Consider the following 117,321-nt stretch of genomic DNA (forward strand, 5'->3'; position numbering starts at 1 on the left):
TAATCAAACATTGGCCAGCACCTGAAACTACTCTGTAGTGCTTCCCTTCTCTCGCTTTTGAAGTTCCATCAACAACCCACACATGAGAAAGAGACAATTTTGTTTCCTTTTTGTTAGCTTCTTCCACAGACAATTCTGGCAAAATCAAAAGGTGATAAAATCTTACCCATTGTAGCATCACACACATGTCTTGCACCTTCTTCAATCACCACTGAAGATACATGGTATTCATTTCAATGTTCTGCACGATACAGTATGTCATATTGATCATGGTCACCTCTCCTTTTATGTTGGTGTTCAATATATAAAAAATAATGTCGTCTTCTGTATGTTGTAGAACAGTCCAATGTTCAGCACAAAATATGCATAAGAACACATAACCATATACTTGTAAAACGCATAAGAAAACATAAACAAGTATGTAAAACCAAACTTATAAACAAGATATGTCACAAATTAAGGTCATAGAAATCTCTCAGGAAAGGTCAAAAATCAAGATCCTGATTTAATCCAAATGGATGCATTGTGTTCATCTCACAGATGGTCTGCTGTTCGGCACAAAGTAACATTTGATCAAGGTCACCTTCCCTTATACATTGTTTGATGGTTTTGAGTGCAAAGAAATGTATGTTGTCTACTGTGTGTTGTTCAACCAAGGGTGCTGATTTGACTTGTCTGGAAACAAGTTCTATAACATGAGTGCGTACCATCCCCTTGGTCTTTCTAACGCATAGTAAATTGCATGGGCATGTGATGATATAGATAACATAGCTGGTGTTGCAATCACTTGTGAAATGCAAATTGTAATTCTTGAAAAACTGATTTGGAAAAAAAAAAAAAAAAAAGAGAATGACATCATACTGAGCATTTGCTAAAAGGAGCATGTCCTGAATTGTGAATATTATCAGTTCTAGTTGGCAGGGTGGATGGAACCAATATATCTTTAAGATTTCTCCCTATTTTGTATGCAACGGTGATTTTCTTATTTTTAAAACAGTTGTGACTTTCTAAGATATCAACAGATCCAACACCACATCTGTGGAACCCAACCAACATAGGAACCAACCAATCTAGTTCCTTTCAAATTATTGCGCGTTTGATTTCTTAATCTTTTCGGTCACTGCACCCTCCCTCTGGAATTCCATACCCAATTACATAAGAGAGGAAACAAATTTAAACCAGTTTAAATCTAAATTAAAAACCTTCTTCTTTAAAGACGCCTTCGAGTAGCACCTATTCTTTTAAAGATGCTGTTTAATAGCAACTGCCCTTCTAGGACAATTTGAGTTCCTTTCTTTTAGCCCAGTGGTTCCCAAACCTGTCCTGGGGAACCCCCAGCCAGTCAGGTTTTCAAGATATCCCTAATGAATATGCATGAGAGAGATTTGCATATAATGGAAGTGACAGGTATGCAAATCTCTCTCATGCATATTCATTAGGGATATCTTGAAAACCTGACTGGCTGGGGGTCCCCCAGGACAGGTTTGGGAACCACTGTTTTAGCCTTTCCCCTACCTCTTGCTCTTTCCTTGAGTGTTTCTTTCCTATAAGATTGTAGTTCGACCCCTTCTTTCCTTTTGTTCAAGTCTGTCTGTTTAGTTAATTGTTCCCCCAAATATGTTTGTTAACTTGACTGTTTTTATTGACTAATGTACATCGCCTAGAAGCCTGATTAGGCGGTATAAAAAATGTTTAAACTTGAATTTAAGTTCTTAATTTAAATTAAGAAAGCGAACACTTAATAATTTGAAAGGAACTAGATTGGTTGGTTCCTTTGTTGGTTGGGTTCCACTGACGTGGTGTTAATCTGTTGATATTATTTTGAGTGGAACTTGTGACTCCATTTTTGGGGGCTTTGATACTTTCTAAGATATGCCAGTGTTTTCTAATGATCCTCTGGATATCATGAGCCAAAAGTGAGTGCACAGACAAGATCTGGTTGATCTTTGTTATTTTGTCCTGTGGCTAACAAATCTTCACAATGTTGAAATTTTGATTTATGGTATCCCTTCTGGATACTAGATGATGGATATCCCCTGTGCTTGAACTTGGCTGCTATAGTTGAAGCCTGTTTTTCAAAATCAGCTGGTTCAGAACAAAGATGGGGTAGTGGCACCGAATATTGCCTGTCTGGTCAGTGCCAGGGCAGTCGAGGACAGAACTTGGGCAGAGCCAGCACTTAACCAGCTAGTGGCAATTTTCAGTCTACTAGCTGGTTAAGTGGATAAATTTAGGACAGCAAAAAGGCTGTCCTAACTTTATCTGCCGAGATGATCAGGCACCAGTCTGAATATCAGACGTATGTGATGCCAACAGCCCCCCACCCCCATACATGCTAACTTCATACATGAACTAAGCTTGCATGGGGGCCATCAGTGTTAGTATCTGGAAGCGTGCCACCAACTACCCCAGAAACAGTTTGGGGGGGCTCCTCAGGTGACAGGGCATCAGGAGCCCTGCCAGCTACACTAAGTATGCTGCCACTGGCTGGGCTTGAACCGAAACTAGGTAGGCTCCTGCCTACCCATGGCTACACCACTGCAGCTGTGACTGTCAGAAGCTTAAAAACTGCTGACAGCTGCAGGCTCTTGGCTATTACATCCGGTTTATCTTTCTCTGTTCGCATATCTAATTGTAAACCACCATTCCAAATGCGATATAACAAGTTTAATAAACTAAATGAAATGTGTATATTTGCTTTATTCTGTTTACATTGCACATGTATCTGTGTGTGTGTGGGGAAGGGGGATATATGTCCTGTTTGGAACACGATAAGCATTCTATAACTGCAAATAAATATGTGTATAATGTTTTGCATTTTTGTCCCTCCAGACACTACAAAACTGTGTAATTACTGATTTTGCTGCCATCTCTCTGCTGGACTGAATTACTCTACAGCAGTGTCTGAAAGAAGATCCCCGCTACTTTCTTTAGCTTTGAAGCACATTTCTGCATCGTCTTTGTGCTGATGGACGTACTTCTCATACTATGTGGGGTTAACACATCTGAGCATATTTTTTTTCATATCTGTGTATTGGTTATCTATAAAATTTCATGTGAAGTACAAATGGCTATTGATGGTTTATTTGAGCATCAAGCAACAGTCATCAAAATATTTGCAAGATTGTTTAATGCCCTATGTACCATCAAGAGCATTGCACTCTGCAGCTCTTTCAGGCTTGTTCTCGCCCAGAAACATTTGCGCCCGGAAGCAGTGAGGAAGAGTACATCTTTATGTGCAGGGCCAACAGAATGGAACAAAACTTCCAGTGTCTCTTCAGCAGCAGAAAGACTTGTGTCAATTAAAAAAACAACTTTTGAAGTGTCATCGATTTTGTCAAATGTTCTAATGTTTTTGATGTTTGAGCTGTTACTACTTTAGCATTTCTATAGTGCTACTGGACATACACAGCGCTGTACATCAAAACATAGAAAAGACATTCCCTGCTCAAAAGAGCTTACATTCTAGACAAGAAGGTGCTGTGTTGAACTTGTATTGTTTCAATTATGTATGTTTTACTGTACTCCGTTTTGAATAAAAGCAGAATATAAATAATAAACTATATTCACATTGAAGATTTCAACATAAGTAAGATCAGAGGGCAACCGCCACTTGTGCCAGATCCTTACCATTCACCTAAGGCCCTAAACCATTTCATAAGATGGAGCTTGCTATGAAACCAGGGCTCTTTACGAAGTGAAGATGGACAATTTGATCCAGAGCAGTATGTAAAGTAACATTCCATTTATCAGCCCATTCATCCAGAGCGAGGGAAGAAATGTCAGTGGGGGAAAAAGTTGAAAAGTGGTGTGCATTCAGAGTGATTTAAGTTGGTGCAGAAATCTTGACTAGAAATGATGTGCTGGTCTGGTTAAAAATGAGAGCAAACAAAACAGAACTGCAGATCTGTACAAGACGTAGGCAAAATTTATTGTGACAAAATAATTATATGCAAACCCTTTTACCAATCAAGGGACCCGACACGGTCCGTGTTTCGGACAAACCTTCATCAGGGGTCCTATTAGGTACAAATATAATATAAAATTTATTATTAAAATAACAATTATACACAAAAATAAATAATGAAAATAATAATTACTGCAGTTTAGGTTGGAACCTTTTTTCTTTTTGTTTTGCTGGTTAAAAATGAAGAAGACAGGGATAACCCAAATGAAATGAGGAAATGATCAGACCAGGAAATTGGTATGGATGTGAAATTATCAAGGAAAAAAAAAAAGATAAGGGGCAGCAAAAACTAGATCCAAAGTAGGTCTAGCAACATGCATTGGGGTGTGCACAAATTCACCCATTTAGCTATGCGGCCCCTTCACTGAATATTGGAGGGTCCGTCAGCACTAGAAAATTTAGCCTGATGTTCAGCACTGGTGCCCACATGGGCCAATTTAGCTGGCCATGGCCACTGGCTGAATATTAGCCCCTGATGCTTTGTGTGTTGTCGACAATGACTACAAGATCCTTTTCCTGGGTGATGTCCTAATATGAGAGCTTATATATTGGGATAAAGTGTTCTAAACTACCCCTGAAATACCTTCTATATAATATTGCTTCAGACCCTCTGAAATGCCACCAAGTGTTCAATTAAATTTTCATGACACTTGGCTTTATGCATCCGAATCTTCATAAGGTCATTCTATAAATAAATTATCAACTTTTTTTTTTTTTTAAAAGACTATTTTCTTGATTTTATACTTTTTTAACAGCTTTTGAAAAGATATATTGTACTTATCTTAAGTGGTAAGAAACAAGGGATATGTTTGCCAACATGTTTCACCCCTGGGGGGTTAACTCAGGGCTCCATTCCCTTGATGATATTCAGACTTCACGACGCGACCACCCGATGTGTTTGATGTGTACTGTGGTTGGAACCTTCTATTAGCATTGAATAGCTAAGCCTATCATTAGAATCTAATATGAGAGCTGGCATTGCATTACTTCGACCAGGACTATTTTTTCCCTATATGTGTTACTTTGCATTTGTACAGATTGAGAGGGGGGTGTTATTAACATGAGTTACCAGTAAGACAAGTTATTTTAACACTAACTCATGCTATTTTAGCACAAATTTTATTTAACATAATGAAATTTAATTTATAGTAACCCAGGTTATCAGAGAAATAGTCCATCTTAACAGTAGCCTATTTTGATAACTTCCCCCTAAATTTCACCTGTCATTGAAACACCTAGTCCCCAATTCTCATCATGTCCTCCTGCAATTCCTCACAACTGAGTAATGCTTTAACAACTTTGAATAATTTTGTGCATTGCTTGGATCCTTTGTGTCAAAAGATTACACTAGGGAAGGTATTCCATGCACATTCACTGATCAAATTTATTGGAGTACATAAGATACTAAGGATCATATTGAGACTTCGGGAGATTGCCAGCGATACCGAAAATTCAATGCCAGCACTGTATCCGATCACTGGCATTGAATTTCTAGTCTTTTTTTGACCATCTGGGACATACTGTAGCTGGTTATGCCAATATTCAGTAGCTAGCCAGTCAATAGTTGTCTTTGGCCCCTGAACTTAGCCAGCAAGTCTCTAAATATTGGCAGTGACCGGCTATGTCACATGGCATAGTCGGTCACTAGCCAATCCAGAAACCGGGATATTCAGCATGTGATAGCTGGCTATCCCCTACTGAATATCAGCAGATAGCTGGCTATGCTAGTTAGATGGCTGGGAGCCATTCCCAGCCATCTAAATAGTACTGAATATCAAGCCCACTGATTTTAGTCCCCTTCAAGAATGAAAATTATCTGCAACTAAACTTGGAAAGCAAAGAAATAAACAAACAAAGGTGATTCATTGGTGCTCGATCTCCTTTATTAGATAATATAAAACTGACTCGACACGATCGTGTTGCGGCCTAAAAAGGCCTGCCTCAGGAGTCTATAATATAAAAAGTAAAATTTTCTAAAATGATAATATAGTAGAAAAACACAGCATAAAACCAAAATAAAAACAAATATGACACATACCCCCTCTTCTATTTAACTGTGCTAGCAGTTTTTAGCACAGAGAGCCATGCTGAATGGCCTGCACTGCTCCCAACGCTCATAGGAACTCTATGAGCGTTGGGAGCAGCGCAGGCCATTCAGCGCGACTGCTAGCGCAATTTAATAGAAGAGGCCCATAATGAACATATCATGAATAACATATAAATAGGAACCTAAATTAAAATCAGGTTCCTATTTATTTTATTCATGATATGTTCATTATGTGTCATTTGTTTTATTTTGTTTTTATGCTGTTTTTCTACTATGTATTATTTTAGAAAATTTATATTATAGACTCCTGAGGCAGGCCTTTTTAGGCCGCAACACGATTGTGTCGAGTCAGTGTTATATTATCTAATAAAGGAGATCAAGCACCCACCAGTCAGCTTCTTTGTTTGTTTCTTTGCCTTCCACTATTCGAGAAGGAGGGATCTCCTGTTTTCTCTGAGCTGCAACTAAACTTAGCATCTTTCTCTCAGGAGCTAGTTTCCCAGCCCCAAACATTACCCCTACCCCACATTGTAATATTGCTGTTATCCGGATAACTCCAGTAGTCATTGGCATACCCTAAATAGTGGCTAGTGCTGAATATTCCATAATATGTTCAAACACCAAGCCAGTGTTTTAAAAAAAACACTAACCACAGCTTTTAAAAATTTGCCTGGTAGTTTCCAAGCTTATACTCTCTGGAACCAGTGCAAGAGAAACTTTCTTCTTGTGATGGACTCAGAGATGCTCACTCTCCCCCCCCCTCCCCCCCACTTCTATTCTAAGTCCTTCTGCTCACCTTTCTCCCCTTCTGTTCTCTTGCCCTCTGTCCTGTTTAAAAATTGCTCTTTCTAATGGTTGCAAAAAAGAAAAGGATTGGAGAATGTACAGTTGTGAGATATGGCTTCAAACATAGCTAAAAATCTGCATAATTTTTTTTTCATCAATTTTGATGAAGCTTTATCTCATTAACAAAAAGCACCATGGGCTTAAAATTTTATGGGGCATCCACTGGCTGTAGTCTCTTCCACTTCCTGAATCCTTAACCCTGGGATACTTCTAGTTTAGGAGGCATGACTAGTTAAATATGAACTTGTGCATTTCACAAAACTTTTTTTTACTACCTTTGTGGCTGCCTAGTGATCCAACAAAGCATCCATCACTGTTCTGAGCAGTATGTTTGGATTCAGCCTATATAGTTGTCCTAGTAATGTAGCTTTCACCCCAGTTAACCAGCTGTTCTTTCCATAACCTGAACCCAAAGCTGACATCTTTTTAGCATCTTCCACAGATACAAAAAAGTGCCCCTAATAAAGGGACCCCCCAACTCTGGACCTAATTGAGATCATGCCTCAAATCTTTGGATATTTTCATTATAGGTCCCCTGAAAAAATTTAATCAATTTCTGAGATGATCGAATGGGGACCCTCTTTGAAATTGGACTGGTTGACATGGAATTACCCATCAGTAGGGTGGTCCATAAGACTAAGGTTAAAAAAAAGTTTCAGCCTTATCAGAACATGCCTCCACAAGTCTGAATATGTTCTACCTCATGTAGATAAGGTTAAAATTTTAAGTAGTTTGAGACAAATAAGGTATTTTCTGGAATGGCTGTGGGATTGAGGTGTGTCATGGGTGGAAGCCATGGGGTAGAGTGGGCTGGGAACATGTAATAAAATCTCCTTTCTCAAAAATTGGGCCCCTTGCCAGCTCTATACTGTTGCTGTGCTATGTTCACTACTACTGCCATTAATAATATCACTGCTACTCTGTGTAATGTAATGTAATTTATTTCTTATATACCGCTATATCCGTTAGGTTCTAAGCGGTTTACAGAAAATATACATTAAGATTAGAAATAAGAAAGGTACTTGAAAAATTCCCTTACTGTCCCGAAGGCTCACAATCTAACTAAAGTACCTGGAGGGTAATAGAGAAGTGAAAAGTAGAGTTATGCAGTTACACCCGAGACATCTCCAGGGTTATATTTATGCATGGTCAATCAGAATTTAATGTAATCCAATGAAATTACTTAAGCCAGCACCTCAATTATAAATGCTAGCTAAATAAACGATTCTCCCCATCCATATAAATAACTATATATTTACTTATGCCATTTACTAACTTACATCTTTTCCCCTCACCTATCTGGGCTGAGCTCTTCTCCCAACACCCTCCCCCCCATCTGTTTGATTGGATTATATATTGTTAACCGCCTTGATCCTAGTTGGCAAATTGAGCGGTGTATAAAAGATTTTTAATAAACATTAAACTTTTCATTCAAACAAACATCATACAGCAACAAGTAAATATAACAGTACAACAATACAAAATAACAAACAGCTCTTATTTGCGTCTCCCGCCCTGCAAAACAGAAAGATCCGGCCTGACGTCCGTAACCCTTGGCGACGCGACGCACACCTACGTACTCTACGACCGCCTCTGCCATCAGCAACCGTCCCCACCTCCAACTCCCCCCCTTTTACGTCCTTTCCTTTCACGTGCCAACGGGGCGCCAATGGCAAGACAATAAGAATCGGTCGCGTGTCAAGTTTTGCCATGGCAACCGATTCCTTTTAATTCCTCCGTTTATTGCCCAGGGTCCCCTTCAGCGCCGCGGGTCCTGCGATTATGGTAGGTAACGGGCGCCGTGTTGGCAGGGATCGGGGCCCAAATTGGTGTAGAAGGTTTGGGAGCTCTTCACGTAATCTTGCTTCTCTCTCCCTCTCTTTCGTCCCTGCCGCAGGCCGAGCTGGGGCTCAACGAGCACCATCAGACCGAGGTGGTCAGCTACATGCGTTTCGCCCGCTCTAAGCGCGCCCTGCGCCTGAAGACGGTGAACTCCTGCTTCCAGGAGCTGAAGGAGAGCAGGTGAGGTTGGGGCTGAGCCTTGGCCGTAGGAGCAGCAACGGAAGGACGTCTTACAAGTCTCGGGGTTGCTTGGGCGCAGGGGATAATTTTTAATCCCGTCTCCAGATAGGATGGGTTTATCAGTTGTACATTTAACTCACACCTTTTCAATAGTACTTCAAAGCAAATGATATTCAGATGCTCTGGCAGTTGATAGTTTCCTATTAGATTTGTACATCAGTGGGATTAAATACAGTTGACATCCTCAATACTATCAGTAGCACTGTTTTCTAGCTTTGAGGGTAATTTTATAAATTACTGCACATATCAAAGGGCAAGTGTACTTTATCTAGTTTTAGCAAAGGTGTGTTTTGGGATGGAGGCTGTGGGGACATTGGGCAGAGTTGTAAATATTAGTATTGCCCGATTCAGGGGAAAAATTTTTGATTGGATTTTTCCTGCCCAATTGGGTATTTTTTCAAATGTCCTGGTGAGTTTAATTATGTAAACTTATACAAATAATGCCCTCTTATTGTTCTTTAAAACTATTTTATGAAAGTATTTTTTTAAAATTGTAAACATACACAACATATAAGAACATAATTAAACAATTAAAAATTTTACTTATTATCCAGTAAAGTGCTCTATATTTCCTATAAAAGGCATTCACCAAAGGCATAGGTGTGCTAATTCTAGAAATCAAATTTTCACCATGGAAACAAAATCATTCACTAATGAAGAGCTGATTCGTTTTACACAGCTGACAGTTTCAACTGAGAACAACTACAGGAAAAACACTTAGCATTGACAATTTAAATCTCCCTGATGACGAATATGTCGAAACTCAGCTTGAGATGGAGGCAACGATTAGTTATGGAAGAATCGTATGCATGAAGTGAATATGAACTTGATGGTCTCCAGAAGACACCTTTAAAAGGACAATGTACAATATCACTGAGTCACTTTATTCATACCAGGTCTTGGCTTCGCTGAAGAGGAGCCTGATCCATGAACAATAGTAACAAGAGTTTTTAATGAGGTGCATGATTAGAGCTCAGCTCTTTATTAGTGAGCTTCCTTTATGACACAAGCCTGGCGGAGGGTGAGCCTTTACTACTATTACTATTTATTATTTCTATAGCGCTGAAAGGCGTACACAGCGCTGTACATTTTAACATACAATAGACAGTCCCGGCTCAGAAGAGCTTACAATCTAATTTAGATGGGGCATTTTAGGGTAGGGGAGGTTATAGTGGATATAGGTATCTGACAGCAGCAGGGTTGGGGAGATTATAATGGGTATAGGTATCTGACAGCAGTGAGAGGTTGTTTAAGAGTTGAAAGCAGTTTCAAAAAAGTGGGCCTTTAGCTTGGATTTGAACACTGTCAGAGACGGAGCACAACGTATTGATTCAGGCAACCTGTTCCAGGCATAAGGCGCCACAAGAAAGAAGGGTCGGAGTCTGGAGTTGGCAGTGGAAGAGAAGGATACAAATAAGAGGGGCTTGACCTATGAGCAGAGATCACAGGGAGGGAGCATAGGGGGAACCCCAGTTCCTATTATCTGTAATGGATTATGTAGCTAATGCTCTCTATGACATCATCAGAGTCATGACCAAAGTTTTGGCTTATTTGATCTCGGCTCACACAATTTCTCTGGATCAGGCAATGGGTGGGAGATTCCACTTCTAAGGCTACCCTTAGCAGACTTCTTTCAAGGGGCAAATGTTTTTCAAAAAGGGGCTGAATGATCTCATGACTAGTGTGGCAGATTGACAGCAGACCACAAACCTCTAGAGACTGAGTGGTCTAATTTTCGTGGCTCCAGGCGTTTTGGGCAAGTCTCCAGAGAGCCTCCTCTCAGAGGTTCTGCCAGGGATCCAGACAGAGATTCTTAGGTCCCAGGTAAAAGCAAGCCTCCAGTTCTCGTTCCAATACAACCTCCAAGCAAGTACAATGACGTCAGGTCTGGAGCAGTTCCCCTGAAGATAGGAGGACAGCTCTCGAACTATGTGGAGGCCTGGGCGCAGATTTCATCAGATCATTGGATACTGGTGATCTTTCAGAGCAGTTCCAAGCTCAAATTTGCCCAGTCTTTGACGGACTGGTTTGTTGGCTTCCTGGCAGAGCAATCAGAGAAAGCAAGCAAGGTCACAGCTACAGTTCAGAGGTTATATATATTCAGCCCATAGAGTCTGTACCGCATGAAGATTCAGGCTCGGGTAGACTCCATATACTTTGTCATATCAAAGAAGGCTCAGACGATTAGAGACCCATTCTGAATCTTATGCACGTCAATGCAGCACTGAAAGTTTTGCGTTTTCACATGGAGACAGTAAAATTCTCTTCCTGTGAGTTGCATTGATTCCATGTAGAAAATTGTGGGATGCAAGAAGCTGAATTGTATTATATTGTATAGCAGTGGTAGCTCCAGGGGAATTTCTGGATTTGACAGAGGCCTATTTGCACATTCCCATATTTCCAGACCACAGAAAATTCCTGAGGTTTCATGACCCGGTAAACCATTACCAGTTCTTGGGCCTTCCCTTTGGTCTAGCGACAGCATCTTACATGTTTACTAAGGTGATGTATGTACTTGTATTAAATTAAAAATCATTGCGTGACCTCTAAATGTTCCTGGACCCATGTCTAGGAAGTGACTTCAGAGGAAAAGCCGACGCTGGCATGACAGCAGGTTTGGGATTGCTACTTGCACCAGAAATGTTACAGAGATACGAGGGAAGTGGAACATACTCGGCAGGAGGGGACGAGGAAGGAGCATGTGGAAGGGGTGCCACAGCCCTTCACTACGCCACTGAGTGCTAGGCTCCATGGCAGCCAAGATAGACATGGTTCCCTGGGCAAAGGCTCACATGTGTCCCCTAATCTGCACAATTCCCTCACGGTAAATCTTGGCTGCCAAATTTCAGAGCATTTTTCAAGCTTCACTAGGTCCTTCCTCATGTTATTCACATCATCAGGGATGTCTACTCTTATTTCATATTTTGGTATCATCCACAAAAAGGCAGATCTTACCTGACAGCCCTTCATCAATATTGTTTACAAAAATGTTAAAAAGAACAGGCTCAAGAATCAAACCTTGCGGCACACCACTTAGAGTGATCTCCATTGACCACTATCCTCTGTCGCCTTCCACCCAACCAGTTCCTAAGTCACTTTGATGCCCATACCTAGGGCACTCAGTTTATTTATTAGATGCTTGAGTGGAACACGTGTCAAAGGCTTTGGTAAAATTTACTGGGTCTTTTACTAAGGCGCGCTAGCTGATTTAGCGCGCATTAAATGCTAACGTACCCATTATATTCTATGGATGCGTTAGCATTTAGCCCACGCTAAATTGGTTAGTGCGCCTTAGTAAAAGACCCCCTTAAATACACCACATCTAGCATACTCCCTCTATTCAATTCTCTGATCACCCAGTCAAAGAAATTGGTCATATTTATTTTAAGGAGTAACAGCTTCTGAGGAAAGTTTCAATTTTAGTTTTAGGAAGATAATGTGCCTTTTTTAAAGAAGGAACAACTTTTGACTAAAGTTTCAATATTTCTTTGACATTATGAAACACGTCCACTGGATTCATGCTAACCAATTTAGGAACATTGCATTTGAGATTTCTCAATCTATTATAATTTTTAAACTGATCAAGCTTCCTAGGGATCAATGCATTGTTCTTTATTAATGAGGAGACTAAAGATTTCAAAGATGCAATTTACATACAAACTTCAAATACTTGATCTGAAGTTTCTGGCTTAACGTTTGAAACTGTCTTAGAAAGGCCATCCATTTCTTCTCACTAGTGCAGATACTTCAGACATCGACTTAGAAATTGTGCTTTCCAGATTTCTTCCAGGGTGACTATCATGGGAGCTATCTAGCTCATAGACTGTCATCATCATAAGCATTTGTTACTTCTGACCGGTGCTCCCCTGAGGGCTGAACACCGGTAGCCACTTTGGACTCTAGAGAAACCTTAACTTTGGCCAAGGATTTAGCCAGACACAGCGGTGTTGCAGAATTGGGGGAAGACACAGATATCTCATTTCTCAAGTCTGTTGTCCTTCCTTCGCTCTCGCAGCGAGCAGACCTCCAACTTCCACAGGTAGCATCGTGTTCTATGCTCTGTTCAACTGGGGAGAACGTTTGTTCTGCCAGGGGAGCAGCATTTACCAACCCCTTATGCATAGTTTGGACATTTGATAAGGTAGTAAAGAAACGTTGGACTCTGAGCAAGGCTTTCACCACTATTCACGCCGCCATCTTGATTCACATGCTTTTGACCACTCTTGTTGTATAACATATCTGTTACATTCCTTCCGGATTTTGTACGCTAGGTGTTCAATCCCAACCCACAGTCCGGGTGTTGAACACTTAGCATATGGAATCCTCCAGGGGCTAACAGAAAGAAGATTATCGAAGGTATAAACCTAATCTTCTATTTCAGTAAGTCTTCTCTTAAATTCAAAACTTTACTAAAATTTGGTTATTCTAGATGTCTGTTTGGTGGTTCTTACTCCGTCTCCTTTATCCTCCACTCCTCTTGCTGCTTTCTGTTTACCCCCTTTTTTCTGTCTATATGACATACTTTTCTATCTCAGTTGTATTTTTCTCTCTCATTATTTTTTATTGGGTAGTAAACCATCATGCAATTGGCAGTGCATCAGATTCTCATAAATAAAATACTGAATTTGTTTGTAATATTTTACTTTGCATCTTGTGCATGGAAGATTTTTGTTAAGATTTAGTTTGGCTAACATGAATTATATGTGAACAGGAAAGACATGTGCATTAATCATTTTACTTCAAGATGGCTTTCACTAGAGCGAGATTTAGGAGAGAAGTTATCAAGCTGAGTTAGGGCACTAACCTGTGTTGTTTGTCCCTTAAAGCAAATTAAAGGTCTCTAATACGGAGTGTGATAACCTGTCAGGGTTAAATGTCACAGAAGCCAGTAATTGCAGGAGCAGCCGAGCATTGCTGCTGATCAACCACTAGACACCAGGGATTTTACATTAGGTAGGCCGGGTGGAGGGGAGTCTTGGAGAGAGGGTATCACTGGGGGGAGAGGCACTTTCAGTGGAAAAAGAACTGTCACATGTAAAATAAATAAATTTATGTAGTGCTGATTATGTTTAGTAGCACTACAGAAATGAAAAATGTGGTAGTAACAGAGTAAGGATTTCACATGAAGAATTTGGTTTTCTCTTGCTAAGTACAGTAGGTAGAGCATTTGGTTATCCTGCTAATATAGGTCATGTCTGCCCTTTATTCCATTGTTCAGGCTGGTAGATGAGACCTTTACTATGGATGAGGTGTCGGAGATGCTGGATGGTCTGCAGGTGGTGGTTCACAGTGAGGTGGAGTCTGAGCTCATTAACACTGCACACACTAATGTGCTGCTTCTTCGTCAGCTTTTTTCTCAAGCCGAGAAGTGGTATTTGAAGCTCCAGACAGACATTTCTGAGCTGGAAAACCGGTAATGTATTTAGAGGCTCATATTCTAACCTAAAGGGGGGCTATGGTTGAATGATGATGTCCATCTCTAAAGCTGCAAATACAGTATAAGTAACTAGTGATGTGAGCCAGGCCAGGTGTGTTTTCTGTCATGAATTGACTAATGAAGTAGACAGTTGGAAAATGCTACAAATGGTTTAAGCAGGATCAACACTGTAGTGAAACCCTCTCCAGGAACCTCCTTGAGTCCTGACTCCTGCCACCTACCACCTCCCCAACGCTGAAATTTAAAATCTTCGGGCAGCCAGTGGCGCAACAAAGCTGCCCCGGAAGCGTTCTTTCTGCCACATCCTGCCTACGCAGGAAGAGGAAGTGCTGCAGAAAGAACACTTCCAGGGCAAGTTGACGGTGGGAGGCTGGCTTCGTTGCACCATAGGCCGCCAAAAGATTTTAAATTTCAGTGGAGGGGAGGTGGTAGGTGGGGGAGTCAGGAACTGAAGACAGGTTGTACCGTAGGATCCAGCTGAGAGGGGACGACTGGGATTGGGAATGAGGGAAGGACATGCTGCACGGGCTGCGGGAGAGGGGGGTTGGGAAAGCAAGAAGGACAGATGCTGCGGGGGTTGGGAAGAACAGAGGCTGCACTAGTTGGAGATTAGGAAGGGAGGGAAAGAGATGTTGCCAGTGGGTGAGGGAGGAGAAAAAGAAAATTCTTGGACATAGGTGTGTGGAGTGGGAGGGAGAGAGAGATGATATATATGGGGAAGAGGGAGAATTGTTGGACTTGACAGTGGCAGAGAGGAGGGAGGGAGAAATGTTACACAGGGAGGGAGGAGAAATGACTCAAAGAAGGGAGAGATGTCAGATTCCGGAGAAGGGTAATGGAAGGAGGGAAGAGAGCGATGTTAGACCACTGGAATGGGAAGGAGAGAGAGAGAGAGATGCCAGACCATGGAATGGAAGGGAAGGAGGAGGGAGAAAGATGCCAAACTGCAGGAAGGAGAGATGCTAGACCAAGTACCAAAGCAGGATAGTATTTCATTTCAGATACAATAGAAAAATACTTCTGATGTATTTTAACTAATATTTTAAATACTTTTATTTAAAATACTTCCCAACATTGGTAAGGAGTCCTTAATGTACAAGATAAACTGTATTGCAAATGCTTCTAAATCAGTTCAGTGACTGTGCCCTCCAGCATGTAACAGTCTGCTTTTTATCTTTTGTTTTTGAAGAGCATTATTAGAACAAGTTGCAGAATTTGAAAAAGCAGAATTTACATCATCTAACATGAAGGTAGGTTTGTGTTCTTGAAGAATATTGCTTCCCTGAAAAGAGAAGGGTTTGGGCATGAGAGAAGGGCTTCAGACGCATCATAACACCCTGGGCATTTTGGAAAGAAGGCAAAATTTTGATGTGCAGAGGTCATGCATGTTTTATGAGAGAATCGGGTTTTTCTTTGCAGTGTCTCTGAGTACTTTGGGATTAAGGAGGGAAAAAAAAGTTGGTCAGTAGAAATGAGGGACTGCCTACAGTCCTACACAGCTGCTGCTTCCATGATTCTGACATATATATGTATAGGGATATTTTTCAGACGGCCTGTGCAGCTGTAGACTTTTGTTGTGAATTTGATAATACATTGCTGGCGGATCTAAAATTTTGTGAAAATTTCCATTTATAAATGAATGAATATTTTTAACTTAATGCCACAGAAGGAATTTCTATTAAAACCTTATGGGATGCTTTCAAGGCAACCATGAGAGGACAAATTATTTCATTTTCAGTATATACTAAAAATGTCCAAAAGGAGGTTTTTTGATAATGGCCTGCCTCTACATTCAGTTGTTTAAATGCCCAGACCACCACTATGTCTAAATTTAAACCTTATAATCAACCTAAAAAAGCCTAAGCCCCAAACATCCAAAACAAGAGCTTTTAGGCGAAGGAGGAGCCAGTCCTTCGCCTAAAAGCTGGATTCTGTAACCGGTGTCTGTCAAAAACAACACTGGTTACAGAATCCCCTCCCCCCCCCCCCCCCCCCCCCCCCCCCCCGATTACGATCGGGCCAGGAGGGAGCCCAAGCCCTCCTGGCCTCTCGCCTCCCATCCCCTACAAGATCGGGCAGGAGGGAGCCCAACTCCTCCTGCCCAAGCGGACCCCCTACCCCAATACGGGCAGGAGGGATCCCAGGCCCTCCTGCCCTCGATACAAACCCCCCGCCAACCCCCCCACCCTCCTTCACCGTACCTCAAAACGTTGGCTGGACGGACGGGTGCCAAGCCCGTCTGTCCAGCAGGCCAGCCGACTCCGTAATAGGGCCGGATTGGCCCAGGTGGCTGAAACCCCACCCACAGGTGGGGCCTGAGGCGCCTGGGCCAACCAGAATAGGCCTGGGAGCCTTAGGCTCCTGTGGGCGGGGCCTTAAGCACTTGGGCCGGGTTGGGTCCATGTGCTTAAGGCCCCGCTCACAGGAGGAGCCTAAAGCTCCCGGGCCTATTCTGGTTGGCCCAGGCACTGCAGGCCCCACCTGTGGGTGGAGTTTCAGCCGCCTGGGCCAATTCAGCCCCACTACGGAGCCGGCTGGCCTGCCAGATGGGCGGGCTTGGCACCCGTCCGTCCGGCCAACATTTTGAGGTACAGGGAGAGGGTGGGGGAGGGGCGGTCGTTGGGTAATGGCAGGTATAAGTACTCTGGACGATGTTATTTCTAATGGTAAACTGCTTGAGTTTTCACAGCTGCAACATAAATTTGGATTCAATAAATCACAAAGTTATAGATGGTTGCAACTGAAGCAGGCCATTCAGGCGGGGTTCCCTGAATGGAAAAATCTCACTAATCAATATAGTTTGGAGTTCTTATGCTTTCAGGTGGACTTTCTGGGACACCAGGCCGCACAGTGGTATAAAGTGATATCTGAATTTGTGAATAAAAACCCAAAAACTGGTCTTAGGGATATTTGGAGCATTGAGATAAAGCATCAAATTACTGCATCTCAATGGCCAAGAATTTGGACTTGGAGGATGAGCTGTACAATGTCGGCATCTATGAGACAAACTTGGTTTTTTCTGTTACACCAAGCTTTCTGGACACCTGTTCATTTACAAAAATTAGATAGCTCTAAGTCTAATAGGTGTTGGCATTGTCATCTCGAAGTAGGGACTTTAGATCATTTATTGTTCTTTTGTCCATTCATTTTAGCTTTTTGGAAATCGATTTGGGGCCAAATAAATTGTTTGTTGGAAAATCCTGTGGCTTTAACCTATGATACTATATTTGGAATGTCAATGAGGAAGAAAAGTCAAATTTCTGCTAAGAATAATAAGCTATTACTTATTATGGCAGGAGTCACCATTCAGCAGATTACATTTAATTGGAAAAACTGGAATAGATTGAATTACGTTTTTTGGTGGAATTCGCTATATATAAGATGGAAATAACGTTAGCCTTGCAGAAAGGAAATTTTAATAACTTTCAGGAGATTTGGAGACCATTAATAGAATATTGTAATGAGTAAATTATCATTTTTCCCTAATAGGTATATTTATAAGTGTGTGGGGGGGAGGGTTTTCTGATCTGATATTAAAATATATAGATTAATAGGAAATAGTATATAATATAGTGACCAGTGCCCAGGTCAAAAAATGCTTCTGTTCCCTCTGGAAACTTCGCACCATCAAACACCACTTCGACCACCTCTCCTTCCGCTTACTGGTCCAATCACTAATCCTAAGCATATTGGACTACTGCAATATCGTATACCTGGGAGCCTATAAAAACACCATCAAACGTCTTAGAATAGTACAAAATGCTGCTGTCTGCCTCATCTTCGGCCTCAAAAAATATGACCACGTCAGCCCCTACTACACCAAACTCCACTGGCTGCCGGTGGAGGCAAGAATCATCTTTAAATTCGCCTGCCTCTGCTTCAAAACCTTAGCAGGCTCCTCACCAATTTACCTATCTGATTACCTTGAAATTGCAGGCCCCTCCCGCACTCGAAATACCTACCTGTTTTCTTTTCCCTCCCCGAAGGGCTGCCTCTACAAAAATTCCTCAACCGATCCCTAGCATTCCAAGCGGGCAAATGGAACAAATGCCTCTCCACTCTCATCTCCAATTCCCCCCCTATCAAACTTTCTGGAAGCTAACCAAAACCTACCTTTTTGACAAATTCCTCTGAATGTTCCGATTTCCTCCCTCCTCCACCTCTGACCTCGACCCTCCCCCAGACCCTTTACTGCCGTAGGTTACACTTCTATTTGTAAACTGCTGTATGTAACTCATAGCAAACATAAACACTCCGAGTATATTACCTCCGAGTATATTACCTACTTGAAAAAACTAACTTCTCTGTCAATGTACCGTCTAAAATGTAAATGTAACTTGATTGTAAAATTGCATTGTCTAAAATGCTAATGTAACATTAACAAAATTGTATCTTCGCTGTAATTGTACAGTCTCTTCTTCTGTTAACCGCATAGAACTTCCACGGTAATGCGGTATACAAGAATAAAGTTATTATTATTATTATTATTATATAACTACATATCAATTAATAGGGTTGGGAGGGAGGGTTTAAATATTATAATTTAAGTTAAAAATGATAGATAATCAAGTGTTATTGAATAAATTCAAATGTTATTTTCTGGTACACAAGTTATATGATGAAAAAATGAATAAAGAAAAAAAAAACCAACAAAGATAACCACAGAGGGGAATATTGAGGGCTTACAGTAGACATGTTCTCCTGCCAGTATTTTTGCTTTGTGCTTTTATTATTTTTAAATGCCAACAGTGGAAAGATATAGGATATAACATTTTAAAACAAAGAGGTCTGGGCTGACATGTCATGCAAATATGACCACTGTTAAAGAACTGGATTGCTCACTGGTGGCTGTTGATTTGAGTGTGTTATGTTATGACACAAGTGCTTCTGGAGCCCTGAGAAAGTACAAGCTATTGGTGGAAACCCAGTCTGTTTTGGCAAGTAGTTGGGCAGTTCTGTCTAGTAACTTCTGAGTTCATACATTGGCCCTTTTTTTTTTCTTTGCTGTCCAGGAAGATGTAATATTTTTTTTTTTTTTTTTTTTTTTGGGGGGGGGGGTGTTGGCGGCATCCAACAGTGGCAATGCAGCCTTAAGTCCTAGGGCAAGGAGCAGTAGGTTGGCTGATAACCTTTAAATTTTTTTCTTGAGTTGGTTTGCCAGCATTATCAGTCAGCAAAGCTCTATGCTATATCTTGTTTAACTTTTAGATGGGGAATGATTTACATAGGAACATAAGAATTGCTGCTGCTAGGTCAGACCAGTGGTCCATCGTGCCCAGCAGTCCGCTTCTGCGGCAGCCCTTAGGTCAAAGACCAGTTCCTTGAGTCTAGCCTTACCTGTGTACGTTCTGGTTCAGCAGGAACTTGTCTAACTTCGTCTTGAATCCCTGGAGGGTGTTTTCCCCTATAACAGCCTCCGGAAGAGTATTCCAGTTTTCCACTATTCTCTGGGTAAAGAAGAACTTCCTTACATTTGTACGGAATCTATCCCCTTTTAACTTTAGAGAGTGCCCTCTCGTTCTCCCTACCTTGGAGAGGGTGAACAACCTGCGTTTATCTACCAAGTCTATTCCCTTCATTATCTTGAATGTTTTTATCATGTCCCCTCTCAGTCTCCTCTTTTCAAAGGAGAAGAGGCCCAGTTTCTCTAATCTCTCACTGTACAACAACTCCTCCAGCCCCTTAACCATTTTAGTCGCTCTTCTCTGGACCCTTTCAAGTAGTACTGTGTCCTTCCTCAAGTACGGCGACCAGTGCTGGACGCAGTATTCCAAGTGGGGGCTTACCATGGCCCAGTACAGCAGCATGATAACCTTCTCCGATCTGTTGGTGATCCCCTTCTTAATCATTCCTAGCATCCTTTTCGCCGCCGCCGCCGCCACACATTGCACAGACGGCTTCGTCGACTTATCGACCAGTACTCCAAAGTCTTTTTCCTGGGGGGTCTCTCTGAGTACTACACCGGACATTTTGTATTCATGTATAAGATTATTGTTACCGACATGCATCACCTTACACTTATCCACATTAAACCTCATTTGCCATGTCGCAGCCCATTTCTCAAGCGTGTTTGTCATGTTGCAGGTCTTTGCAATCCTTCTACGTCTTCACTACTCTGAATAACTTCGTATCATCTTCATGAATAACTTCGTATCATCTTCAAATTTAATCACCTAGCTCGTCGTACCAATTTCCAGGTCGTTTTTGAAGAGCACGGGTCCAAGCACTGAACTCCACTGGCGACACTTTTCCAGTCCGAGTATTGTCCATTTACCCCCCACTCTCTGCTTCCTATTCGCCAACCAGTTTTTAATCCACGTGAGTATTTTACCCTTGATTCCATGGCTCGCAATTTTTCAAAGTAACATAGTAGATGACGGCAGATAAAGACCCGAATGGTCCATCCAGTCTGCCCAACCTGATTCAATTTAAATTTTTTTTTTTTTCTTCTTAGCTATTTCTGGGCGAGAATCCAAAGCTTTTCCCGGTACTGTGCTTGGGTTCCAACTGCCGAAATCTCTGTTAAGACTTACTCCAGCCCATCTACACCCTCCCAGCCATTGAAGCCCTCCCCTGCCCATCCTCCTCCAAACGGCCATGCACAGACACAGACCGTACAAGTCTGCCCAGTAACTGGCCTAGTTCAATCTTTAATATTATTTTCTGATTCTAAATCTTCTGTGTTCATCCCACGCTTCTTTGAACTCAGTCACAGTTTTACTCTCCACCACCTCTCTCGGGAGCGCATTCCAGGCATCCACCACCCTCTCCGTAAAGTAGAATTTCCTAACATTGCCCCTGAATCTACCACCCCTCAACCTCAAATTATGTCCTCTGGTTTTACCATTTTCCTTTCTCTGGAAAAGATTTTGTTCTACGTTAATACCCTTTAAGTATTTGAACGTCTGAATCATATCTCCCCTGTCTCTCCTTTCCTCTAGGGTATACATATTCAGGGCTTCCAGTCTCTCCTCATACGTCTTCTGGCGCAAGCCTCCTATCATTTTCGTCGCCCTCCTCTGGACCGCCTCAAGTCTTCTTACGTCTTTCGCCAGATACGGTCTCCAAAACTGAACACAATACTCCAAGTGGGGCCTCACCAATGACCTGTACAGGGGCATCAACACCTTCTTCCTTCTACTGACTACGCCTCTCTTTATACAGCCCAGAATCCTTCTGGCAGCAGCCACTGCCTTGTCACACTGTTTTTTCGCCTTTAGATCTTCGGACACTATCACCCCAAGGTCCCTCTCCCCGTCCGTGCATATCAGCTTCTCTCCTCCCAGCATATACGGTTCCTTCCTATTATTAATCCCCAAATGCATTACTCTGCATTTCTTTGCATTGAATTTTAGTTGCCAGGCATTAGACCATTCCTCTAACTTTTGCAGATCCTTTTTCATATTTTCCACTCCCTCTACGGTGTCTACTCTGTTACAAATCTTGGTATCATCTGCAAAAAGGCACACTTTTCCTTCTAACCCTTCAGCAATGTCACTTACATACATATTGAACAGGATTGGCCCCAGCACCGAACCCTGAGGGACTCCACTAGTCACCTTTCCTTCCTTCGAGCGACTTCCATTAACCACCACCCTCTGGCGTCTGTCCGACAGCCAGTTTCTGACCCAGTTCACCACTTTGGGTCCTAACTTCAGCCCTTCAAGTTTGTTCAACAGCCTCCTATGAGGAACTGTATCAAAGGCTTTGCTGAAATCCAAGTAAATTACATCTAGCATATGTCCTCGATCCAGCTCTCTGGTCACCCAATCAAAAAATTCAATCAGGTTCGTTTGGCACGATTTACCTTTTGTAAAGCCATATTGCCTCGGATCCTGTAACCCATTAGATTCAAGAAAATATACTATACTATCATTCATGCGGGACCTTGTCGAATGCCTTCTGAAAATCCAGATATACAATGTCGACCAGGTCACCCTTGTCTACCTGCCTGTTGACTCCCTCGAAGTATAACAAGTTCATCAAGCAAGATCTTTCTTTGCTGAAGTCGTGCTGGCTGGTCCTCATCAAATCGTGTCCGTCAAGGTGGACAATGATACGGTCCTTTATCAGCGCCTCTACCATCTTTCCCGTTACCGAGGTCAGACTCGCCAGTCTGTAGTTTCCCAGATCTCCCTTTGAACCTTTCTTCAAGATCGGCATAACATTCGCCACTTTCCAGTCTTCTGGAATCCTTCCCAATTTGATCGACAGATTGGTTATTAGTTGAAGCAGTTCAGCTATAACCCCTTTCAGTTCCTTGATTACCCTCGGATGGATGCCATCCGGTCCAAGGGATTTATCATATTAAGCCTATCAGTCTGCCTGTGTACCTCGTCTAGACTGACTGTCAACCCAGTCAGTTTCCCGTTTTCGTTTCCTGCGTATAGCCTGTCAGCTTCCAGAATATTGTGTATATCCTCTTCAGTAAATACAGACGCAAAAAATGTGTTCAGTTTGTCGGCGATGGCTTTGTCCTCCTTTAGTACTCCCTTTATTCCCTGATCATCCAACGGCTCCACCGCTTCTTTCGTGGGTCGTTTCTCCTTAATATATCGAAAGAACGGCTTGAAGATTTTTGCCTCCTTGGCTGTTTTTTCCTCATAGTCTGTTTTGGCCCCTCTTACTGCCTTATGGCACCTGCTTTGATGATGATTGTGCTTTTTCCACATTTCATTCTTTTTTGACCTTTTCCATTCCATAATGTTCTTTTAAAGCCATAAATAGAACCAGCTGTACAGTGTGCCTAAACATCAACACAAGGTTGCAATGAGACATGGTTAATGAATGCCTTGAGCTTCTGCTTCTTGCTGGCATATGCATGTAGATATTTTAGGAATCCAGCTGTCTGCATAGATGGTTTGAAAATGAGCCTTTTATCCCTGGCATTTCTTTTGAGATGTGTCATAATTTTACTGCTTTGTCCATGCTTCACTGTCATAGACCGACAACGCATCCCTAAATTAGCTGCTTAAGTACTTGATGTGCTGGTTGACTTTTCAGGAATTCTACAGTGAACATGTATAATAACATCTTATTTCTATAGCATCTCTCCAAACAGGCACAGCTGAATAAGTTATGTCCTTCCAGCAGGTGGAGACTGAGGACAAACTGACTTATACCCCCTCCCCTTTTTTTTCTATACTTCCCTCATCTCCACTCCTTTCCTAACCCCTCGTTTAGAATCTACCTCAAGATGTGAAATATTTGCTTTGTTCATAATTGTTTTAGATCCTTAATAGGTGTTATTTTTTATGTTTTGATATGTATAAGCTTAATTTAATGGTACTACATTTTTATTTTTGTTTTATATAAACGATCTCATTCTTTAATTTTGTTTATTATATATATGGTTTTTATGTTTCGGATTATTTTATTTTGAACACCCCTGAGGCAGGCCTTACGGCCGAAACATATACGTGTCGGATCTTGAGTGAATAAAAAGATTGAGCACCACAGGTCACCTCTTTTGTTTTTCTTTGAACTTAGAGATGCTTTATGAAGACCAAGTGAATTATTTTCATCATTTGATGACTAAAGATTAAACGTGGGTCTATCGCAGAGATCCTGAGTCCAAAATGGAGAAAATGCAGTGGAAGCACAAGTCATTTCAAACCCCAAAAAAGTTCAAGACAGAAAAATCTGTGGGCAAAGGCATGGCAACTGTCTTTTGAGATGATGGACTTTTGCTTCTGGAATTCATGCCACTCAAGACAACCATAACTGGGAAGAGTTACTCCAATACAATGATTGTTTTGCAAAAGCAATCGAGGAGAAAAGATGAGGAAAACTCAAGCAGGCATGCTGCTTCTTCACGACAATGCGCCAGTGCACATGTCATGACAGTTGCAGAATATGGGTTTCAGCAGCAGAACCATCCACCCTACAGTCCTAACCTGGTTCCCTCAGATTATTTCCTATACCGAGTTTTGAAGAAATCGCTCCATGGACAGTGGTGTTCAAGTGATGGAAGACATCAGGAGGCTGTGACGTCCTGGTTTGAAGGTCAAACAGAAGAATTATTTTCAAAGGGGTTAAAGTTATTGCAGGAAAAGTGGATGTTGTGTATGAAGCTATTGGGAAACTATATTGAAAAATAAAAATTTTTAGAAGACACTTTTCTTTCCTACTGAGGTAGATAAATCATTGACTACTACTACTAATTATTTCTATAGCGCTACCAGACGCACGCAGCGCTGTACAGAGTCACAGAGAAGAAGAAAACAGTCCCTGCTTGAAAGAGCTTACAATCTAAACAGCCAAGACATTCAAACAGGATGTCATGGGAACAGTTAATCATCTGGCTGGATTGGAGGACAGAGGAGTAGGGTTAAGGATTGAAGGCTATATGAAAAAGGTGAGTTTTCAGTCTGCTTTTAAACATGGGAAGGGGATTGATGGACAAACTTGGGTAATTTATTCCAGGCATAGGGGGCAGCTAGATGAAAGGAACAAAGTCTGAAATTGGCAGTGAAGGAGAAGGGTACAGCTAAGAGCAGCTTATCTGAGGAATGGTGTTCTCTGGGAGGTGTATAAGGAGAGATAAGCGAAGAGAGAGATTGAGGGGCAGCAGAATGAACACACTTGTAGGTTAGCAATAAGATCTTAAACTGTATGCGATGGCAGATAGGGAACCAGTGAAGTGACTTAAGGAGAGGGGTGACATGAGCTTGGCGAGGTTGGTAGAAGATGAGTCGTGCAGCAGAGTTTTGCACAGATTGCAAGGAGACCAGTTAGAAGTAGATTGCAGTAATCTAAGCATGAGGTTACGAGAGTGTGGACAAGGGTCCGGGTAGTATGCTCAAAGAGGAAGGGGCAAATTTTGGTGATATTGAAGAAATAGAAGTGACAGGTCTTAGCAGTTTGGATGTGCATAGAAAATGAGAGGTCTGAGTCGAAAACCACTCCAAAGTTGCGAGCAGAGGGAACTGGAACAATGACAGTATTATTTACCAAGATGGAGAAAGGAGGAGGAGGAAAGAGGAGCAGCTCAGTCTTGGACATATTTAGTTTCAGATGACAGCAGGACATCCAGGCAGCAATGTCATCCAAACAAGCAGAGACTTTTTCTTGGACTTTAGGTGAAATTTTGACAGATTCACGGAATCCAAACATATGAATGCCCCTCATGTGTACGATTTGTTACGCTCTTCAGCAAAATCTTTGGTGCTTAGTGTAGCAGCTCAGTACTCCCTGTGGCTTAGAGGTTGGTCAGCTGATGCTACGTCCAAAGCTAAGTTGTTTTCCTTTTAAGGACTCTTACTGTTGGTGAGGAATTGAATAAGTTGGTTAAGAGTCTGAGGGAGACCAAAGTTTCCAGACTCTGAAGGACAAGCCCAAAGTCTCTTTCCAGAGCTTTATCAATGAGAGGTCAGTTCTGGGAAGTTTGCCATTATGAGCTAGGTAGGTTGGCACATGTTTCCAGGAACCGTTATTTTCAACAAACTCAATTCTTTCGTGGAGGCCGAGGAAGAGGTTGAGATTCTGGTCTTGCCTTTGCAGGAGCCTTTTGGACTCCCCAGCAAAGATTTTTGGGTTTACTCACTGCTGCAGATCAGAGCAAGATTAACCAATCAATGTGTTCTTGAGGTCATCTGAGAGGGCTATGTCTTGGAGTTTGCCCAATCTCTGCAGGATGTGTTCCTAGAGTCTCCCTGTTGGGCTCCATGGAAGGTCCATGCAATCCATCAGATCTTGCAGAGATTGGCTGATCTCAAGGCTGTAGTTCCTGTCCCTCCCACCCCAGTGAGCTATGCTCCAGTCCTTATTCCATTTACTTTGTGGTTCTTAAAAACGAGGATTCTTAATGCCTTATTCTAGATCTCAAAAGGAGTGACTGTCCCTTCGTGTAATGACTTTTTGGATGGAAACTCTCCAGTCAGTGATCGTTGCAGTACATTCAGGGGAGTTTTTCCACATCATTAGATCTAATGGAGGCTTATCTGCATATTCTGATCTGACCATCAGAGATTCATTTGCTTTGCAGTTTTATGGCAGCATTATTGGTTCTATGTGCTCCCTTTGGTCTCTCCACAGCTCCCCATACATTTTCCAAAGTTATTGTGGAGATTGCAGCAGCTTTGCACCAGGACTCTCTCCTGATGCAAGGCCACTGCACCCTTACTTAGATGATTGGTTGATTTGAGTGAAATCTCTTCAGAAGAGTTCAGCGGCCACGGATTAAGTAGTGCAGCTATTGCAGTCTTTAGGCTGAGTAGTCAGCCTGGCCAAGAGTCAATTCATGCCTTCTCAAATTCTGTTTGACACAGGTCAGGGCCATGTTTCTTGATGCAGGCTAGAATTCAGAAGCTTCATGGTCAGGTGAGGTTGTTGCTCAGGTCTCTTGGGTTCATGGAGGTGACCTTGGAGGTAGTTCAATAGGTCAGAGCTCACATGCATCTGTTGCGGTATGCTCTGTTGGATAGGTGGTCCCCTCATTGAGACACCTCGTATTTTGTCATTCCTCTACGGGACCCACCCTGAAGGAGTCTGTGCTGGTGTTTGGAATCTCACCATCGCTCGTAGGGAATGGTTATGGATCTGTTGCAATGGAATAATGGATGCCAGAATTTCCAGTTGAGAGGCACTTGGCTTAAGGTCATTGGTCCCCAGAGGAAGCTTAGTGGTCTATAAATCAATTGGAGACCCGAGTGAGTCGGTTGGTATTAGTGGCTTTTCTCAAACTGTTGCGTGGCAAAGCTGTTCAAGTTCATTTGCAAAGGTTAGGACTGTAAACCAAGCATGGATGTTATTTAAAAATACCATTGTGGATCCCAGACCAAATGTATTCCAAGTATCAACAAAGATGGAAAGAAGAGGAAATGAGAGCCAGCATGGTTAAAAGGTGAAGTGAAAGAGGCTATTAGAGCCAAAAAAAATCCTTTATAAAATGGAAAAAGGATCCAAATGAAGAAAATAAGAAGAGACAAGCACTGGCAAGTTAGATGCAAAGCACTGATAAAGACAGCTAAGAAATAATATGAAGAGAAACTTGCAAAAGAGGCAAAAACTCATAACAATTTTTATCCCAGGACAAGCAGGCATGATATTCTCACATGTGGGTGACGTCATTTACGGAGCCCCGATGTGGACAGCATTTCAAGCAAACTTGATTGAAGATTCAAGCTTGCTGTGCTGCACCACGCATGTGTGCCTCCTGCTCCACTAGAGGGCGCATCCCCTCCTCGTGGTCTCCAGTTCGTTTTTTTCCGCAGTGCTAAGAAGACACGTTTTTTCTTAGCTCTGCCCCAAGTGCCTTCTTTGCACCGCGATTTATTGTTTTTATAGTTTTAAAAGTCGATGTGCGTTTAGTTATTTTCTTTTCTAATTTTTCCTGCTCATCGCGTTTAATGCGCTTCATTCGCGACCCGGGGGCTCCCGGGTCGTCGCGGCCGCGTCGCCTGATTTTCTATGTCCCGGCCTGTTACCGGCTTTAAAAAGTGCACTAGGTGCGAGCGTCTACTATCAATCACAGACCCGCATCGCTGGTGCATCCCTTGCCTGGGGGCCGATCATCCGACAGAAACTTGCCCCCGGTGCGCAACCTTCCAACACCGGGCACGCCGACGACGACGGGCCCGCATGACGGACCTGTTTGCTGCTGACCAACCCTCGACCTCGGCCTCGAGGTCGGCTTCGGCCCCGGCCTTGACCTCGGCCTCTGGTCCCTCGGCCCCGCCTCGGGACTCGACTTCGAAGACCCCGAGTTCTCAAAAGTCTTCGGCTCCGGGTAAGTCCCCTCTTCCTTCCACAGGTTCCATACCTTCAAAGAAGCCAACCTCGGGGACAATGGCCGGGCAAGGGGGAAGTTCCTTACCCACGGCCCCGGCGAAGCCCTGGAAGACCTCTGGACGTGCCTCCACCACTCGGGAATGCTCTAAATCGAGATCGCCCTCGGTGGAGTGCACCGCGGCCTCGGACATGCCATCAATGCTGTCCGTGCCGGTGTTCCAGGAGATGCTCCGGGCAATGATCACTACGGAGCTATCTGCTGCCATGGCTCACTTTCACCTGGCCCCGACCTCGACCTCGCGTGCGCCGGACCAGCTTGAGCCGCGCATCGAGACCCCTCGGAGAAAAGTGCGCCGTTTTCGCCGCCTCTCTTCGTCCTCGGATTCCTCCCCGAGGCACTCGAGACGTTCGTCCCCGGCGGAGCTGCGCGGGGCGAAACGTAGATCGAAGCCCCTCGACTCCTCGGGCCATCGACTCTCCAAAAAGGCCCGCAGTTCCCCTCCGACCCGAGGCCGCTCACCCTTGACTCGATCGGGGGGACCGCTATGGATTACCGAGCTGTCTCTCACTAACCCCAAGCTGCTACTGACTCCCCCTTGGTCCGGGGCTCCGGTCTGGGGCTCCAGGCTTTCGCCTAGGGAGTTCGGGGAGAGGTCTCCGACACGACATCGGTCGGTGCCCCTTACCCCGGCGGCGTCCCCGAGGGGCTCCTCGAGGCAACGCAGGTCCTCGACCCCGGAGCACTTCCACAGCGCGTTCCTGGTGTCGGATCGAGGATCCGAGCGAGAACCTCGCTATTCGAGGGAGGCCTCCCCTTCCTTCTCAGCGAAATGGCGGTCACGTTCACCGTCCCCGCAAGGGGCCACGGGATCACACTGGCCTTCCTTTACGAGGTTCGTCCAGGACATGGGACGTGCCCTTGACTTGGACTTACAATCCGACTCAAGGTACTCCAAGGAATACCTGGCGGAGCTGGATATGCCTTCTCCGCCACGAGAATCCCTCCGGCTGCCGCTGAACCCGGTACTCCGGCAGACCCTCATCAGGAACCTCGAGACTCCTTACATGGTGACAGCTGTCCCATCTAAATTGGAGTCTAAGTACCGTACGGTGCCTTGCCCGGGGTTCGAGCAACCACAATTGTCCCACCAATCTTTACTGGTGGAGTCTTCTTTGAAGAAAGCTCACCCCTCTAGGGTATCCGCGGCGGTCCCTCCAGGACGCGAGGGCAGGACACTGGACAAATTTGGCTGCCGTTTGTATCAGAACTCTATGATGGCCTCTAGAGTCCTGAACTATACATTCACCTTCTCCTTCTATCTGAAACATCTCATTGGGCTGCTGGGCGCCTTCTCGGTGGATTTACCTGCCCCCCACCAGGCAGCGTTTGGCCTCCTCCTCGAGGATTTTTCAAACCTCCGACTGCACCTGTTCCACGCCGCTTACGACGGCTTCGAACTTTCATCCAGGGTCGCTGCCTTCGCTGTGGCCATGCGCCGTCTGGCATGGCTACGGCTAGTCGATATGGACCCTAACCTCCAGGACCGGTTAGCCAACCTTCCTTGCGTCGGTAAAGAACTGTTTGACAACACTATCGAGGCAGCTACGAAGCGGCTATCGGAACATGAACGTTCCTGTGCATCCCTCGTCCGGCAGAAGCCTAAACCGCTGGCCTCTCGACCTTTTCGGAGATTGCCTCGCCGGTACCCCCAGAAGTCCACTCCGGCCTTTTCCAGACCGCCACCTCAGCGCCCCCAGACTCATTCTAGGGCTTTACCAAAATCGCAGCCTACTGCGCCTGCGAAGCCGTCTCCGTCCTTTTGACGGGATGAGCGGACGGGGGCTGGCCCCCTCCGCGCCTCAGCCTGGCCTCCTTCCCATCGGGGGCCACCTACGAGCCTATTACCCTCGCTGGAAAGCCATAACGTCGGACTCATGGGTCTTTGGCGTGATTTCATCAGGGTACTCACTCAACTTTCGAGAGGTTCCTCCAGACAGCCCACCAAGTGCGTGTCCCCCCAATCGAGCGCAGTTGTCCCTCCTCCTCTCCGAGGCGCAGGATCTCCTTCGCCTGCGGGCGGTGGAACCGGTCCCATTAAAACAGAGGGGCCAAGGGTTCTACTCCCGTTACTTCCTGGTACCGAAGAAGACGGGAGATCTGCGCCCGATTCTGGACTTAAGGCGCTGAACAAGTTCCTAGTGCGGGAAAAATTTTGGATGCTTTCCCTTCCGATTCTTTACCCCTTGATCAACGAGGGCGATTGGCTCTGCTCCCTCGATCTGAAGGAGGCCTACACCCATGTTCCGGTGCACCCTGCGTGTCGCAGGTTCCTGCGCTTTCAGGTGGGGGACCTTCATCTGCAATATCGGGTCCTCCCCTTCGGCCTGTCCTCGTCCCCCCGGGTCTTCACGAAGTGCCTCGTAGTGGTCGCGGCGGCCTTGCGCTCCCAGGGTCTGCAAGTATTCCCCTACCTGGATGATTGGCTGATCAAAGCCCCGACCAGGGAGGGGGTTATCTCAGCGACCCAAAAGACTATTACTTCTCTTCAGAGTCTGGGGTTCGAGGTAAACTTTCCAAAATCCCAGCTGTGCCCCTCCCAGTCCTTACAATTCATCGGGGCCGTGCTGGACACGGTCCATCTCCGGTCCTTCCTACCTCCTCAGCGTCCGGAGGCGCTGGTAAATCTGAGCCAACGGATCTCGAAGATGACCTCTGTCTCGGCGCAACAAATGATGACGCTCCTGGGCCATATGGCCTCTACCGTCCATGTCACTCCATTTGCCCGTCTTCATCTGCGGTTACCACAGTGGACTTTGGCCTCACAGTGGCGTCAGGATCCGGGATCCGATCTCCCGTCCGGTGACAGTGACTCCTTCTTTGAAAAGATCGCTCCGCTGATGGGCCGACTCTTCGAATCTTTCCAAAGGTTTGCTCTTTCTCACCCCCCCGCACCACAAGGTCCTAACCACGGACTTGTCGGAATATGCTTGGGGGGCTCATCTGGACGGTCTCCGCACTCAAGGACTGTGGTCAACAGAGGATCGTCGCTGCCACATCAACGTGCTGGAACTTCGGGCCATTTGCCTCGCCGCGGTGGCTTTCCAACACCTGCTCCACGACCAGGTGGTTCTCGTCCGCACAGACAACCAGGTGGCGATGTACTACGTAAACAAGCAAGGAGGGACGGGGTCATGGTCCCTCTGTCAGGAGGCTCTGAGTCTCTGGGAATGGGCAGTCTCCCAAAACATCTTCCTTCGCGCGGTTTACATTCAGGGAGAGCAGAACGGTCTGGCGGACAGGCTCAGCCGCCTCCTCCAGCCACACGAGTGGTCCCTGCATTCTTAGGTCTTGCAACAGGTGTTCGACAGGTGGGGGACTCCTCAGATAGATCTGTTCGCCTCCCCCGACAATCAAAAGCTGCCTCTCTTCTGTTCCAGAATATACTCCCCGGAACATCTCGAGGCCGATGCCTTCCTCCTCGATTAGGAGGGCAAGTTCCTCTACGCGTTCCCGCCTTTTCCTCTGATTCTGAGGACGCTGGTTCATTTGAAATCGGTGAGGGCCACTCTGATCTTTATTGCTCCTCGGTGGCCCCGCCAGCCCTGGTTTTCCCTACTACTTCAACTCAGTGTCAAGGAACCTCTACTTCTGCCTGTGTTTCCCTCTCTGCTATCTCAGAGTCGGGGTTCACTGTTACATCCCAATCTGCAGTCTCTTCATCTAACTGCTTGGGTTCTTTCCCCCTAACTTCTCTCCCTATATCTCAGTCGGTCAGGGAGGTGTTAGAGGCCTCTCGGAAAGTATCGACTAGACTCTGCTATTCCCAAAAGTGGACCAGATTCTCGTCCTGGTGCTCCTCTCACCACCAGGACCCGGTGTCGGTCCCTGTGTCTATGGTGCTGGAGTATTTGCTTCACTTATCTCACTCTGGCCTAAAGACCAATTCCATTCGAGTGCATCTTAGCGCGATTGCTGCATTTCCCTTGGTTTCTCGTTTCATGAAGGGTCTGTTGAATGTTCATCCTCCCCTCAAACCCCCTCCCGTGGTTTGGGATCTTAATGTAGTCCTGGCTCAACTGATGAAACATCCATGGGCTCAAACGGGGGTTTCATCTTAAGTTCCTCACTTGGAAAGTGATCTTCCTACTCGCACTCACGTCTGCTCGAAGAGTTAGCGAGCTGCAGGCTTTGGTGGCGGACCCACCTTTCACCGTATTCCATCATGACAAGGTGGTTCTCCGCACTCACCCTAAGTTTTTGCCTAAAGTGGTGTCTGATTTTCATCTCAACCAGTCCATTGTTCTGCCTGTGTTCTTTCCCAAGCCCCACTCTCACCCTGGAGAGGTGGCGCTCCACACTCTTGACTGCAAGAGGGCGTTGGCCTTCTACCTTCAACGCACTCAGTCTTATCGGAAGGTTCCCCAACTGTTTTTGTCCTTTGACCCTAACAGGTTGGGGCGCCCAGTTTCCAAGCGCACCCTGTCCAACTGGTTGGCTGCTTGTATTTCTTTTTGCTACGCTCAGGCTGGTCTCGCGCTGCATGGTCGAGTTACGGGGCATAAAGTCTGAGCGATGGCAGCTTCGATAGCTTTCCTCAGATCCACGCCTATTGAGGATATCTGCAAGGCTGCCACGTGGTCTTTGGTTCATACTTTCACCTCCCACTACTGCCTGGATACACTGTCTAGGAGCGATAGCCAGTTTGGCCAATCGGTGTTACGTAATCTGTTTTCTTAAATTGCCAACTTCCCTCCACCCCTTTTATTAGCTTGGAGGTCACCCACATGTGAGAATATCATGCCTGCTTGTCCTGGGATAAAGCACAGTTACTTACCGTAACAGGTGTTATCCAGGGACAGCAGGCATATATTCTCACAACCCGCCCACCTCCCCGGGGTTGGCTTCTTTGCTGGATATGTGAACTGGAGACCACGAGGAGGGGATGCGCCCTCTAGTGGAGCAGGAGGCACACATGCGTGGTGCAGCACAGCAAGCTTGAATCTTCAATCAAGTTTGCTTGAAATGCTGTCCGCATCGGGGCTCCGTAGATGACGTCACCCACATGTGAGAATATATGCCTGCTGTCCCTGGATAACACCTATTACGGTAAGTAACTGTGCTTTTTAGGTACATCAGCAGTAGAAAACCTGTGAGGGAATCTGTGGAACTCTTGGCTAATCAAGAAGCAAAAGGGGCGCTCAGGCCATAGCGGAGAGACTGAATGAATTTTTTGCTTTGGTCTTTACAGAAGAAGATGTAAGAGATCTACTTGAACTGGAAATAGTTTTCAAGGGTGGTGATGTGGAGGAACTGAAAAATCTCAGTGAATCTGGAAGCCAAATCGACAAATTAAAAAGTGATAAATGACCTGGACCGGTTGGTATACATCCCAGGGAATTAAAAGAACTCAAACATGAAATTGATGACCTTCTGTTAGTGATCTGTAAACTTAAAAGGGCTCCAGGGGAGATCCAGGAAATTACAGACTGATAAGCCTCATTTCAGGGCCGGGCAAAATGGTAGAAACAATTTAAAAAAAATAAAATTGTGGAACATGTAGACAATAAAAACGATAAAAATAAAAAACTGTGGATGATGATGTAGTGAGTTTTGAGACGGAGAATGAATCTTCTAATGTCATGCTTGTGGACTCATCATTCTCATCTGCTGATGGGTCTGCACCACCTCAAAAGTTCAGCAGAGATCAGATTGCAAATGAAGTGAATGTCAAACACCGGCACATTGAAGTTCATTGTTTTTAGTTCACTTCGTTTTCTGAGAACACAACATGCAACTAGACCCTTGAGGAAAGCATGTTCGCTGAAACACGGACCATTTAGGGTCCAATAGGACTACACATGTGGACTATTATAATTGTATTTATTTGTGTTCTTTGGAAGAAGGAATAAATCATCGTTGTAGAACATCATCATCCACAGTTTTTTTTGTTTGTTTGTTTGTTTTTATCGTTTGGATTGTTTTCATTGTGGAATATTGGGTCTTCCGTTTTCTGTTTATTGCTTCTCAGAACATGTAGACAAACATGATTTAATGAGAAGGAGTCAGCATTGGTTCAGCCGAGGGAGATCTTCCTCACCAATTTGCTTGGCTTCTTTGAAGGTGTAAATAAACATGTGGATAATGGTGATGTAGTGTATTTGGATTTTGAGAAAGCTTTTGATAAAGTTCCTCATGAAAGGCTTCTGAGAAAATTAAAGAGTCATGGGATAGGTGGCAAAGTTCAGTTGTTGATTAGGAATTGATTATCGGATAGAAAACAGAGGGTAGGGTTAAATGGTCATTTTTTTCTCAGTTGAGGAGAGTAAACAGTGGAGTGCCGCAGGGTTCTGGGACCGGTGTTATTTAACTTATTTATAAATGATCTGGAAATTGGAACGACGAGTGAGGTAATTAAATTTGCAGATGACACTAAACTGTTCAAAGTTTTAAAACGCATACAGATTGTGAAAAATTGCAGGCGGACCTTAGGAAATTGGAAAATTGGGCGTCCAAGTGGCAGATGAAATTTAATGTGGACAAATGCGCATGGGGAAGAATAACCTGAATCACAGTTACCGGATGCTAGGGCCCACCTTGGGGGTTTGAAGCCAAGAGAAGGATCTGGGTGTCATTGTAGACAATACAATGAAACCTTCCACCCAATGTCTGGTGGCGGACAAAAAAAGCAAACCATATGCTAGGAATTATTAAAAAAGAGATGGTTAACAAGACTAAAAATGTTATAATGCCCCTATATCGTTCCATGGTTCGACCTCACCTGGAGTATTGCATTCAATTTTGGTCTCCTTATCTCAAGAAAGATATAGTGGTGCTAGAAAAGGTTCAAATAAGAGCGACCAAGATGATAAAGGGGATGGAACTCCTCTCATATGAGGAAAGACTAAAAAGGTTAGGGCTCTTCAGCTTAGAAAGAGACGGCTGAGGGGAAATATGATTGAAGTCTACAAAATCCTGACTGGAGCAAGTGGATCAATTTTTCACTCCATCAAAAAGTACGACGACTAGGGGACACTCAATGAAGTTACAGGGAAATACTTTTAAAACCAATAGGAGGAAATTTTTTTTCACTCAGAGATTAGTTAAGCTCTGGAACGCATTACCAGAGGTTATGGTAAAAGCAGAAAGCGTAGCTAGTTTTAAGAAAGGTTTGGACAATTTCCTGGAGGAAAAGTCCATAGTCTGTTATTGAGAGACGTGGGGGAAGTCACTGCTTGCCCTGGATAATAGTATGGAATATTGCTACTGAGTTTTGGCCAGGTACTAGGGACCTGGCTTGGCCACCATGAGAATGGGCTACAGGACTTGATGGACCATTGGTATGACCCAGTAAAGCTTTTCTTATGTGGCAGCGGTATCATATGTTAATCATCAAGAAAGCACCAAGAGTTATCTCTAGGCCCAGGAAGCAATGTTACTGCTGTACTGGGCTGAAATTCATCTTCTCAGTCTATTCACAGCTCATATAATAGGCATGGAAAATATTCAGGCTGATTTTCTCAGCTTGGGGAACACCGCCTTATGGCTGGTAATCCTCTGGTGGTGGATTCCAGTCTTGGACCTGATGGTCGTTGGGACTCCAAGGCAGAGAGACTGGATGCTCTAGCTCAGTCTTGGCCTTCCAGAGCTCTGCTGTGCATCCTTCCGCCAAGGCTGTTGATAGCTTAGAGTTCTTTTCAGGATCAGTAGTTCTCATCACTTCAGATTCGGCTGCAGATGGCGCCTCCTCTCAGTTTTCCTATCTTGGCAGATCTGCTATCTTGGGGTCTGGTTCAGATGTACAACATAGCTTTGTTTTGTTTTACAGCTTGGCTGTTGAGAGGCTACTCTGGCAAAAGAGAGGCTACTCTGGCTGAGTGATTCTGACTGTTTTGGGCTCCCCGAAGCATTCTACTTCCATGGCGTATGTACATGTTTGGCGTATTTTTGAGGACTGGTATGGCTTTTGTCTCATTGCACCGTGTTGGACTTCTTTGCCACAGGTTTTAGAATTTTTGCAGGATGGTTTGGAAAAAGGTTTAGCTTTATCATCTTTGTGTATGTAGGTAGCAGCCTTATCTGTTTTCTGAGGGTTTGTTCAGAGTAAACAGTTATCTTCTCGCCCAGATGTTTTACTTGAAATCTGTTTTTATTGGCAAAGAGAATAACAACCAACAACCACATGTGCCAAATAAGAATTGGAACTTTTCCAACAGTATACAAAAAGAGGGTCACCCCCCTCCCCTAAGAGGACTGGACTTTGTCCTCCTGGGTTACAAAGAGATCTAACCCGCCTCCCCCCACCCCCAAAGGCCCCAGAGCAAAAGGAAACCAAAGTCAGACAGGTGGGGTAGGATACAGTTGCAGTCTGTTCAAAATTCGACTACGACTCCTCAGAGACTAACTGTCCAAATAAGGAGACCAAGTACGAACAAAGTCTCTGCTCCAGCGACGAGAGGAGTAAGCCAGCCTGGCTTCCCAACCCATAAGTTCGTGTAATTTATTCCTCCAATACCAGAAGAAGGGAGGCACATCAGCCAGCCAGTGGTTCAAAATACACTTTTCCCTCAAAAATGTAACATTTACTCAAAAACAATTTTTCAGCAGAGGTATAAACAGAAAATGCAGAGAAGTGAGCAAACAGCATGTAAAACACAGAAAGAGGGACAGGAGCCTGAAGGAGGCCAAGTCCCCCCCCCCCCAAACCCTGAATGCTCTCGCAACTCCAAAGGCCATGAAAGTAAGAATTCACTTCAGTGAGGCAAGTGAGACGGTGTTGACTATCCACACAGCCCATATAGTAGGCCCATCTCTGGGAGGTATAGGCCCTCAACAGGGTTCTGTAATGGCACTCGCGAAGCTCCGCATTATATACTAAAGCCAGGACTCGTCGGAGAGCTCGGAGCAACAAGTTCGCCCCAAGCTCCCTCCCCAAATCCCTCTGCCAAGCTTCTAATTCAAAAGAGAAGTCTCAAGGAGGCCCCAAGGCACCAAGCAGCTGATGAAAAAAGGAGACCGAGACCTGAGGTTCTGGATCCTACCCCCCAACCTCCAAGAAGGCTCGAAACCAAAGCCCGAAGGCAGAGAATCCCTAGGGAGAGATCTCACATAGTGCAGCAACTGACAATGAGTGTAAGCAAGGCCAAGGGAAGAAAGATCACAGTGCTGCAAGTCAATGCAGGACCTGAGCTCCCCGTCATCCTGCAACACCTGAAAAAGAAACTCAAAGCCCCTAGCCCGCCATTTACCGAAAACCGAACGAACCAACCCTGGAGGGAAGGAAAGATTACCGGTCAGAGGCAGCAACACACCGACATGGGAGTACTGACGCCACAGTGGGAGTATCCGCCGCCACACCTCCCAAAGAGGTCTAAACAAGATACTAAGTCTACTAGGAACAGGCACCTCCGCCAACCGAGCGTGAAGAAAAGACAAGGTGAGCAGGATAAAAATAATCGTGTTCAAGGGAGACGTCAGTATACAGAGTAGTACCCAAGACCCAATCCCGAATATGCCGCAGAAGACAAGCCTGTTTATAAAGAACAATATTCGGCACCCCTAAGCCTCCCTGGTCCCACGAGCCCACCATCAACTGCCACCGCATTTTAGGCTTCCTGCCCCCCCCCCCCAACAAAACCACGAGAGCAAAGGGTTGAAAGTCCAGACATCCTTGTGCAAGAGACACAGAGGAGAAGCGTCTGCAGAACGTACAACCATTTAGGGAACAGCACCATCCGAAAAAGATGCACTCTCCCCCATCAAGGAGAGCGGCAAATCGCACCAAGCAGCCAGGTCCGAGCCCATAGAAGACAATAGACGTTCAACCAGGAAGGCTCCCAAACATCCATAGAGAGCTGGATCCCCAAGTAGTGAAAGGAGGACTCAGCCCATTTCAACGGAAAAGCCCCTCCCCAAGACTCTCGGAGCCATGCCGAAGAGGCCAATGCCTCAGATTTAGTCAGATTCAGCGCAAAACCTGAAAAATCCCCAAATTCCCACCGCCCAAATGTTTCTTGCAAATAGTTTGTCTCATTTGTCCTCAGTCCATTCTTTGGCCCCCTCTTGAAATCTCAACCTTGTCTGCAACTTTTGAGATCTTAAAGCACTATATGTTAAAAGATCTTAAGTTGAAGAGTCTTTCTTGTGGCTATCACGTCTGCTCAGCACATTTCAGAATTGCAGGTGATCTTGTGTGTTGCGTGCCATTTTTGGCCTTTATGAAGGAGCAGATGGTTTTGAGGCTGGTCCCGTCCTTTTTGGCTAAGATGCCGTCTTTTCATCTGAATAAATCCATTTCACTGCCAGTGTTGGGAGACTTCAAAGGTCCAGAGGAGCAGAAGTTGGATTTTGGCTAGTGTTTCATGCTTATGTGCATAGGACTCCAGAGTTTTCATTGTTTCAATCGACACTTGGTTTTGCTAGGAGGTCAACATAAGGGAGAGGCAGCTTCCAAGACTACCGTTGCTTGATAGATTAAGAAAGCAGTACTGTCTTCTTATTTGTTAAGAAAGAAAGCAGTGCCTGCTATTTTCAAGGAGCATTCTACCAGGTATAGGCAGCATCCTGAGTAGAGTTCTCATTGATTCCTCCACTGGAAATGTGTAGGGTAGCGGTCTGGTCATCCTTGCAAGCCTTTGCACATCACTATCAATTCAATTTTCAGGCCACAGTGGATTCAGAGTTCAGAGCACGAGTTCTGCTGGTGGGGTTCCATGCCCTTGATGGTTACTACTTTTGTATTTCCCACTAGTCTGTACCTGCCTGGAGGGATGGTATAGAAGGAAAAATTATTTCTTACCTGATGATGATTTCCTTTCTTTTAATCCCTCCAGACAGGCATAGGATTCAGCCTGTTTTATATGCAAAGATTTTTCAATTCGGGTGTGTTGTTCATGGCTGAGGCTATGGAGTTTGGTGGTTGTGTTTTGGGTTTTTCTTTGTTCAATACTTACAAAAAAAAAATCATCCAGAGATGTTTAGGGAAAAAAAAGCTTTTGGTTCGATTCAGGGCAGCAGCATTTGGTTTTCTGGGTTAGCTGGGGAGCCTTCAGCACTGAGAGGGATGCTTAAGCTCTCCATTGAGTTGGCCTCCTGCTTGGCTATTCAAGGACTGAATCTAATGGGGGGGGTCTGCACAGTCTAGTTATAGGTATTTTACAAGTCAGTTTGTTCTCAAGTCTCCACCTGCTGGCAGAGAGACATAACCCATTTGTCTATGCTTATCTGGAGGGACTGAAAGAAAGGAAATTATCATAAGAACATAAGAATAGCCTTACTGGGTCAGACCAATGGTCCATCAAGCCCAGTAGTCCATTCTCACAGTGGCCAATCCAGGTCACTAGTACCTGGCAAAAACCCAAATAGTAGCAACATTCCATGCTACCAATCCAGGGCAAACAGTGGTTTCCCCCATGTCTTTCTCAGTAACAGACTATGGACTTTTCCTCCAGGAAATTGTCCAAACTTTTCTTAAAACCAGCAACTCTATCCACTCTTACCATAACCTCTGGCAATGCATTCCAGAGCTTAACTATTCTCTGAGTGAAAAAATATTTCCTCCTTTTGGTTTTAACTGTAACTTATAGTGTCCCCTAGTCTTTGTAATTTTTGACAGAGTGAAAAATTGATCTATTTGTATCCGTTCTACTCCACTCAGTGAAGGAAAGGCATACAATTTTTATCTGATGCATATTCATTGTTGGTATCCTGTAAATCAGACTGGGTCATGGTTCTCTAGGAGCAAGTATGAGAACTTTGATAAGGCAAAAAAGTTGATAAAATGTTGTACATTGTCCACTCTCCCTCTCTCCCAATGCCGTGCAGGCCTCCTCATGTACCTTTGAAATCCCTCCTGTCCCGGCCAACTGTGATGACTTAACTCCCTCCCACCTCCCCCCGCATACCTTTGAAATCCCTAGTGGTCAAGCAGTGGGCCAGAGCAAGAGTGATCTTCCCGTGCTCCTGCCCCATGCTGAGCTGCCAGCTGAATGGCTGCCGTGAATTCTCGCGAGTCCTGTGAGAACTTACGGCAGCCATTCAGCTAACAGTTCAGTTTGGGGTAGGAGCTCGGGAAGACCACTCTCGGGCAGCTTTGGCCCACTGCTCGTCCACCAGGGATTTAAAAGGTACGCAGGGGGAGGCGGAAGGAAGTTAAGTCATCACAGTTGGCTGGGACAGGAGGCAGGAGGGATCCCTCCTGTTCCAGCCCACCGCTGGATCATCAGGTCTGGCGGAGGCCTGCAACATGTCTGGGTTAGGAGGATGAAAGGGTGCTGACCCGAATATAAGCCAAGCCAACCCCCCCCCTCCCAAAATCTCAACTTATATTCTAGTATATACGGTAAAACATTTTTCCTTTTCATTAAATTTCAAATAACCTCATGGTTATTGATTTAAACCCATGTTGATTTCTGTACAAGTGTTTATTTTGTGTTATAAACTTAAAATGGTTAATAAATAATATTGGGGTTGGTGTAGAAAGTGCTAACAAGGCTCCCAAGCTACAGGGGTCCCCCCAAGCCAGTCTTATACAGCCTACTGGTGAGCTATGGGTCCACTCTCAAGCTCCTGCCCTGGTCTCCAGCATGCTTAACACCAGCCCTAAGTATGTATTTTGAAGCCTGAATTTCTGCCATGTATGGAAATAATTAATTCTTCATTTTCTTCTTAATTTCAAAAAAATGTTGTTTGTTGCAAATACTGGCTCAGGGAAATCCAGAGACCCATAAGCCCAGACTTGCCCCATTAAATGAAGGTGGATCATTGGAGCTGCTCAATAAGGTAAGATTTGGGGGGGGGGGTTATTTTTTGACTGAGGGAATGACTCAGTTCACATACTGACTTTTTTCTTAGCAGAATGATGACTACAGAGTACTGTTTGGTCTGGTTGGGGTAATCCTTAAATCATAAACAGTAGGCCAGGGGTGTCAAACAGGCCTGTGGGCCAAATTTGGCCCGCAGGGTAATTAGATATGGCCCTCGAGTAAATGCCCTCTGTTCCTTCCCTCCCTCCATCCCTTTGTCCACCGTCTCTCTCTCTTGGCTTTCCGGTCTCACCTTCAAAACAGCCTGCAAAGGATCACCGGTGCTGTAGCGATCCTAGCAGGCTGCCTCCTCAGCATATTCCCTCTGCTGTGGTCCAATAAGTCAAAGGAGAGGCGGGAATGTGCTACAGAGGCCGACAGTAGCCTGCAAGGATCGCTACAGCACCGGCGATCCTCTGCTTTGAAGGTGAGGCCTGGAAGGCTGCTTTGAAGGTGAGACTGGGAAGCTGGAGGACCCTAGAAAGAAGGGGGAAAACAAGCAGGCCTTTTGGGGGGAGGGGTGGCGAGCCCTGGTGTAAAGAAGGGGGAAAACATGCAGGCTTTCAAGGGGGGGAGGGGGCATCGGCGGACCCTGGTGTAGAAGTACACAGAGGGAGGGAAGGCGGGAATGAGGGGTCAAAGAGACATGCATTTGCCAGACTGAGGGTGGGGGTGAGGGGAAGAAATAATGGTCTAAAAACAGAGGAGAGGAAGAGAGATGGTGGACAATGGGATAGAGGGAGGGAAGGAAAGAACAGAAAGGGAGAGAAGTTGGACACAAGGGATGGTGTGGAGGGTGGGATAGAGATATTGAATAGGAGGGTAGTTGGGAAGAGAAAGGGAAAGGTGGTGTTGAAGGAGGGAGGGATGCTGGATGAAAGGGTAGTTGAGAAAAGGATAGATGGTGGATCTGGGGATGGTGGGGTCCATCGCTTCAGCTGCGGGGAAGGTGATGAAAAAAAGGAAAGATGCCAGACCTCTGGGAGAGGAAAGGGAAATGGAAGGGGAGGACAGAGATGGAAGATGGATGGTTAGTACGGAGAAAGAAGAAAACGACAAATGGACAGGAGACCCTGGAAGCGAGTTTTCAGAAGACAAACAGAAAGCAGAGCCCGGTGCCAACATGATTTGAATAATGACCAGACAACAAAAGATAGAAAAAAAAAAATTATTTTCCATTTTGTGATTACAATATGTCAGATTTGAAATGTGTATCCTGCCAGAGCTGGTGTTAGACAGCAAGCGTGAACTAGGTCCTAAAAGAGAGAGGAAAAGTCTTTTTTATTTATTTTGTTTACATTACAGAATCGGCGTGGGGTTGGAGAAGTTGTAACCCTATACTTCTACTAAGACTAAGGGGTCCTTTTATTAATGTGCACATTTAGGGCTCCTTTTACTAAGGGGCGCTAGCGGTTTTAACGCGCGCTTAGCGCGTGCTACAATACCGCACACACTAAACACTAGCGCCTCCATAAAGCTTGCGTTAGTATTTTTCGGTTAGCGCTTGGTTAGCGTGCGCTAAAAACGCTAGCACACCTTAGTAAAAGGAGCCCTTAGTGTGTGCTAATCTTTAGCACGTGCTAAATCGGTTAGCGTACCTTAATAAAAGGATCCCTAAGTACCTTAATAAAAAATTCAGCCCACAGCTTAGCCTGTTTTAGATTTTGGCCCCTTATGTGATTTAGTTTGACACCCCTGCAGTAGGCCATTCATTTCAAAATGTAGGTAACAAGGTCCCCAGTGTCTCTCCAGCACTTAACTTTCAGTCATTCAGCTAGAGATAATTGCACCAGAATTCACTGACTCACAGCATACTATGACATACCAACTAGGATCGAGCTGTAGTAAGCAGTTTATGGGGGGGTTTGCACAGTAATGTCCTAGACGTGCACATCTAGAAAATGAATCTACCTCTTTGCTTAGGCACGAAATAAATATATATATATATTTTTTTAACTTAGCAACCTATATTGTGGTTTGCTAAAATATGAATTATATAATGCATCTTGCCTTTTTTTGTTCTTGGCCTTCTAAAGATGAGAATCCTGAACCAGCTAAGTGGTATGAGTTAACAGTATCAAGGACAGCACTTGTGTACCTGAAACCAGTATGAAATTACTGTAGGAGTGGTAGGAGTGAGATATCCTTAATTCATTATTATCACTTTCTCATCAGTAATCTTATTCACTTCTCAGGAAATTGCAAGGCTTCTTGAAGAAAATGAGAAGTTGAGGGCCAGACTTCGCACTATAGAATCGCAGGTAACGTCAGGCCTCAAATCAATAGGATGATGGATAATCCAGTAGCCTTGACTTATGATACTATTTTATTTGGTACAACAATGAGAGCAAAAAGTCAAATTTCGTCACATAATAATAAAACTTTTATTCATATTAACTGGATTAGCAATTCAACAAATAACATGTAACTGGAAAAATTATGACGGATTAAGTTATAACTTTTGGTGGAATTCGGTATGCCATATATATAAAATGGAGTGCACAATAGCAACACAAAAAGGTTACTTTGGTAAATTTCTGAAGATTTGGAGACCATTAGCAGATTTTTGTAATGATTAATAACATTTTCCCATAATAAGAGATTTGTTAAGTGGGGATCTGGGTGGGTATTATTGTATTTACCTCATAATATGTATGAATTAATTAATGCATTTTGAAGTATTAGGTTAGATTTTCTGAAATAGGAAGGGAGGGCTTGGGGGGGTTATTTTATTTATATTTGTCATACATATTAAATGATTTACATATTATCTAAAACATTATAAGAATATGATATATTGTACTTAAAGTATTCATGAAGGAAAATCAAGTGTGTGTTTATAAGATTATATGCATTTTTCTGATACACTTGTTGTAATATGAAAAAATGAATAAAGAAATTTAAAATTTTAAAATTTTAAATTTAAAAAAAAAAGTGTAACTTGCGTTTGAGTTAGTGTTATGGGAATGGTACCACATGTGTTGTAAGAGGGTAACCTCATGCAAGTTTAGATTGTAGGTGCTGGGAGAGCAACATGCCCTGACTCACACAAAGGGATGGACTTATACCGTGTGCACAATATGCATAGCTAGTGTTCCCAGCAGCTTTTCAAAATGTAGTAATTTACACAATAAAGTTACAAAAACGGAGGGAAACTGGAGCAATAAGCTTTTTACTGTTTACAAAGAAAAAGTGTCTGGGCAGCACAAGTAGAGATGCGACTGCTGTTAAACGGCATCTGAACGCAATGTACTTTCTGATGAAAGGTCAGCACATTATGTGGATACTTGTCAAGAGGCATTTCCCATCAGGAGGTATAATGTAGTTTTTGCAGTAGAAAGGCCACTTACTGTTTGTTGTACCAGTTAGATATACTAAATTTATAAAAATATGGGGGCCATTGACAAAATATTGCAATGAATAAATAGCAAGATTTCTCTTCTTCTTTTCTTCTTTTCAATATCTTCTTTGTGACACACATGAAGGGGAGGGTAGTGAAAATAATATTTATATAATATGATATAATATGATATATAATATGTAATGTATGATTGAAAAGTACTAGAAGGGTGGGGGGAGGGAGAGGGGATAAAAATATATTTAAAATATGATGTATTAGATATAAAAGTGATATTGTGTATTCATCAATTGTATTTAAATATTTTGTACACTTTATGTAAAATTTGAAAACGAATAAAAATTATAAATCTGAAGATATAATCAGGATCTGTGGCTGGAAGGAGGTTTGTTTTGGGGTTTTTTTTAATAAAAGTAATCGGAATGAAAAAATACCAACTTGTTTACATCTGTAGTAACAATGCCACTGGTTGATAATGGCTAGTTTTTTAAATATGATCAGGCATGTATAAACGATTAGGTTTGATTTCAAGGCAGGTGTGCCACCTCCTATTCTGTTTCTGGCAAGCAGAAAAGATTGCAGACTGTGATTAAGAGAAGCCTCTTATTCTGTCAGTGAATTCCTGCAGTTGTCATTTTTGTGTTTTCCCTTTCTTTGCAAAGCATATAGAGCAGGGCTATCTCTCCTCATGTTGTCTTGACAAGCCTCAGAACAGATAGCATAAGATGCAGACTTGGAGATTAGGAAGAAAAGCAACTGAGATGAGGGTGGGGTTAGAGAATAACCCGGGGACAAATTTTTCCCCGTCCCCACGGAAACTCATTTTCCTGTCCCATCCCCCACTTGTTCTTTTCCTGTCCCTGCCCCATTCCTGCAAGCTCCATCCTCATCTGCACAAGCCTCAAACACCTTAAAATCATAACTGCACAAGCCTCGAACACTTAAGGCAGAGCTTACAGGAATGGGACAGGGACAGTGACAGAACTCACGGAGACAGGGAAATTGAGTTCCTGCGGGGACGGGGATAAATTTGTCACTATGTCATTCTCTAGGTGGAGTGTGGATGAGCCAACTACAAACTTCAGCCAGGATAAAAAAATGATGTGATAAGTAAACAAACCAAAGAGATATTTTTTTAAACCCTGTACATAGATACCTTAATAAATATCTATCAAATTGATCAATTTAGGGTTAAATATAAAATCAATTAATAGACAGATATTTCGATGAAACACCACTTTGTATTTTTGCCACAGAGATATCAGCAGAAGCAAAGTGATAAATACTTAACTTGAAACCAAAGATGACATTTAGCAAGTACTAGGACCCCAAGTCCTGTATCCCATTTTGCTAAATGGATCCATTTAATGTGAATGTTAGTACTGTTGCATATACAGTGTAGCCTGCAGTGTGGAGACTCTCTCTATTGTTTGATTTCCTCTCAATAAAGATCCCATTTGGATAAGATAAGGGGTTTATGACGGATAATATATTGATAGTTGTTATTTATTGGTATATGGGTGGGAGGGGTGGGTTTCTTATATAATTATTTATTTGGAATAATACAAATAAGAATGTCAAGTGATGAATTAAAGTATTTCTGAATGAATGTTGTACACTTGTTGTAATTTTTGAAAATGAATAAAGATTTAAAAAAAAAAAAAATCCCATTTGGAAACATCTTGCTTTTTCCCACTTATTTATCTTCTATTTTGTATTTTCATGAGAACTTTGTGCTGCTCGTCTTGGTGGCTTTAATGTTTGACATTTTTTATTTTCTTATTTATAGGCTACAAGTGCACTGGATGAAAAATCAAAACTGGAGAAAGCTCTGAAAGATGTACAAAAGATTCAGGGAGATCAGAAGGTAAGCATTCTTCTCTGCAGGCTTCGTTCCATTTTTTTTAAAATCCATGGGTCAACTATTACAGGGTGGTGCTTGTTCTCACTTCTTTCTGCATGTACTGTAAAATGGGATGGGACTTGTATACCGCCTTTTTGGGCTGGATTCTGTAACTTTTGCCATTGTGGGCTGCCACCAATCACATGTCATGCAACGGTACCGGGTACAGAATTGCCCTTCTGGCAAAGGTAGACACTGGAAATGTAGGCCAGAATTTTCTAGACCTATATTTCTAATGCCTACCTCTGTTGTGAATCGTGCCTCTCTAGGTGCTTTAGACTGCCTAACTCCACTTCCGGCATTAGCCACGCCCACAGTGACATTAGGTGTCTTAAAGCACCTATGGAGACGCGATTCCAGCACTAATTTTTGTAGGTGCCGGTTGGCGCCTTGAAACTCAGTTAAAGTAATTTAAAATGGCATGTTTTACTAAATTTGGGTGCCTACCGGTGCTTAAAAAATCAGCGCTGGTTAGAGAATCTATGCCTTTGTGGCTACACATTCAAAGAAGTTTACATATACAGGTACTTATTTTGTATGTGGGGCAGTGGAGGATTAAGTGACTAGAATACTACTACTTTTTTTTTTTTAAATCTTTATTCATTTTTCATCTTATAACAAGTGCACAATATTACGTCATAATAAATTTATACAAGTGGACATGCAATACTTTTAGATCAGACACTGGTGGAGCACATGGGCACAACATTGAGAGTCCAACCATGTAAGAATTTTTCCACAACAAATAGGTTTAATTCAGATATGTCTAGGTTGGCTAGATGGCATATATACAGACATCTCTTCAAAGCTGTCTGACTAGTTAATTAAAAATCCATGTATAAGGGGCGTGGCTTGGAGACGCATCTAGATGGTCGGGTGAGAGTCGAGGTCCGTGGTGACGGGCTTATTTGAAGTCAAATAAGCTACAAATAATTTTTTTTTTTTAGTTAAAAAGTGTGGCTCTGAGTACAACATGGCATCGAGAAAGCAAATGAAAGTTGATTCTGCTGGTACGGGGACAAGAAGTGTAAAGGGATCCAAACCTGAGCCGGCAACCCACCTCAAAGATTCCGTTACCGAAGGATGATAAAGACAACAGTAATATTTTAAATGAGCTTCGCAGATTAAAGAGATTGTTTCAGATAATGCACAAAAGCTGCAGGAAGTTAAGGAAGAAGTTGCTAACCTTACAAAGCGATTACAGCTTGCTGATATAAAAATAGATCAACTGGAAAAATATAGTGACAGAGTGACAGAGATAGAACTGCTTCAGTACAAGTTGGATAGGAAGAAAATTAAAACGTTAACGAGAGACCTGGAGGATTGTGCCAACAGGGAGAGGAGGAGTAACCTAAGAATAATTGGTTTACCGGAAGGGGTGGAGAAGAATGACCCAATATCCTTCTTAGAAAATTTATTGCGATTTTGGGGATCAAGATGATGTCGGGAGCAGACACCTGAGCGGACAGCGCTGAATATCGGCTGAGTTCAGCGCGTGGTGTGATTCTCTCCCGTTTAATATGGGGAAGAGGAAAGGGACTACTCGCCCTAACCCTCCGGCGGCTGGAACCCCCCAGCGAATGACACAGCCGACTATATTCAGCATGCTAGCCCTTTCTGGCGAAGATCACAGACCTACCTCGGAGGTTCTTTCAGGTTCAACTGTGAACCTCAGCGCAGTACCGAGCCAGGCATCACTGAGCCCGGAGCAGAGACTGGTTCTTCTCAACCCAGAAGCATTACAGTGCAAGGAGCAGCTGGTGTCCGGTTACCCCAAGAGGGAAGTGAGGACTCCAGCATGAGAGGGACGCCTTCACCAGACTCATTGGAGGAAGGAGTAGCTCATTTCCATCTGTATTCTCCTAGCGCAGTTAAAGAAGACCTAGGAACTGCTTCAGGTGAGAATACCATCAATTTTGGGGAGTTGAAAAAGCCAGAGAAGGTGGATTTAGAAGCGCTCTGGCAAGCCATATCGGTTATGGACTCCAACCTAAAATTGACTCTTTCAGCTATTAAAACCGATTATGGGACTGTCCATTCTAAGGTAGAGCCACAGGGGGTATTACTATCTAATTTGAAGGAAAAAGTAGAGACGCAAGAAGTTAAGATTAATGAAATGAAAGCGGTTGAAGTAGAAATGGTTAAAGAAAGATCATATATCTCACGAAAAATTGAAAATTTTGAAAACCAATTGAGAGAGAACAATTTAAGACTTTTAAATTTTCCTAAATGTCCTATCATCTCACCAGTGGAGATGGTTAGGAAATACTTTCAAGAGACTTTGGCCATACCGTTGGAAAATTTGCCCCCTATTGTGAGAGCTCCTAGGAATCCTCAACGTGAATCTACTCCAGCTGAATTGCCTGTAGATAGACAGGCGGATATGAACTTATCTTCATTTTTGGAAACTTCTTTAGAAGTAGTTACTGATAGAACTACCATGCTTGTGACTCTTGCTTTGGAAAGTGACAGGGAATTTGTTCTTCGTCTATATTTCCGTCATATGAATGACCAGTTTTTAGGCTCAAATGTTAGAATTTTTCCAGATTTATCTCAAAAAACCCAGAGACGTAGGAAAGAACTCTTGGCCTTGAGGCCTTGCTCTGGGGGCAACATTTCTTGTTAAGTATCCTGCAAAATGTTTTGTTACTTATCAGAATAAAAAATTTTTGTTCTTTGAGCCTAAAATAATTACAGAATTTATAGAGTCGAGAGAAAGGTTGGTAACCGTACCTGATGTTATATGATTTGCCAGCGGCTGTAGGAAGGTGTGTCTTTAGCCGTTTCTTTTGTAATAGGTTAATAATTTCCTCAGTTTAATTTCTATTCTTGATCTCTTATATTGTGGACTAAATAAGAGTTATATTTTCTTTTCTCTATATTTAGTATTTATAAAACTATATTTCTTGATCTCTAACAAGTTATGTATAAGCTTGTAAAATTGAAAATGCAATAAAAATAAAAAATATATTTTTTTTTTATAATTCTTTATTCATTTTTTCATCTTTCAACAAGTGTACAATACATATACAGTGGTGCCTCACACAACGAACTTAATTGGTTCCAGGAGCAAGTTTGTTATGTGAAACGTTCGTTATGTGAAACGCGTTTTCCCATAGGAATACATGTAAAAAAAAATAATTCGTTCTGCAGCATAAAATATGCTAAGATGACATAAAAAAGATAAATTTTTTGTTATTATTTTTATTTAGATACATCTAAAAACATACATCTCCCTGTCCTTTTACTTCCACTATCTTCCTATCCCATCTCTATTCTCTTTTGTCCCTCTCCCCATGATCAATCATCTCACCACCTCTCTCTGCCCTCACCCTCAGGGTTCAAGATTGCTTCCACTCTTTTTCCTGTTGTTCTCTCTGCCTGTCACCCTATGATTTAGCATCCCTTCTGCCCTTGTCCAATATTTCCCCTTCTCTCCCTCCCTCTCATCCCCTGCTCCAACATGTGCTTTCAGCGGCCTTCTCCCCCCTTAAGCGTCTTTTCTTCTCCACTCCACCTTTCCTCCCTCCCTGCCTCCACCTTTGTGGCGCTTTTGCACCCGACCGACAACAGAACAGGCCCGGTCGGACAAATCTCCCTGTCCTGTAGCCGCGAATCTAAATTACCTTCTTACAGCAGCTGGATTATTGAAGCTGCTGTAAGAGGTAATTTAGATTCGCGGCTACAGGGCAGGGAGGTTTGTCGGCCGGGCCTGTTGTCGGTCGATCGGGGGACCTGACCAGCTGTGCACATTCTTCGAGGCGGACCGCCCCCTCCCCCCTCTTTCGTTCGCCATTGCCTTCTTCCTACTCGTAGACACTTCTCAATTCTTATAAAGCAAAAAAGTATTTGGCTATTAGTACTTAGCTTTTATCCGGGGCCCAGGGCAACTGATGACTGTATATGATGATAAATACAATCAACACTCGGCTATGATTAAACGCTCAACGGAGCGTCTCCGTTTCGCTCTAACTGTAGGTTCCTCGAGAGATGAAGTCTTCCTGATGTCAGCGCTGACGTCGGAGGAAGGGAGGGCTTTGCTTAAGCCCTCCCTCCGACGTCAGCGCTGACATCGGGAAGATTTCCGTTCGGCTGTGTGCTGCGACAGGGCAGGTAAGGAGAAGGAACCCCGGAAGGATGCAGCTCGGGCGACTTCGTTGTGTGAAACGAAGTCCGTTGTACGAATCACGACATAAAGTTCGTTGTGCGCAGCGTTCGCTGTGCGAGGCGTCCGTTATGCGAGGCACCACTGTATCAACAATTAACAAATCATTTGAAAATCTTATCAGCAATGTCTTTATATAAATAATAATCCCTCCTCCCCCCTTCCCTCCCACCCTGATATTAATTTTCCAAATAACTCTACAATACTCTCCCACCCCCCTTCTACTATAAAATGGTGTATCATTCACAGAAAAACATGGTATTTAATCTTGACAATACAATGCTAATGGCTCCCAAATTTTAATAAAGTTTCTATAATTTCCTTTTTGTACCACTATTAATCTTTCCATTTTATACAGATGACATAATGAGTTCCACCAAAAATTAAAACTAAGCCTTTCCAGTTATTAGTAATATGTTGAATGGCAACTCCTGTCATAATCAATAAAAGTTTGTTACATGATGATATCTGACTCTTTTTCCTCATAGACATGCCAAATATCACAGTATCATAAGATAACGCTACATGATTTTCCAATAAACAATTTATTTGAACCCAGATTGATTTCCAAAAGGCCAAAATATAGGGACAATAAAACAAAAGATGATCCAAAGTCCCTACCTCAAGGCAGGGTTCCCTGAATAGAAAAATCTCAATAATCAATATAGCTTGGAATTCTTATGTTTTCAGGTAGATTTCATGGGACACCAGGCCACACAGTGGTATAAATTAATATCTGGATTTGTGAATTAAAAACCAAGAACTGGTCTTCAGGACATTTGGAGCATTGAGATCAAGCATCAGATTACTGCATCTCTCTTTTTTTTTTTTTTTTTTTTTTTACTGCATCTCAATGGCCACGAATTTGGTCTTGGAGGATGAGATGTACAGTGTCTGCATCTATGAGACAAACTTGGTTTTTTCTTTTACATAGAGCTTTTAGGACCCTTGTTCGTTTACAAAAATTAGATAGCTCTAAGTCTAATAGATGCTGGCACTGTAATCTGGAAGCAGGGACTCTGGATCACTTAATATTCTATTGGCCCTGCATCATGGTATTTTGGAAATCAATTTGGTCTCAAATTAACTGTTTATTAGAGAACCATGTAGCGCTATCATATGATACAATTCTATTCGGGACATCAATGAGAATAAAAAGTCAAATTTCATCAAGCAATAACAAACTTTTATTGATAATGACAGGAATCACCATTCAATATATCACCAATAATTGGAAAAATTATACCTTCTGGTGGAATTCATTGTGCCATATATACAAAATGGAAAGAACAATTGCCATACAAAAAGGGAATTATAATAATTTTAAAAAGATTTGGGGACCATTGATAACTTATTGTAATGATTAGACGCCTTTTTACATTGAAAGTAAATTTATAATTAGGGGAAGGGAGGTGGTATATAGTTATATTAAAGGTTTAATCAATATTTATGAATGTAATATTTTTATGATATTTTTGATTACAATATCTGTGGGAAGGGTGGGTGGTGGAGGGAATAAATTTATGTATTTTAGATGATCGCTAGGAAGAAATTCAAATGATGTGTATAAGTTCAATTGATGTAATATTGTGTACTTGGTATATGATGAAAAAATGAATAAAGAATTGGTAAAAAAAAAAATATATATATATATATATATTTATTTATATTTTACAGTTCTTGTGCTTTTAGGTGGACTTCCTGGGACACCAGGCCGCTCAGTGGTTTAAATTGATAGCTAGATTTATAAAGAAGAAACCAAAAACTGGTCTTAGGGACATTTGGAGCATTGAGATTAAACATCAAATTACTTCGTCTCAATGGCCACGAATTTGGAATTGGAAGATGAGGTGTACAGTGTCTGCATCTGAGACAAATTTGTTTTTTTCTGTTACATAATTTCTGTTAGATAATTCTGGACCCCAATTCGTTTACAAAAGTGGATAGCTCTAAGTTTAATACGTGTTGGCATTGTCATCTCGAAGCAGGGACTTTAGATCATTTATTATTCTATTGTCCATTTATTTTGGATTTTTGGAAATCAATATGGGGCCAAATAAATTGTTTATTAGAAAATCCGTTGGCATTGTCGTATGATACTGTATTATTTGGAATGTCTATGAGGGCTAAGAGCCAAATATCATCTAAGAATAACAGGCTTCTACTTATGACAGGGGTTGCCTGCCATATAACAAATTATGAGTAATTGGAAGAATTGGAATAGATTGAACTATAGTTTCTGGTGGAATTCTTTGTCGTATATATATAAAATGGAAAAGGTTATAGCTACACAGCAGGGGTATTTAAGGAAATTTCAAGATGTTTGGGAGCTGTTAACAAATTATTGTAATGAATAGTTTTCCATTTTTCCCTTAATAGTACATGCCCAAGATTGGGGGGAGGGGTAGAGTTTGGTCTTTCTATGATTGTAAGAAATGTTAGGAAATAATTTATTATATGGTATATGTGTTTTATATTTGCTATGGAAGGGATGGGAGGGAGATAAACGTTTTAAAATGGATTATTGCAGAATATTAAGTGTTTCTAAGTTAAAATGTTTTTATTTGCTGAGACACTTATTGTAAGTTTTAAAAATGAATAAAGATTTTATTAAAAAAAAAATATCCATGTATAAAAATAACTGGCAGTGTTCCTAATCTTCCTACAAGGTGTGGAAAAGAGAAGAGAGAAAGCTGGAAAACAAAAGCTTATATATTTGAATAATGCTTAAAAAAAAAAAAAAAAACCCAACCCATAAAGAGTTGGGGGAAAAAGAGTTGTTTGAAATTATTTGCTTAACTTTACATATTTTCCTTTGAATATCTTTAGTGTAACATAGTTATTTAGATTTATATCCCATCCTCCCCAAAGAGCTCAGAACAAATTACAGCTTACAATTCTTCTAAGGAAGACAGTAAATAGAGTACACCAAGCCATACTGAGAGACTCAGCAGGAAAACCACTCCGACTGCCCTTTTTTTTTTTTTCAAGGATGGGGGCAAAAAGGGGGAAGTTTAAGGTTTTGGTTTGTTTTTCAGACATTACATAATTTACTCAATAAAGTTGATTTTATGTATTATTAAATTGGGAGGGAGGGGTGGGGGATTATTCAATAAGAATTATATAAATTTAGGTTTCTTGCATAATATTTTAACTCTATATAATACTAATTTTTCTAAAGAAATGTTAACTTTGATGCTAATATGTGAGTTAATCAAGTGTGTATATTCAAGTTTCTAATGAGTTTATTTGATACACTTGTTGTAACATAAGAAAACGAATAAAGATTTATAAAACAGGCATTACATAATTATCTTTGTTAATGAAGAAAAGTGGGCTTCAGGGAAAACATGTTGGAAGCTGATTTTTCAGGGTCCTGCCCACAGTACTTACTACTTTTGATACTTATGCATCTGGATTGATCTGAAGGAATTATATCTTAACTGTTAGCTTCCTATCCTTGAGTTCCTTTAGACCAGTCAAGAGCCCTATCCTTATTTTAGATGTACTTCAATGTTGAGTATTAATGTAATGGAGAGCAAGCAAAACAAAAAACTGCAGACTTTGTACACGATGCAGGCAGACTTTATTTATAACAAGTAAAACATTAGATTAAAAACCTTTTACCAGGCAAGGGACCCAACACGGTCCGTGTTTCGTATAATCTTCATCAGGGGTCCTAATAAGTACAAGTACAATATTAAAACCAAGATATTTAAAAAGATAATTTTAAAGAATAATAATAATAATAATAATCATCAAATAAATATCGAGATGATTCAAATTTTACAATACAGGGGTAGAGGTGTGGAAAGTAAAAAATAAAACACAAAAATAAAAATAAATAAAAAATAATTAATAAATAAATAGAAGGAACTTGAAGGGAAAAAATGAAAAAAGAGAAGAATAGAAAGAAAAGAAGCCTTTATTTATATATTTTTTTAAAAAAATTTTTTAATCCATTTTTAATTAATTGTATCTAATAAGTGTTTCAATATGACCATAAAAAGTCCAAAAGTTATATATATAAACCATAAGAACTAAAAAATTAATTAATTAAAAAATGTGAATTAGTAATAGGTAAAAAAGAATTACATCAATCAAAAGAATAGAATCAATCAAAAGAATAGCCTTGGACAAATAGCTATCAAGAGACATAGAAAAAAACATATAGGTTTGAGAAATGTAATTCTAAAAAAATATATATATATATCTTAGCTAAGAAAATAGAGAGGTAAAGAGAAATGAGAGAAAAAAATTTTTGTGAAAAGTGAGTAGTTTAATATCACAAGTATTCTAGATACAGCAACAGTGATCATAGGAATTAAAAGTTAAAAAGCAAGGTAGACAATAAAAACAGAATAAAATAAAATACAACCTTACAATGATGTATAAAATTTCAAGTCACGTTCTAATTAAATATTGGAGAGCAACATATATATACATAACAGTCCTAATATCATATTTTTTAAAACAACAGAGAGAGTAAAACTGAACTACAATGAATGTTAAGACCAGTAAATGTAAAATTGCCAACAGGAGGAACAAATCAAATTTTAAACCAGTGTATATTTACTCATTACTATTCCTAGTATATGCAAAAGCATCAAAAGTATATTGCATTATATATATATATATTTTGATTTTCTAAGCTGCAGAGAATGTAAAACTGGACTACAATATGACTTATATTAATTATTGAAGCTAATGAGTATGAATTTTATACCATAGAAGGCAGACTGGATTATAAAGTGATATAAATGTATTCATTACTATAACTTTAGTCTTTCTTTCTTAATTAGAATTATACCAGAGGTATATCACAATAACAGACTGGCCAGCCATAAAAACAACCATAATAGCATTATATATCATTACTGCTTACTGTTTCCAATTTTAGAAATGTTAAAAAAAGGCATCTTAAAGCGTTTTTCATTGCCTTGATTACAGCCAAAACTAGATACTTTGCAAGAGAGCATATTGACTAACTGGGAAAGGAAAATGAGTTCCAATAATGTGAAAGCAAGTCTCACATAATAAAAAGCATGAAACATGTAAAAGGCAGAATAAAAGTAAAAATGAAAGATATCACATTTAAAAGCTTACCAATAAATAACGTGCTGAGGAAATCTGAAATGCTGGTGACACGCTGAAAGTGCTGCCGAAGTAAAAAGTGCTGTAAAGACACACTGAGATTTAACCAGACTAGTGCCGTAAAGCAAGGTTGTAAAAATGTCGAAAAAGTTAAAAAAATGTGTGCAGATGGATCGTGAGAGAAATAAACTGTTTGGACCTAAGAGAACATAGGAGAAGGGGCAGAATATCATTATAACTCTGATAAATTATTTCTATGTGGACTTTGATATGTTTATTGTCAATACAAAGCAGAAACAACATGCCAGATTTAACCAATCCTGTTAGTCGTGGGCGTGTCTATCTGCTAGTATGTAGAACATAGACAATGAAAAAAATGATAAATCCTGATATGTCAAATTATCAAAAGTCCAGATAAATAGAAAATAAAAAGAAAATAAAAATTATGTAATGTGTATGTTGTAAACTAGCATTTTAATTTAAATATTAGGAAAAAGAAGAGAAAAAGAGGAAGAAACTTGAAAAGAAAAAAACTTTAAGGAGAGGAATCCAGGGATATATAAACAGCTTAATAAAACAATATAAATATAAAATGACAATTCAAGTATATATATATATATGAAAAAATTATATATATAAAAATATATGTAGCATAATCAGAGTATAACATATAATACAAAGTGAATATGATTAAAAACAGTTAAAAACATATGACAATGATGTTATACAGAGGAAAATTAAAAAATATATAACCTAGTTATGAATACATTTCAAACGTAAAATAATTGATAAGAAAAACATAATCAATAAAAAGATATAAAATTTAGAAAAAGTTAAAAAAGTTAAAGAAAAGGGCGATAATCTATTTCTGCATTAAGACCTGCAGGTGCAATTGTATTGAGTTCAAAGATTATCCTTTGTTCTGTACGTAACAGGACATTATCAATGTCACCTCCTCTCCAGTTCTTTTTATAGGTTTTAAATACCAAGAAACGTAACTCTTCAATGGTGTGCGAAAAGTCTTTCCAGTGTTGCACCAAAGGTGCTGTTGAAATTTCTCTTAAAATACAACTACGATGTTCTATGATCCTTGTTTTAATCTTCCTCTTAGTCTTGCCCACATATAATAGATTGCAGGGACATTTGATGATATAAATAACACACTCAGTGTTACAATTACTGCTGAAATTAAGCTTGTATGTTGTTCCAGTCCGGGGATGTTTAAAGGTGGTAGCTTGCATGGAATGTTTGCAGACTGAGCATTTCTTGCAAGATTGATGTCCAGTATGAACGTGCTGAATTGTGTTCTTTACAGGAAGTGCGGAAGGTACAAGTCGGTCTCTTAAATTGGTGTTACGTGACACTGCAATCAAAGGCTTCTTGTCGTGAAAACATGGATGTAGCTCCAAAATGTGCCAATGAGATTTTATGATTTGTTGAACCTTCCCAGAGAGATGCGAATGTTTCAAAACACAAGTGAAATCTGGTACTTTTCGTGTCTTGTTTCCTGTTTGGAGTAAATGATCTCGATGTTGACAAAGTGATCGTTGGTAGCAATGAGCAATCTCTGTAGGAGGATATCCTCTTTGTGAAAACCTTTGAGCCATAACGGGAGCTTGTTGTTCAAATTCAGTTTGTGTTGTGCATAATCTTTTTAATCTCAAAAACTGACTGTATGGAAGGTTTTTCTTAAGTGCATGCTGATGAAAACTTGTATAGTGTAAATAATTGTTCTTATCTGTTGGTTTCTTATAAATGGTTGTATGAAATCCATAACGGGTTTTTAAGATCATAATATCCAAAAAGGGGATATGATCTTCATGAAATTCCATTTTGAACTTCAAATTATGATCACACGTGTTAATCCATTCCAAGAAAATTTTAAGTTTAGGGACGCTTCCTTTCCATAGGATAAAAATATCGTCTATATATCTCTTATAGAGTCTTACTTCATTTTGGTATTCATGATTGGTAAGAAATTTATCTTCAAAATTTGCTACATATAGGTTGGCTATGTCAGGAGCCATGGAAGCTCCCATGGCTGTCCCTTTGATTTGCAAAAAGAAACGGCCTAGGAAACTAAAGTAATTCTGTGTCAGTGCTATAGTTGCAGCTGTGAGAATAAATCTATTGGGTATACGTTCAGAAGTAGTTCTATTCTTCAATGTTTTTTCAATAATATTTATGGCTTCCAATTGGGGAATGTTGGTATAGAGTGACTCAATATCAAGGGTTACCAAAATAATGTCTTCTAGATCTCCATCAAATTTATCTAAAATGTTAATCATATGTGCTGAGTCTCGGATGTATGAAGGTATGAGGGGTACATATGGTCGGAGAAAAAAATCAACAAAGTCTGAAAGAGGTTCCAGAACCGAACCAATTGCTGAAATTATAGGCCTTCCTGGTGGATCTTCCTGGTCGGACTTCCGACGCAGGTGGGGATCATGAGAGGAGCCACCACCGTGTCTTTCAACTAAAAAATACAATGCGGCAAGGAGCAGCAGGGAGCAGGCCAGACCAGACCGAAGATCAGAATTGAACTGCCAGTTGGCCGGCTCCCTTGCCAGAGTTATTTTTTCTGTTTAAAGGTGCCACCGCGGCTCCTGTCACCAGCCACACATGGCTAAACACTAACACGCGACTCACCATCCCCCCCCCCACGACCCTAGCCAGCACAACTGAAACCCCCGTTGACCCTCCCACCGCTACAAGGCTGACAAACCCGGCAGGCACACTAAACGCTGCTTCGGGTCTTCTACAGGCCTAATTTCCTCTGCCGCGTCCCTGATGACGTCATCAGGGACGCGGCAGAGGAAATTAGGCCAGTAGAAGACCCGAAGCAGCGTTTAGTGTGCCTGGGACGCTGCTGCTCCTGCCGGGTTTGTCAGCCCTGTAGCGGTGGGAGGGTCAACGGAGGTTTCAGTTGTGCCGGGTAGGGTCGGGCGGGGGGGGGGGATGGTGAGTCGCGTGTTAGTGTTTAGCCAGGTGTGGCTGGTGACAGACGGGGGGGGTGGCTGGTGACAGGCGGGGGGGGGGAGTCAGGCAGGCATCGGGAGGGATTTTCAGTGGAAGGGGAATGGGAGGCAGGCAGGCTGGCATCGGAAGGGGGGTGGGGGATTCAATGGAAGGCAGACAGCCAGGATGGCATCGGGGGGGGGGTTCCATGGAAACATGCTACTCAGGGGGATGGGAGGCAGGCAGGCAGACTGGCATGAGGGAGGGGGTTTCACTGGAAGGGGGATGGGAGGCAGGCAGGCTGGCATTGGAGGGGGGGTGGGGGGTTCAATGGAAGGCAGGCACGCAGGATGGCATCGGGGGAGGGGGCTTCCATGGAAATATGCTGCTCAGGGGGATGGGAGGCAGGCAGGCTGGCATGGGAGGTTTCAATGGAAGGGGGATGGGAGGCAACGGAGGGGGTGGGGGGTTTTCAATGGAAGGCAGGCTGGCATCGGAGGGGGGAAGGAAGGAGGCATTGGGGGCACTAAGGACATAGAAAGGGGCATTATGGACATAGGAAAGGGCACTAAGGACATAGGAAGGAGGCACAGGGAGATTCACAGACAGAAAAAATGACAGACAGGCAGCATGCAAGGAGAGAGAGACAAAGAAAAAAAATACCCAGACAGACAGACAGACATGAAGGGAAGGGGGGGCCAACAAAGAAGAGGACTCGAGCCGCAAGGAAGAAGCTGGGCCTGCCTGCCTGTGGGGAACGCTATAAGGGAAGGGGGGGCCATGGAGCAGGCTAGACCACGGGAAGGGAAGGGAGAGGAGCCGAACGGAGCAGCCAGATCGCAGCAGGCCACAACGCGGGGGAGGGGACGAACGGAGCAGGCCAGATCTCGGTAAGAGAAGGGAAGGGGTGGGGGGAATGCTGCAACTGCTGCACAGGGACGTGGAGGGGAAGCCAAATACCGCTGCTGCTGCAGCTGTACAGGGAAGTCCGGGGGGGAGGGAGAGAAATGCTGTTGCTGTTGCTGCTCCACAGGGAAGTGGGGTGGAAATGCTGCTGCACAGGGAAATGGAGGCAAAGAATAACAGATAGACAGCAGGAGGGAGGGAGACAGACAGAAAGGAAGAAAGACACAGGGGCAGGGAGAGGGACAGAAAGACAGACAGAAAAAGGGAGCCAAGGAGAGAGAGAGAGAGAGAGAGACAGCGGGAGAGAGAGAGAGAGACAGAAAGAAAGAAAGACAGACAGACATATATTCTAGCACCCGTTAATGTAACGGGCTTAAAGACTAGTACAGAATATTTGCAGATGATGATCAGTTTTTTGGGAGAGTTTACTGCTGACACTGATGTTTTCTCTGCGACTCTCTAGTTGCAGTCTATTTTCGATTCTGTTTTGAATCGGCTGTGGGCATATACTGTCTTTTTTTGAATGTTAACAAAACTGAACTGTTGATTGTGTCCGTTAGTGAACAATTGGCTGCTCCTACTACTGTGACTGTTTTGGGGAAGCATGTTCAAATTTTGCAAAGGGTACATAACTTAGGTGTAATTTTAGATTCTAACCTGTCCTTTGTGGCTCAGGTACAGGTGGTGATGGCCTGCATCTCTTTGTGGTTGGTAAGTAAGCTGCATCCATTAGTATGTCAGGGTTTTCAGGCTGTGTTGCAGTCTTTGATTCTAAGCAGTTTGGACTTTTGCAATATTATTTGCTTGTGAGATCAGGACAATATCCCACTAATTCTATAATGAAACGTTCTTGATAAGCTTTCCAAATACAACCCCCTTCCCTAATTATCTTCTCTCATCTCTGAAATAAGTCTTTCTACTGAAGATCTTCAACATGTGTAATATTGTACTTTATTTTTATAGTATGTGACCTTTTTTTTTTTTTGCATGATATCTAATTCTGATTTTCTTTTCTTTTTGTTTTCAAATGATGGCTGGTATGTATGTAATTTTATTTTATTTCGAACATGGCTATAAGGTTGAAATGAGTGAGTGAATGATAATAAAAAGACAGTGTGTACAACATGGCCTTAAAGATTTTTCCACAGGCCATGATAATCTCTTCCAATTTCAATTCCCAGATTTCTCTTATGTTTTTGCTTTTCATCCATTAATTTTTTTTGTCTGTGCTGTTTCCCTTGATTCTCAGTATGTATATCCTTTTCCTCAGTACTTCCTACACTTATGTTCATAGGGAGCATTTAAGTTTTTTCCCCTATCTCACCTGAAAATCATATTCCATGTAAACTCCTGCCTCAATAGCTCTGTCCTTTTGTCACCTTCTTCCACTAGAGAAGGTAATAGAAATGCCTGATAGTCCAAAAATCATTCTAAGGAAATATAAGGACAAGATACCAGCCGCTAGTGGATAGCCATAGATTTTCAAAAATGATCTGGATAGTATCAATATTCTCTGTAGTAGCAATATGGATAGCCCAATATTCTCCATATAATATGGGACCTTATATATGTAATAATACCACTTATAAAGAAGGGTGCATCCAAAACCACCTTAATTCATAGTGTCTTATAGATAATATGTACTCAGGAAAAGGCCTCAGAATCGGAGCCTACGCACACTTATCACAGACTGAAACATCAGCGTAGTTTAGTTTGCTCCTTAGCTCCAGTCATTGGCCAGAAAAACCTGAGGATAGATTTTAATATTTTTATAATAAATGTTTTAAATATTTTAAATACTTTTTCATAAATAGTTTTTCATAAATAGTTTTAAATATTTTAAATGACTGAATCTTCTAACGATAGATGCATCTCTTCCTTAGTTTGAAAAAGCTGACAACTAAGCACTTATCTCAACACTATTTCGTGTGCTTCATTATCTGCTGCCAGGTTACTGCCACAGCTTCATATGCTTCGTTATCTGCTGTCAGATTACTGCCACTGCCAACGTTTCGTGGATAAAGCAATTAGTCCACTGCTTCAGGGCTAACGGCAGAAGCATTCGAGCATTGTTCTCGGCTGCCAAAGATTTTTACATATATTAGGTTGAATATTTCTTGAGCCACTTCGGGTGATATTCCTTGAATTCCATATAATATGGAACCAGGTTTGAAGTGAAGCCTGGATGGGCTTTAATTGTCCATTTAACAGTGAAATTCAACTGCTAAACAGATAGTTTTACACAGTTTAAGTCTTAAACTAAACGGCCAGTGCTGGTATACTGACTAGAGAATGGCCCAGGGAAAAAATTTGTCCCCGTCCCTGCAAGCTCGGTCCCTGCAAACCATCTGATCCCATGCACACAAGCCTCGAATAGTTATGATTTTATATTGAACGTATTTTGTTAAAGTATAAAAAGAAACAATATTCTGTACAATTGTCATTTTATAAACACAAATAATGCAGAACAAGGATCAACAAAATCACTGTCTCCCCTCCCCTTCATAAATATCCTTCTACTATTGAGAAAACTGAATAAGCCAAATTATTACAGAATGCTACACAGAAAAATCATGCTAACAGAATACCGCAGTCGCACATGATAGGAGTAGTGTTAGGGGAGTGCAACTAGGGCAACTGCCCCCTGGTCAGAGAGAGCCCTAAGCTAGCTGGAAGCTAAAGAAGCACAGCCTGGGCTTTGCTGTCCCCAGTAATGTTTAACACCAGTTCTAGTGGGATACATATTTCAAATCTGATATATTCTAATCACAAAATAGAAAATAAAATTATTTTTTTCTACCTTTTGTTGTCTCGCCATTTTATTCTTCAAATCATGTTGGTCTCAGGTGCTGGTCTCTGCTTTCTTTTGCCTTCTCTTAACTCACTTGCCAGGGTCTCCTGACCATTTGACATTTCTTCTTTCTCTATGCTAACCATCCATCTTCTATCTCTGTGTATGTATTGTTCCCTATGTTCAGCATCTCCCTTCTCTGTCTCCTATACGTCCCTTTCTAGTATTTCCCCTGTGCCCATCTCCCTGCCTTCATCTCACCATTCTATGATCCCCTGCCCCCGTGTACAGTATCATTTCTCTATATCCCTATGTCCCCCCTATTCAGCATCTTCCTTCTGCATTCTTATTCTCCCCCATGTCTAGCCATCTCTCTGTCCATATACCCTCCCATGTCTAGCATTACCCCTCTGTGTACCTGTTCCTATGCTCCCATCCATGCCCGTCTACCCTCTTTTTGTATATCTCCTTGTGTCCAGCATCTCCCCTCTCTTACTCCCTTACACCAATGTGTGTCTCTCACTTTCTCTCTCCTTCCTTCCTCCCTCCTCTGTGTTCAATATTTCACTCACTCTTCCTTCATCCCCTTGGTTCATCTTTTCTCTTACCCTTTCTCTTTCTTCTCCCTGTAAATCCTACACCTCTCTCCCTTTCCTCTAGCCCCCTTCCCATGTGTCCAACACCTCTATCCCCTCCCTTCAGCTCCCAGGGGTGGATCTGGAACCTATCCTTTCCCTTCAGATCCACTCTACCCACCACATGGACTCATCTTTTGTTTCCCTCCCCCTTCCTAAACCCCAGACCAGATCCGACAACTTTCTCCCTTCCCTTCAGCTCCAGCCAGCCCAGCAGCCCAAGCAGCCCCCTTCCCTCCCTATCATGGGTCCAACAGCCCTCCCTCCCTCCCTCTCTGATGTCTGATCGTGGGCAGTAAAGCAAAAACAAGTTACATCAGAAGGAGGGACTTGGTGGCAAGAAGGTTGCAGAGCAGTGCTGAGTGCAGGAAGCTTCTAAGAGGCTGGTAGGTCCACCCCAGGAGGCGCGAAGGGGCCGACACAGTAGAGTCGCAGGTTTGTTGGGTTTTTTTGTGTTTTGTTTATCTTGCCGCCTGTGATCGAGAGCCAGGGAGGGGAGGGTGCGATGGCAGTTGAACCCGTGATAGGGAGGGAGGAGGGATGATGGACTCGCGAGGGGGGGGCTGATGACCGGAAAGAGAGGCAACTCACAGCAGATACTTTACTGCAGGGACAAAGCTATTCACCACTCCTCGGGATAGTGAATGGCCTTGTCCCTGTACCCGCGGCAACTAGTTTTTTTCCCCCCGTTCCTGCAGATTACACGTGGCTAGCCTTGGGTAATGGTCATCGTGTCGTTCTCTAATGCTGACTATTCTCTCTATATTCAGCACTATTACCTATATGGATAGTGATGCTGAATATACCTGTTAATCTAAATACTGGCACTGAAACTAATACACGTGCTTTTGTTGACTGAAAATCCATTCTTATATGTTATAAAATATGTATAATATGTAGATAGCTAATAGAGATATTATATTGAATGGCTAACTCAGGAGCTGTTTTACCTTACTCTGTGTTTACAAACACACATACACCTGATTTACCCTGTAAATCAGGGGTGTCCAACCTGCGGCCCTGTGAAGTATTTTGTGCGGCCCCGGTCGAGGGCGATGCAGTGTTTTCCTCTGCTGCCCCCAGGTGTTTACCGTCTTGCCAGCTCCCTCCTCTGTCTTGCTGCAGCGTTTGTGCGGCCCCAGAAACATTTTTTTTGGCCAATGTGGCCCAGGGAAGCCAAAAGGTTGGACACCCCTGCTGTAAATGATCTGAAAAATGACCTTTCTAGAATAAGTATCCTATTAGTTTATATGGCAAATTGTGTTCTTTTTCTATACCATAAGGCCAAACTGATGGGTAATAGCTCACCATGACCAGCAGGTGGAGACTGAGACAAAAACTTCTGGCTGTAGTACAAGTGGCCTATGTAGTCCCAAGTACAATCAGTCTGAAGAATAACCAAGCAGAACTAAGAAACTAAGAACTGTGAACTATAACAGCAACAGCACTCCCAGAAGGAGAATAGCAACTAACATAGAGAAACACTGTTGGATATTAATTAGAATAAGAACCTTCAAAACCGTCCCCATAGCTCGCCAGCTTTGCCAGACAAACCAAACACCACTGTTCTTTTAATTTCCCCTAACAACCCAGACAAAAAGGGGAAAAACCGTACTCCACGCACAAAAGTCCGATTAAAAATGACAGTGTATGGACTGTGCCAGTCTGGAGGAACTAAAAGAAAGAAAATTATCAGGTAAGAGCCTAATTTTTCCTTTTTTATTGTTCCTCCAGACCAGCACAGAAACTGATGGGATATACCGAAGCAGTACTCATCATGGGTGGGACCCCCAAATGGCCGCCACAAGAACATGCTCAGTGAACACTGTGTCCCTATGTGCCTGAATGTCCACACTGTAGTGTCGCACAAAGGAACGGAGAGAAGACCAAACTGCAGCTTTACAGATGTCCACCGGAGGTACAAGAGAAGACTCAGCCCAAGAAGCTGCCTGACCCCGAGTGAGATGAGCTTTGATAAATTCAGGAACAGGTTTCTTTTGAAGAAAGTATGCTGAAATGATAGCCTCCTTGATCCATTGCACAATGGTAGCCTTAGAAGCACTGTTCCCCTTACGAGGACCAGCTAAGAAGACAAAAAGATGATCTGATTTCTGGAACTCCTGGGTCCGCTGAACATAAGAGTGAAGGACCCTACAGACATCCAATTTGCGCAACTGCATCTCACAGAAGTAATGGCCATTAGGAAGACCGCCATGAGAGTAATATCCTTGAATTTGCAGGAGCCAAGAGGCTCGAAATGAGGGCGTACGAGCAAAGAAAGAACCAGATTGATATCCCAGGCTGCACTGGAGGATGGAGAAATTTTGCTGCCCTCAAAAACCGAACCACATCCAGAGAAGAGGCCAAACTCCAACCATGCAACAAACTGCGAAACAGACAAAAGCCACAAGCTGAACCCGGAGGGAGGACTAGGCAAGGTTCCTGTCCAGACCATCCTGCAAGAACTCCAAGATATGAGGCAAGGAAGCGTGAAGGGAAACCACACTATGCGTGGAACACAGCTCCTCAAAGATAACTCGCACATAAGCCCGAGAGGTGGAAAGTCTCCAGGAACCCAAGTGGGTGGCAATCACCATATCTGAATAACCCTTTTTACTTAGGCGTTCCCTTTCAAGAGCCAAGCTGTAAGACAAAAGGGACCCGGATCGAACATTGAAATGGGACCCTGAGTCAGTAGGTCGATGAGAGGGGCAGCAGAAGAGGATCTGACACGAGAAGACAAACCAGATCTGTGTACCACAGGCACCTAGGCCAGTCCAGAGCCTCCAAGATCACAAGGCCAATGTGATGAGCAATCCAAAGGACTCTCCCCACCATCGGCCAAAGGAGAAAAACATACAGAAGGCTGTCCGTCGGCCAAGGCTACACCAGAGCATCCAGCCCCTCGGCCTGGTAATCTGCATCGACTTAAGAACCTCAGCGCTTTGGCGTTGATACTCGTGACCATCAGGTCCTTGACTGGCCGGCCTCAAGCCTACACAATCAACTCGAAAGCCGCGGGACCTAGACACCACTCATTGGGATCGAGCAAATGATGACTGAGGAAGTCCACCTGGACATTCTCCACTCCCGCTATGTGGGAAGCCAAGATGTCCAGAAGATGAGTGTCTGCACAATCCATGAGCAAAGAAGCCTCTTGCGCCACTAGCTGACTCATGGTTCCCCCTTGACGATTGATGTAAGCCACCACTGTGGCATTGTCTGAGAGAACTCAAACCGATTTGCCCTTCAACAACGTCTGGAACGTTGGAACCAGATGGCTCTGGTCTCCAAAACTTTGATCAAACAGGACGCCTCCTCCGGAGACCAGCTGCCCTGAGCCAAGCGACTGAAACACTGAGCTCCCCAACTGAGGAGACTGCCATCCGTGATATGCACCGTTCACTGAGGCTGATCAGACTCACTCCCTGCACCAGACTGGAAGATTGTAGCCGCCAGCGGAGGCTGCGACAAACTAACCCCCGAAGTGAAACGGGAGTGTCCAGATTGTGCATCTGAGTTGGCCACTGCCAAAGAAGAGCATACTGAAGTGGGTGCATGTAAGCCCGAGCCCACCTGACCACGTCCAGGGAGGCCGCCATCGACCCCAGACCTGCAGAAAATCCTGCGCCCAAAGACACCGACAATCCATCAGGAAGCGAATAGGTGATTTCAACTTGCACACTCGGGCCCCCGGGTGACTCCATCCCGCAAAGGTGGGTGAGAATGATCCTCAGGAAGACTGAGCACCTTAGAATCAGTCACGGCCTGAACCAACTTGTCCAAATCCTCACCAAACAAGAAAGAACCCCAAAAGGGAAATTTACTAAGCTTAGCCTTAGACATCGCATCTGCCAACCAACCCAGGAGCCAAAGGGTATGGCGAGCAGCCAGAAAGTCCGCAACAGATCATATATGACATCCGAGAGATAAGAAATGCTCAGCTCAATTTTAGTAACCTCCTGATCCACCAAGGACCAGGCATTAGACTCCCAGTCAAGAACACGCTCGGACCACCGGAAACAAGCCCGGGCCACCAGACCGCCACACATCGCTGCCAGGGCAGTCATGTCAAAACTTTTCTTAAGAAGAGACTCCAACCTATGATCCTAAGAGTCCCACAAGGCTGAGCTGCCTTCATCTGGCACAGTATGCCAACGCATGATGGCCAAGACCACCGTATCAACCACAAGAGACTTCAAGTATCCCTATCCCCAACAGGAATGGGATACAGCCATGCCAAATAAAAAGGTGCTTCCAGTGCCTTCCATTGTGTGTGCACTACATCCTGAATATCCTGATTGCATAGAAAAAGAATAGGAGGCTGAACGGATCCCCCAAAGCAGGGGCTCCAACACATGCGGGGGCTCCTTCACATCTACCTCAAAGCGCAAAACCTGAAGAATAAGCTCCTGTAGCTCTTCCCGCTGAAAAATGCACACCACCGATGCATCCTCGCCAGCCGGCATCTGTGCAAAAACATGTCCATGTTATCTGCCCCCCCCCCCCCCAGAGGATCTTGGGGATCCAACAAGGGGTCCAAGTCCTCATCAGGCGAAAACATATCTGCCAACAGAAAATCCTCGTCCCATGAAACCCGCGGCCACTTGGACGAAGACAGAGAGGGTTTAGGCCGAAGCCGACACCAAGGAGGGCCAAACGGGGGTGGACGCGGAAGGCAAAAGCCCCTTGGAAAAATTAGAGACCCCCAGGGTAAAAATAGGACCCCCAGCCACCTGCAAGTAAGTTTTGTTCATGGCTAAAACAAAATCTGGGGCAAACCCCCCTGGTGGCAAAGCAGGACTCGCTGCCAAAACAGGAGACTCAGCACAAACCTGTTCCTGTCTCTCTAAGACTGGAGGAAGGTCACCTGAGGCTACAGGCAAGATGGCTGTGTTTCCCCCCCAAAACCGCGAAAAACCCACTGAAAAAACTCCACCAAGGCCTGCAGCGGCAAGGAGATCTGAACAGACCCAGCCACTAAAGCAGGCAAGCCGGCAGCCGCGAAAAGGGAATCCCCAGCATTATCCTTTCCCTGACCGTCGGCAACTGTTGCACGCACAAAGGGGAACCCTGCTTGTCGGCACGCGAAGCCAACAAGGCTTCCCCTTTGCAATGGCTGGTGCACTTCATGCACACGCCGACTGCATCGACTGCGCACCTAGAGCACAATGATCACTTTTTCAGCTTAAAAGTACTCATTGCGAAAACCCCTCCTAGAGGAAAAAATCAAACTGCTGGTTAGTAATAAAAATCAGTTAATCTTAATTGAAGGCTTCCCAGCACTGCCTCAGGACTTTTTTTTCCCAATATAACTTAAGTTACAATTGAACAGACCCCACTGGCTCTCAAAGCTATATGCAGTGCCTGTAGTTGGTATATTTAGACAAGATGAAATAATCACTCATAAATAAATTTCAACAAAAGCAGTTTCAATTTTGCTTATGTATCTTGGTAGCTTTTTGTGCTCAGAATCATGAAGACAATAACTGGGGCGTAAGCCCCGACAATACTGTCTCACCACCCAATCATCGCATCTTAAAGCACCACCCAATCATCGCATCTCTGATGACCGCTCATAAGTAAAAACTCTGATGAGAGGAGGAAGCTGAAGAATGCCAGTTTAATCAGTAAAGCATAAAGTGTTCTTTTAGTGAGTCTACATCGCTCATAAGTAAAAACTTCTCGCTATTTTGTGGGTTCCCTGAAGCAGATACGAAACGTGTCACATCGGAACCTGACACCCGCAAGCTACAAGATAAGTCACTCTTTAGGTTTAACGTATACAGATGAAGAAGTAGGTTTACCTTTTTTAGCCCTTCAAGTCATCCAATTTAAATATTCATGTTATGTACAGATGGTGCTTTAAGATGCGATGATTAGATGGTGAGACAGTAGTGTTGGGGTTTACGCCCCAGTTATTGTCTTCATGATTCTGAGCACAAAAAGCTACCAAGATACATAAGCAAAATTGAAACAGCTTTTGTTAAAATTTATTTATGAGTGATTATTTCATTTTGTCTAAATATACCTCTTTATAATCACTCAAGTTGAAACTTCTTGAGTTCATTTGCCCCTATTTATGTGCCTGTAGTTGGTGGCAAGACTTTCTGCTGAGGCACCTCTAAAAATAGAAATTTGGGGAGGTGGGGGAAATGGGAGGAGGGACTCTACCAGTCGAGTGTGGCACCCTCGAAAGGGTCCCCCCAAACTCAATCCAGTACCACAACAAGGGACAAGAAGGCTAATTGAAAACCAACACCCATCAGCCCTACACTAAACCAAGGAAAGACTGCACAGGCTTACCACCTCCACCTGCTGGAGACTTAGAGAAGACTGTACTTGAGACTGCACAGCCCACTTGTGCTACAGCTAGAAGTTTGTGTCTGTCTCCACCTGTTGGTCGTAATGAGCTATTACCCATCAGTTTCTATACCAGTCTGGAGCGACGATACAGAACAGCATTTCTCCAGACTCGTATAATCCAGTGTTCTATGGACTGCTGACTGTACTTGTTTTGGGCCTGAATTGCAGGTGGCATCCTCCCATCCCATATTTAGATATTTCTACCCTTTTAAGAAAATTAATTTCCAATACAATAGGTGAAACATTCTAGACAAGTGGGTTGTGTTCCAATGAACTAGTGCCATATGCAGAAGGAATCTGCTCCATATTTTTTTCTGCGACTCTGATGTACTTCACTGTGCTCTCTGGCTCCATCTTCAGTTTTTCCCTTCTGCACGCATACCAGCAAAAGTGCGCTTGTTCTGTTCTCCTTTTTATTGTTTTATTCGGGGGGGGGGGGGGTCATCCTCTTTTCAGGATTTCTTGTACTTGCAGTGATTCTTCAGCTCTGCATGCATGGAGAACACACAGACTTCAGTCTCCATTTGACAGACCAATCCAAATGGGTACATAGAAACATAGAAAGATGACGGCAGAAAAGGGCCATAGCCCATCAAGTCTGCCCACTCCATTAACCCTCCCCAAACAACCCCCTAAGGGGTCGCTCACAGGTGGCATCACTGCCCTCGTAAAGATCCGACGTGGGCATCCCATTTATTCTTAAAATCTTGTATGCTGCTGGCTGCGATCACTTGCTCTGGGAGTTTGTTCCAATGGTCTACCACTCTTTCTGTGAAGAAGTACTTCCTGGTGTCCCCATGAAATTTCCCGCCCCTGATTCTTAGCGGATGTCCTTTTGTGGCCGACGGACCCTTGAAAGAGAAAATGTTGTCTTCCACCTCTATGCGGCCAGTGATGGTCAGCCAGCCTGCATCTGCTTCTAAGGAGCTTGGGGCTATCCCTGCTTTCTTTCCTGCCGAACGAAGGTTCGAGTGCGGGCTGTTTGGCATACCTAGGAGACTCGGCAGTGTCTCACAGGGTGCCTGCTGCATTTCTTGCCTCCACCCATTTCTGAGTGTGTCCATAGGTCTTTGAGGGTAGAGGTGCAATCAGGCACAGAATCTGACTGGCAGCCCAAATATCAGCATTGAGGAGGCATTCCAAACATGAAGCAGTGATTCTCTGATACCAGCTACTGTAAGAGAGCTGAGGCAGACTGCAGCACGTTCTCAGCACAGGGCACAGTGAGAAAAGGCTGTCAGCCTGTGAGGAGGATTAGGGGGAGGTGGTCTGGATTTCAAAGTTTTGAAGGTTTCTGCATAAACTCCTGTGTTAAAAAATCCTAAAATCATCATTTTTAAAGTTTATTGATTGTGAAAAAAATCATGATTTTGGCGCAAATTTCTTAGCGGTGGCCATCTTGGATTTTTAGCAATCTTTTTTTCAAAGGCTCCCTGCATCTCCAAAACTGCATTTATTGCCTGAAACTTTGTTGGGATGGAATCCTAGGAATTCTTGTGCCTCAGAAGCATCCTTGTGCCACGTGCCATGCAGCACAACGGGGAGTAGCAGCAGTGCAGTTTGCCCTCTCCCCTTATTAAGCAGGTGTCTAAATGCTCAGCTAGCCTGGTGGGATGGCCCTCTTTGTTTTCGGGACTTGGCACAGCTGTTAGTTCCATGCCAAAGGCAGCGGACCCTCCACAACCTAAGGAACCCTAGGAGCTGGAGGCCTTCCAAACTTTATGAAATATTTTACAGCAGGCGTTCCCACCCTGCAGAGTCCCGCTCCACCTCAGATACTTCTCTCAGCGGCATTGCTTCTTTGGGTGAGTCTTCTCAGTTGACCGCTGTTCCAGCACTGCCTGATCCTGATCTGGGTGATCCTTATAATGATGACCAGCTCACTGACCCCTTATTCTTCAGCACAGCGCTCCCCAGGACGGGGGACCAGGGTGTGTATTCTGGATCTTCGGAGCCCTCTGGAGCTTTAGAACCTGGGGATGATCCCACTGTTGTGCGTTTTAAGTCTGCAGCTTTGATGAATCTTATTTCTGAATTTTTGCAGCAGTTGAATTTGGACACTCAGCTGGCTCCATGCCATCCACTACTTCTTCCTAGCTTTGTGATATGCACTCGCAGTCTTCACCTTTCCCTGGCACCCTGATATGAGCATTTTAATTTCAGGGCAATATGACTCTCTGAAAGTTGCTCTTAAGATAGCGAGGGCCTTGCTTAAGATGTCTTGCTTGTACCCTGTGGCACAGGAGTGCTAGCAGCTTCTTGGTCAACCTCGGGATTCTTTGGTTGCGCAGGTGACTTAACGCACCTCTTTTCCCAGTGAAGGTGGTGTGGTGTTTAAGATATACAGGACAGCTGTGTGGATATAGTCCTCCGGAGACTTTGTGATGCAGTTGCTTTGTGCATAAAGGCTGCTTTAGCGACATCCAATGTCACATGCGCCTGTTTGTCTCAGCTGCGCACCTTGGAGAGTGAGGCTGTTGATACTCCTCAACTCCTTTTGGCTGGGAGTGATTATGCATAAAGGCTGCTTTAGCAACGTCCATTGTCACATGCGCTTGTCTGTCTCGGCTGTGCACCCTGGAGAGTGAGGCTGTTGATCCTTCTCAACTCCTTTTGGCTGTAGGTGATTATGCTGTAGGTGATTATGCTACTGATGCTTTATATCAGGGCTGCCCAAGTCCGGTCCTCGAGATCTACTGGCAGGCCAGGTTTTCTGGATATCCGCATTGAATATGCATGAAACAGATTTGCCTGCACTGCCTTCTTTGTATGTAGATCTCTCTCATGCATGTTTATTGTGGATATCCAGAAAACCTGGCCTGCCAGTAGATCTCAAGGACCGGACTTGGGGGCAGCCCTGCTTTATATGATCTTATGCGGGTTCTGGCTAAAGTGTCTGCGTACTCCATTTCTGCTCACAGGATGCTCTGGATCCAGCAATGGGATGGTGATTCCATTTCCAAGGCTATTTTGGCTAGACTTCCCATTAAGGGGCAGTTATTGTTTGGAAAGGGCCTGGATGACCTCATGAAATCTGTGGTGGACCGTCGCCCTAAGACCCTGCCTGATAATAGACCCAGACCCTCTAGAAGTTCTGAACGCTCTAATTTTTGTGGCTACAGGTGACCCCAGCCTTCTGCTTCCCATTCTGTGCTCTCTGCCCAAAAGATGCAATGATGCCAAGCTGAGGGATGTAGATCAGGGGCAGACTTTTAGCTTCCCTGCCAGCTTGGGTTCGCATTTCATTCGACCAACGGGTCCTGGACATTATTCAGTCGGGCTACAAGTTTGAATTTGCCCAGCCTCTGATGAATTGGTTTGTGGACTCTCCCACAGGACATCCGGACAAGGCACTCAGTATGCAAGTCACTGTACAACACTTGCTGGATATTCAAGCTATAGAGCCGGTACCACCCAACCTCTCGGGCTCAGGCAGATACTCCATATGCTTTATCGTGCCAAAGAAAGGTTCTGACAATTGAAGGCCTATTCTGGATCTTGAGCATGCAAATGCAGCTCTCGGGGTTCCATGTTTCCGCATGGAGACCTTATACTCTGTCGTTGCAGCGGTGGCCTCAGGAGAGTTCCTCACCTCTCTAGATCTTACAGAAGCTTACTTGCACATTCCGATATTTCTGGCCCACCACAAATACTTACGGTTTCATGTTTTGGAAAATCATTACCAGTTCTCGGCTCTGCCCTTTGGGCTGGCCACGGCTTCCTGTACCTTCACCAAGAAGATGATGGTCATGGCAGCTTATTTAAGGAAAATGGGTCTGCAAGTAAACCCTTGCTTGGATAACTGGCTCATCAGAGCTCCATCATTGGCCAAGGGTTGATGCACTGTGGATCAGGTGATCCAAGTTCTGGAAGACCTGGGTTGGATTGTGAACTACAGAAAGAGCAGTCTGACTTCCACGCAGTCTCTGGAATATGTTGGTGTTCTGTTCAACACAGCAGCGGGCCGTGTCTTCCAGAGGCATGCAAACAGAAGCTGTGTTTTCAGATTTCTTCTTTTCTGGAGAATCCAGCTCCATTGGTGTGAGACTATCTGCAAGTCCTAGGATCCATGGCAGCCACATTGGATGTGGTTCCTTGGTAGAAGGCGCACATGCATTTTCTCCAGCATGCCTGGCACTCTCGCTAGGTTCCGCACAAGGTTGTATTACAGACCTATCTTCCCTGGACTCTTCTCAGGACCATGTGGCTTGGTGTCTTCTCCCTCAAATGATCCGCAGGGCATGCCACTAGAGATTGCCTCCTAGGTTGTGTGATGACAGATGCCAGGCTTCAGGGCTGGAGCCCACTGCAATCGTCCCATTAAGGGGTGTTGGGCTCTCTCCCAGAGGAAATGGTTGATCAATCGGATGGAGCTGAGGGCCATTTGGCTGGCTCTTGTGTGATTCCAGAAGATTATGGAGAGCCAAGCGGTCAGAGTCTACTCCGACAATGCAACGGCAGTAGCCTATATCAATTGCCAGGGAGGAACCAAGAGCACCTCTCTGGCACAGGAGGCCCGCCTTCTCTTTCTGTGGGCAGAACACCACCTCCAGGCGTTTTCAGCAGCACATGTGGTGGGAGTCGATAATGTTCATACAGACTTCCTCAGCAGATGGACTTTGGATCTGGGTGACTGGGAGCTGTCCTCGGCGGCATTCCAAGCCATTGTGCATTTCTGGGATCAGCCCTGCTTTGACCTCATGGCCACGGCACAGAACGAGAAGGCAACTCGATTTTTCAGTTGCAGATCCGAGCCTAGAAACAAAGGCCTAGATGCTCTAGTGCAGTAGTGGCCACAGTAGTGCAGTAGTGGCTCTAGTGCAGTAGTGGTCCATGATAGGTCAGGTCCTCCACTGGATTGTGACTCATCCAGGAAAGGTCATTCTTGTGTCACCAGACTTTCCTCACAGACGATGGTATACAGATCTGATGCATCTTCACATAGGTCGCAGCCTTTGGATGCAGACTCTTCAAGACCTTCTCTCTCAGGGTCCAGTCTGTCTGGAGGATCCGATCGCTTTGCTCTTATGGCATAGCTATTTAGCACAAAGGATAGAGCACAAAGGATATTCCAAAGTAGTCATTTTTACTCTTCTGAAATCTAAGAAGTTGTCTACTGTGTCTGCCTATGCTAAGGCGTGGAAGACTTTCCAGCATTGGTGCGACCAAAAAAATGTGGAGCTATATTCTGCTCCTATTTCTGTGGTGCTCACCTTTCTTCAGGCGGGCCTTGATAAATTTATTTATTTCAATTTTATATCCCGTCCTACCCAGGAGCACAGAACGGGGCACAGGGATAGCGGTACATTCTATATTGTAGGGTAGAAACAATAAAATCATAAAGTTTGAGGTATATGGTTAATTGTATGTATACAGTTTACTGCTGGGAGGGGAGAGGACAGAGGGCATTTACAGTATAAGGGAAAAGCATTGGGATATATATCAAATTTTGGGGGACGGTTGGAATGAGCACACACTCTTGGCTGGTGGCATTAAGTCTGAAGCAAGGATACTCGGTCAGTAGTGGTGGTAGCCATGGTATTTAATCCTGATTGGAATAAGGTTTCACTGTGACTTCTCTGCAGGTCCAAGTCTTTTGGGCTTTCTTGTTTCAGAACTCGGGACCGTAGTCCTTCCCTGGCATCTTACCATGACATGGCCAGATTTCTGAAGGGTGCTCTTTGCATTAAACCTCCCATCAAACCACCATTCCTTTCATGGGACCTTAACTTAGTTTTGTCTGGCCTCACCAAGGCTCCATTTGAGCCTCTGAAAGACGCTTCTCTGTTGGACCTGACACTAAAGGTGGTTTTTCTGGTCGCTATTACCTCAATGAGACGTGTCGGAACTCCAGGCTTTGCCTTGTAGAGAGCCTTTCTTGAGGATCTCAGAGACAAGGATCTCTCTCTACATGGTTTCTTTGTTTCTACCAAAAGTGGTGTCGGCCTTCCATGTAAATCAGGAAGTGCATTTGCCAGTTTTTCAGCCTAAGGGTTCTAAGACGCAGGACTGCATTTTGCGGAAATTGGATGTCTGAAGAGTCTGAGTTTCACCTATCTGACCATCTTTTTGTATTGACTTTCTTCTAAGCGGAGCGCTGCAGCTTCCAAGGCAAGTATTTCCAGGTGGATATGTAAGGCCATTTCATCAGCCTATATTCTTTTGCAATTAATAATCTTCTTTGTCTGTTAAGGCACATTCTACCAGAAGCATGGCCTCCTTGTGGGCCTATATTCTTTGCAATAAACAGTCTCCTGTGTCTGTTAAGGCACATTCTATCAGAAGCATGGCCTCCTTGTGGGCCTATATTCTTTGCAATAAACAGTCTCCTGTGTCTGTTAAGGCACATTCTATCAGAAGCATGGCCTCCTTGTGGGCCTATATTCTTTGCAATAAACAGTCTCCTGTGTCTGTTAAGACACATTCTATCAGAAGTATGACCTCCTTGTGGGCCAACGCTAAAGCAATCTCCGCTGAGCAGATCTGTTGGGCAGCTACTTAGTTCACTCTGCACACATTTGCCAAATTCTACAGAGTGGATGTGGCGGTGAGACAGGATTCTGCCTTTGGGTCCTCGATCTTGAGGGTTTTTGGGACTGCTTTTGTACATTCCACGTCTAGAATGTATCGCCTATTGGACTGGAAAAAGAGAATATGTACTTACCCTAGGAAGCTCTTTGCCAGTAGATAGGTGAGACATTCTAGACTCCCATTCTGTCCTTCCTGCACCTGCCTACCGTCTCAGTCTGTTTATGCTTCTCCACCCTAAGCCAGATTGAGCTCTGGATGACTGCTTTTAAACTGAAATTAAACAAGGAGAAAAATAATTTATTTTTAGCATCGCCCAATGACAAGCTCAAAGAAACAAAAATTCATGGGAATGGTTTGGATTATAACATAGACCAATCCACAAAAATATTGGGAGTAATGTTGAATAAACATCTTACTGTGGATAAACATACCGATTTATTGATTAAGAAATACTTTTTGGTGCTCTGGAAGCTCCGTGCCATTAAGAAGTATTTTGACAAAATTTCCTTTCGTTTGCTGGTACAATTTTCAATTTTAAGTATTCTCGACTACTGTAATAGTGTATATGTAGGGGCTTGTAAGAAAATTCTTAGAAAATTAAGAGTAGTCCAGAATACTGCTGTTAGCCTCATTTATGGCTTAAAAAAATGGGAGCATATTACTCCTTTCTATCAAAAATTGCACTGGCTGCCAGTAGAATCTAGAGTTATGTTTATTTATTTATTTATAATTATTGAAACAATATACAAGTAAAATAACTTGTGTAAGCAATTCAAAAGAAAACAATATATATCACAGAATATTAACATAATAAGAAGCCAAGATATTATTTTCAGGTGGTATATCTAATATAATAAAATGCTAGGCCGCGCATGCGTACTCCCATCTGCATGCGTCCGTTTTCCGTGAGATGTAGGGCACCTTAGGTAGGAGTGTGCATGCGCGCTTACGTCACCAGCCGCCAATGCCTCCACAAGCCGGGACCGCAGCCAGCCGCCGATCTCTGTTCCTCCAGCGGGCGGGCGGGGGGGGGTGTCTCGGAGGAGAGGGATCGCCACCGCTCAGCGCCCCCACCGAGGAGCCCAGCAACTTTCCGCACCGGCTCTTAAACTGACCCGAGTCCTTTGCCGCCCCCCCCTTCCCTTCCCGCGGGCCCGACTACCTACCCGGCGATTCAAGCAGCGTGTGCAGCAGTCTTCACACGCTGCTTCAGGGGCCTTCTACTGCCCTGATTTGCTGTGCTGCGTCTGATGATGTCATCAGGGACATGCCAGAGTAAATCAGGGCAGTAGAAGGACCTGAAGCAGCGTGTGAAGACTGCTGCACACGCTGCTTGAATCGCCATGTGTAGTCGGGCCCGCGGGAAGGGAAAGGGGGGTAGAGGAAACGCTAATGCTGCTGTACAGGAAACTAGTGTGGGGTTGGGAAATGGAAAGGGAATGCTGGTTTGGACAGACAGAGGGAGGAAGGGAGACAGAAAGAAAAGAAGAAAGACACAGGGGCAGGTGCACAGGGAACTGGTGTGGGGGGAGGGAAATGGAGGGGGAGGGAATACTGCTTTAGACAGACAGACAGAGGGAGGAAGGGAGATAGAAAGACACAGGGGCAGGGAGATACACAGAAAGACAAAGGGGACCAGGGACAGAGACAGACAGAAAGAAAGACAGCAGGAGTCACGTCAGGAGGGGTGCGGGATGCAGCAGAGGGAACTTTTCCAATGGGTGCAACTGGGCGGCTGTCGGGAACCTCTGATCAGGGGCAGAGCAAGGTAAGTGTATTATAGGGATAAGAAGGAGGGGGGGAGAAAAAGGAAGGGTCGCCTACTGTTGGACAGGGGGAGAAGGAAAGAGGTGCTGCTGGACAGGGGGGAGGTAAAACAAAGGGAGAAGGGCTGCTGCTGCATAAGGAGAGCTGTGAAGGGGTGGTGGTGGACACAAGGGAGGTAAAAGGAAGGGAGAATGGACAGGGGGAGCAGGCAAGGGGTGGTGATGGACAGCCAAGGAAAAAGAAAGAAAGAAAGCGGCTAAGGAGAGAGAGAGAAAGAAATAAAGACAGACACACACACATATATTCTAGCACCCGTTAATATAACGGGCTATAAGACTAGTATTAGTTATATATGAATTTGGGAGGGGGTGGGGGTTAAATCTTATTGGTGTATGATATTGACGATTTTTCAAGTGATGTTGTATTATAATTGTTTGTTTACTGTACACTTGATGTAAGTTATAAAATGAATAAAGAATTAAAAAAAAAAAAAGAATCCAATATTTCTTCTTAGACCTCAAAAATTGGAGAGGGAGAAAGCTTAATATTGGGGACCTAATTATACATGAGGAAAGAAAGATTTAATAATGAAAAGGCATTAACGGCTTATTGGCCCCTTAATTAGTCCAATTACTTCCCATTTTACCCCCTAGAGATTTTCTTTAAGTCTAGGCATGGATGTCTCTACTTCCCATTTTGTGAGTTGGCTTTTGGTACTTGGGTACTAACTGAAGGTGGAGCCAGAAAGCATAGTGAAGTAGAGCAGAGTTGCAGAAAAACTCGAGTGGATTCCTTCTGCATATGGTACGCAGCTATTGGAACACAACCCACTTGTCTAGAATGTCTCACCTATCTACTGGAAAAGAGTTTACCAGGGTAAGTATATAATTTCTTTTTACTTCTCTGAAAACTAAATCCTGAGGATAGATGTCCGGGTCTCTTGGACCCTGTCCTTAAGTATGGAGATAGGAAGAGGACTGTTGCTTTTGTAGCTGCAGGTTTCAATATGTGTTAGCATTTCCTATCTTTGCTTTGAGAAAAGAGATTTCCCTTTGATGCAAGTGATCCAGCAGTTACCTGGGAAAAACCTGTTTTATGGAGAGTTTTTTGTGAAGGTGGGTAGGAGGAGGGATTTAAGCAGGCAGTGCAGAGCAAGAAAGGGAATCTTGCACAAAAAGCTCATTTTTCTTTATTATTTCTTAAAGGCAAATTTCAAAGCACAGGAGATTAATGAGTTGGAGAAGACAGTATTGGCACTGAAGACTGAATTTGAGAAGTCTCTCCATGACAGCAATGTAAACAAGAAGTGTCTGGAAGAAAACCTAGTATCATCCAAGCATGACTTGCTCAGGGTGCAAGAACAGTTGAGCCTGGCTGAGAAGGTAAATTTGGTAATTTTATCTAAGAATAGAAATAACAACGCATTATAAAATGTATAAAACGTGCTCCTTTTTTAAATGTATTGCTGCTTGTGCAAGGTTCTTCCTTACAGTTTGACTTTGATGTCCAACTTTGTTTTTTCACATACCTACTATTACCTGGTTTTGTTTAGACTTGTTGACTGCCTAACCTTCAAAAGGACCTGTGATACCCTAATTTTGGAACATCCCTTCTGGATTCCATACTCCTAGGTCAGGGGTGTCAAACTCAAATCGTATAAGGGGCCAAAATCTAAAATGCAGGCTAAGTCGTGGTTAGAATTTTTAATTAAGATACGTGCAGTGTGGGCTATTCAGGAGGGGTTCCCTGAATGGAAAAATCTTAACAATCAGTATAGTCTGGAATTCTTATGCTTTCAGGCGGATTTCTTGGGTCACCAAGCCGCACAGTGGTATAAATTAATATCTGAATTTATGAAAAAAAAAATCAAAGAATGGTCTTGGAGACATTTGGAGCATTGAGATTAATCATCAAATTTCTGCGTCTCAATGGCCACGAATTTGCTCTTAGAGAATGAGATGTACAGTGTCTGCATCTACAAGACAAATTTGGTTCTTTTTGTTACATAGAGCATTTTGGACCCCAGTTAGATTACAAAAGTTGGATAGCTCTAAGTCTAATAGATGTAATCTGGAAGCAGGGACTTTAGATCATTTATTATACTTTTGTCCCTGTATCATGGCCTTTTGGAAATCAATTTGGTCACAAATTAATTCTTTATTGGAAAACCATGTAGCTCTATCATATGATGCAATCCTATTTGGAACGTCAATGAGAATAAAGAGTCAAATTTCATCAAATAATAATAAATTTTTATTAATAATGACAGGAGTCGCCATTCAGCATATCACCAAAAATTGGAAAAACTACACAAGATTTAATTACACCTTCTGGTGGAATTCATTGTGTCATATATATATAAAATGGAAAGAATAATTGCTATACAAAAAGGGAATTATAATAACTTTAAGAAGATTTGGGGGCCATTGACTACTTATTGTAATGATTAGACGCCTTTTTACATTGAAATTATAATTATGGGAGGGGGGTTTATAGTTATAATATAGGTTTAATCAATAATTATGAAGATAGCATATATATGTTAACTTTTTATTATAATATCTGTGAATAGGGTGGGTGGGGGAGGGGGATAATTTATGCCCAAGTGGTTTCCAATGAGATTTCCTCTGAGGTATTAAATTGAAAATATTCAACCATTTTTTGTTTTATTTCTTCAAGAAAGTTTGAATCCACAAGCAGTTTATTATTGAATCTCCAGACGGGTCTAGAAGTGTCTACTTCATTGAACTGACCTTCGATCCAGATTCCTGCATGATCTGTCAGAAGAATCGGATCTATACTAGCTTTTATAACTTGGTGTTAAGTTATCTGAAATAATCAATTCTAGAAAATGATTTGTGAACTTGGGAGCAAAATGAAAATTCCCGACCATTATAATGAAACAATCTCCAGATGTCTTTCAAACCACACGATTTTACCAAATTATCTAAACCTAGAGATTTTAATTGTTTACTAGGCTGATACTTTAAATATTAAAGGACGTGGACCCTTGAATTTAGTATTTAATCCCATCGGTATTCTGTGTGCTCGCTCTACCTCAAAGGGAGCCGCAAAGTTCAATTTCAGCAGTTTGGGGATGAAACCCTCCACAAATTTAACCGGGTCCTTCCGTAGCTTTAGCGAGTCAATTCGCTTCTGCAGCCTCAGAGCCTCTGCTAGGCCGTCCTGCCTCCGAGGAAGAAGGAAGTTGCATCATCAGAGGCGGGACGGCCTAGCAGAGGCTCTGAGGCTGCAGAAGCGAATTGACTCGCTAAAGCTACAGAAGGAGAGAGCGGTGCAGCTACTAATACAGGCTAGGGTTCCGGGGAGGGTTTTAAAAAGCGCCTGTTTTTTTTTTTTTTTCCTTTTGTACTTTCTTTACCGGAGTCAAACACAACTTCAGGCTGTGCCGAGTAAGGCTGGGGAATCCACAAGCCGGTGAGAGCCTGTTAATCGGGATGGGGGGGTGCCGATGGACCTGGGAGACAAGAGGTAGAGGGGCTGATAGGAGGCGAGGAGAGGAGGGAGTGATGCTGCTAGACCTGGGAGGTGAGTGGGTAAGGTACTGCTTCTTGTCAGAGGGGAGGGAAAGGGAAGGGAGAGGAGCCCTGCTAGTCGGAGAGAAGAGGTGCTGCTTGCCCTGGGGGTGGAAAGGAGAGGTGCTGAAGTTGGTTGGTGGGGGAAATGAAAGTAGAGGGGAGGGAGAGGTGCTGCTGGACTTAAAATGGAAGAGGGAAAGCTGCAGCAGGACTGAGGGGAGAGCAGTGGAGGAGGAGAGTGGATGGGGGAAGGGGGAAGAGAAATGCTGTTGCTGCACCCAATTGGAGAGAGAGGGAAAGAGGGATAAGGAAGCCCAGGAAGGGAGAGGAAAGGAAAGAGATGCTAAGACCATGGGAGGGAGGGAAAGGAAAGGCAATACTAGACCATGGAGGGAAAGATGTCAGGGCATGGGGGGGGGGGGAGAGACAGATGCCAGACCAGGGGAAAGGAATGGAAATGGAAGGGGAGGACACAGATGGAAGATGGATGGTTAGCACGGAGAAAGAAGAAAGAAGCGAGTTAGAAGACAACCAGACAGCAAAAGGTAGAAAATAATTTTATTTTCTGTTTTGTAATTACAATATGTCGGATTTGAAAAGTGTATCCTGCCAGAGCTGGTGTTAGACCGCAAACGTGACCTAGGATTTAACAGAGAGAGGAAAAGTCCTTTTTGTTTCTTTATTTTGTTTACACCACAGCGCCAGTGTGGGTAGGAGAGGGCAAAGGGGGTGTAGAAGCTATAAAATAAACCCACTAAGATGTTTGAAAAAAACACCCAATTGGGCAGGAAAATCGAATCGAATTGAAAAACCAATTCAATAGGCTGAAACGAATCAAAAAATTTTTTCCTGAATCGGGCAGCAATACTACCCGGTACTGTGCTTGGGTTTCAACTGCCGAAATCTCCGTCAAAACCTACTGCAGCCCATCTACACCCTCCCAGCCATTGAAGCCCTCTCCAGCCCATCCTCCATCAAATGGCCATATACAGACCATGCAAGTCTGCCCAGTACTGGCCTTAGTTCAATATTATTTTCTGATTCTAGATCCTCTGTGTTCATCCCACACTTCTTTGAACATATGGGTTACAGTTGGTTGATGTAGAGTGAGGCAGTTAAGAGGCATTGTAAACTTGGTTATTAATATAGACTTATATTTCGGATAGTATTACTGCTTTACAAATATTTGAACACTTTTAGATATGCATGGAAAGGGTTCAGAGTTAAAGTTCTGGGTAAGTAGGTAGGAAGGGAAGGAAGGGGGATTTGTTCAGAGTTGTTTGGGGGGTTGCATAGAAGAAAAACTGTGCACTGGTATGCTAATCTTTGTTTTGAATTAAAAAAAAAAAAAAAGTGGAAATAAAGAAGTAAATAATAAAACAGATAAAATGGGGGGCAAGGCATGGGTGGGGCAGGGCCAGGGGGACCCAGTGTACTTGGCTGCCTAGGGGCCCTCAAATAATTAATCCTACCCTGGGAGTTAGACAGAAGTGTCCATTATCTCCTTTGTCGTTTGACATTGTACTAGAACCCTTGCTATTGGCTATTCAACAAGCAAAGGAGATACAAGGTATTCCTTTTTCAGGTCATGAATATAAGGTCTCTGCTTATGCAGATTATATTTTGCTTCATTTGAAAAATCCTGAATCTAGCATTCCGCATTTACTGGAATTGATTGAAAGATTCAGTAAATTTTCTGGTTATAAAATAAATTGGAGTAAATCCGAAGTTCTTCTACTAAACATACATTGTACAAAAGGATTATTTGATACATTCCCATTCCTTTGGAAGGAAGAAGGGATAAAATATTTAGGTATAATGATACAAAAGACTCTGGAAGACACAATGACAGTAAATGAGAAATCTTTATTGCAGAAAGTCAAAGAAATGTGTGAGCATTGGAATCCTTTACATCGTTCTTGGTGGGGGAGAGTACAAACTGTAAAGATGATGGTATTGCTTGTGGTTTGTTACCAAATGTTGCCAGTTGTTTTTTTTCAGGGGTCCTTTTATAAAAAACTAAATAGTATCATCACTAAATTAATTTGGCTGGGTAAAACTGCTAAAATAGCTTTAGTGTCATTGCAAAAACCAATTGCTGAGGGTGGGATAAATTTCCCAAATTTCTACAGATATCATCAAGCTTTTATCATGCGGCAGGGTATGTATTGGATCCTTCCTGAACTCATGGAACATCTTCCTGATTGGCTGTACTTAGAATGGCAACTCATGTCCCCATTGCGATTGTTTCATGTTCTGAGTATAAAGTTACCTAGATATGTTAAGGACAATAGTATTTTATTTGATACATGGAAAACATTGAAATTTATTAAAACATTAATGGATGTTCAGTAGAAAAATCCACTTATCAATCCTTATGGTTAAACTCCAAGGTTCAAATAGGTGGGTCTGGGATCTCCTGGAAGCATTGGATGCAGGCAGGCATTCAAACATTAGATGATATTATATCTAATGGGAAACTGCTGGATTTTTCATGGTTGCAACAATCCATTTGGAATTTCAAAATCTCAAAATTATAGGTGGTTACAGTGGTTCAGAACGTGAACTTGCAGGCCTTGAGCATGCTCAGATGCTCAAGGCCCAGCAGAGGAGGAAGCCGATTTTCAAGAGTGCCCAGATGAGGGTAAGAAGCAGCGGGGGGGTGCCCAATTGTTTCGGGGGGATGTCGGATATTGGCGGGGGGTGCCCAATCGTGGCGGGGGGGTCGGATCGTGGCGGGGGGGTGCCGGTTCGAGGCAGGGGGGGTGCCGGATCGCAGGGGGGGTGCCTGATCGCGGGGGGGGGGGCCTTTGATGGGAGCAATGCCGGTTCTCGGGGGGGGGGGGAACGCATCAAAGCGAGTTTTCATTATTTCCTATGGGGAACGGATTATGCTCGTAATCCAAAGTACCACTGTACTAATAAATAACAATTATCAATTATTATCCTTCATAATCCCACCCCCCTTATCTTGTCCAATATTTAGGTGTTTAAGATGTCTGATCACCAGAATAAATCGTCAATGGCCCCCAAATCTTTTTAAACTTATTATAATTACCTCGTTGTAGAGAAAATACCCTTTACATTTTATAAATATGACACACTGAATTCCACCAAAAAGTATAATTCAGTTTAGTATAATCTTTCCAATTCCCTGTAATCTGCTGAATGGCAACCCCTGTTAATATTAATAAAAGTTTATTATTATTCGCTGAAATTTGGCTTTTAAATCTCATTGAAGTACCAAATAATATAGTATCATATGAAAGGGCAACATGATTTTCTAACAATGAATTAATTTGGGGCCAAATTAACTTCCAAAAGGCATTTATACAGGGATAAAAAAATATCAAATGATCTAATGTCCCGACTTCTAAACCACAATGCCAGCATCTATTGGATCTTGAACTATCTAACTTCTGTAAACGAACTGGTTGCAGGTGGTATAAATTAATTTCTGAATTTTTGAATAAGAAACCAAAAAATAGTCTTGGAGAAATTTGGAGCATTGAGATAAAGCAGTACATTTCTGCATCTCGATGGCCACAAATTCGGAGGATGAGATGTATAGCTTCAGTATCTATGAGACAAACATGGTTTTTCTTATTGCATAGAACTTTTTGGACCCCTGTTCGTTTACAAAAGTTAGATAGTTCTAAGTCTAATAGATGCTGGCATTGTCATCTTGATATAGGGACATTGGATCATCTCTTGTTCTATTGTCCTTTAATACTCAAGTTCTGGAAGTCGATATGGGGACAGATTAATGCTATACTTGAGGTATCGATTCCTTTGACATATGAGGCAGTCATATGTGGGACGATGTTACATCAAAAGTGGAATTTGAAGGTTTCTGCAGAGCCAAGGTTCCCCACCTGTAAAACCCCTTTCCCTGCATTCTTTTTGCTTCAGCGAAGTCCCCATGGGCAATTTTGCTAGCAGCGGCCATCTTGGATTTTAAACAATCTTTTTTTTTTTTTTTTTTTTGTTAAAGCCTCCATCTGCCTCAAGATCCCTCGATTTTACTTAAAATTTAAAGGGATGATGCTCTCAGCCATTCCTACCCCTGTTTCATGCCATCATCCTCTCCATAGTGTTTTTGTTCTAAAATCATCAGAGACATGAGCAAGGTGTCAGCTTATGCTATCTCTGCCCGTTGGATGCTCTGAATTAGACAGTGGACAAGAGATTCAGCGTCTAAAGTCACACTGAGTAGGCGTCCCTTTCAGGGGTAGATGCTATTTGGCAAGGGACTGGATGACCTGATGGCCAGTGTTAGACTGTCACCCAGGCCTTGCTGGATGGCTCAGGGTCTGGCATGTGAGATTTTTATGTTCTGGAAGCTAATTGATGCAGAGGTCCTTTCAGGAATCACAGCAGAGGTTCATTGGGGGTAGGAGACAGCAAGCCTTTGGCTCTCTCCCCTCTCCAACCTCCAAGAAAGCACAATGCCAGGATAGGGGCCAAGCCTCTCCCAGATAGGGAGCAGGCTGTCAGCCTCTTGGTCAGTCTGGACTCAGATAGGCATAGACCGTTGGGTCCTAGAAGTTGTTCAAGAATATTAAATTGATTTCTGTGCCTCCCTTCCAGACCTTTTTGTAGATTCTCCAGCTGGTGGAGTCTGGGCAACAGTGCAAAGGCTACTGGATCTTCATTCTATAGAGCCATTCCTGGATGAAGAATTGGGCTTGGGCAGATACTCCATATATTTCATCGTGCCAAAGAACGTCTCAGATGACTAGGGGCTAATCTTGGACCTCGTTGGTCAGTGCTGCACTGAAAGTACTGCACTTCCACATGGAGACCATTCGGTCAGTCATAGAGGCAGTGGCGCTGGGGGAATTTTTTGCCTCTCGATTTGACAGAAGCTTATCTCTACATTCCCATTTTTTCTGGCCCACAGGAGGTACTTGTGGTTTCATTTGTTGGAAAAGCATTTCCAGTTCTCTGTGCTCCCCTTCAGCCTAGCAATAGCATCTCACACCTTTACAAAGGTCGTGGTGGTGGTAGCAGCGCACCTTCACAAGGCAGGGATCCAAGTGCACTCATATTTGGATGATTGGCTAATCATTGCCCCATCCAGGGAGGAAGGAGAATGAGCAGTTTCAAGAGTGGTCCAACACCTCCAGGACCTGGGATGGATAGTGTAACCCGGTAAGACCTGGACTGGAGTAGCCTGAGCCCTGACCTGGGTTATCCAAGCCTCAGCCAAGCGGTTGAATGGCGGGGTAGAGGGGTGTCTGCATCAAAATAAAAAGGTGTTTAGTGTGAATTTTAAGATGACTTTATTTTCTGGTCTTATATTGTAGTGCAATTCCAAAAACATACAAACAAAAACTCTCATTGGTGGCTAAACAGCCTGTTAGCCTATCATGCTTTATTCACTAATAAAGTTCAAGAAAAACACAAAAAATAACTTTTCAATTTCAAGTCCTGGAACCTGCAACCTTCCACTACTTGGACAGGTTCCCCACAGTTCTCCTGTGATTATGCAAATTCAGAAAAAACCAGTGATTCTTAACTTTTCTGTTATTCTTAATTACATCAGAAGCAGTACTTCTTAACACTTCTGATATTCTTAGTCTTGTGAGGCAACACCACCTTTATTAGAAACAGCATTTTTACTTTCACCAAACTTTTACTCTGTAATCATGCTCTCAAATAAGCATGACTCCTCAGGTTCCATTTCAACATCATTTGTAAGCATTTCTTCTGGCATTTCTGTATCAAATTCATTATTACCTTCAGAAGAATAATTAGAAGTTTCAGTCCTGAGGTTTACTCCTTGCTTTCTGTGGGGAATGCTAGCTTCTGTCCTCTAAATCCTGGCTAGCACAGGTCTGCTTCTCTCCAAAGATTCAGGTATCCTGTAAGCTTGTAGCTGCCTCTGCCTCCCTTGGCCTAGAGAACATACCCTTTTCCCTAGCATGGGCTGATTGCCCCTCAAAACACCTGTGGTTCTCTGGTGCTTTGCTAATGAGCCTGGATAGCTTCCCTGCTCATTAACCCTGCCCCCAGCGGAGATGATTGCAGGAGCTAATCCCTTTGTGGGTTTTGCTATCATCTGCCTGGTGCATGCTGGTCCTTGTAGTTCTTTGCTTTTAGCATTCCCTGCATTAGAACTAGGCAAGTATAATCGGGTCCCTTTTTAGATTACCATTCATTGGGGATAAATTCTGCAGAGCAGTTTCCCTAACCTGTCTGCTTCTAGGGGTAGGTTTAGGGATAGTTTTAGAGTACTGCAGGGTTTCTTCCAGCATGACAGGACTCTCCCTGTCATAATAGTCAACTTCAAGAAGAGTCAGCAAGAGCTGACCCAGTGCCTGTGAGTTTTGTTTGACATGGCCTTGGTCCAGGTTTTTCTTCTAGAGCCATGCAGACTGAAGCTCCAGAATCAGATTTCAGACCAGCTACAAAATCTGACTCCCACAGTGTGGCATTATCAGCAGGTCCTGGGGTCGATGGCAGCAGCCATAGAGGTAGTCCCTTGAGTGAGAGCGCTTGAGACCTCTCCAAGACTCTGTCTTGTATCACCGGTCTCCTCAGATGGACTTGCTTCAGCAACTGCTTCATGGTTACTAGAAGCAAGAAACAGCCTGCAGTGGTGGCTGCAGACAGCTTCCCTCTCAAGGGTCCTGCCTCTCCGTATTTCCTCCTGAGAGATACTAATGACAGATGCCAGGCTAAAGATTACAGAATCGGGGTTTTCCATACACACAGTTCCATTCTTCTTACTGAAAGTAGTTTCTGCCTTCCTCGTCTTTCACCCTGCGGGGTCTTAAGAAAAAAGATAGTGTTGCATTTGCTGGATGTCAAGTGAGTGCTTCTCTGGTACTTACCAATGAGTTTTGCGTATCTGATCACCTTTTTGTTCTGACCAGTCATGATAAGAAAGGGAGGCTGGCGTCTAAAGTCTTGATTCCCAGATGGATTAAAATAGCCATTACCTCCGCGTATGTGGCGTAAGCCACTGTAGTTGTTGCAGCTTAGCATATCAGTCATTATACTTTACTTTGCTTTCACAACCCAGAAAGGAATATTTCACTTAATATGACTTTGTAGACAATAGATTGCAGAAGTCAAATAACAATTTTAGGTTCTGTTTGAAACAAACATACCAGTGTAATGTGTTTGTGTTTCTTATATGCAGGAATTAGACAGAAAATTTCAGCAAACAGCTGCATACCGTAATATGAAAGACATGCTCACCAAAAAGAATGACCAGATAAAGGAGTTAAGGAAAAAACTCTCCAAGTAAGTTGCTTCATTTCACTCAACACTTATCTCTTATCCATTCTCTATGCTCCTCTTTTCCACAAACACACAAGCAGAGATGAACACACACCATAAAGGTTTAGCTCTCCAAAACAAAAAAAAACCCACAGGTTGCAAGTGTACCTAGTCCAAAAGATCTGTATCTTTCTGTAAATAAATGAAAAAGTCTTAGAAAGCATAGACACCTGAATATATATTAAAATCAATTCCAGCATATTAGAAGATCATTTTATCCTTTAAGTGGATAGGAAAAGTCCAGTTCAAAAGGTGAGACATTCTAGACAACTGGGTAGTGAACCAATGGCTGCGTACATTTGCAGAAGGAATCCACTCCTGATTTTTTTCTCTGTGCCTCTGCAGTACTTCACTGTGCTCTCTAGCTCCACCTGCAGTTTTTCCCTTTTGCATGCATGCCAGCAGGAGTGTTCTGCTCTCGGAATTTTATTTTATTCTGTGTTTTTCTGGGATTTCTGGTGCTCAAAGTGATTTCTTCAGCTCTGCCTGCATTGAGATCACACATACTTCAGTCTACAGCTGACAGGCCAATCCCTGGTGATACCTATCAGCCAGCCTGCATTTGCTTTACAAGAGCTCCGGGCCATCCCCATTTGTCTTCTTCTGCTGAACAAAGATTCGAGCACAGGCTGTTGGGCATACCTAGGAAACTCGATGGCATCTCACAGGGTGCTGGCTGCATCTTCTCACCTCCTCCTGGCCCTGAGCGCATCCATTGGTCCGCAAGGGTAGCGGTTCAGTCAGGCATAGGGTCTGACTGGCAGCCCGAAGATCAGTGTTGCAGAGGCATTCCCAGCATGAGACAGTGAATTTCTGATTCCAGCTTCTATAAGAGAGCTGAGGCAGGTTGCAGCACATTCCCAGCATAGGTCGCTGTGAGTAAAGGCTGTGTTCCCCCCCACCTGAAGAATCCTAAAATTGCCATTATTCAGTTTTGTTATATGTGAAAAATATTGTGATTTTAGCATATATTTTTTAGTGGTTACCATCTTGGATTTTTAGGTTTTTTGGTTTTGTTGGGTTTTTTTTGTTTGTTTGTTTTTAGAAAAGCTCCCTGCTTCTCCAAAATTGTAGTTTTTGGCCTCAAAACTTGTTGGGGGGAATTCCTTGGAAATCTCTTATTATAACTTATTACCAGGATTGTGCAAATTTGCTGCTTCAAGAGAGTCCTTGCATCCGGGAGAGGCGGCAGTGCCCAGCTTAGCCTCTCCCATGATTAAGCAAGTGATTAAACACTCGACTAGCTCAGTGGGGCAGCCTTGTTTATTTTCAGGGCTTGGCACAGCTGCTAGTTCCATGCGCTTAGCTGTGAAGGTGATGGTGGTTGTGGCAACTTACTTATGGGATATGGATCTGCTGGTACACCCTTACTTGGATGACTGGCTGATCAGGGCTCCCTCGTTGATCAAGGGTCAACACATGGTGGATCAGGTGATCCAGGTGCTGGAGAACCTGGACTGGATTGTGAACTACAGAAAGAGCAATCTGATGCCCTCACAGTCTCTGAAATATATGGGAGTTCTCTTCGACACAGCTGCAGGCCATGTCTTATCTTCCAGAAGCATGCAGACAGAAACAGTTACTCCCAGATTTCTTCCCTTCTGTAACAGCCGGCTCCTTTGGCGTGGGACTATCTTCAGGTCCTGGGGTCCATGGGGTCCTGGGGCCCATGGCTGCAAGGGCACACATGTGTCCTCTCCAGAATGCCTTACTAGCTCTCTGGACTCTGCACAAGAATGCATTACAGATCTGTCTTCCTTGGACTCTGGAGGCTCGGGCCTGAATGGATTGGTGACTTCTCCTGCAATTGCTCTGCAGAGGCATTCCACTGCGGATTGCCTACTGAATCACGGTGATGACAGATGCCAGCCAGTATCACCAGGCAGGTGATACTGGGGTCAGCCCCGCTTCAACCTCATGGCCTCGGCAAAGAACAAGAAAGTGGTTCATTTCTTCAGTCATAGATCCGAGCCTGGAAGCGAGGGTCTTGACACTCTAGTGCAGCCAAAGCCTCAAGAGCTTCTCCTGTACGTCTTTCCTCCCTGGCCCATGATAGGCCGAGTCATTTGGTGGATCACAGCCCATGCGGGCTGCGTTATTCTAATGGCTCCAGATTGGCCTCACAGACCATGATACACAGATCTGATGCATCTCCGCAAGGGTCATGGCCATCTGGACCTTCTTACACAGGGTCCAGTCTGCATGGAGGACCTGGGTCACTTTGCTCTCATGGCATGGCTATTGAGCATGCAGCCTTAGAACACAAAAGCTGTTCTGATGTGGTCATTGCCACTTTTCTCAAGTCTAAGAAGTCCTCTACAGTTTCTGCTTACGTGAAGGAGTGGAAAGCTTCCCAATATTGGTATGCTCAGGACCAGGTGGAGCCTTATTCAGCTCCAATCTTGGTGATTCTCACCTTTCTTCAGGCTGGTCTTGATAAAGACCTCACTGTGGCATCTTTTCGGGTCCAAGTGGCCAGGCTGTCTTGTTTTAGAGTCAAGGATTGTCATTTCTCTTTGGCGTCTCATCCTGATGTTGCTAGATTTCTGAAGGGGGCTTTTCGCATCAGACCACTGGTTAAGCAGCTGCTTCCTTCCTGGGACCTCAGCCCGGTTCTGTCTTTCCTCACCAAGGCTCCCTTTGGGCCCCTTTGAGCCCTCTTAGACTTGATGCTCAAGACCGTGTTTATGGTCGCTTTTACCTCAGGGAGGCATGTCTTGGAACTCCAGGCTCTTTCATGTAAGGAACCGTTCCTCCACATCTCAGAGACTGGGTTTCACTATGTATAGTTCCTTCCTTCCTGTCAAAGTCCTGTCTCGCCACCACATCCACTCTGTAAAACTTGGCAAACGTGTATAGAGAGGACCACATTGCCACCCTGCAGATATCCTCAGAGGAGACCGCTCTAGCTTCAGCCCATGAAGAAGCCATACTCCTGGTAGAATGCGCCTTGACGGAAATGGGAGACTGTTTCCCAGAAGAATATAAGCTGATGAAATGGCCCTACAGATCTGTCTGGAAATTGTGGCCTTGGAAGCGGGAGCACCCCGCTTAACAGAATGATCCAGCACAAACAGATGGTCAGAGAGACGAAATTCGTTAGTGACCTCCAGGTAACGAAGAAGAACCCTGCGCACATCAAGTTTCAACAGATGATTTTGTGTCCTTGAACCAGTAGGCTGAAAAATAGGCAAACACACTTCCTGATTAACATGGAAAGCCGAAATCCTTCCTGCCTTTGGGTCCTTGGTCTTACGGGCTGGCACAGCTAACCCGTCCTAGCGTTTTGGGGACTGCTTCTGTATGTTCATCTGTCTAGAACAGGGGTGTCAAAGTCCCTCCTCGAGGGCCGCAATCCAGTTGGGTTTTCATGATTTCCCCTATGAATAGCGCAAAACACAGGGGAAACAAATCCACAGCAAACAGAATAATAAAAACAAGTGGAATTGTCCAATGATAAATGGTGCAATAAATAAAGATGTCTTTCAACTCATCTGGACAAACAGGTCATCCTTTATTCTTCCAAAAATACTCGACCCGACATGTACATGTTTCGGCCCTAAGGCCAGATGAGTTGAAAGACATCTTTATTTATTGCACCATTTATCATTGGACAATTCCACTTGTTTTTATTATTCCCCTATGAATATGCATGAGATCTATTTGCATGCACTGCTTTCATTGTATGCTAATAGATCTCAAGCATATTCATTGGGGAAATCCTGAAAACCTGACTAGATTGTGGCTCTTGAGAAGGGACTTTGACACCCCTGGTCTAGAACGTCTCACCTATTGCACTGGAAAAAGAGATTATGTACTTACCCTGGTAAGCTCTTTTCCAGTAGCTAGGTGAGACATTCTAGACTCCCACCCTGTCCCTGCGCACTGTCTCAGTCTGTTTATGCTTCTCCAAGTTGTTTCTTGGATGCCTGTCAGTCTTTGTGGACTGGGAAGAATACTGTATACGAGGGCTGTTCAAAAAGTATCAGACCTTAATTTTTCTTGTGTAAACAAACAAAGTTAGGGAGGCATGGTTTGGTGCACATATGTAGGCAATCCTAAAGCGCATGCTTGAATTTTTTACCCACCTACAGAAGCTGTCAGTCGCTGGCAGACCGCCGATGAGTGAGGAAGTGTAAGTGAGCACCATCCAATTTTCATTTTTGACAAAATGACAGAAAAAGTTGAACAACGCTACTGCATTCAATTTTGTGTAAAGCTTATTGATTCCCAAGTGAAAACAATCCGCAAGATTCAACAGGCCTTCGGGGACGAAGCAATGGGCACCACACAGATAAAGGAGTGGTACAACCACTTCAGAACTAGTCGCACATCAGTGGAGAGTGAAGCACGGTCTGGTAGACCCTCAACATCCAGAAATGAGATCGTCATTTACCAAGTGATGACTGGTGATGCAGGATCGTTGAATCACCAAGGGGTGCTATCAAGAGGTTCTACATCGCCTTTGTAATGCTGTGAGACGCAAATGGCTGGACCTGTGTGCAGCGGGCAATTGGCAGCTCCATTACGATAACACACCTGCCCATTTTTCACATTTGATACGAAGTTTCCTGGCCAAACACAACACACCTGTGATTCCTCAGGCTCCCTACTCTCCCGACATGGCTCCATGTAACTTCTGGCTTTTCCCAAGCCGAAAATGCCCCTGAAAGGGACCAGATTTCAGTCAAGAGAAGACATCATGCAGAATGCGACAGACCAGTTGCGAGCATTCTCAAAAGAGGCGTTCCAGCGCTGCTTCCGACAGTGGCAGAACCATTGGAAGAAGTGTGTGGCAGCCCAAGGGGACTACTTTGAAAGAGTTTAGTATGATTGTTGTATCTGAATAAGAGTATTTTTTAATGAATAAAGGCCTGATACTTTTTGAACAGCCCTCATATATGTTACTTTTTTTTTAGGAGAAGTTTCTGAGCTCATTGAAAGGCACATGGCACGAGACAAGGCTGATGCTGCGCGAACCGGGGCTTGGAAGGAAGACGCGGGACCAACCGAGATGAGCTCATTGAGGCCCAGCGACTACCGCCACACCTCATTGAAAGGCACATGGCATGAGACGAGGCTGATGCTGCGCGCACCGGGTGGGAAAGGAAGACGCAGGACCAACCAAGATGAGCTCAAAGGCCCAGCAGCCAATGCCGCTGCTCATTGAAAGGCACATGGCACAAAACGAGGCTGATGCTGCACGCGCCGGGCAGGGAAGGAAGACACAGGACCAACTGAGACGCATGCGCTTATGCACGAAGCAGCAGCACACACAATGCCACGCTCTCCAGAGAGACTAGCTCGAAAGGTAGTGGAAGGAATAGAGCTAAGGCTGTAAAAACACAGCAAATGCAGTTTTCTTCAGATATCTGTAAAGCAGCAACATGGTTCTCACTACATACTTCTGCAAAGTACTTTTGCCTGGATGTGACAGAACAAGGATGACAGGTTCCTCCCATCTTGAGGACTGTTTGTTTACATCCCACAAGTCCTAGACTTGTCTGGTGCATGTGGCCAGGAAGGATAAATTAGATCTTACCTGCTAATTTTCTTTCCTTTACTTACATCAGATGAGTCCATCTATTGCCCGTATCTGCTGCTCCATATCATTAAAGCAGAGTTTTATTTTTGCTAACTTTTGTTTCTCTTGTTGAGCAACTGTTTTTTGCATTACATCTGCATTATGCTCATAAAATGTTTTTGCATTAGTTCAGCAACTGTTACACTGCTTTTTTTAATTTTTTTAAAATCTGATATTGAATTGTCTGAGCCAAGTAGGGTTGTAGTAAGGCACAACACAATTCTGTACTCCCTATTTCCGCCTGCTGGTAGATGAACACAAACCCACAAGTCCTTGGCTCATCTGGTGTGACTAAAAGAAAGAGAATTAGCAGATAAGATCTATTTTCTCCTTCTGTCAAGAAGAAAATTAAATATGGTAACCAGAACAATGTTAAGATTAGATATTTATTTAAGGAAATAATCAGGTGAAACTGAAATAAGAGAATCAGTTAGTTTTCTTGTTAAAAGTTTTCCCTAACAGAAACACGGGGTGGCATCTAATGGTGTTGACATGCACTCCTGAGTACCTGCAGTCTAATGTAGAGGTTCAGTACCCACTTCCCAAGGAAGGTGGGCAGGGGGTATGTGTGCATTTTATTTATCCTGCTGTGAATGGAAAACACCTATCACAGGTAAACGGCTTCACTTTGTCTATCCAAAAGAAGGATGAATCAGCTATACAAATACGAGTCCCAACCTGAAGGTTGTCCTGTTTGTGTTTTGCTTTTGTAGAGCAACCCAACACACACACATTGTTTGGGGAGCTTGCAGTTAGCTGAAAATACTTTGTAGAACTAAAATGAAAACTGAAATGGAAGAACACTTTGATTCATCATAATGGAATAATCCCCTGGTAGGTCTATTGAGATAAGGTTTTCTTCATCGTCGACTGATTTGGATAGCAATGTTACTTACCGTAACAGTTGTTATCCAGGGACAGCAGGCAGCTATTCTCACTAGTGGGTGATGTCATCAGACAGAGCCCCGGTACGGACGTCTCACAAGCACGTGTTGCTTGTAGAAACTTAAAGTTTCTAGATGCCCGCACCGCGCATGCGCCGGTGCCTTCCTACCCGGAGATCCGGGCGTGTCTCCTCAGTTCAGGTAGCTAGCCTGAGAAGCCAACCCAGGGGAGGTGGGTGGGACGTGAGAATAGCTGCCTGCTGTCCCTGGATAACAACTGTTACGGTAAGTAACATTGCTTTATCCCAGGACAAGCAGGCAGGTATTCTCACTAGTGGGTGACCTCCAAGCTAACCTCAGTGGGATGGAGGGGGAGTTGGCGACTTAAGAGAATAAATTTTTCAATACTGTTTGGCCAAACTGTCCATCCCGTCTGGAGAGGGTGTCCAGACAATAATGTGAGGTGAATGTGTGAACCGAGGACCAGGTGGCAGCCTTGCAAATTTCCTCGATTGGTGTTGATCTGAGGAATGCTACTGAGGCTGCCATTGCTCTGACCTTATGGGCTGTGACCTTACAAGGAAGTGATAATCCAGCCTGGGCATAGCAGAAAGAGATACAAGCCGCCATCCAATTAGAGATGGTGCGCTTCGATATGGGTCTTCCCAACTTATTAGGATCGAAGGAGACAAAAAGTTGAGGAGTGGATCTGTGTGGCTTGGTGCGATCCAGGTAGAAAGCCAAGGCACGTTTGCAGTCTAGAGTGTGAAGGGCCGATTCTCCGTGGTGAGAATGAGGCTTAGGGAAGAATACTGGAAGTACAATGGATTGGTTGAGATGAAATTCGGAGACCACCTTAGGCAGGAATTTCGGGTGAGTGCGGAGGACCACCTTGTCATGGTGGAATACTGTGAATGGTGGGTCCGCCATCAATGCCTGGAGTTCGCTGACTCTGCGAGCGGACGTAAGGGCTACAAGGAAAAGCACTTTCCAGGTGAGGTACTTCAGAGGGGCCCTGTTGAGTGGTTCAAACGGGGGCTTCATGAGGTGGGAAAGGACTACATTGAGGTCCCAAACCACTGGGGGTGGTTTGAGAGGAGGGTTAACATGGAAGAGTCCTTTCATAAATCTGGCGACCACCGGATGGGCCGAGAGGGGTTTCCCTTGTAGAGGCTGGTGGAACGCCGCAATAGCGCTCAGATGGACTCGTATGGACGTGGACTTGAGCCCAGATTGAGATAGGTGTAGGAGATAGTCCAGCACGGAGGATAAGGAAGCTCGCTGAGGTTCCTTTGACTTAGAAACACACCACGAGGAGAATCTGGTCCATTTCTGGGAGTAGCATTGTCGAGTGGCGGGCTTCCTGGAAGCTTCCAAGACCTCCCTCACTTCTTGTGAGAATTGGTGAGGGGTTACGTTGAGAGGAACCAAGCTGTCAGGTGGAGAGACTGCAGGTTGGGATGAAGTAGTGATCCTTGATGTTGAGTAAGTAGTGAAGGAAACACTGGAAGTGGTACTGGTTCCCTGCTGCTGAGTTGAAGTAGGAGGGAGAACCAAGGTTGTCTGGGCCACCGAGGAGCTATTAGAATCATGGTGGCCCGTTCGAGTTTCAGCTTGACCAGAGTCTTCTGGATCAGCGGGAATGGTGGGAACGCATATAGAAATCGTTTCCCCCAGTTCAGTAGAAAAGCATCTGCCTCGAGGCGATGGGGAGTGTAAATCCTGGAGCAAAACTGAGGCAGTTTGGCGTTGTGGGGAGCCGCAAAGAGGTCTATCTGTGGCGTCCCCCATTGCGTGAAGATTTGGTGAAGGGGGCTGGAATGGAGAGTCCATTCGTGCGGTTGTAGCAGACGGCTTAGTTTGTCTGCTAAGACGTTGTTCTCCCCCTGGATGTATACTGCTCTGAGTAGGGTGTTGTGGCGCACCGCCCAGTCCCAGACTCGTAGAGCTTCCTGGCAAAGGAGGGCCGAGCCCGTGCCTCCTTGCTTGTTGATATAATACATGGCGGCCTGATTGTCTGTGCGAATGAGGATTACCATGTCGTGGAGTAGGTGTTGGAAAGCTTGGAGCGCATTGAAAATGGCTCTGAGTTCCAGTAGATTGATTTGGTGTAGTCTCTCCGCATTGGTCCAGAATCCTTGTGTGCGGAGACCCTCCAGATGGGCCCCCCATGCGTAATTCGACGAATCGGTCGTGAGGACTTTCTGATGGGGGGGAGAGTGCATCAGCAAACCTCTGGATAGATTCGAAGAGGTCATCCACCAAAGTAGAGACTGCCGAAGAGCAGGTGTGACTAAGATGCGTTTGGATAGTGGATCGGATGTCTGATTCCACTGTGATGCCAGGGTCCACTGGGGGATCCTGAGGTGGAGTCTGGCAAAGGGTGTCACATGCACTGTGGAGGCCATATGGCCCAGGAGCACCATCAGTTGTCTCGCCGGTAGGGTTTGGCGAGTCGACACCGACTGGCAGAGATGAAGAAGAGACTCCATGCGTTGCCGAGGTAGGAATGCTCGGAGTCGGGTGGTGTCCAGGACCGCTCCGATGAAGGGGAGGGACTGGGTGGGTTGTAGATGAGACTTGGAGAAGTTGATCTCGAAGCCCAAATTCTGGAGGAAGTAGGTTGTAGCCACGGCCGCAGAAGTGACCTCTGGGGCTGACGGGGCCTTGATGAGCCAGTCGTCGAGGTATGGGAATACCTGTAGACCCCTGTCCCGGAGTGCTGCGGCCACTACCACCAGGCACTTTGTGAAGACTCTGGGGGATGAAGATAGGCCGAATGGTAGCACTCGATACTGTAGGTGCAGATTTCCCACCCGAAATCTGAGGAATTTTCGGGAGGCCGGGTGAATGGGGATGTGAGTGTAGGCCTCCTTGAGATCCAGGGAGCATAACCAGTCGTTCTGCTCGAGGAGGGGGTATAGAGAAGCCAAAGTCAGCATGCGAAACTTCTCTTTGACCAGGAACTTGTTGAGGGCCCGAAGGTCTAAAATGGGTCGCAGGTCGCCCGTTTTCTTCGGGACGAGGAAGTACCGGGAGTAAAACCCTCGGTTCAACTGGTCTGACGGGACCGGCTCGACAGCCCGAAGCTGGAGTAAGGTTTGGACTTCCTGAAGAAGAAGGGCGGTCTGCGTCGAGCTTGAAGGATACTCTCTTGGGGGATGGTCCGGAGGGACCTGGTGGAATTGAAGAGAGTATCCCTCTCTTATGATGGTGAGGACCCATAGGTCCGTAGTTATGGCCTCCCATCGATGGTAGAAAAGATGGAGGCGGCCCCCTATGGGAGAGGCCGAGGTTATGCTCCCGGGGGGGGCGTCAAAAGGGCTGGGGGGCCTTAGGTACGGCCGGTGGCTGAGGTTTTTGTTGAGACTTCTGGGGAGGTTGTCTCTTCGCAGGCTGCCTCGCAGCAGGCGTTTGTCTGGGCATGTAACGCCGCTGGTAAATCAGGGGTGGCCTGGGAGGTCGAGACTGTTGAGGCTTGGGTTTAGGCCGCAGGATGGACTGAAAGGATTTTTCGTGATCCGACAGCTTCTTGGTAACAGTTTCGATAGATTCATCGAACAGGTCAGCTCCAGCACATGGTACGTTGGCGAGTCTGTCCTGAAGGTTGGGGTCCATATCGATGGTACGGAGCCATGCCAGGCGACGCATCGCTACCGCGCTTGCGGCGGCGCGTGCCGAGAGTTCGAATGCATCGAAGGAGGATTGCATCAGCTGGAGGTGTAATTGGGAGAGGGAGGCTACCACTTCCTCGAACTCGAATCGAGCTTGGTTGTCTATGAACGGAGTGAACTTGCGGAGCACCGGCAAGAAAAACTCCAAATAGGAAGAGAAAAAGAAGTTGTAGTTTAGCACCCGTGACGCCATCATGGAGTTTTGGTAGAATTTTCTACCAAATTTGTCCATCGTTCTCCCCTCTCGGCCCGGCGGTACAGAGGCGTAGACCTGGGAGGGATGAGAGCGTTTTAGGGAGGACTCGACCAGCAGGGATTGGTGGGAGAGTTGGGGGCCCTCGAACCCTTTATGGTGCACGATGCGGTATCGAGCATCGAGTTTGCTAGGGATCGCCGGTATGGAATACGGCGTTTCGAAGCACTGCATGAAGGTCTGGTCCAGTAATTTATGCAGGGGGAGCCGAAGCGACTCCGTTGGGGGGTTAGGTAAATGCATGGTGTCCAGATACTCTTTGGAGTATCGGGAGCCCGTGTCAAGGGTCACATCCAGATCATCCGCCATTTGTCGGAGGAATGATGAAAAGGATAATTGTTCCGCCAGCGTCGGTCTGTGGGACGGGCTGGCGGAGGAGGAGGCCTCCAGGTCCGTGGACATCGGGGAGTGACAAGGAGAATCGGGCACCGGTGTCTCCTCGTACTCTGGGCCCCTCGGAGGGGACGCCTCTGATGAGGAGTATCCCCTACGTTGCAGTTTTTTCTGCGGTGACACCTCCGAATAGCGTGAGGAGTGCCAGGATGAGTGTCTCGATCGGTGTCCGTCTCGGTGGCGGGACGGGGATCGGGATCGTCTGTGCATCGCATGGTCTCCCGAGGTCCCCAAGTGGATAGGGCTGGAAGCAGTGGATCGCCACTGGGTTTGCGATGCGGGTTCCTGCGACGCTACCCAAGTCTGGTAAGGAGTACGGAGGGACTCTTCCTGACTATGCCCAGGGCTTCGAGTATCGATCGAAGGTCTGGTCCCATGTTGGCGCGGAGGCGTAATGGGTTCTAATGGCGGCATGTCGGTAAGCGAGGCTTGCCGCGTGGGTATCGCCGCCCTCCCTCGTTCGTCCTCGTCGGTTGTCGAGGTCGAACGGTGTGGGGGAGGGGGAGGGGGCGGACCGCCCCTTTGGACCGGTACCGGGAGGTCACCCTGTATGGCAGCGATGAGCCCGGGTCCGATGGTCTGCATGAGCTCAACGAATTGAGCTTCCAGCACGGACCGTAGCGAAGCCGATAGGGAGGGATCCGCACCGAAAGGGGGTCCTCCTGCACGGACATCGCGCTCCTTCGAGGTCGAGTGCTTCTGCTTAGTAGCTTTCGGCACTTTGATGACCATTGGTGGCACTGTGGAAGGAAGAGGTACCTGAACCGAGGAGACCGGGGCAGGCACCGACGTCGAGCTCGTGGATGGTGTCGGGGCGAGCGATGCCGGTTTCGCCGCACTCGATGCAGGAGGAGTCGATGCCGGTTTCGCCCGCACCGGGGAGGTATCAGATGAAGTGGAGGCTGAGGGATCCTTAGCTGCGTCCATCTTGAACATCGATTCCCACAATAGGCAACGCCGCTTGAATGAGCGTGCCGTAAGGGTAGAGCAAGGCCCGCACGATTTCGGGATGTGGTCAGGGCCCAAACACTGCAAACAGCGCCAGTGAGGGTCCGTGAGTGAAATCGCGCGTTGGCACTTGCTGCACTTTTTAAAACCGGTGATTGGCCGGGACATAGGCCGGAAAATCTCTGCCGCGAGGTCGAAGCCCGTGGGCCTGAGCCACGTGGCCGGCCCGTTCGACCCGCCGGAGGAAATAATCTTCTCCTTTTTTTTTTTTTTTTTTGAAAAAGAAAAGAACTGTTAAAGTAATTAAAAGAAACGAAAACGAAAACGCGGACAAGGAAGGCAAATTTAACTGAATTCAGCTAGCGCATGAAGAAGTTGAACTTCTCAGCTCCGCGGAAAAGAAAGAACTGAGGAGACACGCCCGGATCTCCGGGTAGGAAGGCACCGGCGCATGCGCGGTGCGGGCATCTAGAAACTTTAAGTTTCTACAAGCAACACGTGCTTGTGAGACGTCCGTACCGGGGCTCTGTCTGATGACATCACCCACTAGTGAGAATACCTGCCTGCTTGTCCTGGGATAATTGTAGTTTCAAATATTCACCATAGTGAAAGATTTCTAGTCAGTCTACTGTAAGAGTAATCTTTCTATACAAGTTAGAGAAAAAAGGCTGGCAAAGGCACCCCATATAAATTCTGAGGAGATTTAGTCTTGGAAAGCTCAAGCACTGGGCTCACTAGTACCTTCACAGTGGAAGGTTTTCACAAACTCCTCAAAGCAACTCTTTATGTTCTTGTTAAATAGAAATGGATCCCAATTCTGATATTCTTGAAGATAACTCCAGTGAAGAATTATCTGTCTGTGGGATGAAAATGTGTGAAGATATTTACCATTAGTTTGGTACCCGAGTCTTCTGAGCAGTAATTGTGGTTTGCTCCTACACCAAGGGCCGGTTTTACAAAGCTGTGCTAGTGGTTGCAGCTCGGTAACAGCCCCAAAGCCCATAGAGATTTAAAGGGCTTCAGGGCTTTTGCTGCGTGGCTTTGTAAAATAGGCCCCAAATGTACTTCCATCAATGCTAAAAATGTCTTGTGCTCTGTTTTGCAGTTATTGCTTAGAACTTCTTGTATCAAGCTCTCTTGTTGCACCCAATGCAATTTAATACCAGCACCTTTTGCGCTGTTGAGTTCTTTATTAGCATCTTAAGCAGAGTTACATTTGCCTTCTGCACCAGAGCATGGATCCCTCCACAAAGACATGTGGTGTTTTGGGATCGAGCCTCTTTTTCAGTTGTTTTTTTTTTTTATTTTGTTTCTTTTGTTTTCCAGGAATGCTTATCCTTTTGAAGGAAGTCTTCCACCATAAAACTCCTTTTCTTGGTGACTTTGAAAAAAGAACCACTCTGTGTTGTGTGGATTTCATTCCTCCCTCCATAAGATAGGCTTGAGCTTGCAATGCTTCTGAAATTTTGTCATACTTTTTACCCTCTGTAGCTTCTCCCAGTGGTAGAAGACAGTCAGAAACTGCAAATGAAAGTCTTTCACCTTGCTGCATGCTAGGCATTTTGCATTCCGTGACATCTTTGTGCACTAGGATAGTTGGAAACATGGTGGTCCATTCCTAAGTAGAAAGAGCTTTTTTGTTGGGTGTGCATAACAGATATAATCCACTCACAGGAATATCTGTTGAAACTTCCAGGCAAAGTGAATAATTGATCTTTAAATAAAACTCAAATTTTAGAAAAGGCAAGTTTGGCGTGGCAGAGGAAACAAAAAAGAGAGAAAATAATGATAGAAGAAAAACATATTGAAAGATTAAATTGCAGTCTCAGTGATAGCTCAAATAAAACCAAAGGTGAGGAAATCCATGAGGTATCAGCTTTGCAAGAAACTCCAAAACCCCATGTTTGAGGCTTTGAGAAGGTAGGCCTTTTGAGTGCCAACAGAGACATCACTCATTTGTGTGGCAGATTCCATCACTCATTTGTGTGGCAGATTCATCATCGTTCTGGACCGGCAAATATAGCTATAAATATATAGTATGTATATTAGTCGCATCCTGTAGCTTGCTAAAGGCTCTTTTTTAATTTATCAGAAATTTTAAAAATAAAAGCAAAAAAAACCTCCAATAAATTCCTTCAATGTTTTTTAATGTGCTACTTGTGAACTATTATGGATCAGAGGCGAGCCACCTTTTTCTGTGATAAATTGTATACAGTATGAATAATTGCCTTTAACTTTTTTCTGCTTCTACTGTAGATATGAGCCAGAGAATTAGACTGTAAAGAAGGATTTTCTCATCTGCTAACCACCTGCCATCCAAAGAAACCTGGAACTATTCTATACATGCACATTGTAGTGCAGCTGTTAGTAATAGCTATTATCTCTTTTTCCTCCTTGTTTGCCATATTTTTTTTAACTTTTGTTAGGAAATAATTGTATTTATTTTAACCCAGAAGTTGAATGGAAAGAATGACAAAGGAGCATGTTATTTTTTTCCATACTTTGAAGAAAACCCATGTATTTCCTAGCATAATGCTGGATGAGAAATTATTAAAAATTCAGTGCTTTTTCCAAAGATACATTTTTATTTTTGCTAATAATAATAATTAGAAAAAAGTACAAAAATATATATTTTGCATCTGTATAGTGAATGGGAATGCAGGAATTGAAAGCATTACAAATGTACATACCAGTACAGAGTGGTTTCAGATGATCAAAAACTGATTGGTGTTTCTAGACTGTGTCAACATGTACTGTTTTTATATATATTTTAAAATAAATTTGAGGAGTTCCGGTTTACAGAGGCACTTTATGTTATACTAAAATATATTTGCCCTCATTATTTTCACCAGCTAAACTAATACTGGAGAGATCTGTAAACAAGTTGGAGGCGATACCTTTTCTAATTAATTAAATTAGCACATTTCATGACCCCGTCAGACTTATTCTCTATTCATGCTCAGTGTAGTGGCACATGTTAAGGGTTTTTTCCAGTGAAAAGGTATACTGCTGCTCTTTTGCCAACGCACTGATTTGGGTTGTCATTTAAAATAAGTTTATTCTGTTTTCCTTTCCTAACTTCAGCAAAAAATCTGCAGAATAAAATGAACTTCCTTTTTTTTTTTTTTTTTTGTAATTCTTTATTTAAACACTGCATGTACTTTATTCTGGTATAGTATTAGGTTTGTAGTAGTATTAAGGGAGGGGGGTTCCATCAAATGAACATTTTTTAAAATATTTTTAAAGTATTTTTCCTGCCCCAGCTAAAGAACACAGTGTTGTAACTTGGGAGGCCGCCTGAGCCATGCAACTTTCATCTTCTGCTCCTTGTATTCAGCTTCTCTATATTGATGGAATATAAAATATACACCAAATATTTTAAGCTAGGCAGATCCTCTAGTACTGATTGACTGCAGTCTGAGCCAGAGCCGGATTATAGCATATGCAAGTTAGGCACATGCTTAGGACCCAAAAGTTTATTAGGGGGGGGGGGTTCTATCAGGTGTGCTTAGGACTTGGGAGGCTGGTCTTCACTCTCTGGATTTCTTCATGCTTCTTCAGATTTATAAAGAAGGATGGCAGCTCACGGCAAAGGAAAAGGTCTTGCAGATCGTCTGGAGAAAGGCTGCTTGGAGTGCTGTCACTGCCAGCAACTGAAGGTCTGGGGGGGAGGGGGGAGAAGTAAAAGCAAGGGGAGAGAAATGCTAGGAGGTTGGGGGCAAAGAGAAAAGCAGAGAGCTGGGTGGACTGGCTGGCCAAACGGAGAGATGGAGACATGCTGGCCCTGGAGTGGGAGTGAGGTGGGGTAGGAAGGGGAAGGTAGGTGAACCGGAGGAAAGGAAAAGAGAAGAAGATATGCTAGCCTTGGAAAAGTGAGGCAGTGGTGCAGAATTTGGAAAAAGTGACGGGATAAACTGGACATGAGGAAGAGGATAGGGATACAGAGAGGCATGGGGAGGGGGATAGGGACACAGGAGCAATATCAGTGACGTAAGAAGAATAGGGATACAGAAGGCCAAGGGCAAGAAGAGAGATAGGGACAGAGTGGAGATGCTGAACATGGGTGGGTGGATAGGGACACAGGGGAGGTGCTGGACAGTATAGAAAAGAATACAGAGAAAAGGTGAATGTGGAGAGAGAAGAAATAGCAAAATGGGCAAGGAAATCATGGCAAAAGAGTTAAGAAAAGACAGAAGAAAACAGAAACCAAAGAGTGAGAGTAACACCATTAGAAAAATAAAATGATCAGATAAAAAGAAAAAAGAATTTTATTTTCTATTCATTGATTAGGTCAGTTTTTGGAATGTATATCTGCTAGAGCTGGAGGCAGATATTAGAAATATCTGGGGCCTTAGAAAAAACAATTTCATTCATTGGCCATAAATTTCCAGCTTTGGGATGGGCCACCCTTGGTGTCTACTTCCCCTTCCATTGGCAGTAGGAAGCACTGTAGGACAAATTTTGCAATAAGTGCTGCAAAATCTCACTGCTCTGGTCCCTTGGAAGCAGGAGATGAGATTTTATTAAGGTGTATCCTGTTGCTGATAGAGGGGGAGAAGGAGAAGGTTATGGAATTGGTGTGTGAGAACGGAGCCAGAAATTAGAGTGAGTAGGGCTAGGGGCTGGAGGTGTGTCCTAAAATCTCCCTCTCAAAAACTGGGCCTCCCTTGACAGCTCTGGTCTTGGGGGTGAGGAGGGATTAAGAAGGGCTAGGAATGTAAGAGGAATGGGGGAAAGTTGAGGGTCTGCAGCAGACTGAGAAAGAGGTGGCAAAAAATACAAGAACTGTACATGATGGTCAGAAATGGTTTGGGGGGGTGTCACTGTATAAGCACATGATCAGCAGAAGCAGCACAGTACTGGGAACGAGAGAGAGAGAGTGTGTGTGTGTATACATCCAAAAAAAGCAACAGAGTACACACATGTGTTTGTATATATAAGACTGGAGGAACAAGAGCATAGATGTGTATGTGTTTTTCTATGTCTCTGGTGGGGAGCAGTCTCATAACTAGAGCTTCACTTTCAAAATTTGAGTTGTATACATACTAAGTGAAGGGAAGTTTTCAATCTGAAGAGTTTGTCCAGTTAATTTTACCTAGGCAAATTCCTTTGAAAACTATCCTATTACTGTCCACTTTGCCTATATCCTTAAAAAGCACCAAAGCAAGCTAAATATCAAATTGCTTTTGCTTATTCCATTTCTTCTCCTCTTTACCCCTCTCCAGCACAATGCCACATCTCTCCCTGCATCACTGTCAAACATTCCTCCCCCTTGTGTCCCCTTCACTCTGTCCCTCTGTTCCCTCTCCACCACCATATCCAACATTTCTCCCTCATCCTATTCCCCATGCATCCCTACCTCGATCCTCTCTATGCCCAGTTTTCCTCTTTTCCCCATGTTCACCATCTCTTACTCATACACTCATGTCCAACAGTTCTCCCTTATTCTCTCCCTCCTATGTCCTAAGTTAGTGCCCCCTTCCTTCTGTGTCCCAAATTCATGTGATTGTATGTGATGATCCTAAGGGGGCCAAACAGGTTGAAAAGGTGACGGCAAAAGCTAAAAGGATGCTAGGTTGCATAGGAGAGGTATTGATGCCTCTCTATAAGATTCTGGTGAGACCTCATTTAGAATATTGTGTACAATGCTGGAGGACGCACCTTCAAAATGATATAAAAAGGATGGAGTCGGTCCAAAGGAACGCTGCTAAAATGGTGTGTGGTCTTCATGATAAGGCCTATGGGGACAGACTCAATCTGTAGACTTTGGAGGATAAGTGGGAGAGGGATGATATGATAGAGTGCTAAAATACCTACATGGCGTAAATGTGCATGAGTTGAGTCTCATTTGAAAGGAAGCTCGAATGAGAGGGCATAGGATGAAGTTAAGAGGTGATAGGCTCTGGAGTAATCTGAGGAAATACTATTTTACAGAAAGGGTGGTTGATGTGTGGAACAGTCTCCCAAAAGAGGTGGTAGAAACAGAGACTGTCTGAATTCAAGAGAGCCTGGGATAGACATGTGGGATTTCTCAGAGAAAGAAAGAGATAATGGTTACTGCAGATGGGCAGACGAGATGGGCCATTTGGCATTTATCTGCCGTCATGTTTCTATCCCATAATGTACCTTGATACAGTTGTCAAAAATCCAGGACTTACACAAAATCTTCTTCCTGATACTGATAGCTGCAGATCCCAGCTTTAATCATTAAATCATTCCATTCCAAGCATGTGCTTACCTACTCGCCCTGCTCATTCACATATTGCTGCCATGCCCACAACTACAATAGACACAGCAGGTTTTCTTGTTACTTCTAGGCCCTGATGTATTTTTTACTGTATCATTGTATTTCGCTGATTGTCCAGCTCTTTTTAGTGTCAACTGCCTAGAACTTTTGGTTATGGCAGTATAAAAGAATTATTATTAGTAGTGGAAAAGTGAATAGTACCTGCCCCATACCACGGGAACCGCACAAATGTTAGCCCTCCACTGCTCAGAGCTAATGGTACACTCTAACACTGAAAGTAAGTGGGAGGAAAGCGCTTTAAGTGCTCAAGAATTTTGGAGTAAGTGCACCTCTTATATGCATTTGCCAGACAAACCTGGAAGTGAAGCACACATTAGCGTTAATTTTGTACCTTTAAATAAAACCTTTGAAATTTTTTTTTTCTACTCAAAGGCTTATATTCAAGCACAAAATGTGCTTCAATGTGTGCTTTCACTTTCAGGTTTGCTCAGACTCGCACATTCTTGTTTCTCAGTACCAGCCCTTAGAGGCTTGCACAGGCTTCCTACTGCTTGCAAAGCAAATCAAAACCAGTGATTATAAATAGAAAATACAGAACATGCCAGGCAGTTTTTCAAAGCACCCCAACACCAACTCAACTGGCAGTAAGTTTCCAGTATTAAGAGTAGGGTTACCAGACGTCTGGATTTACTTGGACATGGCCTCTTTATTAGAGGACTGTCCAGGTGTCCAGACAGCTTTTCAAAACCTGGCACTTTGCCCTGGTTTTGAAAAGCTTTGAGCTTGAGACCGCATCTAGAGGATATCTGTGCATGTGCCTATACAATGCAATGACATCACATGCATGTGATATCACACCCACGCATGCTCGGAGGCCCTCCAAACACAGCTCCAAACTCAAGGAGAAGAGGTTTGGGGTATAGCTGGGGTGTGACTTGGATTGGGCTGAGTAGAACTGGGCTGGGGGCAGGGCCACATGTCTGGATTTTACTGTTGTAAAATCAGGTAACCCTAGTCAAGAGAAGCGTTTATGTGCTGTTCTCTGAGCATTTGGAGGGAATAGCAGATGACTTCACTAACATCCATTTGACTATAGTACATTTAAACACAATGTGCAGCCATCTTTGACATGCATGTTTCCTGCAGCAATGCTCTCTGAACCTTGTGTGCAGATTAGCACCGGTGCCAGTCTAGTACTAATTGACTCTAACTCTGGTATTGGGTTCTGAGCATCAGAGCACTGGATAGGTAAAATGTGGAAGAAGATCATGAATCATGATTTGGGGGAGACGGAGAAAATGAATGCACACCAATTGTTTTTAAATCTATTATTTTGCAAATTTGTTTTAAAATTTGAAAATAATGAAAACCAAACTACTGCATAATTAAGTCATAGACAACTGTTGAAAAAATATTTTGGAAGTCACCCTTGCCCCCACATGTTGTATTGAGCAACTCCATGCTAAGAAAAGGTTGGTACACCTGTATTTTCCTTCCAATTTTCTGTAGAATAATGCTGTCAGCAACAGGGTGTACTCTATTATAAAGTATTGGCACTTTGGCCTACATGGGTTAAAACTCTACATACTTTTAAAGGATTAACATAGATATTCATTATAATTTATGCATTTTTTGCTTTTTTGAAATATATTTCCCATAACAAGTAATAATGAGATTGTATATTATCACAAGCGTAATAAGGGAAAAACATTTTAGCCCACATATGCATAGAGAGGAGCACTTAGCAAGAGCTAAAGCGAGAAAAAAAAAACAATCAAGATCTCATAAATTCTGAAACTAACCAGGCTAAGCAATTTAATGATTCCTCTCATAACCAGCCCTCATACTATTTAGGACCCCAGTCCTTGTAAAAATTCACCCATTGCATAGATTTTAAAAAAATATACTGTTTCCTCTGAAATGTCACCAGACAATTACAAGAAAAATAGAAAAAAAGTAGCCCCTTTTGCTTATACTTGACCTTTCAAGGCAAGGAAAGTCGCCTAATGCAGCTGGGTAGCATGAAAAACATCAGGAAAAATGATTAGTTTTACCATAGAATAGCTCAGATTTTTTTCCTGAAATACTTTTTTACCACCACTTATTTATCCACTTCACTAACCCTCTTCCCCTCCTTTTACAAAACCACAATAGTGTTTTTTAGCGCAGGCCGGTGTGCTGAATGCTCTGCGCTGCTCCCAACACTCATAGGGGTCCTTTTATCAAGCTGCGGTAGGGGTTTAACACGCGTTAAACCACCTGCTGCGCTAGCTGCAGCCGCGGGGGTTAGCGTGTGATGAAATGTCCAGACACGCTAACCCTGCTAGCGCGGCTTGATAAAAGGACCCCATAGAGTTCTTATGAGCATTGGTAGCAGCGCAGAGCACTCAGCATGCTGGCCTGCACTAAAAACCGCTATCATGGTTTTGTGAAAAGGGAGATAAAGAAGGTGATCAGCAAAGATAATCTTGTTATATGGTATCAGTTGAGTCCTCCAAAAAAGCAGTCAAATTGATGCTATCCGTTGGACCCTCTTCAACCAACTTATCTTGTTGAGCACCTTCCAATTTATGCTTAGTGGAAATATAATAACATTTCACCAAATAAATATTTTCATAATTAGTCTCAATATCTCCTATAAGCACTTTCTAATCAATATTTCTGCAGGCAATAAATATGAAACAGGAAAGTTCTGAAATTGTAGGTAATTTTCTAGAGCAGGGATGTCCAACCTTTTGGCTTCGCTGGGCTGCATTGGCTGAAAAAAATGTTTCTGGGGCCACACAAACACGCAAACGCTGCAGCAAGACAGAGGAAGGAGCCGGCAAGACAGTAAATACCCGGGGGCAGCAGAGGAAAACACTGCATCACCCTCGACTGGGGCCGCACAAAATACTTCACTGGGCCGCAGGTTCGATACCCCTGTTCTAGAGTTTCCAATTTGTGATGCATAAAGATGCTCTCTTTGCAGAAAGATTGCTGAAGAGAAGATAACTTATCCAAGGAATGAACTTTTAAATCCAGTTCCACTTTCCCATACAGGTCTTTAAACTTATAAACTACTTCAGAGAAAAATTTGACACAGCTGGGGGACCAAATCCCTTAGTAGTATTTCTGTCCTTGTGACAACCATCCATATATCTTTTAATGTTATTTCTTTATCAACCACTTGAGGTATAGGGATTAAATTAGTTAGAATCACCACCTCTTTAGTTAAAGATGTAGATATAGAAGTGGCCTTCCCTACTGGTGAGCATTGCTGCTCCAACATCTCCAGGGTAACCAGTGTCTGAGGTTGAGGTGGGGAGTTCTAGCAGGTGAGGACAAAGACACCCCATTAGAGAGAATTATTTGGCAAATTCTCCATAAAAGGACCAGCAAGCAGGTGTTTATACATCGGGCCTACCACTTTAGGAGTAGACGTGGTTTCAATCTTATTTTTTTCTTTTCCATCCCCCTTCATGCTCCACCCAACAATGGGGACATAAAAACCAATACCAGATCTCAAAAATAAGCACAAAAGAGTTTCACACAATACCTGATATTCTTGCTCCACTACACACCATGATATTTCTTAAGTCCTCCAATAATCCAATAAGTGCCCCTTGAAGTTCCCTGAAGCTGTGCTACAGTGGCAGCATGGTTTTATGGTAAAGAGAAGGGGTGGCTCCAAAGATTATATCAAGATACCACCATCCCAGAGGAACACCCAGAAGAGACTCCAGTCCTCTTGTCCAACTGAAACATAGTAGCAGCTCGGTCTTATGCTGAAGAGAAGGGGTGGTGCCAAGGATGACAGACTACGCCGTCCCAGAGGAACATCTGGAGGAGACTTCAATAGGGACAATCCCAGCATTGCTGGTATGCCTACTCACAGCTTCTCATCCAACTGGAAAACGGTGGCAGCTCAGTCATATGCTGAAGAGAAGGGGGCAGCGCCAAGAATGACATCAGAGACTGCAGTCCCAGAGGAACACCTGGAAGAGTCTCCAGGGCTGCCAGTATTCCTACTCACAGCCTCCTGTCAACCCTCATTATACTTTATTAAATACATGTGCAGTAGGAATTGAGATATACAGGTCAGTGTGGGGGTGAGTTCTTATTTGTAATAAAGATCCTGGTTGGAAACAACTCACTCCTCCCACTTTTTTGTTCTCTGACAAAAAGAGTGGCATTTACAAAAAAACAAACAAACACAAAACCAACAACCAAAAACAACTCATGGGTCTGCATTGGGCCCAGGCCATGATCCAAAGGTAGCAAACCCAAAAAACCCTCCTTTACAAACCTGAAGTAATGCAGTATATTGTTGAGGAGCAAAGAGTTGTTTGCCTCTATTAACTGGAAGAACTAAGTAAAAAGCGTTATATTAGCTAGAAGTATTCACAAAATAAATGTGTGAATATAACATTTAATAACTAACTGCAGAAGCTTGTATAAAGATTTGAATATCGATGACACATTGTTTTCATTTATACAGACTGATGTGGAAGGCATGTTGAGTGACATAGAGGGGAGTATACAAGGGGAGCCAACATCATTATTTCTTACATCAAATTCTATGTTCTGCTCCCCCTCCCCTTCCATTGCCCTTGTTGGTCCCTGAACCATCTGCTCCATGAAGAACTCATGTATTTCATCGAGAAACTTTACCTCTGTAGCATATTTTGTCTTTGCATTCACCAAGTGAACACGAGTAATTAAAATTATCCTTGGACAAGGCGGCAGCTTTTTCTTACATGAGGGCAACATTAAAGGCTCAAAAATAGAACCTATTCCTCCTTTTTTTTTCAAACAACATTTTACAGTCTTTGGGCCATATATTCTTTCAATTATTCATAATTGTTTGTCTTCAGCCAATATTCCATCAGACTGGAAACATTCCATTATATCTCCAATCATTAAGGATTCAAAAAATAATATTGACAATTGCTCCAACTATCGCCCAATTGCAAATTTACCATTTTTATCTAAATTAACTGAAAAAATTGTGTTTCAACAATTGGCAGATTTTGTCGAAAAAACGCACACACTTCACCCCAACCAAACAGGGTTCCGTACAAATCATTCCACAGAGTATTCACTACTCGGTCTCACAACATCTATAAATTACTATTTGGATCATCACAAATCCGTTTTATTAATTTCATTAGATCTTGCTGCAGCATTCGATACCATTGATCATTATCTCTTATTGCAACGTCTTTTTTCTATCGGAGTAGTAGATCAAGCCCTTGAGTGGTTTCGTTCTTACTTTTCTGATAGAACTTCATCAGTATATTATAAGAATTTAGAATCTAAATCCTATCATTCAAAATTTGGCATACCACAAGGCTCTATTTTATCTCCCTTATTATTTAATATCTATTTAGCCCCGCTTTTGACCCTCTGTCAATCAATAGGATTTACGGTGTACGCTTATGCTGACGACCTACAATTACTGCACCCCCTTAACCCGAATAATCAAACCGAGATTCAGGCAAGTAACCAAAAATTAAGTAAAGTCCACGAATGGTTAAACACAAACAAGCTTTCTTTAAACATTCTAAAAATAAATACTCTTCTTTTCTCCGGAAAAGAGGGAGATCAATTAATATCTCCAGTCATAATTGAAAATATTCCACTTCCATTAATTTCAACTACAAAAATTTTAGGTGTTTTAATTGACAATAAGCTAACATTCCGTCCTCAAATAAGTGCAATAGTAAAAAGTTGTTATTATAAATTAAGAATGATTAGATCACTGGCCCCTCTTTTAGATATTAATTCCCTTAACATTCTGATTCATTCACTAGTAATTTCAAAAATGGATTATTGTAACTCTCTACTAAATGGTATCTTTCACAAAGATTTAAAACGCTTACAGCTTATTCAAAATACGGCCATTAAAATAATCTCGGGAGCAAAAAAATATGATCATGTTACCCCTTTGCTTCAAAAAGCCCACTGGTTGCCAGTCTCACACAGGGTAACTTATAAAATCGCTCTTCTGGCATTTAAAACAACGCAGACCAACACACCAGCTTTCATAGATAGACTTCTGATTCCATATGACCCTCCAAGAACTTTAAGATCCATCTCTCAATATAACCTTAATATTCCCTCTTTAAAAATCATTGGCACGCGTCGCACCTCCACGTTTTCTGTTACAGCCCCTACAATCTGGAACGCTCTCCCTTTGTATATAAAAATGGAAAAAAACCTAAAAAATTTTAAAAGCAATTTAAAGTGCTTTCTTTTTAACGATGCTTTTAACTGAACTACTTTCCCTTAACTATTAATTTTATACTGCTCCCCAGTTCCTAAGTGTTTTTCCCTTATATGTTCCTCACTTTTCTATTACAAGTGTATTTCTTCCCCCTTTTCCTTATGTTTCTATGGCATACGGGTCAACATTTACCCAGTTTGTACGGTCTGTAGTCTTGTAGTTTACTATAGGAAAGTATGTTTAATTGTCATTTTTGTTAAATGTTAATACTTTTTACTTTGTACAACACTTTGTAGTATCGAAAAGGCGTTTAATCAAAAATTGAATAAACTATAAACTATAACTATATCATCCACAGAGACCAGTATGGACAGTGCTAAAAGTGTACTGTCACTTTAAACTTCTTATGTTTTTTTGTATTTATAGACCACTCTTCGGTTTCTCTCCCTGTCCTCCACCCTAATCCTTCCTCTTTCCTTTCTCTCCCCCACATGTGCAGCATCTTTCCTCCCCTCTCACCAATCTCCTTGTGCCTTCCCGCTGCAGCATTTTTCTATCCCTCCCTCCCATCCCTCATGCAGAGAATTCTTGCCCAGTTTTTATCTCTCCCGTGCAGCTGCAGCAGAACCCTAGACTTGATTGTTTCTTTAAAGAGATGATTGGACCTTTAAAGAGATCAATGGCCTCACTGAACTAATGAAAATGCAAAACGTTCTCCTGATATACTGTGTTGTCCCAAGTTGCTCTCTGGTCTGAATGAGCTCACATAGCATTGTAGGCCTCCTACTCCCCTGCCCCGACCCCGCTGCGCAGACAAACCCCTGCTGACTGTCCCATCTTTCCATCTCTCCCGTCTGAACCCCGATGACCCTCCGACCGTGAGACCTACATACCTCCCTCCAAAGAGTAGCATTGGCAGCACTCTAAACAGGCTGCATCGCGGCCTTCTCCCTCCGGAGCCTTCTATGTGCCATGTTGCTGATGACATCATCAGTGATGCGGCAGAGGGAATGCCCTGGTGGGAGAAGGTCACGAAGCAGCCTGTTTAGAGTGCTGATGATGCTGCTCTTTGGAGGGAGGTATGTAGGTCTCGCGGTCGGAGGGTCGATGGGGTTTGATGGGAGGGAGAGATGGAAAGATGGAACGGTCAGCGGGGGTTCGGCTGCACAGCAGGGGGAGAAGGAGGGGCAGGGGGAAGTGCTGCTGCAGCAAATCCAGGGACTAGGGCTTATTTTTGGGGTAGGGCTTAAATTAAAACTACCCTGAAAATCTTGCTAGGGCTTATTTTCGGAGTAGGTCTTATTTTCAGAGAGACAAGGTAAAACTATAAAAATTCAAAATAAGCAATAAGAAAAAAAAGTTAAATACAAGTTAAATAACATAAAATATAAAGACTGCAACTGCAAATCTGTCCCTCAGTTTTTGTACCAATATAATACTGATTCTCCTTTTGAAAAAAAATTTGACCTAAGAAAATACTAATCTAAAAAGATAGGTTTTTAACAAACTTCTAAATTTAATTTAAGAAAGTTCACTACACAGATCTATTGACAAGGAATTCCATAAATAGGGTACAGAAGCAAAAAAGCATAATTACGTGTAGCGGTTAATCTCACTACGTAGACTGAAGGCAAGGACAATTGATGCTTATTAGAAGAGCACAAATTTCTAACAGGTCTAAACAGGATCAAAAGCTTAGCTAAATATTCTGGTTGCCCTGTCCATAATGCTTTAAAAGTTAAGGTCAAAGCTTTATGCATCAGTCGAGATTTTATTGGGAGCAAATGAGAATCTTTCAATAGCAGAGTGATGTGGTCATATCTATGAGCATTGGTTAACATCCTAATGGCAGTATTTTGTACAGTCTGTAATTTTTTGAGAGCTATTTTTGGAAGGCCTGTATAAATGATGTTGCAATAATCCAACTTTGAGATAACCAATGCGTGAATCAAAGACTCACAACAAGTTTTATCTATATAAGGATGTATCAATCGAATTTGACATAACGATGCAAAGCAAGATCTAATGACAGAAGTTAGTTGTGAGTTAAATGATAAAGAAACAGCTACGGTAATTGGACTCCCAATATGAGAATATTATTCAGTAATGTGATAGTTTGAGCATGCAAAAAGGGAGCAATGGTAGGTGAACTAGAAGTATCGGTAATCCTGATCCCGGTAGTTTTTTGATGGTTCAGAATAAGTTTAACTATAGTCCACTTATCAATCATGTCAAGACAAGATTGTAAGGGTGCTAAATCAAGATTATTCAGTCTTTGTGGAACCATTAATAAAATGTAATCTGCATAGAAATAGCTCTTAATTTGAAATTCTTGAATCCTTGATGCCAAAGGATTCAAGAAGATGTTGAATAATAATGGAGAAAGGACTGAACCCTGTGGTACACCACAAGTAAGGTTGTTAGAATGAGAAATAGAAGATGAGAATGATACTCTCCAATGTTGACTGATACATCTCCAATCTACTGATTTCAGCTCCAAACTACAGAACCTTCAGGACGGAAATAAAAATCAGGCTGTTCAAGAAATATGTCAAAACAAACTCCTGATATAACCAATATCCTCACTCCATCACCAGCCTCCAAATGTTACAACCAATAGCTTCCCTGTAATCTTCTAAAAATGACCAGAATCTCTTCCTTTTGCAATCCACCTAGAACCACAAGATATTGGTGGAATAGAAGAAACTAATGTAATATAATACTCTAAATGTTCTATCAGCTAAAAAAGATTCAAACCATTTCAAAACAATGATAGGCCTAAAGATTCTAGGTGAGATGGTAGAAGAGAATGACTTACTAAATCAAAGGCTGCAGTAAAATCCAAATATATTAACAGCACTGCTTTATCCTGATCTAAGAAAGTTTGAGACTGCCCGCACCTCACACACATGAGTGCCTTTCAGCCTGATGTTGGCTCATGGTTCATCAGTTCTTCATTTTCTTCTGGGAGAAGAAGTTGTTTTTGGACTCTGGCCAATCGAGTTGCCTTCCCAGTCAACTTCATTTCGGCCTTTTTAGCTCATTTCTTTTGTTTTATAATTAACTTTCTTTTCTTGGGTTCTTTTTCTTCCTCAAAAAAATGATATATATTTTTCCTCAGTCAGGCCTTCGGGTCTTTTTCTCTGTTTTATTTTTATCAAATTACATTTCGCTCTCGGTTTGTAACCATTATGTTGTTTTTACCTTGACGCTGAGATTTTTACTCTAATGTTGAGGCCTTCTAGCGGGTTCAAAAAGTGCACTTGTTGCCAGCAGTCTATTTCCATCACTGACCCGCACAACTGGTGCATTCGGTGTCTGGGGCTGAAGCACTGAATAGACACTTATATCCACTATTCTACTGTACGAAAAATGCTCTCTTAAGGCTCTACGCATTCAGCAAGAGAAGCTGTTTGGACTGGCCATGGCCTCCGGTGACAAATTGATGCCATCGGTACTGATGATACCGGCATCAATGCCTCCCTCGACCTTGGACTCCATTCCTGCATCAGGTACACCTGCTAAGAAGCCATCCTCTTCACATCCAGCATCACAGGAATCTTCGGCATCAAGTCCCTTGATGCATGCCAAGTATCGACTCCATCACCGATCTTCTTTTCAGGCTGTGTCTCCTTTACGGTGTGCTTCCTCATCAAAGTCACCCACCCCTTGACACCTGCAGTACCGATGGTACCAGCTGTTGAGCCAACGGTACTAGTGTAGTCCTTCCAGGCCCAACTTAAGGAATTTTTCCAAAGGCCTATTTAAGCTGCATGCAGTACAGGTACTTGCTTCGACTCCCTCAGTACCAGCTCAGCCTAAGTATGGCACATTGTACCAAATCCAGCTCTCCATCTAAACATCGATGAACATCGAGATCCTGCAGTACCAATGCTCGCTCTTCTAAATCCAAGAGAGCATTACACGATACTGATTCACATTTTGTCAACTTACATCGCTTATGGCAGGCAGCCACCAGTATCTCTCAAAGCTTATTCAACAAGAGGTGTCGGCGCTTTGTAGGCAGAATCTCGAATGATTAATCCGGCCAAGATTTGCAGAACAGCCACTTGATTGTCTCTTCATACCTTTACCAGATTTTACAGAGTGGATGTGGCAGCTCAGTCTGATGCCACATTTGGGGTCTTGGTATTATGGGCAGGCTCTTCTGTCCCACCCTAGACATTGCTATTACTTTGGTATGTCACCTTCAGTATTGATTCCGGAAGGGACATAACAGAATGAAAGATTAGGTTCTTACCTTTGGTAATCTTCTTTCTGTAGGTCCATTACAGAATTAATACGGCTCGCCCTTGATCTACTCTGTCTTTTCCAGTATTGCCTGCCTATTTCTGCCTTGGAGGTTTCTCCTTTCAGGCTTCAGTATATTCCAGTCAGCAGATAGGCCCTATGGGGAATCCTTCTATATGAATAAATCCATTTCTCTATCAAAGGCAGATTACCAGTTTGTGCTTGTTGCACAGGGCAGGTTGGTTCCATGTTGTTACCATGTTCTTGTCTCTATTGTTGCCTATTTATTAATAGTTCTTTTATTATTGAAGAGGAACAGAATGCTGCTGTATAGCGGGGAGATTCCGTGCCCCTTTTCTTTCTTCTGTGTTTTGTTCCAGTGATATTCAGTGGCTTTTGGATGTCACTGCAGGGGGCTCTGTATTCCTCAGCCAAATGGGAGGAGCAGTGGAGAGAAAAATGTGTGGATTTCTACAAGACCTGGTTCAGGATTGAGGTGAAACACCTTCAGTAATGATTCCTAAGGGACTTAAGAAGATTACCAAAGGTAAGAACCTAATGCATGAGATAACTTGCATGAGATAACTTTGTATGCACTACCTCTGTTGTATTCAAATCTGGCTGGTGCCAGGTATACTGAATTCCTGATTGAGTTGAGAACCCCT

At 43.5% G+C, this 117,321-nt stretch overlaps 1 protein-coding gene across 1 annotated transcript; it reads left to right on the forward strand.

Moving 5' to 3' along the window:
* The first annotated feature begins 8,487 nt into the window (after positions 1-8,487).
* LZTFL1 (leucine zipper transcription factor like 1) lies at positions 8,488-102,749 on the forward strand. The gene is made up of 10 exons (XM_033930176.1): positions 8,488-8,645; positions 8,758-8,882; positions 14,161-14,355; positions 15,569-15,629; positions 40,817-40,888; positions 43,107-43,172; positions 46,059-46,136; positions 78,591-78,767; positions 88,075-88,178; positions 102,207-102,749. Exons 1-10 carry the CDS (start codon positions 8,643-8,645, stop codon positions 102,223-102,225), a joined length of 900 nt encoding a protein of 299 aa, XP_033786067.1. The 5' UTR covers positions 8,488-8,642; the 3' UTR covers positions 102,226-102,749.
* The last annotated feature ends 14,572 nt before the right edge of the window (positions 102,750-117,321 follow it).

This window comes from Geotrypetes seraphini, chromosome 2 (genome assembly GCF_902459505.1).
Source record: "Geotrypetes seraphini chromosome 2, aGeoSer1.1, whole genome shotgun sequence".
Classification (NCBI taxonomy): domain Eukaryota; kingdom Metazoa; phylum Chordata; class Amphibia; order Gymnophiona; family Dermophiidae; genus Geotrypetes; species Geotrypetes seraphini.

Excerpts from the sequence above, each read along its gene's own strand:
- LZTFL1 (XM_033930176.1), top strand. Across the intron at positions 15,630-40,816 it reads TTACATCATCTAACATGAAG|GGAAATCCAGAGACCCATAA; the intron begins GTAGGTTTGTGT and ends ATACTGGCTCAG. Across the intron at positions 40,889-43,106 it reads CATTGGAGCTGCTCAATAAG|GAAATTGCAAGGCTTCTTGA; the intron begins GTAAGATTTGGG and ends TTCACTTCTCAG.